This window comes from Denticeps clupeoides, chromosome 2, assembly GCF_900700375.1.
Source record: "Denticeps clupeoides chromosome 2, fDenClu1.1, whole genome shotgun sequence".
NCBI lineage: Eukaryota > Metazoa > Chordata > Actinopteri > Clupeiformes > Denticipitidae > Denticeps > Denticeps clupeoides.
This window is the reverse complement of record NC_041708.1, coordinates 10028749-10147307: the sequence shown is the minus strand read 5'-3', so window position 1 is coordinate 10147307 and position 118559 is coordinate 10028749. Positions and strand designations below refer to the sequence as shown.

Genomic DNA, 118559 nt, shown 5'->3' with positions numbered 1-118559 from the left:
GCATGACAAGTTAGCGTTAGCGCGTTAATAACAGTAGTAAAGCAGGGTGCTATAGTTACTTTGCATTAAAAGACTAAAGACATGTTTTTATTCACTAGCCTTTTTTGGACCATTCATTTTTCAATCTGTTGTCATGTATAGCTACACTGCAAAAAAGCTTTTCTTACCTAGTAATTTTGTCTCGTTTCCAGTACAATTATCTAAAAAATCTTAAATCAAGATTACTAGACAAGAAAAATTAGAAAATGAAGTGATGCTTAAAACTTCTGTTTAAGATTATATCTAAGATTAGTTTTCTTACCCCATTGGCAGATAATTTTGCTTGTTTTAAGCAAACAATCACTTAATTTTGAGATGTTTTTGAGACAATTTCTTATGCTATTTCATGTGTCTAGTAAATGTATCTTGATTTAAGATTTTTTAGATATTTGGACTGAAAACAGGACAAAACTACTAAGTTAGAAAAGCATTTTTTGCAGTGTGTGTGTCAGTGTGAGAGTTTGTGAGTGTGCGTCTGCGAGTGTCTGCATCTGCAGTGTAGTGTAGAGAACAAGTTCTGACATTCAAACAAATCCTGTTAAATTTTCTGATTTGTATTGTTCTTTATTTTTTTATAAATTTATTTATCGTTCTGGCAGCTCAGGTGGCACTTTATTAAAAAAAAAAAAAAAAAGTCTATATTTGGCAGATGTAAAGCATGGTTCTGTTTTTGAATAAAGGGTTGGAAATGAATGCTTTTGTTTTTTTTTTTAATCTGATTCTACGATTCATCAAAAAGATAATCGATAGATTAATCGATTGTTAAAATAATCGTTAGTTGCAGCCCTAATGACAACCATCAATTTGTTTGTTCAACACAGAATGGGATGTTACTGCATATTGTTTATTTACTGAACTATTACATATTATAAATATATTAAAATATAATAAAGAATGGATGCATATTTTAGCCTGTGTTTCAGGCTAAATTTAATGCAGCTTTATTTTTACATTTATTTGCTAATATGTTTTGCATAATTTACTTTACTTTGCCGATGTTTTTTTTTTTTTTTATGACGCTCTTTGTTATGACTACATTATGAGTTCTAAAATTAAAAATGCAATGTACTTCACAATTAATAAACAGTGGAAGAGTCTGTGAAGTTAAATTAGCAATTTTATTCATTATAAAAAGTGTGGCTAATACTGGAACACTATGCTGGACCTGTTTACACAAAGTGTAAAACCTTTATAACACTACAAAATGTTAGCATCCCACTGATCAGGTGTCAGCTAATTTGTTCTAATGGCAAAATTGAAGCTGGTTCAGTTGGGTAGTTAAGTCTGCAGTTGAAACTACACTGCATTCCAAAAGCTTTACAGCTCCAGACCAATCGGATGACTGCTTTCACAGGGATCACAGAAAAGTAATGTACACTTCACTGGGACATTCCAACATTTCTGCTCACACATCACACTGCTTCCATGGCATGTATGTCCTAATAAATAGTGCAGGAAATGGCTGCAGTTTAGGCTAAGGAGCGGTTAGAGGTCACAAGTAACACTGTGTGTCACAGCAGAGGAATACGAGATGGTTCCCACAGCTTGCGTGCGAGCTGGCTGCAGTGCTGCAGGATGTACTCTGTAGGAATCACGCCAAGGTGCACCGTCAGCAGCTCATAGCACTTCACCACCTCGCTGGGTTGACATTTGCTGTAGTACCTTAGTAGCTTCCTGCAGGGGGAGCCACACACAAACAGCAGCATCTAAAAAATGCATGTCGCATTCATCATTATTTACATACCCTGAAGTTACACTTGCAGGTATTCAGTTAGATACTGTAATTTATTAGGACTAGATCAAAACAAATTACAGCATAATTAGATTAATCATAATGACTAATATTTCATAACTCTAATAATGTACCTGTAGTAATCACAGGCCAGCATTCCTATGGGGGCGGAGTCATCAGGCAGGCTGGGAATTTCCACCACATCCAGTTTGAAGCCCTTTGTGTGCAGCACGTCAACATTAGACACATGCCATCTGAAGTCCAAGTTATCAAGACTTTCTTTTCATCAACCAAGGAATATGCATAACTACCGTCTCATTCTCGAACCACAGGAAGTAGCAGAAGAAGTAATCTCCATCACGTAGAGTCACAGTGGTGTATCCCTTCTGCAGGTACCGCCTGGCTATGCCAACCAGACTCCACACCTTCACGCAACATATTAGCATGGGGTTAAAAGGCTGTTAAAAGTATTCAGCAATCCTTCAAGAGAGGGTGTGCAGTAAAAAATTGAAAATGTACCTAATATCTATTTTACAACAGCCATCCCATGTCCATCTCATTAAATGAACAGAACCCTCACTTGCTAGGTTTCTTTATTGCAATGTTCTGCTTTTTTCAGCTATTAAATGCTTTTTCACTGCTTATCACTGGAATTTTGATACAAAAATTTGATCAGAAGAATAATGCAAAGCTAACACTTGCTAAGTGACTCACCTTGGCCTTAATGAAGTGTGCCAGTGGACCCTTGCCCAGTTCCGAGGTAGCACGCTCAGTAATACTGAGGGATGGGGCGATCATTTGACCCGCAGAACGGTCTATGTAGATGAAATGCACCAGCCCTGGGAACTCCTCCAGATACGTGAGCTATGGTATTAAGGTCATACACACACAGCCTTACTAAGCCTATTTATTCCCCACATGGTTACAGAATGGCTCCACTAATTAAATTGTTTTGTTAATTGACTGTTCTTGTCAGTCTAAACCACAACACAAACTGATCTTAAATCCATGATTCATGCATCCTGCAAGACTCTTTACACTATTATGATGTTATTCACCTCACTCACTATCAATAACTTCAGATCTGGTTTGTGGCTTCTGGACCCGTCCCATGCTTGTGAAGAATGTTTAATAAATGCTTGCACAAATGATTTAGACTGCTGATATGTCACTAAGATACAGGATATGACACCATGGTGATGTTCCTCTTGCTCTTGACCAACAGAAATTCTTTCCAGTCCATCAGCTTGTCCCTGATAAGGCAAAGAAGACCGGGAGGATTAGATTTCTGTACTATATATCACTCATGTGCAAAAAGACATATGAGGCAAGGATGTCTGATTCAACAAAACAAGTCCTTTGTATTACCACAAAATGCTTTTTTTTTTGTGACCAATGGCTTGTGGAGGTACGTACTGCACCATGGTCAGCGCTCTGTCCTGCAGGGCGGTAGAGAGCCTCTGCCTGCTGCTGCCCTCGGCCACATAACACTGTCTGTAGATGGCACACAATTGGATCTTCATGTTCCGACACCACGGCAGCAGTCTGCAACACATGCATACACTTTCCTGAAGAATAGGCAATCAGTAGTTACAGGGACAGTCCCCCCTGGAGACACTCAGGGCTAAGTGTCTTGCTCAGGGACACAGTGGTAGTAAGTGGGATTTGATCCTGGGTCTTCTGGTTCATAGACGAGTGTGTTAACCACTAGGCTACTACCACCCCTCCCCCCTGATAAATGCCGTAAATGAATAAGGATATACTCACTCTTTGCTCAGTCCTGAACCTCCCCTGGAAAAGGCTCGGTTCTTAAACTCAGCCCACACACTCTGCAGGAATGGGGCCTGGAGACAGAATAAAGTTACATTATCACTCTATGCCAGATGTGCACCATGGATTTCATCGGACCTTTCAAACATCTCTGATGTTGAAGACTATAAAGCTAACATGACAATAATGAAGATTGCCCTGCTGTATTCTAGTTAGCTTTCGCTGACCTGTATGTCACTGCTGCCCAGAACCCGGATGAACTTATCGATCTTGCTGCGCAGTTCGTTCACTGGAAGCTGTCCACGAGAGGCGGGTGACCCCTGCTGACCCTCAGCCAGCCTCTTCTCAAGCTTTGTGAAACCCTCCAAGAAGTTGTAGATGGACATGGCTATTTGGCTGTTGGGGATCTGCAGTGCGGAAATAAAAATGGAAAATACATTTACGCTACAGTATCTCATGTGAACTAGGAAACATGAATGCAAAATACACTATACATTAATCTATATGGCAGAATCAGTGCTAACAGTTTGCTTGACAATGTAAATACAGCATTATAGAGTATACTTCTGTACCTCTACAGAAACACATCCTGAGTCAATTGTCCAATTTCTTTATATTAGTTTGAAAGATCAATTCTGTAATATGCATGAATACATGAAGAGCAAATGCTGTGATAATCTTGTCCAAAATGTCATGTTCAGGTTTAAATCATTAAGGGTTTCCGATTTTAGACTGGTCAATTACAGGCTGTAACTGCTAGAGAATGGTCCACCACCCAAAACAATGCAGTCAACAAACAAACAATCTCAAGCAATTTACCTTTGTCAGAAGCACCAGAGTTATTCCCGGCCACATTGGTAGACAGTACATGGAATGAGGCATCATGGGAAAGAAGCCTTCTTTGAGAGTGGTCTCCAGGAACACTCTGGAAGGTGTCGAGGGGTCCTGTGGCGGTACCTCCAGGGTCTGCAGGCTGTCCACTGCCACCTGGTTGGTCAGTGACAGGAAAAGATCTGCTATTAATTCAGCTGTACAGAGGAAGAATTGTTCATATTCCTGCTCACTTTCTGGCCGTTGGTCTTTCTGAAATGAACTTGTTCAGAATGAAGTCAACTTTAGTTTGCTCATGAACCCAATTGAAATATTTGGATGAAAACAGAAAAGTAAAAGGTTGGTAAAGTCCTTATTACTTGCTTGTATAACCACAGAATGCATTGCAGTCATGGTCAAGTGAGAGATTAGTGCATTCTGGGTATTTGGATGACAGAGGTAACTGCATTGCAAAAGTTTGTTTATAAGACACATCCCCCACCTGGATGTCTGGATCTACAAACTGGAAAACAGGAGGCTTGTCAGGCTCCACCCTCTCAGATCCTGAAAACCACACCCACAAATCAAAACAACAGTGAACTACTACTATTTTAACACTTCCCTTAATGATAGGCTAGTGATTTATGCATTTTTCAGAGAACAGATTACTTTACCTTTGGTTATGAATAATTATCACTGTTATAAAGGCATAAATAAATTGAATAAAATGTGTGATTGTGCATCACCATATTTTATATAAGACAGTTCATTTAATGTCATCTGGGAAGCCTGTTGATTTAATCAGGGGAAGGTGTCCCTTCCCTTCACATTACTTGGTTCTACCTGAATCGTTGTCGGTGGGCGATGGCTCTGGGGTGTAGAAGATTTCTGGTGCAGAAGCACTGTCCATATCCTGTACAATGAGAACGAACAACAAAACAGATTGTATCCCTCACGTCATTCGTTAAAATGAATGTAGACCGGCTCACCTCAGGGGTGGACTCCTCTGGGTCAGTGGTGCTGGGGTAAAAGTGCTGCACCAGAATGATGAGGGCCAGCAGGTCGGAGGAAGTGAGAGTGCTGGCGTTACGACTGAGGAGGACAAAATAAATGCAGAATTGCAAGGCAGGAAATGGACAGTAAACAACAGGAGTACTAAATAATATGCTTACACCAGGATATTGTAACGTATGTGTGTGTGTGTGTGTGTGTGTGTGTGTGTGTGTTATACCTGAAGTAGAAGGTCCATGTGTTTCAGTAGAGGTGTGTTATACCTGGAGTAAAATGCCAGCAGTTTGGTGTGCACCAGTATGAAGGCGTGCTGCACCTCTTCTCCTGCTCGATCAACACTAGTGTTTATTTGCTGGACCAGACGTCTCTCCAGAAACTCAATACACTGTTCACACAGTGTGGGGTGGATCAGCCTCTCCACTGCCTGACACACACACACACACACACACACACACACATTTTATGCATTTTCTTCATAAAATACCACAGTTGCTTTCTGGACAGGATGGGTGGGCACACCTCCACCAAGAAACTCTGGTCATGATCCCTCAACCGGCTGTACGTCTCCAGCAAACCTTGAAGTTTCCTCCACACACGACACCGTAATTCAGTGTCTTGGGGTCGGAGCCTAATACACACACATCCAAACATGAATAGTAGTGTTAGTAGTACAGTGAGCAAGACACTTAATACTGAGATGTCCCTGTAAGTACTGATTTTGAATTGCTTTGGATAAGTAGTAAGTAGTAAATAGTTTGTGTGCAATGTGAAATTAGTCCGTACTCTTTCCTCAGGAGTGTGCTGCTGAGCGTGACCATTCCAAACAGCATCTCTGTGAGCTTCTTCAGCACATAGATCTTCCTCTTCAGGTCATCCTCGCTCTCCTCCCCATCTCCATTCACAGCAATGTAGAGGCACTCGTCAAACTGAGTCAAAACACACATACACAAAAAATTAATTATGACTATTTTTTATCGACATAATCCAGTTATACATGAATCTATTCATGTGACAAACATGTTAAATTTAAGTTGCCCAGCAATAGGCCATCTGCTGGTTCAGACAGAAAATGTATGAAGCTTTTTAAACAACAGGTACTGTAGAAGTGTTAAAAAATGACTGCTGTCTGTTGGCTTCAGTTCCTCCCTTTGTTTTTCTGATATAAAAACAATTTCACACTCACATGCTGAACAGTGTTCAATTTAAACTTTGATTCATCCACACTGGATGGCATCATATCAATGAAGCATCATCACTTGGAACAATAATCATATGTTGCTGAATCAATTTTGAATCAAAGGTTCCAAGAATCAAAATGTGAAACAAAAAAAAAAAAAAAAAGAATTTTAATGACTCATAAACCTCTTTCCCAACAGCCACTCCCTATTCTTATTTTAATCTGGTAAAGTGAAACCAACTGGAATTGACCTCTTACCCATTAAAACGACAGGAATCAGCACTATAGACAGTTCCGGGTCATTAATTAAAAATAATACTGACATCAATGTGGAAGAAAAAAAAAAAACAACAACAAATGGGTCAGTCTTCAGCAGTCTTTGGAATTAATGACCAAGTGGCTCACGATCCTGCTTACCCAAAACATCTGACTCGTCTTAACAAATCTTGCTACTATGCCCCTGATCAACCCTCCCCCATCAACAACTACTCCAGCCTCTCGGCTGTGAAAATGAATGGTGTTGCACTGAAGATCAGCATAAAATACAATGAATGACAAAACACAAGAATAGAAAACAAATTCATCCTCTATAGTCTATAGTTGACATTTTTTTGGTTTTTAGAAGGGGGTAATTGTCATCTTTCTAGAAATATTTATTTGAGCAGGTTTATTGTGATGTTTGGATTTTTCCTTTGCCAGTTTTTTTTTCTTTCTTTCCACCCCGTGTTCTTTGTGCTTTTCAAAAGAACAAAAAATATCTTTGTCATTATATATTATATAGTGAATATAATGAAATTCTATGTGTATGTTCAAAAATGGAGAGGAACTGAAGTCCCATGACATCAAGTCCCATGATAGTGCAGCAACACCATCTGCTCTCCACACATCCCAGATTACAGGTCACGAGGCTATGGATTAATTCAGGAATCATGCTGCATGTTCTAATACCGATTCTGAAACTCTCACGAGTGAGAGCATAACTCCACCCTGTTAATGGCTGCATCAGCGATTAACTATTCCTGGCCGCTGCAGACTAAAGCAAGTCATGGTCGCCCACCTGGTGCAGGACGTAGATATGGTTGTTCTCCGTGCTGAAGGAGGTGTAGCTGTCACCCAACTGGTCCACCATGGTGCTGCAGGAGATAATGATGGGGGCAAAGAGGGTGTTGATGCTGTCCTCAAAGGCCGGTGGCTGATGAGACCAACAGAGTTAACAATAATTGTATTTTTTGTACAAAATAACAAAATAAATAATTCTATATGAGCACGCATTTGTAAGAAAAAATTGATTATTATTTAATACACTTTACTGGTTCATAAAGACAAATTACCTTCTTTTAAGAGACACCTAATCTGAATTCTGAATTTTTATTTTACATAATTCATTTTTCGGCCAATTTTTTACTTTCTACATTTTCAAAACTGGCTCCAGTTTCAATTCATTACAGCAGCATTATCCTTCGTTAGTGACTAAATAAGAATAAAGCAGCTGGTTATTCTCGATTAGTTGGTTAAAAAAGGTTTTGATTCCAAATACTCCATTTGAATATTTTACAAATGTTCAAGAAGAGTTATATACAGTAATGTGCAAAAATCTTTTGCTAACATAAACCTGTTAAACACTCATTTAACAGGTTTAAACACTCAAACCTGTTTGAAAACCTGTTAAACACTTATTTAGCCATATATATATTTTTTTTTGCAGAATGTATTCCCTTGCTGGGTGTACAGAGAAAGAGACTGTGTTATCCTACTGTTCCTCTGAGCAGAAATTCAGTATTGTTCTCCATCCACAGACTATTACTTGTAGGAGATCATTCATTTGAGACCAATCCCCAGTTCTTGTAGCAGATGTTTTTTTTTTTTGTTGCCATTTTTACTGGGGGGGATTTGCACAGTACTGTGTGTGTTTAATACTTATATTTGAAGTTTTAAGGACAGTGATGCTCTCAGCCCTCACCCTCTCTCCATCCTCCTGGGAAGCTCCATACTGTTCCTGCGCGCTGAGCTCGAACTCCGGGTCGGTCCAGTAGAACAGCACCTCGGCGCTCTCGCTGGCCACCAGCAGACACTTCATCTGTCCCGGTCACAAGCAAACTGCCGGGTGTTCCTTCTTCGAGAACGACAGCGGGCAGGGATGCAGGTTAATCCGGCGGACCCGGGGTGCCCGGTGGGTCACGGGATCGGGCGCGTGAGCCCGTTAAAGTGCGCGACCTCCAACTGGAGAGTCCATTAGGAACAACGTAACTGCATGAAGCGTCGTTTTGGCGCAGGGTGCGGCAAAATATTCCACCGCGTTTAGTTTCTTTTTGCTTAGTGCACAAAAACATAGGCGAGCTCGCAAAAGTTTTTGTTGACTTCCGCATTGCAACGTTTCCGCGCGGTCATGTGACCATTTTATTTCCCACGCTCCTCCCCTACAGCGCGTGCGATTGTATCAAATGAGACATGTGACAGAACGGTGTATGTATAGGTGTGAGGAATATATGGTGTATGCGTGAGGTTTGTACATAGATACGTGAGGAATATATGGTGTAAGTATGAGGTCTGTATGTAGATGCATGAGGAATATTTGGTGTATGCGTGAGTTCTGTATGTAGATGTGTGAGGAATATATGGTTTATACGTGAGGTGTGTATGTATAGGTGTGAGGAATATATGGTGTATGCGTGAGGTTTGTACATAGATACGTGAGGAATATATGGTGTAAGTATGAGGTCTGTATGTAGATGCATGAGGAATATATGGTGTAAGTGTGAGGTTTGTATGTAGCTGCGTGAGGAATATATGGTTTATACGTGAGGTGTGTATGTATAGGTGTGAGGAATATGTGGTGTATGCGTGAGGTGTGTATGTATAGGTGTGAGGAATATATGGTGTATGCGTGAGGTTTGTACATAGATACGTGAGGAATATATGGTGTAAGTATGAGGTCTGTATGTAGATGCATGAGGAATATATGGTGTAAGTGTGAGGTTTGTATGTAGCTGCGTGAGGAATATATGGTTTATACGTGAGGTGTGTATGTATAGGTGTGAGGAATATGTGGTGTATGCGTGAGGTTTGTATGTAGATGCGTGAGGAATATATGGTGTAAGTGTGAGGTTTGTATGTAGACGCGTGAGGAATATATGGTGTATGCGTGAGGTTTGTACATAGATACGTGAGGAATATATGGTGTAAGTATGAGGCTTGTATGTAGCTGCGTGAGGAATATATGGTTTATACGTGAGGTTTGTATGTATAGGTGTGAGGAATATGTGGTGTATGCGTGAGGTTTGTATGTAGATGCGTGAGGAATATATGGTGTAAGTGTGAGGTTTGTATGTTGCTGCGTGAGGAATATATGGAGTATGTGTGAGGTATGTGTGAGGTTTGTATGTGGTTTGTATGTAGATCCGTGAGGAATATATGGTGTATGCATGAGGTTTGTATGTTGCTGCTTGAGGAATATATGGAGTATGCGTGAGGTATGTGTGAGGTTTGTTTGAGGTTTGTATGTAGATCCGTGAGGAATATATGGTGTAAGTGTGAGGTTTGTATGTAGATGCATGAGGAATATATGGTATAAGTGTGAGGTTTGTATGTAGCTGCGTGAGGAATATATGGTTTATACGTGAGTTTTGTATATATAGGTGTGAGGAATATGTGGTGTATGCGTGAGGTTTGTATGTAGATGCGTGAGGAATATATGGTGTAAGTGTGAGGTTTGTATGTTGCTGCGTGAGGAATATATGGAGTATGCGTGAGGTATGTGTGAGGTTTGTATGAGGTTTGTATGTAGATCCGTGAGGAATACATGGTGTATGCGTGAGGTCTGTATGTAGATGTGTGAGGAATATATGGTGTATGCGTGAGGTCTGTACATAGATACGTGAGGAATATATGGTGTATGCGTGAAGTCTGTATGTAGATGCGTGAGGAATATATGGTTTATGCGTGAGGTTTGTATGTAGACGCGTGAGGTATATATGGTGTATGCGTGAGGTTTGTACATAGATACGTGAGGAATATATGGTGTAAGTGTGAGGTTTGTATGTAGCTGCATGAGGAATATACAGGGAGTGCAGAATTATTAGGCAAATTAGTATTTTGTCCACATCATCCTCTTCATGCATGTTGTCTTACTCCAAGCTGTATAGGCTCGAAAGCCTACTACCAATTAAGCATATTAGGTGATGTGCATCTCTGTAATGAGAAGGGGTGTGGTCTAATGACATCAACACCCTATATCAGGTGTGCATAATTATTAGGCAACTTCCTTTCCTTTGGCAAAATGGGTCAAAAGAAGGACTTGACAGGCTCAGAAAAGTAAAAAATTGTGAGATATCTTGCAGAGGGATGCAGCACTCTTAAAATTGCAAAGCTTCTGAAGCGTGATCATCGAACAATCAAGCGTTTCATTCAAAATAGTCAACAGGGTCACAAGAAGCGTGTGGAAAAACCAAGGTGCAAAATAACTGCCCATGAACTGAGAAAAGTCAAGTGTGCAGCTGCCAAGATGCCACTTGCCACCAGTTTGGCCATATTTCAGAGCTGCAACATCACTGGAGTGCCCAAAAGCACAAGGTGTGCAATACTCAGAGACATGGCCAAGGTAAGAAAGGCTGAAAGACGACCACCACTGAACAAGACACACAAGACTGGGCCAAGAAATATCTCAAGACTGATTTTTCTAAGGTTTTATGGACTGATGAAATGAGAGTGAGTCTTGATGGGCCAGATGGATGGGCCCGTGGCTGGATTGGTAAAGGGCAGAGAGCTCCAGTCCGGCTCAGACGGCAGCAAGGTGGAGGTGGAGTACTGGTTTGGGCTGGTATCATCAAAGATGAGCTTGTGGGGCCTTTTTGGGTTGAGGATGGAGTCAAGCTCAACTCCCAGTCCTACTGCCAGTTTCTGGAAGACACCTTCAAGCAGTGGTACAGGAAGAAGTCTGCATCCTTCAAGATAAACATGATTTTCATGCAGGAAAATGCTCCATCACACACGTCCAAGTACTCCACAGCGTGGCTGGCAAGAAAGGGTATAAAAGAAGAAAAACTAATGACATGGCCTCCTTGTTCACCTGATCTGAACCCCATTGAGTACCTGTAGTCCATCATCAAATGTGAGATTTACAAGGATTTACAGAGAGTACACCTCTCTGAACAGTGTCTGGGAGGCTGTGGTTGCTGCTGCACGCAATGTTGATGAACAGATCAAAACACTGACAGAATCCATGGATGGCAGGCTTTTGAGTGTCCTTGCAAAGAAAGGTGGCTATATTGGTCGCTGATTTGTTTTTGTTTTGTTTTTGAATGTCAGAAATGTATATTTGTGAATGTGGAGATGTTATATTGGTTTCACTGGTAAAAATAAATAATTGAAATGGGTATATATTTGTTTTTTGTTAAGTTGCCTAATAATTATGCACAGTAATAGTCACCTGCTCACACTGATATCCCCCTAAAATAGCTAAAAATAAAAACAAACTAAAAACTACTTCCAAAAACATTCAGCTTTGATATTAATGAGTTTTTTTGGGTTCATTGAGAACATGGTTGTTGTTCAATAATAAAATTATTCCTCAAAAATACAACTTGCCTAATAATTCTGCACTCTCTGTATGGTGTATGTGTGAGGTATGTGTGAGGTTTGTATGTAGATCCGTGAGGAATATATGGTGTATGTGTAAAGTTTGTATGTAGACGCATGAGGAATATATATGGTGTATACATGAGATTTGTATGTAGATGTGTGAGGAATAAATGGTGTATGTGTGAAATTTGCATGTAGACTCGTGAGACATATATGGTGTATGCGTGAGGTTTGTACATAGATGCGTGAGGAATATATGGTGTAAGTGTGGGTTTGTATGTAGATGTGTGAGGAATATATGGTGTATGCGTGAGGTTTGTACATAGATACGTAAGGAATATTTGGTGAATGTGTAAGGTTCATATGTAGACGCATGAGGAATATTTGGTGTATACATGAGATTTGTATGTAGATGTGTGAGGAATATATGGTGTATGCGTGAAATTTGCATGTAGACGCGTGAGGAATATATGGTGTATGCGTGAGGTTTGTATGTAGACGCGGAAAGAATATATGGTGTATGTGTGAGGTGTGTATGTAGATGCGTGAGGAAAGATAGTATATGTGCAAGTTTTTCTTGATGTATGGCCTAGGGGGTGCCACGTAGAACGGAGACAGGAGTCTTATACAGCACATAAAGTCTTTATTCAATGCAATAATCATAATAATAATAATGGTATTAGTAGTACAATTAATAGTTTTAATAGTAAAAGAATTTCATTTTAAAGACATTTTCTAAACCAAAGTGTTATGATCTGATTAGTACTGTATTCAGTAATGTGCAGTGTTATAATATTCAATATTTAAAAAAACCTTTTATATTCTACATTTTCCATTAGGCTACCCAGATGATGCAATCCTGTGTAAACCATTGGGAAATAAATTTAATCTGGTTTAGCAATACATGGGTTAACAGGAGGATTATTCCAAATTGGACCTAAAACCTACAACAGTAGCCCTAAATGTGTAAAACACAAATAAAAATGATTAAGAAGTGAAAGTGACAATAATTTCACATCTGGGATTTGATTTCTCCCAACTCTGTAAACTCCTACAAGTCTACAGATGGAGAACAATATAGGATAACAGAGTTCTTTACACACATAACGTCATTGTTTCATGAAAATAATGGAATTATGCAATAAAGGGTTTAGTAAATTAATATTTTAAATCACTGTTTGCATTGTACTTTATACTGATTTAAACAGGTAGCGTAAAACTGATAGGAGTGAAACAGTGTATAATTTACTAATTACAGTGTATAAAATTACTAATCCTTCTTATTGTTTCACTATATTGTTTCACTATATTAATAATAGAAATTATAATAGAAATTGTAATAAATAATATTACAATAAATAATAAATTGTTATATATAATATGCAATGTGGATATAGAAATAGGTAGACACATGTATAGAAGTAGACATATGCATAACTGAATAGATTGTATTCTGCTGTTTTTATTTATTGCTCTAAAATGAAATATTTAAACACAATAAAACATGAAGGAATTCCTTGAAATAAAAAAATGTTCAACTTGCTTAAAGGCAAAGGACTCTGGTATGTGTATGAGTATTACCCAGGTTTTCTACCTGGACTGCAGAGTAAATATTTATATTTTCTGAACCTAAATGCCTGTGAGAACTTTGCAAATACAAAAATGAATCCGCTCTGGGGGCTAGAGGCACACGTTAACCTGATTTGAGAAAACTACTGTATACACAGAATAAACATCCCAGAATTCAACAGCATGACCCCAATGGAAGCCTGGTCTCTATGGTTAAAAGGGGGGATGTCTGGATCCTTTATGAATAAAATCACATATAAACATTTTCACGGTGGGTTTGGTTACAGTGCATGTAGCTAAAAGAGTCCTGTCACGCAAACATCCAAGTCTGAGCAGACATGAGGACAACTCCCCCAATGTTGAATAACAGTAATGTATGTTTTAGTCCTATTCTAAAAAATTTTGGCTTATATATAAGAAACTTAAGAAACTTTTTAAAGCCTATATAATGATTAATAGGATGATTCTTCAATTTTTGTCACTTTTTTGAAAAGAAATAAAAAAAAAATATATTTTTTACTGAATATCAGTGCAAATACAAATTATACATTGATTACATACTGTACATAATGCATCAAAATATTTATTCACATTTTTGTGTGTTTGCCTTGATGATTTGACGAGATATTTCTTTTTAAAAGTTTTCTCTATTTATTTCTCACTGGAAAACTAGAAATACAGGTAAAAGGAAATAAAGGAAATAAAGACAGGTAAAAAACAGGTAAAAAACAAAACTCACACTCACAAATGACATACAGACAAGCGTTATAATGGAAAAAGTGGACAACCACTATCACAGTCTCTTAAGGTCAACCTCATATACACTGGTATGTATATTAAATGCATACCATTCAGACCTTATATGGGTCATCGCTTCAGATCTGAGAAAGAAAGTCAACTTTTCCATCAAGATTAGTTTCTCAAATAGTGTCCTACTGCTGGTCCTGGCTTGGAGCATTGCATTTCAAACCAGTTCGTCGTTATGTCTACACATGCAGTTATAGCTGTTATTACTTTTATCTCTCCATCTTGTAAATATAATATATATCCTTCCAGGTCTTCATTTTGAGAATTCAAATGGCCATCAGAAGTTTGCTGTCTCCTTCCAATGTATATATATTTTTTAGACAATCTTTTTCCACAGAACCAATGAGTCCTCCCCAAAACAATTTCCCCCTTCTTGAATTCAATAGTTCAATTTAATGTGTTTCCATCTAGCCTGATAATCTGGAGAGGACCAATTGACAATGCATTTGACCTGCGTAATAGTAATCTCTAATGTTGGGCAGTGCAAACCCACCCCGGTCCTTGTCAATTTGAAGTGTTTGAACTCTTACCCTGGGCTTGGCTTCTGGTGATGAAATTCTGAGATTTTAAAAGTCATGCCACCAAATTCTCAGCGGCACCTCAGTGGCTCCTTGGCGGTTCGGGATTTGAACCGGCAACCTTCCAATTATAAGTCACCACTGCCCCACAACATACATATACATAAATTTTAAGTGTGCTACAGTACCATAAATTACTTATTACATGTCCATTTGATGGACCTGATTGAACCTGCGCCAGTGTTCTGATTCATCTAAGAGGAAAGACAATTCACATGGGCCTCTGCATAGACAAACCTCAGCAATAGCTTTTATAGCAACGCTGTTCAAAGCCGACTGGCCACTCTCGAATCTGTAAAGTTTTCTGCCTGTAAAATTAGATTTGTTTCTGGGGGAATTTTCGGGCCCGATGTTTACCCCATGCTTCAAAAGAAACCTCCCCTCTCAGTCAGCGACATTCTTTGTCTGAATTTGGATAAATGCACTGGGTAAACGACAAAGCATGCTTATAAAAGGGGTTCTGTGTCATTTCAGTTTTGGTGGATACTAACCAAGTGCAACAAGTGTGAACCGGTCTGGGTTTTGTTTATGAGCGAACAGAGTTTGGTTCAGTTAAGCCGAAACACATGTGAGAAGAGGCCGCGGCTCCTCGGGCGTATTTTGTGTACCGCAATTTCACAACACAACATGTTTGGAAGTATCAGACAGCATGTCCGGACAAAACATTGTTCGATTATCGGCGAGACTGGATCTGGCAACATCAGAGAAGCCTGTGGTTTGAGTTTTAGATAAACTGCATGTTCTACACGCTGACCATCACATTGGATTTCCTTTCAAGGGTCTTCCTCATCTGGTTCTGGCTCAGACCGTTCTGCCGTCTGCACGAGATCCCTCAAATATTTGGGTTCCTATAATATTTGGTAGAGTTTTGCTGAACCATTGAGGACAAGGCTGTATCTCAGTCACTGAGTTTGGGACAGTGGTCAATGGTCTGTCCCCCCGTCTGCCCCGGGCCCCCTGGTAACGTGGCAAACCAAGACCAGCTCAGGCACGAATGGTTCCCGTCACCAGCTGCTCTCTGCACTGTCCTGACAACACAATACTCTCCCTTCCCACTACAAAGGCGGATCCAGCTGCTGGGAACATAGGCAGCTCCGGGCTCCCACTCCTGGCTGGCTGAACATCTCCTCTCTGGAACCGCTGGTACCGTGGAGCCGTAGAGGCAGCTGGGCCACTAAGAGGATCTGAACCTTTCCCCATAACCTGGAGGGATGTAATGCACTGAGATTTGAGCTTCACGTTGTGTACTCTACAACATTTAGTCCACCTTGTCTTTCAAGAAAATGCTATGGTGCCCAGGTCAAGTGTAGCAGGAGAAAAGGTCATTGCTGAAAAAAAGATCATCCCAAATGGAACCAGACTTGTTGAGAATTAACACAAATGCTACCAAACCCTGGTGAATTTTGTAAAACTGCCATTTTCTTAAATTAGGACAACAGCCTAATGCCAAGTCAGATCCACATCATGTCATCATTTTTCAGTTTTTTTTTTTCTGTATGGCAACATTTTTTTTTATCAGTTGCCGCATACGGAGCATTAGGTCCCAACAACCCCCCAACCCCCCCAAAAGAGATGTCAAGATCCGTAAATGGATAAATGCTCAGTTAGCATTTTTCCAGAAAAAATAAGATTAACCATTTTTTTCTTCTGTGTGCTCATTTTTTTTACATCCAAAGCAACTGAACAATGCATTGCACGTTTGGAAGCAATGACGGTGGGTGGAGACAATGTTTTAGGGGAAAGAGCATGAGAAATGGGTGGTAACATTTCCACTTATGATGTTAGAAGGGGAAACAATTACAGAGCTGCCACTCTCTGATCAGTGAAGCAGAAGCAGGCCAAAGCACAATTTACACCTATCACCATTTCTAGCCACTACAGGACTGTAGACAGGTCAGGGGAACTTGTATTAATGTTAAATAAACTCACAAAGTGAAAAATTAATGATAGGAGACCTTTAAACCTTTGTTTGTCCTATTTATTATCCTAGTGCCCTTTGTATAGATATAGACATCTGGCTTTTACCAAACCAAACATGCAGATTACTTGGACTCATGAGATCACAGGAGCACCACATATAACAGAATTGGTCTAGAACTTGATATTCTTTTATTTTATTTAACAATGATTAATAAAGACCTTTTTTAGTTATTTTGTCAGAAACATTTATTGTTATTGTACATACTTATCATACATAATATTATTAAAAAAATGTTCCATAATAAAATATCTCTTTTATGAAGAAAATATGAACAACTCAGCATGAAAAAAAATCAAAAGAGGAATTACACTTGTCACTTCATGTAGAAATTAAGGCGTCCTTATCCTCAGTGACCACCATCACAAAAAAAAAAAATTAAAACCAAAAACACAATCACATGCTTTAGGATTTCTGTACATGGAAAAAAAGTAAAAACGTCTGTTCTTAATAAAAGTAAAAAAAAACTATATACAGAAAATAAAAGTCCATATAAATTAGTGAGTAAACCTTTTAAAAATCACACACCTTTCCTCTATAACACACTTGTATATACAATATATATATAATACAGTTCCTTGCTTCATTTTTATATATTTTTATAAATGAAGCAAGGAACTGTACAATAATATGTTTTTACCTCAATAAGTTCAGTAAAGTAAGCTAGCAGCATGAGACTGTGCACCCGTCCCATCTCAGACAAATAAATGCATAGCAGAGGTTAAAATTTGATGTACACAGCTCATCCACGTCTTTTCAACGTGTGTGGGACACATAAAACACATGGATCCAAATATTTATGGTACTGAGGGCTGTTATCAGATTATAAAAGCAATGAGAAGTGACTTTTCCCAAAGACTCAGGTTTATGGCTGTGAGCCCTTAATGCACGGCCCTGTCTGACACTAATCCCAAAATTAAAGCGATATCTTCCTTCACCCATGACCCAGCTCGACGCGAAAAACAACAAAAACCGACTTAGCGTTTCCAAACATGCGCTCCATCCTTTCAGCTCGTCCTGTAACGCTTACTCTAGGATGATCCCGTCCATTGCTGAGGACACTGGGGAATTCTGGCGTCTAGACGTGCTGCGTCTTAAAGGCAGCACTCTTGTCGTACCACTGTAAATAAAACGGGGACCCCGGGTGACCGGGCCCTTGCGAGTGCTGAATGTTCCTGTAAGTCAGGCTGACAGCTAGCGGAGAGAGTCAAGGCCGAGATGAACGGGATCGGGGCCGAGAGGAGGGGAACTGGCATCAGGCCCGCTCCCCGAGGCTACGCGGCATATTCCAAGGCCCCGAAATTCCTCGCCGCTTCTTAGCCGGGGTCCTCTAGGGGACACTTGCGAAAACTCCGTAAACAATGCTAACTCAATAAGATGCTAACGCTAACGTGATTGCTGCTTTTGTGTGTGTGTGTGTGTGTGTGTGTGTGTGCGTGTGTGTGTGTGTGCATTGGCAGAGAAACAATGCCAGCCATTTTCCAAAATGAACCCAGCTGATAAATAAATGTATAAATTAAACAAAATCCTGACAAAAAAAACACATAGAATAACTTTTGATGAAGCACATATCTGTAAGTTTTGACTTACTTTAAATTAGATCAGTTGGTGAACGGAGCAACATGTGTGCATATTATGTTAGCATCATTGTGACAGAACTAAGGCTACTGAAAGGCATTCAGTGCAAAACCCAGATTTTGGCCGGGTGTAAGATTTGTTTGTGTGTGTTTCTGGCTCAGTTACTTTGGGAAGTAAATGGTGAGTTGTGTACATCTGTGTGCATCATCGGCGGCACGCGTAGGCATTAATGTTCTTGATGACATAAAAGGCGATGGACGTGGGAGGCATGGTGATGGTTCGGCCCGCCCTCAAGGCCCGCGGCTTCAGCTCCGGGAACGTCTCGTCGTCCACCATGGACAGAGGCTCTCCGTTGAGCAGCACTGACCTGAGGGTTGGAGGATGAGGAAGGGATCAGAACAGACTGTAAATGTCTGAGATGCTCAAAAAATATTAGCAATTAAAGTTTGTCACTAGGGGGTGCCAAAAGTATATTAAAAAAACTATTACTTTCAGAATTTCAGACGTCAATACCACTGCTAATACTACTAATAATAATATAATCAATAATTTCATCAACCTAATATATGAAAGTGTTGAAATAAATTGAGTCATTTTTCATAATTTTTTGGACTGGTGTGTTGAGTTGAGTCACTGATTCATTTGCTTGGTCAGTTTTCTGCCCAACTGATAGACAAATAGATGTATCAGGGTGACAGGAATTATTACACACCAACAAAACGAGTAGATTGCTTATTCCGATAACCACAAAGCAGTGCTTTTTTCTGTTAATCGTGCCTTGTCTTAGTGAACATGAGCAAACAAGCTCCACACTTAAGAAAACTAATCCCAGTAGACCCACACCTGAGCCCTGCACCCCTACAGACATGCTCTGCTTACATCCCTGGCACAAAAACACCTCACACGTGCACAAAACCCTACAAAACCCACTCATACACACACTCTGGTACAGATGGTACACATTGAAACGATCAGCAGTTCCCAGAGCCCAGAGTGTGTGTGAGCTCCATGAATCCGTCTGAACCAAACAGAGATGCACGGCTATGATGTGTGTATAATTGTGTGTGTACACACGTGTACACTACACTGTTTCAGAAACATGACATGAGAGACAAAGCATGAGATGTGTGTACACACACTCATGGTGGACACACTGTTTGGGCCATGGTGTGGGAATTTGAAGGACTGCAGATATGAAATTAAATTAAACTGCTGTAATGGTTCCATATGCAGCACTTGGAGTGCTCCAGCTTACAGATGTAGGCATGCGTTTGCGAGAAGATGAGATGACAGTGGAGAAACTTCTCAAGCTTGATCTGTTAAAGACACAAGGCAACTAGCACATTTACACACTGTCTGTAAAATTAAAATACTGGTCAGAGGTTCTAACCACATACCAGGTATGATGCCATATTGGAGATGCTCTTAATCAGTTGTCTATAAGTTTGGTAGTTGCTCATTCATTTTTTCCTTCTTCTCCTTTGTAGAAATTTTGGGTAGTTTTACAAAATAAAATTTAAATGTGACTACCTGCACTTTATTTTTAAAGAACTTATTTTTTAGAGTGAAAAATGTGACAGGTGCCATTGCAATGGTCCTCGCTTCATCTTTCCCCTCACGTTTTTTCTACTGTGGCTGATTGGGGTAGAATGAACAGAATACATATCCATCGTAATATTTTCAACACTTCCAAGTAGGGCAGTGGTGGCCTAGGGTAAGGAAACTTACACTGTCCCCACACACTGCTCCGCCGGGCTGCCCTCTGCTCACTAAGGGTGAAAAAACTGGTAAAAGCAGAGACCACATTTCGTTGTTCACCGGAGGAAATCAAATCAAGTAAATGCTGCGTGCAACGTTTTCTCGTCATTTATTTATGTCGAAATTCCAGCAAACATTAAACAGCATCATGCGTTAAACAGAGTCAAGAGAGCCCCACTGAAACGCTAAGTGAGCGCAGCAAAAACGTGTATGCCGTTCAGAGGCCGTTCATTTTGAACATCTGTGTGGACGAGGCCTTAGGGTGGAACAAGCTGTAGAAGGTGGTAGTAAGAAGAGGGTGGGCTGATGTTCACCAGGAAAAGTAAATGCTGGTGGACCACAAGCTACGTTGATGTTGTTTGTTTTCCAGTGGTCTACACTGCCTGTTTAACAGGAGCGATAAAGAGGTAGACAGAAAGAAAAAGCAAGAGAGGGTGAAGCGCCCCCCCACTCCATCTCCCACAGTCAAAGAGCACAAGAGGTCCTGATGACAGTCCCACACACGTTTTAGTTCAGGCGAACATAGACCTCAAGTCTTAATTGAGGACAGAGGTGAAATTTAGTCTGTCGCCCCGGCTGGCGAGTCTGTGAAGTCTGAAAGTGCTCAAGTGTGACCTTACAAAATGAACATTTAATCTCCCCTGCATGTGTGTTGTGGAAGCTCTGGGCATTGGAATGTGTTGGGAGTAACTTTATAGTCTGCCTGTATATGTTACTCATGACGCTGCTCTGCGAAGGTCCTGATTTGGGCCATATGGAAAACAGGAAACTCAAAAGCAGTGGAACAGGGATAACTACCTAAAGCGCTTAAGCGGGGGCACAACTGGCACAACTTTGGCAGTAAAATCCAGTGGAAAACACTGTAGAGAACATCGAACCCCAGGAAGAGTGATCCTCACCCGCCCGCCCGTTAAGGAAGCACTTAAATCAGCCACCGCAGACATACAAGAAGAGCACTACAGCCAAGTTCCTCAGAACCACACATTTTGTCAGATTATCCTCCATGAACACGAACTGGTAAAAATTCTATTCAACAATTATATTTTGCATCTATATCCATAGTGGGCCACATGTTAGTACAGAGGCCTCCAAGGAGTTCGAATCCCGTCTCAGACCTTGTGTTTGCAGAGTTTGCATGCTGTCCCCGTGTTGGCGTGAGAATCCAGAGTAGGGTGATTGGTGACTCGTGTGTGAATAGTGTGTGTGTGCACACCCTGTGGAGGGGACCCTGTGTGTGCGCCTTGCTCTGCCTTGCACCCAGTGTCCTGGGATAAGCTCCGGCAGCCGTGACCCCGAGTAACAGTTATTTAATACGTTTACATGAGATCTGAGGATCTAATTTTGTGTTAGTCTGACCAAAACTGGACTTTTAAACATGTAAGCATGTTAACAGGCCAAACTGGTAATAAATTGAACCCCTCAAAACACACCCAAATCATTACATTGATAGATGAGCTACTCCCACACGTACACACTGAACTGGACTCAAACTGAGGGGGAGTGTCTTCCAACCATAATATATTGTTACAAATATTAAGCATTGTAGTTAAAGTAAAGCATGGGTCACTTTTCGGCCAAAACAAGTACAAATCATGAATTACTTGGTATCAATTCATGGTATACAATTCATGACATTGATGAAACAAGTCTGGAAATATATATATATTATAAATATATTATAACAGCATAGAGCAGGGTTTGTCTTAATCCAACTGCAATTTACATCTGGTCCCTTTTAAAGCACCTTCTTCCATTTCCTTGACTTGAAACCATTTTGGTGCTAAAATAAGACCAGCGATTGGCTCCGAAGCCAGCAGTTCCATTAATTACCACTCAATGCCACTTCACAACCACAAACATCTGACATCATTACCATGTTGGCTCAAGATCTGGGCTTAAACACATCAACAAAGCGTGGCTGTCCGGCAGACAAGCGAGCCCAGAGGTGGCTACTGTGCTACGCTCAGCAGCGGGTTTGAAAACGTCTCTCTGCTGCTGCTGCTGCTCTCCATGCCTGAGGTCGCTGCTTCTTCATTTTGTTTTCAGTTCCAATAAACCCAGACAAAGTTATTATGCTAATCCGGTTGTCTGGTTCAGGGTTTGCACTTGAATCCGGCCAACTGCTTGCCATCCGCCTTGCTGCGTGCCACTGCAAGCATCCTTCTTCTCCAAAAAGCAAATATTTTATAGTTTATTTACATTTCATTATCTTTATTCGTCTTCATGGGTGTTTCTCTCCAAGTTCTGCACAGAAGACAACTGAAATGAAGGTGTATCAATTTGGAGTGTGGAATTCATCATTCTGAGGTTCTGTCATGGGGACCAATCATGCCAGGCTTTGAGGCTTCAGGGGCCTGCATAAATGACTGCAGACAACCAAACACACCCAATCCTTCCAGAAGTTCCCGGGGCCCATCCCAGGACCTCACTAAACCATCCAATCAGTAGTAGCGATGGGCAATATATACAATGGGCACACAGTAAGAGAAACACAGAGATCAGACCTGATCTGAATACATTTTTAATGGGTGCAGAAAAAGGCTTCCTCTGGCCAAGTTGCTACCAGAACCTTGTTTCGGCAACAATTATGCACCATAGTTTGAGAAATGCTGGCATACATCACACAGAAAAATGTTATTGCTTCCATTATGTGCAATAGTCTATGTTGACTTAGTATTTGTAGATAGACTTAAAATGGAGGCCTTTCAGAATATCAAGGGAATACTATAAAAAAAAAAACTGGATCCCTTTGTCGATGTCTTGACTTTTTTATGACCATTGTGTTCAGAACATTGTGAGAACATACAGAGAACATGATGCACATCTTGAGGCATTTCTTTCTGTATTCTGTCTGTTTCTATGCACACTTTTCTTGAAGTTAAACAAGTATCTTTGTTTTATGTTTTGCAGAAGTTGTGTGGTCTTCTGCCCTGACACATTTAAAGTTTCTCCGTGCGTGGGAACACGATGGCTTTTTAAACATAATTCTCATAATTGGTTCCTTCAAAGGGCACCAAAAGAACACTAGGCTAAATTGTGGTAAAGCGCTCCTTTGTGTGGTTAACTTTTCTTGCCAACACCTACAGCTCGTGGCTGGGAAAAGGGAAAAAACATGGACCTCACGTAAATAACAAGAAGCATGAGCTCGTCCTCACCTTCCTGTACTAATGGAATTAATTAACAAGTTGAGAACTTCCAAAAGGACTCACAATTAAAAGCATTTGTAACAGTAGATGAAGGTGGGGTTGTCTGAATCACCAATTTCATAGTGTCCAGCATCAAAGCACAGATGAATCCACTGAGCAAAGCTGTTCAAACTGTAACAAGCCAGCAGGGGCGGATTAAGGATCAATCACAGATTGAAATGAAAAGTGACAATCAGGAGTGTCATGAATCAGACAGAGTCTTGAGGTTAAAAAACAATTCAACATAAAATCAGTTGAACTAGGAAGTGGCTCCTGCCCATCCCACCTTACAAGACTGAATATCATTTATGAAATCTTTATAATGGAGAGAATGACATTTTCTTTAAGATGGCAGAAAGCAAGATTTTGTAAATACAGGGCAAAGTGGCTCATGAGAGTAGGCAATGGTCATGAAACTGCCGACAGAACAAGCACAGGAATATCACAAATCAGCATCGGCTCTCCCTACACAATTACACTACCCACTTAGACTGCATTGATGCGGGCAGTTTCATGGTCCATAGACTTGAATTTCCTCAACTAGATAATAAAGAAAACGAACTAATTTACTAACCATTTGGAGGGATAAATAAATGTGCTCGTTAATTAATTGTTCAGTACCATCCCTTTTAGTAGAACCCTTAGCTGTGTGAATGAGGTATTCCACCGAAAGCTATTACTGAACCCAATACAATTCAATTTACCAAATGAGTGATTTGTGCCTGATTTTCATTGTTAAACATTTCTGGATTTGGCCCTAAAAAATACATTTGAAAATGCTGCAATACGGCACATTTTACTTTTCATTTTCAGATGGAGTGTATAACTCATATAGACACCTACTGCCTCGATACAAATTATTTTTTTATCTACAGAGTTTAAATTCACTGAAATGCAAATAAAGTTCACAATTTGAATTGCCCTAATCGAAGTTGATGACTCAATTTAAATGTCTATATGTAACCTTGTAATGCAGGACAGTGCATTGTAAATATATTTTATTTACAACATCAAGGTTAGAGGATTCTTTAAACAATAATGTCACTGTATTCGACTAAAACTCACTAGATCATCAATTATCTCTGTTCATTAAAATAACCAGGGGAGACATGGGGTTTCTTTCTCCAAACCTCCTTAGGGAATGAGTTAGCAAAATAAAAAAAAGCACATTGAAACACGATAATGGAGGTACCCGGCCACACCAGGTCAGCAGGTCTGGCTGACTCCCGCATCTGGGTTTTACAGTCTCTGCCACAGCCAAATATCAGAAAACCGTAAATCTGTTCATACAGCAGAAAATAATCTGATTGGCTTTGACATACAGACATTATTTTCTATACAGAGTACAGAATGTCCAATAGGCAAGAAACGTTTATTTGATAGGAGGGAAGGTCAAATAAGGCAACCACTGGCATCCACTTCCCAAACCTGCATGTTGTATATTTGCACAGGGGTGATAACCCTCACACTGGTAATGGAGGGCAAACCGCTGCAGATGTGTTTTTGTAACCTAGGCGCCTCTGTAGCGTCTTCTTCACTGGCACTGCACTTGAGGACTGGACGAATATTTGGTTAGAAAACAATTTGATCAGCACGTCTGGTCTGAGGCTGTGTTATCTGCACTCCGCTGGAGAACTGTTCCCCCCTCCATTCCATTCCAGGCAGATTGTTATACAGAAAGCTGCGAGGAGCCCATCAAGATAATATCAGGGATTTTAAAATGTGTAGGTACAGCTGATCCAGGTTCAGTAGATAACGTTCTGATGATGCTCAAAAAAATCTGCACAGCTATGCTTCTTTCGAGTTTTGCTGCTATACTTTCTCATTCATTGCTAAACAACCATCTCCTGTTGTTGAGGATGATCCTGTAAATTGAGTACATATATAATTTTTTGGGGCATCCAAGAATGTACAAGTGCAGAAAGGACGCTGCAGAAGACACTGATTGTGAACCAGTAAATAATTTTGTCCTTGATCAACACACTCGACCCTGGGTTTCTCTGGGGTGATCGATCAACTCTAGTTAGTTCATGGATGTTCACTAATGGTACATTTGTGTTTTTGAAGAAATATGCAGTGCTAACATACATCATATGTACATCAGATATTTCCTTGTAAGGTTGAGCGATATAACATACATGTACATGTGAAAGCCAAAAGCAAAAAAAGTCTCAAATGCATTTTGATGTCGTAGTACCTGGAGTGAAGCCCATCTGAGCCCAGTGGCTGCAGCAGGTACTGGTGGACTGTTTTGTTGCGTAAAGTTCCGGCAAGCTTGATTTTCTTCCGTGACCGGTGCAAATTGATTATGTATATAGTGATGGATCCCCGTACATAATTATGACTGCAAAGAGAGGAAAAAAAAAACATTTAATGAGAGCAATGACTCTATACTGCATTACACCACATAAACCTAATTAGACAAATATTAATAATTTAGTTCCGCATTGCTAAAATATATATATATGATTAAAACAATAACAGACTTTGATTTGAACCCATTTTATTATATCAATCGTTGTTGTGGGCTACATATCATTGCAGTATTGTATCTTGTCATTTTCTGTGATTCCCGCCTATATTTGGTAGCCAGTTTTCATTAGAAGATAAAGCACATGCGCATGAATTTCATAAAAATGAATGTATCAGTGGTTAAGTGTAGAAAAAAAAAATACTGCACTCATGCCCTCTGTGCAGTTGCTTGTGATTGTTCTCACACAGACAGTAAATTAGAGGTGGAAAACCGTAAATACTGCCAGTGCTGCATGGTGTGGATTAAAAGATAAGGCGTTTTTCCCAGAATTCCACACACAAGAGGTAATCTCTTGTTTTATTAGAACACTAAAACTATCAGAACATGCTGTGTATTTTGCGCTTTGCTTTTCCACATGAAACAGGGGAGGCGTTTTCCCGTCGGAAAGTGCTAAGCGCTATCCTTTCCATCTTGCGTGTGGGTGTGTGGAAGCTTCCAGCACTAGAGTTACACAGACAATATTGCGCGTGAGCCTCCCTTATCAGGCCAGAGTGTGAGGGAACAGATTAAGGGATATTAAATAAAGAAATGTCTACACAGACGATAAGGCAAACATGATAAAATCCAATAAGAACTCTAATGTAAAGGCTAGAACAACACCAGCGTAGTGAATACCATATGTCTCTAAAGGGGTCAAATGAAGAGGTCGCCGCTCTGCTGTGTCAGACAGGGCTGTTAGTAATCTCATTGCAAAATGGGAAAAAAAAGCCTTTGCTCTTAGTATGTCTTCAAATCTTGAAGAGTTAAAAAAAAAAATTAAAATTCTTAAGTTCAAGTAAAACCTGTCAGATTTGGGCCATGCGAGCACGGAAAAAAACAGGCTTGGTATAAAGTAATGTAGTTCTAAGGAATACTCAGTCAATCACACACTCAGATGGGAAGGTGATAATGACAGGCCAAAAACTTTGAGACAATGCACCTCTCCGGGGTTAGAGCGAGGAACGTAAACACGCCGTTTCTGTTGTTTGATGTTCCCGAAAGGATCATGTGAAACATAGACCATACAAACCGCTTTTGCGAAGAAAAAGGAGGCGGGGGGGTCTGTTCTATGTCGAGAGACGGCATGCTGGCTCGGACAGGGAAGCGCTTCTCGAGTCACTGGCTCGACTCCTCTGAAACCACTAATGGAGCTCCGACCTCATGTTACACAGAGGACGGGGGTAACCGGCAAACAGCTGCCGCACGCGATTTGTCCGCCCTGGAGATTGGGGGATAGGGGGTCTCCGGGGCTATGACTCTATTCATTAAATCTGCAAAATGTAAGGCGTGGAAACACTCCCTACTGTGCTTGGCTGAGGCTCTGTGGTGTGAAATGCATATATAGGGTTACATTTATACATTTAAATCCATTTATTAGAAACATCTACACTTTACCACACCATAGCTCAGCAGTTGTAATGTATGCTTGCTAGTTCCTGATCAGTGGTCAGTCTCTTGGTCACAAGATCACTGCTGGCTAGACCAGGCTCAACATCCCACTACCATATCAGGGTCACTACTGTGTTTTGTTGAATTTGTCTACCAGAAGTGTGTACCTATAATAAAGTGACCATGAAGATACTAACACATACACACACGTTTGAAATTAATACGTTCCAGACACATACAAACATAAATCAACACACTCTGGCTATCACACATAAACACCATGACACACAGAAATACAGTTTTAGACACACGCACACAAGGCATAGCTACCTAAATACACACACACACACACACACCTGTAACTGAGCAGCAAGTGGGCAGGGCAGTGGTCCGTAAGCCTACCCTGCTGATGACAGCTCCGAGCACATCATCCTGGACTCAGACATCACCTTCAAAGGCCCCCGTCACTTTTTATCTGTCCCCGGGACAGACCGTCCTATTGTCCTGCCAGCCCTCTGTCCCCCACCCATTAAACCCCAGAGAGCCCTCCAGATCCTACCTGAGACGGGATGAAGGCCCCTGACCCATTTCAGCACCTCTGTGCTGTTAGAAAGAGCCAAAGCACTCTTGATAATTGATACTTGTTAAGTTTTATGGGCTCCTGCACTGAAAGGCATGGTATCTGGAGTGAGTTATTTATGTGCTTCATTAGGCAGGATGTGGCGCGTTGCGGTAAACGCCGTTATTCTGACATCCTGAGAGTTTTTGTGCTTCTGTTGAGAGGATCATTTGCAGAATGTTTTCATTATGTCGTGAGTATGTCATTAAAAATAAAGATCCTGTTTTCGAGAGATTCTTACCAAAAGTGTTCTACAATGCCAACCTTCTGAACATTGTTATAATATTTACATTTACATTCATTAATTCATCTAATCTTGTCCAGAAATTAGGTTCCAAGCACATGAAAGCAGAATGTTTTCTTTTCTTTTCTTACCAGAATTGCTGAGTTGTGATGTTAGGCAAAAGAGTATGCACTTATTTTTGTAAATGCATAGTTAAAAGGCTAGCCACTCTTACGTGTAAATAAGATTTTTGGAATGATGTTACATGCATCTTTTAATCAATTGTTCTTTTAATCAATAAATAAAATTCAGCCTCCTATGATTTAACCATTTAGGCTATTATCCGACATATTAACAAATGAAATAACTGGAAAGCATTACACCAGCAAGGAGTCATGAGGAATGTTTATGTGCCCCATATACAAAAATAAATGATGGAACAAATTGTAATCAGCATCCCTATTTTGAGAACAGATAACAACAACATATATTTGAACCTATATGCACTTACCACAAATAATGCAGACCCTTGTGACAAACATATGGCCTTTGATAATTGTAATTTTAACATAATTCATTCCCATGAACCTACAATTCCAAAATAAAATTCCCCTGATCTTACATGATTTATTTAGGATGGTCATATTATTGAAACCTTACTGAAACACAATAGTTTGCTCCAACTTGCTTGAGACATGATGAAAGTTCTGGTAAAATAAAATTTCACACCTTACATAGCTAATATTTTTGTGGTAGAGCACAAGTAATGAATGAACGGCTCATTGAAAAAAATGATTAAAATTATTTTTGGATTATACCAAGGTGTGGAAATCAGATAAGCACTCTCTACAGCCAAAGTAACTAAAATTATTTTCAATAAATCTCAAATCAATAGCAAAAAACCCCAAATAAATAAATACATGAATAATTACTTTTAAAAAATGAGTGAAGTTATTCTAAATTATTATTTAATGCTAATTCAAATTAATTAATTGCATGATTAATATAACAAAATAGTCATTGTGTTAATAAAGTAGCACGGAAGTTAGTGTATGAACAATTAGTTCTCTTTTCACTTCACTGGCTGAAAACCCTTGTGTTTCATGCAGGGCAGAGCTTACTTGTAGAAGCTTGTGCAGTGTGCATAGATGCGCAGTTTGTCTCGGATCACCCTCCCCGGCCGCGGCTTCCTCTGCAGCCCGGCGACGTGCACTGCCAGGACCTGTGGCCCCACCAGCTGCTTGTAGAGCATTGACAGCCAGTAATCCTGCAAAAAAGACCAACAACGCAACACAGCATACGTTACTAACTTGTGTTTGGCATGACAAGGTCACCAGCAGGTCAGGGCACATGTTTGGGTGCGATGAAAAGGAAAAGAAACGTCAGTGTGCTTCAACTAATGGCATAAGTCAACTTCATAAAATCAGGGAAAAGCAGGGAGGAAAAAAGAAGGTGCAGTCGCAGCGCATCGCCTCTGTAAGAGGTTCAGAGGAGGAACTTTTCTCTGCCGTCAAAAGAGTCCTTTCATCGGAAAAGACGTTTTCTTGGAGGCGCCAGGGGATGAACATCTTTGAAGCAAACTTTCTTTGGATGATATCAGGGAACAGTGAAAAATAAGATTTCATTTTAGCAGATATTTGGTATATGGGTATCAAAACACTCCAAAAAATCTTTAGAACTTTTCCAAACACGGTGTTCCCTTCACAGTAATGAGCAGAACAGAAACAAACTAGTCCCCAAAATGTGGTTATTGATAACATATCCCCTTAGATTATGCATAGGTTATACCTAAACTGATGAAGCTCTTTGATTTTGATATGTGGATTTTGGAAATGACCTGTAAATACCAGACTGAAGGGCATGGTAAAGGGTTCATTATGGAAGCCAGAGTCAGACAGCGCAGATAAACAGGGGCATAACTCTGCAGATGGAAAGAACGGCGAAGGTCCACTGTTTACAGACAGTTTATAATGAAAGCTAATGGGTATGAAATAAATTATTAAATGAATGCATTAGTCACTGAATTAATAATTTGTTTATTATCCGAAACATTTGTGATGGTTTAAGGATTCTTTTTTTTGTCATACAGCAGCATTCAGTTAAATGTATTTCAGCATTATCCTCAGACTTCCATATCCATTAGCATTAAAAAAACATCCCAACTTCAGACACAATTAGTATAGTATAGTATACATTGGTGAAATATTCTACTTCTTTCTCCAATGCACAATGGATATCTCCCTCTAATGGACCTGGATTGATGTAATATTTTTCAGCAGTAAACCTAATAGTTTTTGCTGCTACATTGTTTCTCTTGATGCAGTTGGCAGTGTTTAGAGCTTCTCGGTTCTGCTCTTGGAGGACCCCCAGCCAGAATGTTTTCATTCCAGCCCTGTCTCAAACTGGCACAGATGATCATTAATGGGATAATCATAAATGTGGCAAATAGAAAATAGCGTAACAATGAAACGAGCGTGACAAGTGAAAAGCCTACAACACAATGTAACCTAAATTTGATCATTCTTTAATAGTAATTCCAGTGAGGAAATAGTAGGCAATCAAGTTATTGGCAACAGTCTCATCGTTATGTAGAGTAAAGGTGGGAATCACCCTGTGATCTGCATTCTGAAACACCGGAAAGCCGTTTTAACACTATAGTGTTAACGCTATAGTGCCTCCTGCTATCAAAACAAATGTGCTCTCTCTCTCTCTCTCTCTCTCTCTCTCTCTCTCTATTTATATATATATATATATATATATATATATACACACACACACACGCACGCACGCACGCACGCACATATATATATATATATATGAAATACTTGAGGAGCCTCCAAGAACAGTGCTGTAGATTCTGTTATACTCATAATAAACCGCAATAATCAAGGGTTCACATTGTGAGTTTTGTCTGTTGAGCTTTTTCTAGAAGGGAGCCACAGATTCTCAGTGTTGCAAACTACTGCATTAGTTCCAGTGTCCAAATGGGCTACACAACAAGTAACAGACGCTTTTACTCTCCAGGAATCAGAACACACATTGGTGTACTGCAGTGTCCACCTTTTTGTCCTAGGTCAAAAGGTCAGAGGCCTGGAGTAATACATTTAGAAATTAGCCTGTCAAACGCCACCATGTATCTCATCCAAATACATTCAGACATGAATTCCCACTCAGAGTAGGAAAACATAGCCTATGTGTACAGAGGGATATAAAACACAGCTCTCCCTCTTTTCTCTTTACAAGTCAAGTGATTTTTTTGTGATACACTGCAGCGCAGCACAATTTGACCCATGACACTTAGTGAGCAGTGAGCAGATACCAAAGAACATTATCTTGCTCAGTGGAACCTCGGTGGTTCAGGATTTGAACCTGCAAACTTTCAATTATGGGTCCACTTCCTTAAGTGCTAGGCCACCACTGCTCCAGTCCAATTGGTCTACAACGTCGTATTATATTAGAGACAGGTGTAGGCTGGCTTTCAAGACGTTCACTATATCTGAGTTTAGTGGTATGTCATGTTCATGAAGGGGAGACAGAAGGTACTAACTCTGCATCTCCTTAGGACCACAGTTAATTAGGCTGCCAAGATCTTTCTCAGCCTCCAGTGATGAAAGGTCTTTGCTCTGAATTAAGTATAGGTCAAGCGTTTGCAGGTTTGTGCAATTTGTGGCCACACTGTATATTAAAGCAATGGGAAAACAATGCTGTAAATGCAATAACACGCTTCCTATCAGCAAAGAAAATCACAGATATGATTTTTTTTATTCATTGCTCTTGAGTTGGTTGGACACATTGGACACAGAGTGTAGCACACATTTATTGCAACATGTTAATAATAGAAGTTTCTTTCCATGGTTGTGTTTAAATGCACACTGGCAAAGCATTTTTTACAGACATCTAAAATTAAAAACCACCAATCCTGAACAGTAAAGCCTGTCCATGAGCACTATTTTCAAAATGGTGCTCAGTGCAGTGCTACATGCTTAGTCCTTAGTATTTACATAAATAGACAAAACAAGAAAGGACCGTTTGTTAGTTCTCGGTTTTTCTTTAAGAAAAACCGACTACCTTTTTTTCAGAACACAATGGTGTTTAAAGGAGCCCAGTTACTCTCCACATTCTCTCAGGCCCGCGACTTCCACATTCTGGATGATTTATTCCTGTATCTATCAATACCTCACATGCCCCAACATCATTAAAGATTAAGTGTTTCTGTATATGTTTATCTACAGTGGTGTGAAAAAGTTTGCCCCCTCTCTGATTTCTTACTTTTTCCTGTTAGTCACATTTATATGTTTCAGACCATCAAATAATATTAAATATTAGTCAAAGACAACTGTAAACACAAATGCAGTTAATTCAAGGATTTTTTTATTAAGAGAGTAAAAAAAATTTCCAAACCTGTGACAAGGTGATTGCCCCCTAAACCTAATGGTTGGACCACCCTTATAAGGAATGGCTGCAATCAAGCGTGTCTTTTACAGCACGGTAGAAGAATTCTGACCAACTTATCCTTACAGAGTTGGATTATTTTCGAGCATTAACCGCCTTTTCAAGGTCATGCCACAGCATTTCAATAGGATTCAGGTCAGGACTTTGACTATTGAAAAGGCCACTCCAAAGTCTTCATTCTGTTTTTCTTCAGCCAAACATAGGTGGACTTGCTGGTGTGTTGTCCAGCTGCTGAACCAAAGTTCATTTCAGCTTGAGGTCACAAACAGATGGCCAGACAATCCAGACAGGATTTTTTGGTAGACAGCAGAATTCATGGTTCCATTTATCACAGCAAGTCTTCCATGTCCTGAAGTAGCAAAACAGCCCCAGACCATCACACCACCACCATTATATTTTACTGTTGGTATGATATTCTTTTTTCTGAAATGCGATGTTAGTTTTACACCAGTTGTAATGGGACATACACCTTTGAAAAAGTTCAGCTTTTGTTTTGAGTATTTTCACAAAAATTCTTGGAAAAATTGAGATGAGCCTTAATGTTCTTTTTGCTCAGCAGTGTTTTTTTCCACAAACAAGCCATTTTTAGCCCATTTCTTTCTTATGGTGAAGTTCTGAACACTGAACTTAACTGAGGCAAGTGAGGCCTGAAGTTCTTTGGATGTTGTGGGGTCTTTAGTGAATCTTGGATGAGTCGTTGCTGCACTCTTGGGGTTATTTTGGTCAGCCAGCCACTCCTGGGAAGGGTCACCACTGTTTGTGGATAATGGCTCTCACTGTGGTTCATTGGGAGTCCAGCTTCAGAAATGAACTTCTAACCTTGTCCACAGATAGATCATGTATTTCTTCTCCTTTGGATCTCTGCATGATGTCTAACTTTTGAGGGTTGAATTGGTTTGGTCTACATCACTTTGTCAAAAAGGTCCTATTCAAGTGATTTCTTGATTGAGAACAGGTTTGGCTGTTCTCATACACACCACTGTATTAATTTATGTAAATCCCAAGACATGTGACCTTACAGTCGTAAACAAGCTTCATGCTTGGTGCTTAGCAAAAAATGAACATTTCATGTTTTACCTATTATTATTATGATGGCTTATGGAATGTTAAAAGTTGATTGTGTTGTCACATGTATCATTTATCTAAATACAAAGATTTAATAGGCAAATATTTTATCATTGATACTTATTAGAATTAAGGGATTTGGAAATTGAACAAGGTATCCTGAAGTGTGCTCATGACATATGCTCCTTTTGTCCTGTTACTCAGACCAAGAAACTTCATGCCCCGGGCCGGTCCCTCACAACCCATTTAGCTGAATAACATGGTATGACATGGGCAGATGGAAAAATATCAGGACCGAAGGACTGAATTGTGCCCAGGACCTCTTGAACCATTCTGAACTGTGTCGGGCAGCTGGGATCAACTGGGCCCAATGGCTGCTCGGCTCGTTAGATTAAAGGGAAAGGCCCCAGACATAAATTCTCCATCAGATGGACAGGTTGGGCCTGCAGCGAATTCTCTCAGTGGGAAGGCTGGCAGCAGACTCAGACGCCCAGCTATGTTAAAAGCATTGTGATGCCGGCAGGGGGGCGATTGCTCCTAAAAATAACGGCAGGTTAGCGGATAGCAACAAAACGACTGCAGAGCAAAAAAACAGACCGTTCCAATGTTTAATAATCGGGATGTCCCTTGGAGGAAACTCATGTTTGTGCTCTCTAGGTCAAATTTAGCGTGAAGCAAAAAAGCCAAATTGTGGCTATTCCTTTGTGTCACAAAGCCACAATGCAAAAGGCAGCAAAATAACACTTCCTGGGTCACTTTCTTTAATAAGACATCAGTAATTACAAAAGGGAAATAAGAAATAAGACATATTTTATGTCTTCATGAATGTATTGCCTTAAACAAAACATTTTCTAAGCATTTGGCATGCCCAGCGCAAGATGTGTCTATTGTGATCTGGTTTTCATGTGGTTGCCTGGCAATAAACCTCCCCCGGCGTGCTGTATCTAGGTAAATTATGGGCTGAGCATTTTGGGAGCAGGGCGCAGGGTTTTAGAGGGCTCACAGTTTGACGCCTGCTGTTCAGCCAGCCTACAGGAGTCTGTCCAGATGCTCAGGGCCGTATGGTGCTCCCAGGCTCAGTCGGAGGCTGGGGAAGTTTAAGTGGTCGACAGTGGTGCTTTGGGGGCTGGTGGATTAGGAAGGCTACCTGTGGGGCTTCAGGGGCTCAGGTTGCGAGTTTCTCACCAGCTGGCTGCTCTGCGGGGCTTGCAGGTGGGGGGGTGGGTAGGCGGGGGTCGTGGCGGGAGATGGTGTCATTGTCCTGGGATGTGGACAGCGGGCTCAGGTTTCATTGTGGGCTCGCATCGACGCTCAAGCATTCAACACTGCTAAACACCTTTCATCTCAGCTAATAGGTCCCACGGGAAACGCTGAGGATTGCCAGAATGGTTGGTGTTGCTGTGTGAATGAGATACCGTACAGTTTCTAAGAGTTTTCAGATTTAAATGTACAATTTGTAAATAATTATCAATGTATATACAGTACAAACTTTGATGAAGGCTATTTTGAAAAACCTCTCAGCCTGTAATATTATTATTTTTTTTTTTTTTGGACAATGTAAAATTAGTTAGGAGACTAGGTTTGTTGACTGGCAGTGTATCATAAATATATTATGACAAATTTTTTCATCAATAGTTTGTAATAAGTAATTTTTTTTATAATTACCTAACTATTTCCGTAAGGGCTGTCATGATTATTTAAAAGTATTAAATTATTAGTTAAAAACAAATTATAATTATACATGTAGGCCATAAAGTTTTATAATTTTGTTCTGAAATAATAATGCAATGTTTGATGGGTAATATAATGTGCTTCAAAAGGCAGAGTACATTACTCACAGGTACAGGATTGAAGTGCTGGTCCACCAGATGATTGTAGCCGTAGTCAAAGAACGAGTGGCGGAGCACAACATCGATGCCATGCATGGCGGAAATACCGAGAGTGTTTATCCATCTGGAGAGAAAGTATATCAAAGTATTATAGAAAAAATATTTATGAAAGTAGTGTGAATACAATGCTTGAAATATGTCATTTACTCACAAAAAACAGGCAGCGAATGTGTCTGATAGGTTGTTGGTGCCACCTGCCCATGCGGGCCCGACTCCTCCAAGCCACACTTTCTTTCCCGGAGCGTGTGTTTTTACTATCTGAGCAAAGAAGCACACAGACACACGCACACACACACACACACACACACACACACAGGTCAAGATCATGACTCATTCGTTCACTGGTGTTCCACCAGTAGGTGACAGTTTGGAGTTTACGCTCACTCTCCCTTAACACATCGATATGTTAAGTGGTAACGTGAGTGCAGGAGCTTAACGCTGGAAAACAGCCAACCACAGCAGGCTCACTAGCTTGGCGCTGGTCGCTAATGCAGTTGAAAAAGACCTGCCATATTATCGCAGTTTGCACTGAACTGCTGCCAGGGGGAGCATAACCCAGAGCAGCAGGCTGTAAACTATTATCTCACTCTGGCAGGACAGCCAATGCCACTTCTTCATAGTGAACACCTACACACATTAATACACACATACCCATAAAACTCACCAGGTTCCTTGGATAGCGTAGGCCCTTTGCCCTTGCAAAACAATTGTGCAAAACCATATGTACACTTTTCGTATATTGAAAATATGCATCTTTATCTTTAAAATATGCAAATACAAATATATGCATGTTGAATACTGAATGTCAACAAGTGAACAACAATTAAAAATGCTCAGTAATTAAAGTTTAATCACACGAGTGTACACATATACACACACATACACTACATGAATGTGAAACTGAAGAAGTCTGTGCCAGTTCACACTGAAAAAAAATATAGTTCCTTTTTTTAAACTAGGTTTACAGAATTAGTTTACATTAATTTGATCCTTTTTAAGATTAATAGGACACTATAAGCACCAGCCATCCCGTTTGATCCATTCTGCACAGAAAATAATGCAAGGACAGAATTTGTTCCCATTCTGCCTTAATGGCTGATCCGTTCCAGATATTTTTCGAGAGTGCATGTGCAGAACAGATTGGGAAAACGGGGCAGATATGGAGACGTCACATGCCTTTAAACTCAGGAACTGACTTGCATGAGAATGAACAGCACTTTTTTTTTATTCATTCATTTAGTATATAGCACCATTCACATTACCAATTATAAAAAAATAATAATGTGTATGATGAACTATTTTGATTTGTTTCTGTTTCTGATTTGTCATGCAACACTTCAGCATCATGGGAAACAGAATAATCAGCTTTCTTTCTTTTTAACACCTTTTTAACAGTCCCAGGTCCCTGTTGTTATTATAATCCAGTAATGTCAAAAAAGTGTCTTCTTTCTCGGTTGTAGCACAGATGCCAGATGTCTCATGCCTGCCTCGTGTAAAACCAAGGGAAGTGTGCATTTATAGAGCGCGCCCCACCAGGAAACTGCAACCTAGCACTCCTAATTAGCAGCAATCCTGAAACCCTCCCCTCCATCTTCCACTGACCCCACCCTACTGCTGAGCTGGGCCAAGGCTTGTTAACGCCATGGCACTCCGCTTCATGACAGCTTTTATAAAACTGGGGGTAGACAAGAAGCAAAAATTAACGATGGCAATAGGGACTTCATTACCCCAAAATGTGGTGACATAATCACACCACTGGAGATTTTGGCAAGATGGGAAACACAAGTTGTTTTCCCAGAAGAGATATTTAAGGCTTATCTGGATGCAAAATGTAGGAGAAGCTCCAATTGGAAGGCCAATGTGCAAACTACTGGGTGGTTAGTCCTCACCTTCAGCACCTTGGTGATCTGCTCTGTCAGCGTGTCCAGCAGCCGTGTTTTCATGAAGTCCTCCACTTTTGACACTCGTCTGTCCATGTAGTAACTGCAACAGTCAGACAAAATCTAATTCAGTGCAGCAGTAAGGCAAGCAGATAAAAATGCTGTTGAGTTCTACCAAGAAGATTAGAAACAGCATTGGTTGAAACAGTTTTGATGCTGGTTCAGAAGTTTGGCCTAACGTCCAGCACTGTCATATCAGCACCTCCAGGTTGGTAAATATCTTAAATTAATATTGCTCAACTTTACTTGCCAAGGAGTCTTGAAATAGTCCTTTCAATGGACCCTATGGATTACTTTTGCGCTGCTATAGTGGAGCAGAAACAAGAGATGGTCACTCTGGACTCACTCAAATCTGGCATGCTGAGCTCTCATCTCCTGCACCCAACGATTCAGACAGACTGAAACACCAAAATAAATATGGAGGCGGACACAATCATCACTGGGTATCTTCTAAGCCATGGGAGCATAGAGGTGACACACTGTGAATGGCACGTGACAATTCCAGATTTTCTACCCAGATGCCTTGCTACGGATGCCACAGTAATATCAGTCAGCCCCACAGTTGGCTCTCACCAGGGCTTCACAACCTGTGCCGTCCACAACTTCACAGTCAGTACCAGCCACAGCTGGTTCCCATCACTGCTTCCAAGTACGGCGCCCAGCATGTCCAGGTCCATGACTTAAGACTGGACTTGTGAACTACCATGTCAATTAAAAGGATCTGTTAAAAGGACACAGGAGTGCTGGGTTATTGTTGTGTGCTGATTGGTCAGCCTCAATAATGAGTGTCATTAATTTTAATGTGAAGCACCTGCATGAGTCTTTCAATCAAGGAAACAAAAAAAAGTCAAGGCACGAGAAGAATGGAACTGTTCAGCCATGCCTGGGAAGCCTTTTCATTTTATTTTTATTTTTTGTACAGTCTGTATAACCTGAAGTAGCTTAAAGTATCCACAATACCTGCCTTTGTGGCACCCGTACGTCCAATTGCTGGCCACAGCTTAAGTATTGGCACCAGTACAGTCCTGGGTGTCCTGCTTCTAACGGTACATCCGGTTTGTTCATGTCTATTCTTCACATGACACCACCCACAGTTAAGCCACTGCAACCCCAGATTGGAGTTGACCATGCAACTACAATGAACAACTGAGTTTCCAGTAAGCATTTGGAGCCAGTGGACCCCACTCTGGTCCACTCATGGTCCACTCTACTGCTGGTTTTTGGCAATGACGCTTTTCTTGACTTTCTTTTTTTTTTGTCTTTAAACTACCGGTGGAGATGGACTCACATGACCTTTTCTCTGACATCTAATGTACAATCTATACTGCTCTATTTCAGCTGTCTGAAATTAGCATTGACCAATGAAATATTAACCCAATCTAATTTCTTTAAGCCACATTTGAAGTATAGTCTGAAGGAAATACAACTATCTGTAAATATTATATTTACCAGTATTACATAAAATAGAATATTGTATCAATTAACTGTTTGATCTTTCATCTAAAGCCCATTTTCTAGAGTTTGGCACAAATAGCAGGTTTCAGCCTGTGGAGTTTATTGAGATGTCAAAGAAAGAGGCAATGACAAGACGCACAACCTTTTCACGTGAAAAACAGATGTGGAGAGAAAGTCAGGGAGGGTGAGAGAGGATGACAAAATGAGGTAAAGCAAGGATGACCATCTGGATGGAGGAGGTCAGTAAAGTATCCACCTTGCTGCCGCCATATCTCAGGTTTATCTAAAGCCAACCACCTCGCTTGAGGTTGCGCGCTTCAAGGAAACTGTGTTGATTTACAACCCCCCTGAGACATCGAGCACAACTGTCGAGTCACAAATCTTCATTACCTCTTGATCTAGAACACTGGTTAAATATCCGCCAGATCCACCAGTTCCTTTTTTCCCCCCATGTGGTTCACCGGGAAAGACGACCCTCAAAATTAGTGGTCACATAACGAGCAAAACAACATTGAGAAGGACAGACACCAGAAGATGTCAGTCATCTGTTTTGCAGCGTAGCTTGAGGGTTCCAGATGTGAGGAATTGCTCACTGATGCAAACCACTGGGGTACCGGACTGTAATCATACACTGCACAGTGTATGCAGAAGGCAAAGTTTGTATTGCAAATTAATATTCCAGGGTAAACTAGCACTCACATTTGAACCAGAAGACCACAAAGTCACAAAGGTTGTGTCCCTGAGAAAGTCACTTAACCCTAGGATTGTCCCTGTAATTACTGATTGCTCTGGATAAAGGCCATAAATGTAAATATAAGTCGCAGCATACAGTGTATATAAATTTTTTATACACATCCTATGGGGAACTAAAGGACGAGAGGCAGAGACAAAAGTTCAGCAGAGCTGCAACAAATCATCGAATGAGAATGGCTTCGTTGTCGTGCTCTACATCTGTAAGTGGGGTGGGGTGAAGACATGTGGTTTGATTTTGCCAGGGTGAAGGTCTTCACCAGCATCCGTCTCTCCTTCCATAAAAAGCCACAAGAATTCAACATGAGTTGAATAAAGAAATGAAAAGTGGTGAAAAGTTTCATTGAATGCACTTCCTGTGAACATTCAGAAGCCGTGCATGGCTCCCTATCCTCCTTATTCCTCTGTTCTGATTGGAGACTCGAGGCAGCATTGGAGAGAATCGTGCAGCAGCACATGGATATTTCCTTGGACCGAGACTCTTTGGGAAGGGCTTAAATGAGGCTCATGCAGGTCTGCATGCTGCGAAACCAGCAGCTCTTGACAAACTGCCTGCATACATATACAGTCATCCACAGTTGCTGCTGAGAGATATCCCTCATGCTCTCATCTCCCACAGACATTAGCAGAGCCCAACCACCAGCTCCTGAATAACACCACCCGGGGACATGCTGACCAAAAAATACACTTGCAGCCAAATATAATTTCCATCTCATTCCAAGACTCACCCAACACCATAAGGAAGAGCTGTATGTGGCTCACGGTTGACAAGCTGTTGAAAGGAAAGTACTTCGTACTTCCTAGAGTCCACAAACCACTGAAGTAATTCATCATGGCCCAGCAAACTGATCCATAACGTGACACAAGGCCAGAGGGGTGCGGAATATTTTCTTTCATTCGGGAAATTATTAAAAATATTTGTTTGAATTTCAGATGCAAATTAAAGATGACAAGACACAATGTTGGGCTCACAATTCAGAATAAAAAAAAGTCTTACATTTTGACTGCTGCCTTGCAATAAAATGATCAGGACTCCATGGAGATTTCCTCTGTATGTTCACATGAAATGGTGATGCTATGGTCTGTGTGTGTGTGTGTGTGTGTGTGTGTGTGTGTCCGTTCCTGCCTTGTGCCTGAAAACTGCTAAGACAGGTTCCAGCACCCCTGCAACCCTGACCTGGATAAGTGGATTTAGAAAAATGGATGGATGGATAGCTTCTGACACGTTGGGTGGTAAAACGGCTTTTGGCTCAACAAGTATTGGGGAGTTGGTCTTGGACTAGAATTCTGATGTGGAATGTGAATTATCAAGGGAATTTCCATCATAATCTCAATATGTAGCATCTGTGGTCTACTGCTGACAAGTGAACAGTTCAGACAAAAGGAATAAAAACACCCCTGGACTCAAAACTGGCTGCACAATTGTAGCAAAGGAGGCAAATAGATGATATGAAAATGTGCGTTTAATATGAAAAAAAAATTATTAAAAAATTCTTGAGTCGTGGATGATGGGTGGGTAGTAGTCTAGTGGTTAACACACTCGCCTATGAACCAGACGACCCAGGTTCAAACCCCACTTACCACCATTGTGTCCCTGAGCAAGACACTTAACCCCGAGTATCTCCATGGGGACTGTACCTGTAACTACTGATTGTAAGATAAAGGTGTGTGATAAATGCCGCAAAATCTGATAAATGCAGTGGATGGGCTCTATATCTACATTTTTTTAAATTGAGCCTGACTGAGCATGAATAGCAAATATTTCTGGAAATAATTGAAACAGATACATTTCAGAAAGAAATTTCAGATGCCACATTGAATATTTCAATTAAAACACGCTTTGTGCTTTTTGCAACACATCAAACCTCTTCCTTTTCTTCGTACACATATTGCATAATATTGCATGTTCGGTTCAATACATCAGTTTCAGCAAAATACCCTGACTATGCACTGTGTAAAAGAGAAACAATCCTGCTGTGTGACATAACACAACGTGGAAAAACACACATGCCATTTATCTGCTCGTAAACCTAAATCAAACACAGTCCGAGGCTCATGTTTATTTTATGCAAGACGCTTTCTCTTTTTGTTGCACCGAATGGCATTTCCTTTACCAGCTGTCAACAAGGCCATTTTACTACCCTTCAGTGTAATGAACCTTAATGAGATTAAGAGAAGAGGCTTGGGCGTGCGTGCGCATCCCACCTTCCAAAAGCATCTTAACCTTTTGCTGGGAAAGCAGGTGTTTGCAATTACGGACTTACGTAAACGGCACTCTGTTCTGTGAAACAAAAGCAACTGTAAATCTAAGACCCTCACGTTGTCCTATTAGACTCTGTTGTGTGTGTAGTTTGGTAAAACAAAGGAAATGTAAGGCCTGTCAATGATACAGAGAGCAGAATCTTATCTGGCTTTGAGCATTTGACTAGGAACGTAAGTGAAAAAGGTAAAATACCTACTGTTGCCACGTTACAGCATCCACAACGGAACCACCATTCCTCATGAACCTGCAAAGGACAAAGAACGCATGAACTTTCCTACGGTCATCGTAGTGCTGAGATAATGTGAACATTATTGAAGATGTTTTCTTGGTAGTTATCTGTATCTTAAAGAACAAACCCTTTTTTACATTTACACTTACAGCATTTATCAGACGCCCTTATCCAAAGTGACTTACAGTTACCCTGGAGACCCTCAGGGTTAAGTGTCTTGCTCAAGGACACAATAGTAGTAAGTGGGATTTTACTTGTAGTTGGTTTTGTAAACATAAAAAATGTTTAGTGATGTTTTTATTTACAGAGTTTTAAAATGGCAGAAGACATATGATTGACAGCTCTGAATACTTCTGAAAGATTTAATCTCATATCAATATATCATTATAAAACCCATGCAGACCTGGGCTAGTCAGGTGCTGCCAGTCACATGTACGCAAGAATTCTAATCATTCCTGGCAGATGCTTATTTGACATGAGAGATTAGAACCCTTTATATGTTGGTTTTCTCCCTCACTCCCTCGTCCTGCATTGGTGATTTTTGCTGCTTTTCTGTTCACTTGTTCTTCCAGCCATCGTGCCGTGTCTTTGTTTTCTGTCTATTAAAATTCTTTTTTTTTTTTTTTTTTACTGATGTGACGCATTTGTGCCTCCTTCATACCCTGTGGCATGACAATCACATGTGCAAACATATTTCATCTATTTATGTACATCCTGATTACTACTTTGACCTTGCACTAGCAAACAAGCCCCACGCTTAATGTACAGCACTGTGATTTATACCAGTTAAAAATACTGCAGAATGCAATGCCAATGCCTTCGAATGGCAGTAGTTTTTTTCTTCCAATTAACACACGATCACCCTTTGAATGACCTGTGTTGAAACTGCTAATGCACTTGCAGTGATTTGACTCTATGAAAGTGCATCGACATGAATAGCATTTCACGTTGTCTTTGACAGATCCAACAATAATACGTTTAAGAAAAAAAAAAGCAAAGTTCAAAGACTTCAGTAGTTATTGTACGAGTCCTGCCAAGTCAAAATTCAGCACCACAGCAAGGACACACGCTGCCTGTAATTTCATACAGGAGGCCTGCTCTGCATCATTCTGACACAGGGTGGCCCTTCTTCAAAATAGACTCTGAGGTGGAGGCTACGGTGGTATGAAAGTTGTTGTTGCCGATGCCCTTCCACGTGCCCCGAGCACGTAAATGGCCTGAGAAACCGAGGCCCAGCCAAGGCTCCCATTGCCAAAGCCAAGTGAGCCGGAGAAGGCCCATCAGTCACAGGCGGAGTGTGTTTATACCGCTAACTCGGACAGCAGTGTAAACGTAGGTCCGAGCCAAGGAGGGTCTACAGATCCTACAGGAAGCCTGTGCAACCTCAAGGGAACTGTGCACACCTCTCAATCCTTTTTTGGGAGCAAAAGCCTCCATCTCACCGGGAGGCCCGGCTCTGTTTTACAAACACGCAACAAGCCGCATGGCTCTGTTAAACACTTAAGTGTGATTTGCAGACCAAAAAAAAAGTAGGACCCTCCCCCATGCTCACTTTACTTTCTGTCTGAATTCCGATCTCCGCGACCTGCCTCTCCACTTCACATGGCGGATGAACAGATTTATGTGCCGCAGCTCCGCAGAGAATATATATCGTTAATCACGGCGCTCAGACTGGTAGCAGCAAGGGGTGGCGTCTCTGTCTGAAGAAGACCTTTGACGGCACTTGAGGACATCACTCAAACAGCCCCGCAATGCCGCCAGGAGAACGAGAGAGCAGACCGGCGAGAGGAAGCAGGCCTTTTTCCAGCGGGGGGATAAAAATAAATAAATAATGAAATAAAGTGGCAGAACGAAACGCGGCCGGGTGTTTACAGACCAGATAAACTTCGGGACAACTACGGGATCAGGAGAAGCCTGTAAATGCGGCTCAGTTGTAGCAGTGCGGAGTGGTTTATGGGCTGCGTATTACAGGAGGCTGTGTGTTTTTAAGAGGGCCTGTGGCTATACACTTTCCCTGCTCTCCAGTGAGGAACTACAACCTGCTAACAGGCTTCAGCCATTAAATTAAAGACCATATGAGAACAGCACGTGCTGCTATACGGCACACTCTAACACACTTTTACCGTTATAGTCTTACTCGCCTTTTCTTTAAGCTATTGCCAATCAAGCTGCCATGACTGATGGCATCCGAGTGAGAGGCCTAAACGAACAGCGGCCATTGCGCTGTACTCCCTCCGCACGGCATGCCCCATTAACTCAAGGAGGACTGCACCATCCATTCAGTTGTTTCAATAACAGTCTGGTTAAAGTTTCTCTCTTGTTTCTTCTGAAGAACAGGTCTGGTCCACTTTGGGTACATTTTTATTTTCAACTGACCAAGCTCAAATGCAGAGGTGTGACAGGAAATTATTTTTCCAATTGCAACAATTTTGCTGATGATCAAGCAGAACAAAAGCTCCTTTCAACTACATAAAGAAAACAGCACTGCTGAAATTGGGTTAGACTGATGACACGTTTGGAAAAGTTCACTGAAGGCATACATAGACTTCCTGTTTTTTTTTTATTTTTTATTATTGTCCGTAGCATACAGGTGGGATCTCGCTCAGTCACATTATAAATCGGATGACACTTTATTTAGCTGAGGGGATTCTTCATTGGTACGGAGGCCCCTGGGAATAACAGTCCAAGAGCTACATAAACATGCTTCAGCTACGCCTCCCAGAATATGGGGAGACAAGAAAAAATAGCAAAGCCTCTCTGTCTGCTCTCAGTATTTTCGTGAGATCATCTGTATATATTTATTACCATGTAGTCCTAATCTGTGCAGTTATCTCGATTCTTTACATGTACTGGGATGTACGATTTAACAGTCTACACCTTCAAAATTAAGTTTAAAGTATTTGTTTCTATTTTTAAACCATCTAATAACTTATTTTGAATCGTGAAATTGCTATATTGCCATATTTTTGCAATAATTCTTTGCTAATATTAACAAGTTCTTCATTCGAAAAAAATGGTTATTAATTGAGTAAGAGACTTTTGAGCTATTATTGAATACCACATTATTGAAAGTTTGTGTATTTTATATTGGGAAATTCTGTCCAGATTTCAAAGTTTATTGGTGCCACTCACCCATCTAGCAAGACGATGGCATTTTTCCGAGGTCGGCCAACATTAGGACCATAAAGGCTGGCACGGCTGTAGTAACGCACCGACTGGAGCAACGTCTTCAACATGACATAGTCCTGGGCTAGTCGGCTGCTGTTGATGGAACGTGCCACCATGGTGCGGTAGCCATTGGGTTCTGAAATTGATGAGGAATAAGATTATGTGAACTTTGGTTCTGGTATATGGAAAGTGTGGACAGTCTCCAACATTACACAGAATATTCTGCTAGACAGTACTGGAACATTACTAACATCCATATCAATATGGCCCCTCTTGTGTCAATACCCAGCATTCTTTGCACAATGGTAAAATGGACTTTTCTGATGGTGATTTCAGGGTTGTGTTAACACTGTGCTGTGGAAGTGTGCGCTGGTGATGGGTTTGTGGTTATGGTGAGTATTGTTTGGTGCTTTTAACCTACAGCAGTAGAGCATTGGCTCCAGCTGAAAGATGCACTTTGATCAATAATAATTTGCCTTTCAAGGCATTTAAACATGTTAATGATTAAATCTAGCACAAGGACGTCTAACTAGGACATCTAGGTAACACACCTCCAATTTCATACTCAAGACCAAAAAGTCCCCCACGACAGGAAGGGATGCCTTCATATAATTTTGGAACACTCCCAATTATTGTCCACAATGAAACCACAATGAAACCACAAGAATACAAAGCATAGTGCAAAGTGTCCTTACCAATTTCCCATAGTGGCTTGCAAATCGATGCAAAAGTTATTTTAATTTAACACTAACATTTTGACAGATGGCTTGTGGGCTAGATGCAGCATACTGGCGCACTGTTTTCCACTCTCAAGCTTTGTTTAACACTGCCTGTTTTTGAGTGCGGGTGGTAAGGATTTGATCCATGCAAGCTCAATCACGTGCAGAGAAATACCCTAGTGAAAGCCAATACAGTTTCTTCCCCGGTTGAGGTGGAGCGCTCTTACCATTTCCCAGCTCCCAGGAGATGTTGTACTTCTTCCCAGCGCTGTACTTCAGAAGGCTCAGGGCGCTGGATGAGTTCCACGAATTGTCATGGTTCCGGTGCAGAGCGTTGAGCCCGAAGATCAGGTGTAGCCCGGCGCAGTCGGCAAAGTTGTAAAGTTTGTCTAAAGACCTGGCTGGGAGAAAGCGAGACGCAGTTGTAACGGTGATACGTCTCGAGTTGGAAGTAACAAGCCTTGGCTATAAAAACCAAATATGTTTTTTATATGAATACCTTACTTTAGGTGATGTATGAAGGACATTTTAAAGCCAACAGCTAGAAAAGAAGACACATAATATTTCCACTTCCAATATGTCAGTGTAATTTATTCTTTCCGTGTTCTATGAAAGTGTAAAAAGATCCTCAAAAATAAAGGTGCTACACAACATTTTGCTTTATTTAGCTTTTTTGACTTCTTGTTGGCCTCAATATTATTGATTATTCTAAAACCAGCCACTTTAATTTACAGCTTTTATTTCAGATGGCCAATCAGACCTTGAGCCAAATATTTCAGTGGTTTAATGGAGGGTACCACTGTAACAAACTTTTAAAATTCTCTTTGAAACAAACATTTTTCACATTCTGACTTCAGACATATTTTCCCAACTCATGAAGATGCAGTGCAAAGGGACCGTTTGCAAACGTCACCCATCTGAGTGCTTGAATAAAATAATATTCCATATGCATGTCATTTTTAGGTAACAAATGTAATCTCAAGATATCTTCAGCACAAAAAAAAATCACCTGTGTGCCCCATGAACAAGAAATATTTTGGCTTAGAGTTAGTCAATCAGACAACTAGCAAGAATTTCTGTGAATGTCACAAAATGCTCCCCATGAACTTTCTCTAGAATATTGCCAGGAAAATCTTATTGTTCCATACAAAGAAACCAGACTCAGTCGCCTAGAACTGGTCCAGAAAGTTTGGTTAGGGAACTTTGTTCTCTCCCTAACTCATTTCATTAAATGTTGACATTTGATGTTTTCTGGAGCTTTGTGAATTATTTACGTTAAGACTACAAAAAAATATATATCTGAGGGAACCAGGAGTGCTTTTAAAATGGATGTTCATAATGCTTAAATGAATTGTGATGAAGACACTCTGGAAGCACCTCCAAAAAAGCTTGGTTCTGTCACGAAGATGGAGGGCAGTGTGGACACAAAAGCACTACTCCAAAACAAAACCGGGATTTAATCACAAGACATGAAACACAGCAGGAAACAGACCGGGTGACAGGTACAATGCTGGCACAAAGACTAGACACATTCAAGGCATATTTCTAATAACATACAGATGATAAAACTCAGTGAAATCAGGAGCACATAAGACACAAAACACCAGGAAAACCTGGCCCGTAGTGTCAGGTAAAGTTCGGGTTGTGACCGGTTCATTTGTGAGGGTTTAATAGGTTTTAAGGTCTCTAAAGAGTAAAAACAGCTTAATATGCCAGGAACAGAATATGAAAATATATAATGAATTAATAGCCTTTGGTCTTCAGAGAGCTATATTAGGCTCAACGTCAATGATAATAGTCAGCATTTAATGTAAAGTATATCCAAAGTGAATTCAACCTAAATAACCTAAAACCAAACTATTAAAGTAGTAGATAACAGATTATCAGGTCTTTTTTATTTGATGCAAGCTCTTAGTACATTTGATTCCATTTGATTAATTAGAAAATTGCAGTTCCAATTTAATGAAGATTAAATTCCATCCTTCTCATCTTCAAATGACTATGATTCAGGTTTCGTGTGAAATGGCACTGTGACGTACTTTGTAACAAAATCAAACCCATGGCTGTGCAAGTCAGTATTTGACATAAACAAACTGAAAATCCCAGCATAATCCTATCCTATCAACACTTGCACTCCTGTTTATCGTTCCCCTTCCACCTTGTTTTGTAACCCGATTTGTTGAGAGCTGTGACAATAAGCATAAATATTGTTGTGCACTTTGAATTTCCTGCTTTTTACCATATGGCTATCTTTATGTTTGTGCTAATAACATCTCAGTCATTGAAAAGGGTCCATGGAAGCCAACACACCTGCTTAAAGGGAAGGTTTGGCAGAGGCAAATAATAGGAAAACAAGTAAAACTTTGCACCTATAGAATCAACGATAACGACCCGCTTTTGCTGTCATAAATGACATAAATGTCACCAGCAAACACAAAACAGACCAAGGAGTCCTGAGTAATCTCAGTTGGAGCCAATTAAGCATGATTACTCAGGACTCCTTAAAAGCATGTCGGCAGCACCCAGTAGGTGCTGCGACACTGATGTGGACCTTACCTTACCTGACGTGCAATTTTGAGTTTGTGTTCCAAGGCGTTTGCCACACACCTTCTTTACATTTTCTTTTGGCCCTCGAGCCTTGTTTCTTAACAAAACGGTTCTGAACCCCACATAGCTTCATCTACTCCCTTGCTGAATGACCCCTAGGGCGGACGGACTACACAGATTCTGGACTTTATTGACTTTAAGAATTCTTGCTCTGCGTGCCCCTTGAAATGGACTCTGAACACGGTAACTGCACTTTACCTTCTCCAAGTGCACGTCAGCCTTAACAGCAGCACTGAAAGGCCTCTTCACTTTTCATGCCCACTTGACCCCCAAACTGCTCAGCACGGCCAACCGCAGTCCATCCTGTTTCTGGTGTTCTGATAGATCAGCATACTTTGTCATAATAGCATACCAGTAGAGATAACTGATACTCTTAAGCTTAACCCTAAATCTAACCCTAACCCTACCCACATGTACATCTTGACCTTATGTAAAATTTCTTACCTTTATTCTGTGGTATGATAAAATGATAATCTCGACTGAAACACACATGTGCATTAGGAAATGCTATTCTGATCTCTTAAAATCCCGGCCTTTGTCTGCTGGCGCCAACACCCCCCTGCCCCACCAACTTCTTGCTCGCGACACATATCTGCAAATGCACCCCCCCGACCCTGTACACATGTAGAATTAGAGCCTGGAATACCTGATCACATGTTCAATTTTAAGTTTCATTTGGATTGGACTGTTTCCTCTAACAGGCCAAATGGACCCAACTCATGAAAATCGAGTTTCTCCAGTGATTTATTCCAAATTTTCCTTCAGTCTGTCTCCCATCTGAGCATTCATTCTAAACAGTTTAGGAGTGATTGAGGAATTCTAGCTCTCTTCTGTCATTCATGATGAAGAGAGCCAATCACCTCATTGCCATGGAGGACAGCCTGATCCGACACTTGCATTGGGAAGTTTGTCATAAAAGTGATCAAGTATGGCAACGTCCATCCAAAACTAATGCTGTTAGTTGAGGCAAACCATGCCAGACTTATTCAGGAGAGACTAGAGCTTTCATCACTACTTTCTTCACTTCGTCCCTGTGAAGGGCTGTGTGAAGAGGTCATAAACACACTGAGCTCATATGCAGCAAAAATTGACTTGCTGTGTAGTGTGACCACTGGCACAAAAGGAGGACACTTGGGTGCAGAGTTGGCCAGTAACGAAGTAAATGTAATTTGCTACTGTAACTTAAGCAGCCCTTTACTAAAGTATTTTTACTCCACTATGAAATCTGTTTATCATTTTTACTTATAAACCCCCAGGTGAATTAATAATGTGTTATATTTTACACACAATCTGCACAGTTTCATCCCGAATCTGTCTCCTTTATGTTCACTGAATATCAGTGGGAATCTGCAACTTTTTTTTTAACAAAACTGGGATTTATATATTAGAAATATGAATTTTAAACATGACTTTCTTCACATGTTCAGTGCATGAAAAATAACACTGATGGTATTATCCCTAGATACATAATAAGCCAGTGCAGTAAGGTTATTGTTTGAAAAGACATCTAATTATATCTAGTTACACTATTAGTAGAGACTATTAAAATTTGATGATCATAAAAATGGCAACAAGATGACTTAACTATATAGCAAGCACTCTCGTTTTTAGTGCAGCAGATGAAGCTTCACATTTAGCAGGTGAACATGACAAACGTATCAAATTAAAAAAAATATTTCCAGAATTGACCGTTTGTTTATTTCAAATAAAGTGCATAAAGTCTTCTGGGTCTATGCTTGTAGATGCAGAAACAAGACATGAACAGGGACAGTGCAGAAAAAAGGATCTCCTGGACCCCCAGACTGAAAGGTTTCTACCTCTCCTGTGCAACTTGTTTTCTGAAACAGCTGTCCTATTAACAGATAGTTATGAAAAACACATCAGGTTATCTACAGTCCACATCCGATCTAATGATGGTGCAAAGGCTCAGCTGTCCAAACCTAAAGAGGAAGGAGAGGAGTCGTAGCAAGGTAGGGGCAGAAAGGAACTACAAGAAAGGATCTTGGATGAACCCTATGTTATATTTTTCTTTGCAAAATGAAGGATAACACTTGTCATGGCACTCATATTTTTTCTCCTCTCCCCTTCTGAACCGTTCATCCTGAACGATCCCACCACTGTATGCCAGACTCCAGCTGTCCCCCAAGATGGTCCTTTGCTAAATGTGCTGTTGGTATGGCAGAGTAATTATGCCAAAGACGGCTCCAGCTCTGATCCATGAAGTGGGGAGAGGATCAGTGTACAGCCCAGCTGCCGGACGACACCGTCTGGCTCGAGTTCAGAAAAGTTGTCCAAGGGTTTCCAGAAACTCCAAGTCCATCGATCTCTCTGTGATTTTCTCCCCCATCTGCCCATAGGTACAAGACCTTTACCTCATGTAGCTACAGTGCAGAGTGAAGTCTTACACAACCACAGCAAGGACTGGTGCAAAAAGACAAATTAGAGGGGAAAGTGTCAACGAACTTGAGTCCTTGGAAATATGCTATTGCTTTTGGACCACACCGTTGTTTAATTTTTAAGGTATGCTGGTCTCCCATGTATTCTGTCATCATGAGGTACAGAGACACTGCTGATAGGTCGAAATATTTTCCGGATCACTTGAATCGCCCATACTACACCTGACAGAAGGAAAACATGATAGTAGTGGAAAGCTGACATTAGCATTTATTCCTGGTCTGGGGGTCTTCTGAAAATACAACAACCAAATCTCTACAAGAATGCAAATCATGGCCATACTGAAGACACAGCACAAATGAATAATCAAAAACTGAGCTGGTTGTCACTTTCAGAAAACAAAGCCCTGCCGAATTGATAATACATTTAAACTAGGTTAACAAGATTACGCATGGCAAGCCAGTACTGAACATTTCAAATTTCAAACCGTAATTCCACAAAAGGATATTAATTGGGCAAAGGGCCTATGATTGAATTCACTTCTGGTTGAAACAAAGGGTCCTACTTTCATGAGCCTATTACAACAGATGTGGTCTGTATACTCATTTCTGTGAGGTCAAGTAAAACCAAGGGATTTACATAAAAAAAAAGTTAATTGTGAAAGTGAGGTGATTGTCATTGTGAAACACTGCAGCAAAGCACATGGTGCACACAACGTAATGTGTCCTCTGCTTTTAACCATCACCCTTGGTGAGCAGTGGGCAGCCGTGACAGGCGCCCGGGGAGCAGTATGTGGGGGTGATACTTTGCTCAGGTGTGTAATTTGAGTGCAAGAATCTCTAGGTTTTACATAATGTATTAAACACTATGTAATGGTTGTTCAAGAAATAACTTAAACACACAAAGGCAACAGAGTGCAATATCTAATTTATATAAATATGTGACACATAACTAAATCACATATGCCCACATGCCATCATGGTAGGAGGGTTAAAAAAAAATCAAAGACAGAAAATCCACTTCAGCAAGCGTAATGGAAACAGTTGGGTTCTGGTTATTGTCAGAACAGCTATCCGATAACAGAACCCCCTACCCCCAAAATGAGCCAAACTCCAGCCCATAGTTCCACGGCTCATTTCAGGCCCACCACGTCACGTGACTACCTACAGCATCGATGCCTTGCCGCAAACTCAGCTCTCATTCGCCAGCAGCCTCTCCTTTCTCCAACCCCCTGACGACTTGTAGATTCTCCACAAAGACAGCGACTTAGGTTCTCTTAACTCAGCTGGGACGTAGCCAGGAATGTGATGGAAGAAGCCCATATAAAAAAAAACAAGTGCCAATGCTTTCAGCATGTGAATCCCGACGAGCCATTTCGCTTTAAAACAGCGACGGGAAAATTGCTTAATTGCTTCATTGCCATCTTATCTGCACGTCAATCTATAAATGCTAATACTTCAGATTTCCTCTTAATACCATTTTTACTTTCATCAGCCTAATGGCTTCTTGTAATTGCACATTGATTACGTGGCATCGCAAAAGTGTCTGGGTAAACTCAATGCACAGAACTACTGATTACGGCGAGAGAAAACAAGACATGTAGAGCGGAGGAGGGGGTGGTTCAAGAACGATGCTTTCATAATTAGCCTGCTCATGAACCGCAGTCATCGGGGAGGTCCAAAAGAGATCAAACAGAGGGTCCTAGGATCTCGGACAAACCTGCCGGCCTTGAAAGCCTTGCACAATGGTTACATCTCACACCAGTGATTAAAAGCAATGAATCAAAGGGAAAAAAATAGAATAACCACAAAGATGCTTTGTTGACTGATAGCAATGATGGCCAAAAAAGATGAAACCTAGAGTCCTCCTCAGTCCCACAAAGCTCTGATAACTTTGTGTACCGATTTTTAAGAAATAATACATGATGTCACGTTCTAGGGTTACTATTACAATTTAGTGACGTTTAACTCCTTTAACCATAACATGATTGCAATGACCTTGACATGTGAAATTAATGTAGGGCTACACAATTAATCAAATTTTAATCACGATCACGAGCTTGGCTGCCAAAATTAAGATGATTGTTGGTGAAATTACAGTTAAATAGTGGGCTCTGCTGCATATCAAATCCCTCAAACAATAGTCAGCCAACCACCAGGGGGCAGACAAAAGGATAGACTGTATGAGTGGCAACGTCAAATTGTGACAGTGAGATGTAATGTCAGGAGCAATAGGTGACAACATATATATATATATACACACACACACACACACACACACACACACACACACACACACACACACACACAAACACAAAAAAACAGATATATACACTGGTTCCAAACTGATTCAACTGCGCTTCTCTGAAGGTACGAGAAAAAATTGCTGGACTTTTGCATCACGTACAGCTGTAATATCAAGCGAACAAAGAATCAAGGCATAACATTTCATAAGTAAGGTTTTATTTCATCATCTTGTATGTTACAAAATTTTCTTTTTTACAAATTCAAGCCACAGACCAGAGCATCTGTCTTCCAATTCCCACCCCATAGGAACAGCACAGTTTTTGTTCTGACACCTGAATATATTGTATAATTAGTTCATTGTCTATAATTCTTGACAAATCTATGCAAAATGCCTCTGTGTATTTACCTGCGCTATATATATTTATTTTTTTTATATTAAATTAAGTATTTTAATTGTGACATGACTTCATATATTGTCTGTTTAAAACAGAAAGTGCAATAAAATGTGCCTAAAAGAATACCTAAAATAATGAATAATCATGATTAATAATCATGATTACAATTTTGCTAAAATAATTGTGATTATCATTTTGGCCATAATCATGTAGCTTAATGCAGTAATAAAGTCATTCAACATTCAGTATTAATAACAGTGGTGGGAAGTAAAAAAAAATTATGTAAAATGTTGTGGTACTTTTACAGTAGCTTTTTGTTTGAAATCTCTATTTACTTATGAATAGCCAATACTAAGAAGCACACAGCATTGGCAAATACGTGACTACAGTACAGAAATATACACATATGCAGCTGTGACTAATATCTTTCTTCTAAATATATTTAAAAAATGAAAGGAAAATATATTTTTTTACTTTTTATTCTTAAGTGGGTTATGAACTTTTGTAATTTTACCAAATTGATATGTCTGCTTAAACTCAAGTGCATGTTTTAATTTTACAGCATTTATCAGATGCCTTTATTGAGAGCAACTAAGCATTTCTGTACAGGGACAGTCCCCCTCAGGGTTAAGGGTCTTACTCAGGGACACAATGGTATTAAGAGACATTAAAACCTGTGACTTTTCATTCTTCTGGTTCATAGGCAAACATTGACATTGTTGAAGTGATGCGGCATTAAAATGTTCTGTTTAACTAACAGACAGCGTGTCTTCCCCCTCTGCATGCCTCTGGTTCGATTTAAACACAGATCAAAACCTCTGCCTCCGGGAACACTTGTAGACAGGAAAGAAGACTGTTTAGAGAAATTAATTGGAAACTTTTTTCTTCCCTTCTTCTGAATTGCTTATGAATTCAATATGACTTTCCACGACCTAAGCTACACATACTGTAAAAGCGAGGTAAACCACCCCCACTCCCTGCTGTGTGTGTTATCCCGTCCGAATTAGTTGGTTTCAGCTGAGAGAGAAAATTGCAGGAACTCGTGAATTGCGTGGAGCAGGCTGAATGACAGCTCACAACTGACACACACAGACACACACACACACACACACACAGGAAGCTGAATCACCCACTGCAGACATCATGGAAACAATTTAGCCCAAATAGATTTTTTAAGCGATTAAATATATCAACATAACTTCAATGTCACAGTGAAACAGAGACTGAAATGCATTCATAACAATAAAGCCCACATTTTTTTATTCAATTAAACTGACATTGAAATGTATAAAAACATAAAAACTATTGCACATGCAAACGTACACACATAGTTATAGTTCCAAAATACAAAATATGAGGCTTGAAGCCCAGCAGTAACCATTTTCCCTTCAAATCATGGCTTCTGTAAGATTTCAGCTATATACTAAGTTTGATTAAAAATAATACTGTGTAACATCTAATGAATTGACAACCTAACAATGTTATATACAACGGTATATAAACTGTACAATAATGAAACATTATTGTAGAGTAGACTGCGATGCCAGAAAAAAGATGATCAATGATAAACGTATAACAAACAATGTAAATATGGGTGGTGGTAGCCTAGTGGGTAACACACTCGCATATGAACTTACTATCATTGTGTCCCTGAGCAAGACACTTGCTCTTGATCCAGGGGGGACTGTAACTGTAACTACTGATTTTAAGTCACTCTGGATAAGGGCGTCTGATAAATGCTGTAAATGTAAATATGAGTTGTGCTCTGAACGGGTTTTGCGTGCATTTCATGCCACATTATCAAAAAAGGATACCATGCTATTTTTGGTTGCAACCATGCGGCCATGGCCATCTTTTGAGTGTGACGTAGGACCATCCTTGCTCTGGGACAGTCAAAAATATTAGACATGACCCAAAACTAGGCCCCCCAATCATAAACAGCACAAGAAGCCCCACATGTATGTAGTATGCATGCTCCACTCTGAGTCATACTACCACCGACCCCAAGAACATTTTGACTCAAAATTAAAGCAAAAAGGTATGAAATTTGCCCAAACTTCCACATTAACAAAGAGGTGAACAAACATGAGAGCTAGACTGGATGAAAAAGCGTTAACTTCTTCTACAGTAATTATTTAACACATCTGATGGAAATTATAAAGGCCTAAACCTAACAGTAGCGTCCTCCAAAAGCAACAGTATTTCCATCAGCCTCTGGCTCGCTGACACCTTCTACTCTGTCATCCAGCTGTCCTGTTAGCAAATGAAGCTGAAAGACGCACAAATCACAGCAGGATTATCTAAGGACAAGTTTTTTTTTTTGTAGTGATTACTCTTGTTGGTAGCCTTGCTGCAGAACAAAGATGGACCTTGCAAACACATGGCTTATAAACAGCCTTTTTAAAAAGGGACTGGAGGCCATTCTGAAACAAACTGCTCAAAGGTTTATCATAATTTAGAAATGTCCTTGAAACTATAAAAATCAGTGCAACACAGCAGCACTAAGATCATTGCAAAATGTATCTTGCATTAATGAACATACTATATCTAAGAATGTCGCTGATAATTGGACTCTACATTTATGCAGATGTTTCATTAATTAACAGCAATTTCAATCTATCAACACCATTTACATGAACAATGTCTGCATTATGGTTTTTATCAATTTGATGTAATTATAATGGAGAAGAAAAACAACCCAGTTTAAAATATTTCATTTTCAGTTTCATGGATCACAGACAAACAAGGGCTTGAATTTACCAGCTAGCTGGCAGGAGCTATTGGAATTCAAACATATCCACCACAACTAGAACATACATATTGTTCCTCCATTCCCACTTTGGCATCACTGGCATTAACCCTCAGGGTGAGTGATACAGTGCATCCCCTTTTCCATAATTTGTTATGATATTGCTTTATTTATAAAATGGATAATTTATTGCCCTCTGAATTGTACACACAGTTATTTGAGGATTTGGCAAATGTTTTAAAAATAAAAAATGAGAAATCAGATGTACGTAAGTATTCACAGCCTTTGCTCAATACCTTGTTGATGCACCTTTGGTAGCAAATATAGTCTCAAGTTTTTTTGATTATAATGCCACAACCTTGGCACACCTATTCTTGGCCAGTTTGGCCCGTTCCTCTTTGCAGCACCTCTCAAGCTCAATCAGGTTGGATGGGAAGCATCAGTGCACAGACATCTTAAGATATCTCCAGAGATGTTCAATTGGGGCTTCGGCCTCTGGTTGGGCCACTCACTGTGTGCTTAGTGTCATTGTCCTATTGAAAGATGAACCGTCGCTCCAGTTTGAGTTCAAGAGTGCTCCCGAGCTTTTCATCCAGGATGTCTCTGTACATTGCTGCAATCATCTCTATCACGACTAGTCTCCCAGTTCCTGCAGCTGAGAAACATCCCCACAGCATAATGCTGCCACATCCATGCTTCACTGTAGGGATGGTATTGGCCTGGTGATGAGCAGTACCTGGTTTCCTCCAAACGTGACGCCTGGCATTCACACCAAAGAATTCAATTTTGTCTCATCAGACCAGAGAATTTTGTTTCTCATGGTCTGAAAGTCCTTCAGGTGCCTTTTGGCAAACTCCAGGCAGGCTGCCATGTGCCTTTCACTGTGGAGTGGCTTCCGTCTGGCCACTCTACCATACAGGCCTGATTGGTGGATTGCTGCAGGGTGATGACATCTCAAGGATGGTCAGGCAAAACAGGATGCACCTGAGCTCAATTTTGAGAGTCATGGCAAAGGCTGTGAATTATTATATATATGTGATTTCTCAGCTTTTTATTTTTAATAAATTTGACAATACCTCAAGGAAACCTTTTTCACGTTGCCATTGTGGGGTGTTGTGTGTAGAATTCTAAAGAAAACAAATATTTTATCGAACTTGGAACGAGGCTGTATCAAAAAAAAAAAAGTGGAACAGCCGTGCTGTGAAAACTTTCTGAATGCACTATAATACCTTACCAATTGTATAAATAGTTCAAATGTTTCTAAAAATGTGTCAGTATAGACATAATTTTTCATTTTACCTTTTACCACCATAGTGTAAGAATGGACATCACGGGAGCCTGCTTTTGCCTTGCATAACAGATGTCTGCAGGGGGAAGTATGACATTCCTGTGTCGATGGTTGTGCGTGAAGATTCGACACCTCTGTTTTACATGCCTTTTGTCTGATGGTTACGTGTGAAGTATCAGCTGTCAGGACCGCCCACCCTCTTTGTCTTCCCCAAATGGGAGGCACCGGGGGCGTGACATCAGAAACAACAGGTTCTGATTGGTCAGTGACAACTTCCTGTAGGCCAGTGACAACTTCCTGTAGGCCAGGGGTATAAAAGTCTGCTCACATGTGGAAAAAGGGACCTCTGAGCTTCTTGCTCAGGGGGTTTTCCATCGGAAGCCGGGAGGCTTCTGAGCCTTTCTCTCCCCCTCTCTTTCTCTTCTCCCTCTTTACTCTTTCTTCTCATTTTTATTTTCTCTGTAACCTTGGTACCTTTTTACATTCAATATTCACATGTAACTACAATAATTATTTACCGATGTTAATAAATTAGAAACTGTTCATTTTTAACCTCTATTGTGCCATGCCTCTTTCTGCCAGGTAACATCAAATTGGAGTGGTTGAATACAGTGCTTTGTGTGGAGGGAGAAAGAGTTTTTTCTACACACTCTATTCTCTTCTCCCACACCACATGGTCTTCACTGTTTTTACAATAGGAAAAGAAAGTCTTCGCTCCAACCCTACCTTAATTAGGCTCAGGCATTTCTTAATGGCCTAACAATGAGCGTGGCAGGTTGTGAAGCCAACTTACTGTCAGAACGTTTTGGATCATCGGTCCCTCTCCACAAAATTGCCATTGAGCTCAAAACCAGGACTTTCAAATATGCCATATACTTCAACATTAAGACGATGTTAGAGTTTGCGCAAAATCCGCTTTTATGCGGCAGTGCGGTCAGGAACTGGAACACGTGGTCTGGACAGGGGGTCTGTCCAGCCCACTGCATATTCTGTGTGTTTATAAGCACACGTTTACTCTGAGCTGCTCTACCTCTGACGCACAGCCTCCCTCCCACCAGGTCAAACCGCTTTTTGATTTTACAGGAATTCAAACTATGAGGGCACCTGTTTTTCATTCAGTATGGCAAAACACACTTCCCTCATTCTGTGTGTGTGAGTGTGTGTGTGTGGCCATCTGTGTGGCTGGTAGTGAAAGGCCGGGCAAGTTGAGTGATATGTTAACATCTCAGAACACACTCCAGTGTGTATACATCCACACACACGTTTGTGTACGCACATCAATCTCCCCGTCGACACGAGGCCCGGTACCCCAGCACATGCTGCGTGTGACTGGACGCTCTCCACCCCTCCCCCACTGGTGTCAACAGTCCTGCGTGTCTGACACACACACACATACACACACCAAATCCTGTCAAACTCTCTTCAGGAGAGGAGAGGAACTGAGACGAACATCGCCAAAGCTCCCCACATTTGAATGGCGGTTTGTGTTTTCCACATGTGGGGACCTTTTATTTCACATGTGGGGACCTTTTTGTATTTCCCCCACGTTATGCACAAGATGCCTCAACCTCATCTCAGCGAGGGGAATAAACACAAAAACCAAAATAAATGTAAATATTTCATTTTTTTTCGCCCACAGAGAAGCACACACTTCCTCTTGAAGTGCTTACTTTCGGGGTTTGGGGGACATATGTTACTTTTATTGATGCAGGAGCATCAATATTATGACAACAGCGATACAGTTTAAGTGTCGCATTTGTTCAGTATGGTGCATGTGAGGTTCTTCACATGAAAACAGTCACATGATAAACAGACTGGTGCCACTTATTCTGTAAATTTACGCCATGATTGAATATTTGAGTAGCATGCGTTTTGTTGACTTAAAATATTAATGTGCATTACATTTCAAACTTTAAAACACATTATTTCACTTGTATACTGCATATCACATACAAATCACATACAAGTTTACATCCCCATTTTAAAATGTATGGTAATTTAGAAATGCCCTTGTTTTCCATGAAAAAAATTAAAGCACAAAACCAGAAGCTTCAAAGTGACAGACTTGCATTAATTATGAACACAGCATTCCTCCACAGTCATTTACAACATGTCTGCACTGTAGTTTAGTGGATCTGATGTTATTTTCAGTTATTTTAATTGAAAACTATATATATAGTTTAGAAAACATTGTATAAAGTAATTCAAGCAATTTTTTTAAAGTAACATTAATTCACGTAAACTATTTATTGCAGAATTTCATTGTTTTCATTAAATAAAGTTATTGTGTGTGTGTAGAGAAAGAGACTCTGTTATCCTGTTGGATGAGTTGGGTGAGATTAACACCCAGTTCTTTTTGCACATATCTAGATATCAACAGTTATTCTCAAATCAAATGAAATTTTGACTTTCCCTTTTTTATCATTTAATATTTCTTTAACTTACTACTTAAAACCGTTGCACAGTGTTGTATAAATTGCGATGTGACATTTTGATTATATAGTGTTTTAAATATATAGTTATATATGTATATCTATGCATATCTAAATCTGAAGGATCAGCAAACATCATAGCCCCTATGAGTTTCACTAGGTGGTTAACAAAAACAGCGGTATTCCATTAGCCACCTGCAAATTAGTCACACTATCACCTTCAAAGAGTCTCCGCCCAGCACCCCCATATCCCACATACCTGTCAGACTCATGTGCCACTGATCTGTTCACACCTCTCAACTAATCACCCTAATCCTCATTAACTTTCACCATAGACAGTGGCAAGTACTGTCGGGACACAGTGCCTCGGGGCTTTCGCTTCAAAAACTCCAACCTATTATTACCCAGCCTTTGGAACCCCAATAACGAGCTAATTCACCAAGAAAAAGGGTCCCGCCCGCTCATAACAGTGGTGACAGGCCAAACTGTCAAAGTCCTTTCCACAGCTGCAAATAGCCAACAACTGGTCTGTAGTCCGCGACTGATCTGGTCCCCTCTAGTTACAGCAAACCCATGGAAATGGTCTGCAGGAGATGACGAGACGGCACCGCAGCAAACCCCTCCAGGAAAAACGACAAATTAGTACCATCCTCCACCCACACAATTCCATTGTTGTTGCATGGTTTCACACAGCGATTCATCACAATTCACATCGATTATCCCAATGATAATCGGATTTTCTAATCTGGAATTTTAACTCCCATAAACAGGAAACGACCATGATAACACTGCTGTGTAGCAGACCATGCTGCTTTATATCCACTTTGGATCAAATCTGGCTGGCTGGTCTACTTCCAAATGGCCTAAACATTTACTTTGCGTGGCAATAATTTCACGTCGGTTTTGTCCAATTAAGCTTCTGGGGCACCATGTGACCGCATGACCTCTGTGCGAAATAGAGGGAAGGAATGTGCTTGCAGGCAGCAGAGGTGATGATGTTAGATGTTTATTTTTTTTTCTTCTCTCCCTCTCCTCTCCCCAGACACCCGATCCAGAATTGTACGCACAGCGTGTGTGTCTTTCTGGTAACCATCTCTGACAGGGTTGGAATAGTCCTCAGCAATTTATGTATTTAGCAGATGTTTTCTGAGAAGCACCGCAAGCCCTCATCCAAACATTCACCCCAATAAAATCCTTCCAAAGTGACGAAACATCAAAACATTTGTCTTTTCTTCCGAACAAGGGACTTGGCCACACCTGGGACTGAGAAGAAAAAGGCTCACACTGTGCTGTGTAGAAGGGGCTAACACAGACATATCCTGTACTTTACAAACGTCTGCAATCTCGGCATCTGCGCATCTCTCCATCTCTCCATCTCTGTTCCTGCATTCAGCTCGAGATTTATGGTGTCCATAGAAAATCGAGAATCTGAGAATTTCTTACAATATGGTCTGTATCACTAACACCAGAAAAAGGACCATTCTGTGTTAATTCAGCATAAACCGGAACAGAAACCTAGCATTTTAAACGTTTGTCGCATCAACATCATCAAACTTCATAAGGATATTTATTCATATTTGGCTGGTCATGCTCCCAGCAGCCGCTGAAGATGCAGTAAGAGCTCACTCCCAATTAGCTCCCCCTGCAAGATTTGGGAAAAAGTCATATTGTGATCAATTTTGCAATATGTGATATGATAAATGGCATTGCTTGCCTATCAATAAATAATCATGTTCAATTACTAATTACTAAATTTTACATTACTGTAACTGTTATTTTCCCAATGCTGTAGCTTTTTTTATATATATATAAACATTTTGGACACACCATTCAATCGTCTCAAAGGCATCAAGACTATGAATAAACACATGTGGAGTTATGTACTTAACAAAAAAAAAGGTGAAAAACATGTTTTATATTCTAGTTTCTTAAAAATAGCCGCCCTTTCCTCTGATTACTGCTTTGCACACTCTTGGCATTCTCTCGATGATCTTCAAGAGGTCGTCACCTGAAATGGTTTTCACTTCACAAGTGTGCCTTGTCAGGGTTAATTAGTGGAATTTCTTGCTTTATCAATGCAGTTCGGACCATCAGTTGTGTTGGTCAGGTTACTACACAGCCGACAGTCATATTGGACAACTGTTAAAATTCATATTATGTCAAGAACCAATCAGCTAACTTAAGAAAAACGAGTGGCCATCATTACTTTAAGAAATGAAGGTCAGTCAGTCCGGAAATTTTTAATTGTGTCCCCAAGTGGCTTCGCAAAAACCATCAAGCGCTACAATGAAACTGGCACACATGAGGACCGACCCAGGAAAGGAAGACTAAGAGTAACCTCTGCTTCTGAAGACAAGTTCATCCAAATCACCAGCCTCAGAAATTGCAAATTATCAGCAGGTCAGATCAGAGATCGACCAAATAAATGCCACGCAGAGTTTTAGCAGCAGACCCATCTCTAGAACAACTGTTAAGAGGAGACTGGGCGAATCAGGCCTTCATGGTCAAATAGTTGCCAGGAAACCACTGCTAAGGAGAGGCAACAAGCAAAAGAGATTTGTTTGGGCCAAGAAACACAAGGTTCCCACTGCCTGGTTCCCACTGTGAAGCATGGAGGAGGTGTGATTTGTGTGGGGGTGTTTTGCTGGTGACACTGTTGGGGATTTATTCAAAATTGATACCACAGCATCCTGCAGCGACATGCCATCCCATCCGGTTTGCGTTTAGTTGGACTATCATTTATTTTTCAACAGGACCATGACCGCAAGCATACCTCCAGGCTGTGTAAGGGCTATTTGACCAAGAAGGAAAGTGCTGCAGCAGATGACCTGGCCTCCACAGTCACCGGATCTGAACCCAATCGAGATGGTTTGGGGTGAGCTGGACCACAGAGTGAAGGCAAAGGGGCCAACAAGTGCTAAACACCTCTGGGAACTCCTTCAAGACTGTTGGAAAACCCTTTCAGGTGACGACCTCTTGAAGCTCATCGAGAGGATGCCAAGAGTGTGCAAAGCAGTAATCAGAGCAAAGGGCGGCCATTTTGAAGAAACTATAATATAAAACATGTTTTCAGTTATTTCACCTTTTTTAACTCCACATGTGTCCATTCATAGTTTTGATGCCTTCAGTGAGAATCTACCAATGTAAATGGTAGATAAATAAAAAAAACACATTGAATGAGAAGGTGTGTCCAAACATTTGGCCTGTACTGTGTGTGTGTGTGTGTGTGTGTGTGTGTGTATATATATATATATATATATATATACACACACACACACGACAGTGGCAGAGATTTGCAATTGAAATGAACATTTCATTAAAAAAATTACGTTTAATGAATCTTTTTACAACATGCAAAACACATTTACCAATCACCAAAAACAAATTTACAAGCAGCAATTCATACGGAAAGGATAGGTACTATAGACCAGAAGTTTGTGTTTGCTGACTGATCATTTACGACGTGAGGTCAACCCTACCCAAGTCCGACTACAATGATAGAAACTGATTTACAGGCCTACCCTGCTTTCCCTGACTCCAGTGTGAAACATGGCAGGACTGGTTGACAGACTGAAATGAGACTGATCAGCCAGACTTAGTTGTCCCTTAAATGTCCCGCGCCCTTAACTCAAACTGTTAGAAGTTGTGAAAGAAAATATTAGATTAGCCACAAACTAAATATGTACAAGATTTTCTACATTAGCTCTGTTTTTGTACAGATCCCCACTGATCATGCGTCAAGCATCGTACCGTGTATATGATGTATGATCACCAATTCACCCCTCCCGACCTGGCCATGACCCATAATTGGCTGGTCGTAAGAATATCAAACCTGTTTGAAATTTGACTCCTGTCATGAGGTTTGTCCTCACTGCGCATATGCAAACGCAGAACTGAAGTGTTGTTCAGATATACAGTTCAGATATACAGTAACTGATATAGGCCATCCAATTATATTTACAAATGTAAATGTTAAGTTTTTAGTTATAATCTGATGAGGAATATTTTATTTTTTAGTTTCCCCTTGAGGGATTGCCACCTTGTTGTGGTCAGCGGGTTTGTGCGCCTCATTGACCCTAAGGTCAGCCTTCAGGTGGGACACCCAAGTTAGATAGTTCTAAGGGTAGAAGCCTGACAAAGTACAATCTAATTAGATGACAAAAACGGTTATCCAGAACACCCATAGGGGCAGTGGTGGCCTAGCGGTTAAGGAAGCGGCCCCGTAATCAGAAGGTTGCCGGTTCGAATCCCCACACACTCTCATGGCTGCCCACTACTCACTAAAGGTGATGGTTAAAAGCGCACATTTCATTGTGTCACCGTGTGCTGTGCTGTGTATCACAATGACAATCACCCCACCCCTTTCCCGCTGATTAGATATATCATGCAGCCCTATCGTCTGTGTGTTTGCTGTTATCAGTGGAATGTTTAAACGCGGTGAAGTGAGCGGGTTATTGTGTATGGTCTTGTACTGCACCTTAAATTTATTTTTTTTTAAATAAGGATATGGAAACATTGGTTTCGTAGACGCTTGTTTGGTTGTATTGAGGCTTCATCTTTGGAGACAATGGAAAGGCTAAAGCTACATGGACGCATGGCTGAGGGGGGGATTGAAGTCTATAGGGCTAAAGAACAAACATTTCTTATGGACGTTTCTAAGCTGTCATTGTATGGAAAACATTACGCAATAAATAATATTTCTTGGATCTTCGCCCTGTAACATAGCAGTGGTGATAAGGGGGCTAACAAGATTTAAAAAGCACCGTCCCATCACAAAGGGTCCAGCTGAAACAAAGTCTACATCTGCTCCTGTTCAGGGGCGTCACATCCTGTCAGTCAAGTTTAAGATTAAAAAGACCAGAAAAAATGTGGCCTTTTCATTTGGTCTTCTGCTCCCACAGCCAATCAAAAGTGCACAAGACCATGCTCTGATGAATTCGGGGTTCTCGTAACATACCGCAGAAAATTTGATTTTTATTCTTTTCCGCTCTAAACCAGTGCAAATTACATTACATGTTTATGGACTCATAAAGATCCTTCAACACCATAGTATTTCCAGTGTTATACTGTAGATGTATGAAATAATCACAGACTGCCCACTCAAGTGCCCAATAAATCTGGCCTCAGATGAGTCGTTTCAAGGGCTTGTAGAAGTACAAGTCAAGTTCAAACATCTACACATGGGTATAAATCATGTCAGGGAGTATTTGTCCTACTGTACCCCATAGCAGAAAAATAATACTGTTGTCTGCGTGCACCGTCGGCATTACGTCATTCTTTGCAATAGTTGGAATGATTTAAGGAAAATCATCCGATTTGATAAATAGCCGCAATCACGCTGTCGATGCACTAACCCTGAAAATCACAAGCATGCACTGGTCGCGACGGCCACAAAATAACTGCTGAAAGGTGAACGCACTTACTGGGAACAGCCACATACTCCATCAATGTTCGATGACAAAGCCATTATTTTATTGAGCCGTTTTTGCACCAGAATTGGCGGGATGGCCCGGTTTGAGAAATGTTTTTTTTTTTTTTTCTGGGCAGAGAAAAGAGCTCTGTGCTCCACATGTTTTACGGGGGCAGGTTTCTGGAAAATTCTGCAGGTTTATAAATAAACAAAACAGCTAAGCAAGAATGTAAAATAAAACTGAGCGAGGATGAAACAAACATATTGTTCCTTGAAGGTTTTCTACTTTCCCCCCTTCCATAGCAAACCTCGAGTCGTGTTTTTGTCTCATTATCCGTGTGGGTTGTGGCCGCAGAATGGCTGCTTTCTTTTAGCTCACTGGAGAAAGCACAGTTGGATCGAGACGCTGGCAAATAACATCATTATCAAAATCATTAGATTCGCTCTGGATAATCTGAGTGTGGCCAGCAGGTTCTCCGCTGAATCCTGCGCGTTGTTATTCAGATCAGATTCTTCTAGAAAGTTAAGTGTGGTGAGCTAAGACTTGGCCCCAGTGCCACTGTTCAGAGACACTGCGGCAGCCAGCTGGATCAGCTCAGGATCACTAGCATGGTTGGGCAGCAATGTATTTCTAAATATGTTTAAAATGCCTCAAAAACATTGGCCGCCTCCCCCCCCCCCCCCCCCCCCCCCGCTTCAAATAATCATCAAATTATTCCCATCTTTCTTTCTTTTTTTTTTTACAAGGGTGAGGTCCACAAGTCTGTTCATTGTGCATAAAACCACATTAATCATTGGTATAATTTAATGTAAAAACAATTGTGGCTTTCTTAACTGGATAAACCCGTTTCGGCCCGGAACCATGGGAAAGAATCCTGGGCTCAGTATTGCTTTTGGGCTGAGCAACGGTGAGCTAAGAGCGCAGCTGAACGGTACAAGCGCAGCGGGGATGCTGCGGATGATAAACGACCCCTGACAACCCCATAAGAATCGAAATGGAAGTGTCCAGGACGCTTTTTTAAAATATATTTTTCTGCTTTAACCAGATTCCCTTTTTTCCTCAGGGCAGTTTTTAATATATCTGACTTTATCAGGAGAGAGACCCCCCCCCCCCTGGTTAGCTGTCTCTTTCTGTTGAGTCAAAGGGTCCACTGGCAGGGTGCAGTCTGCAGCAGCTGTAGAATATAACCCCGCTCCAGAATAAAAGGGAAACTCAATACTGTTTGGAGATGTTCAGGAGTATGCAAGTGTGTGTCTGCACATGTCTGTGTGTGTGTGTGTGCAAGAAAGGAAGAAGGAGGCTAATTTTAACCGGTATGATCATCAGTATAGGGTGGTAGTAGCCTAGTAGCACACTTGCCTATGAACCAGAAGACCCGGGTTCGAATCCCACTTACTACCATTGTGTCCCTGAGCAAGACACTTAACACATAAGTTGCTCCAGGGGGGACTGTCCCTGTAACTACTGATTGTAAGTCGCTCTGGATAAGGGCGTCTGATAAATGCTGTAAAATGCAATAGAAACACACCAAAACATGTACATTATTTCCAAGAACACGTTGCTTTTCTTGTTAATGCATGCATTTTTATGGTCCATAGAAACACCTTTCCTAGCTTGGACCATAAGCACATTATTCATGTGATAATTTTGTTAATCATGCATTAATGACCTTGTGTTATACTATATTCATGCAAACAAAGGGAATATTTTAATATAAGTAATGAGATGTCGTACAACTTATACACAATGCTGTTGAATTGCAGGAGATAACAGGACATAAATATCTGGGTTTGGCACAAACTAGTTAATTTAAATTCAAGTTTAATGTGTGCTTCTTCCAGCAGTGTGATTCCATGGAGTTTTGTTCAAAGGAAAAAAAAACGGCCGTTTCTGAACCAGATGGGATCCTGTGTGTTTAACCGGGTATTAGTTCACATCCCAGCAGGCTCAAGAACACTTAACCTGCCAGGTGAAATCACCACAGCAATGTGTCCCACTCACTCCGGCCTTGTTGTGGCCCAAGCACCAGCCCTTCCGCCTGTTCGCTCCTGAGGGTTATTAACTATAAACCTAATTGTGGCAATTCCTCAAAGGGAGAGGGGCCCTGGCGTGCCCACAGCGCGCTCATAAATAACTCCTGACGGCCTGAGAGTCAAATTAGGGAAATAAAACGTGTCTGTTTGTAATGAAGGAGGCATGTTTTGCCGGAGGACTCACAGATTTTTGCCCTGGCCAATGGCGGTATGGAAACTGGGCAGAGATACACTGGGTACGGCAAGAGAAATGTTGATTTATTAAACAGCTCATAAACATTCTCACTAAAAAAGATCAATTCAGTTTGTAAGCAAGTCTCAATAAATGTTATCTCTCTCCCCATGCATATCCATGAGTGAAGTTGCTGAATTCGCTTCTCGGACCTCACCATTTCACAATGATTTATTACTCATTCTAATTTTTTTTTTCTGACCCTGAAAATTGCACTACACTAGTATTAAAAAACATGGATTTTTAGTTGAAACATATTTTAATTATATTTATAGTCTTCACTTTCTCTGAAGATTAATGAATAGACCGGGAGTGAATAAGTTGGAAAAATAAAACGTATCCCCTTTGAATTTTTTTTTATATCACTAAAGGCTCATTTTCAAATATCAATCTGACAACACGAACATCTTTAAACCATTTAGGCTGCTTCTGCACTTCAGAACAATTCTTACTGTCACGGCCCTGCAGCTGAAAAGAATGAACCATAATTGACCTCAGATATTCCCTCTGTGCTGAATTAGCGGGCACTGACATGCTCTCGTTAGCACAACAGACTAATGAGGTACGATTGAGACATCTTGAAAACTATGCCAGTCTGCCCTCCGTGTGGGTAAATGTTTTAGACGATGGCTGAACATTTGTAGCCAAGAGTTCATGTGAAGAGAATTCAGACAATCAGAGAACTGAATTAAAAAGCATTTCAGCATGTTGGGACAGCTCAAAGTGTTGTCATGGGACTGCGTGGGGGGACACTCCGTGGTTCGGTCTGAAGACTGTATGTTGTTGATGTTGTGCTCCGGATTGTGTAGATGTGTGCATGGTTGTGAATGAATTCCTGTTGTATCGTGTCACTATCAGGTCATGGTCATTCTCCTGTTTGTGTAGTGTTTCTTTGTGTAGCCTCCTGTTGGCTAGTGTTTCTTGTAAACCCCCATTTCTTTTAAACCCCTAGCGTTTCTTTAAACCCCCTTTGTTGTAAGTTGTGAGTATGTGTCCATCGATCGGCATGTCACCCTGTGACAGAACGATCCGACCACTTTGTGGACGCAATCAACTCTACCCTGAAGACAGCTACCATCGCTGCTCCACAGCCCACCAAACGGGGCAGTGGTGGCCCCGTAATCAGAAGGTTGCCGGTTCGAATCCCAATCCGCCAGTGTGCCACTGAGGTGCCACTGAGCAAAAGCACCGTCCCCACACACTGCTCCCCGGGCGCCTGTCATGGCTGCCCACTGCTCACTAAGGGTGATGGGTTAAATGCAGAGGACAAATTTCACTGTGTGCACCGTGTGCTGCTGTGTATCAATCACTGCCACATCGCCAGCTCCCCGTTCCCTGGCCATGGTTGTCTTCATGTTCTGCAGGATCCAGGCACGCATGTTTATGGTACCCTGTATGGCAGTGTGCGAGGTGAGGCAGAGAATTGAGGGTAAAAGGATGAGAATTGGACATTCAGGGTACATCCAGGGTAAACAGAGTAGTCAGCGGACAGAGGTGGACCAAGTTCATGCCATGTTGCCAGGAGTCACGCCTAGGACCGGGGCTTCTGTCATGATCAGACTCTGGGGGAAATGTTCCGGTTCTTCATCTTGTCAATTTCGGGTTATAATTGTACACCTATTGAATCGTATTGTCGTTGTCGGGTCAAGTCACAGGTTCAAATACCACCAACTTACAGTACTGGCTGGATATTTTGGGTTATTTTTCACGAGCCAAAAAAAATGTCACTGGCATGTAGAGAATGTTCTCAGAAAAGATCTGGTGAACTTTGCTACCTGAATGGTTGTTATTTCACAAACCTTAATTTTAAAAGGTGCCTGAGGTTAGGTGAACCTAATGAGTGGTCTAGGTCAAAGGCCGTGAGTGACCTGGCTTTGAAAAAGTAGTACTGTACCACATGCACCATTTACTGTATTAAAAGAGCAATAATATTACCTTAGAGAAAAATAGTTCAGTTACATGGTGGTCACTGGCACTAAATTTCATGTGACGTCTTGTTAGTGGAATCCAAAGAAAATGTCCAAATAACACAAGATCCAGGGCTTAAGGGTGTCCTCTAAATAAACTTAGAGAATTACATTTACATTTATGGCAGCTGCCCATCCTCCTTATCATTCAAAACTGTGTATCTGAATATAATGACATTAATGTCAAATTGACCATATTGAATGTGACTTCAAGCAAATGCAATTAAATTAAACTTCCCACCTATATAAAATAAACCACTTTCATTCATTCGTGTTTTCCCAATGAAGCCTTTTTTAGTTGTTCCAACAATTTTGTGTGTTAACGTTAACCAGCTACAGCCACCAATCCAAAATACATTTTGGTTGATTGTAGAAATCACTCCACAAGACATCTCAATCAGTTTTGCCCTACCAATAAATGCAACCGAATGGAAAGAATGCTCGTTGGAACACAGACAAATGTATGAATAAAGTAGTACAGTTTCCAGATTAATGACAGAATTGATTTGCATTTAATCAATTAATAACTGCCCCCCCCCCCCCCCACACACACACACACACACACACACAAATGACTCACTGAACACACTGAAACACATTATAGCACAGATGGTGGCATAATATGGAACATGCTAAATAAACATTTACAAGATATTAAGGCCAGTTGACAGACTATGGAGGGGAAATACACAAACCACAGACACTACAGAGAGACCCAAAGGTGGTAAACTTGGAGAAATTAAGAATACCCTGCATAAATATAGAGATTTTTTTCATAGAACCAGTTTGAAGCTAATGATTTATATTAAGAAAAAGGGCAATAACACAAAGGCTCAGCAGGCGATGGCTGGCGGCTTTAAATTATGGGCCATTTAAATGTTGAAAAGGTTTCTTCATAGCTGTAATTTGGTAAATTATGACATGTGTTAGAGGCTTCATAAGTAGCAGGTGACTGTAGCTGTGACTAAAACATGAATTATGGTTGTTTGAGCACGTCATTCAATACCACAAGACAAAAAAAAAAGGGAAAAGAAAAACAGTGGAGGAGAGACAAAGGGAGTTTCTGCCTTTTCACTGCTGGCTGCCGGAGCTTTCTTTCTCTTTTTTTCTGAAAGTGATCAGAGTGAAGCTGAAGAAGCCATGCCTTTTCTGAGTGGAAATGTTGCCAGATTACTTAAATCATTCCTTTCAGTGGAACACACAATCTTTCGGCCTTGTACACTACACTATTGCACACACACACACTGCAATTCGCACAAATACACAGACACCAACCTTCAGAGGCAACATCTTGTCTCAAACATACACTCCTGCATGACAGGTCAGAGTCATGGAGGAAGGGAATTCATGACTAAAATATCTTACTATGCACACATATGCTGTAGTTACTGCTGTGCGTATTTGTATATTTATACAAACGCCAGTTTTTTTACTATGCACTGTTGTAAAAGGAAAACGCTTTTGTGAACCTGTGCTTAATCCAACATGATCATGTTAATGTCTATTATGGATTTTCACCTACAGCTACATCATAAGAGGACATTATAGCTATAATAAATCATTGTACTTTTACTTTTCATATTTTTCGTGCTTTTGAAAGCAAATGCTTTTTTTTACATTTAAAGGAGGACTTTTACTGCAGTAATATTTTACCTTGAGTACCTCACTTCAGTACATGGATGGTGGTTAATGAGGGACAGTGATTTGTATTGAAGTTGCACAACAGAAGGAATTGTTGAGTTGACACATTGTTCAAATCTATGCAATCAGGCTGGTTTCTATGCGTATCACTAAAAATGTATTACTATAAATTGTATTTTATACAGATGTTTATGCATTGCTAGCACAGGATAAGTACTGGCACTTTGTTAAATCAGTGCAGGCACCCTAAGAAATTAACTGGGAAGCCCAATCGTCTCTGGTCTCCGACCCCATCTCCAAGGCGGAGGTGATGGACCTGTATTTTAGTTTGGAGAGATTTTGTTTGAAGCATTAGTGTCTCATATATTCACAGCTCTGTTTACAGTGGCCCCACACACCATTAACAGTTGTAAATGTTCGTGTCACTTTGCACCCCCCATCCCCCACAGAGAACAGGGTTTTACAGCTTCCCAGCTTCTTCTGGTGAATGCCTTAGAAAAAAAACTAGAATAATTGTTTGATACCTTCCCTAGCTTTGTGAGGTTATGAGTTACTCCATCACACAGGTCTCATGAAGGAAGATCTCTGATGTTTCTGAGAGGTGGAAAATTGACTGATGTTCATTTGAAAAATCACAACAAAAAATGTTCTCAAATATAATTACAGAACCAGAAAGACTTGAGAAATCCACACATTGGTCCACTCATTCAAATATCTGTGATTAATTTAAATTATTATGTTAAAAATACAAAGAAAAAGTAATCATATAAACAATAATATAAACATAAAACACAATAGGGCTGTGTTTTACATGCTCCACTGTTTAATATTTAATGCAGCAGTAGAAATTATCTCATTTTACAAGTTCCTTCAGGTGGGTCTCTATTCTGACCATCTGATTTGAGTTTCACTCTGCCAGGAAGTTTATACAACTTGACAACCTGGCCGAGCACACACACACACATACACACACACACACACACATATAAATACACGCTGGCTGATACCATGTACAGACATAAACACACATGCTAAAGCCGCATACATACACACTCACACACACGGTACGGGCAAAACACGCGTTTATACACACACATATATGCCGACATAAACAGGCTGGAATGAGCACCGCTGAATAAACAGAACTTTCCTGCTGGACAGTGTCGGTGCAATTTGCACAACATCCCTCCCCCTAAAGAGCTTTTAACGAGCAGGGAGCAGATGAAAAGTCGGCCGCTTAGCGCTGTCAGCCGAGAGGGCACCTTTTCTTAAAACCGAAGCAGTTTAGAATTTCCTGTCATTTGTCTTTAGACACAAAATATGAGTCCGGAAACAGCTGGAACAGAATATGGCAAACGTTTCAGCAGGAGCACTGTGGTGCTAAAAAAACTACTTTAACGTTATTAATAACACCTACCTTGGCCACTTTAATCCATTCACTGAAAAACTGCCACTCAAAGACACTATATGATGGTCAATATTGATATGCAGTTTTGAAATTGTAATAATTAGCAATATAGGCAAAACCTTTGCAAATGCAAGTTGTAGATGGAGTTATGAGTTATGCAATTTAATATACAGTTAATTCATTTATTTACTTGGTGTGATTGCTATCCTTAACTCTTGACTGCTGGATAATTAAAATGACCCCTAATGAAGATTCTGAAAACTGCGTGTCACAGTTACTGCTCCACCAAGCCCACAAGGGGGCGTGGCCTGTAAACATGTTAGTTTGACTGAAATCATACGGAAAAAATAAAGTATACAATAATGATCACAAAGAGTCTAGCTTCTCTCCATATTATTTATAAGATTAGTTGCGGGGATTTGCAGACGACTAAGGTAGCTTGGAGTGGCTGTTGATGATTATCTGCCAATGTTCCAGAGTTCCAGTGGAACATAAAATGCTCACAAATGTAAGTCTGTCACTTTCTTATATTTATATTTTCTATTCCAATTTTTTTAATGGAAAACAAGAACATTTCAAAACTAAATTAAACAGAACACCCTCCTGTGTTCTGTAACTGCTCTAGCCATGCTATAAGACAAAAACAATTGGTTGTCAGATTTTGGTACCAGAACTCCTATTCACAGTGAGGACTCACAAGAGGTGGTCCTGCTCTTCCAGCACCCTGATTGGCTGCGGGGTTAAGAAGAGCACCAGGTTTATAGCGGTGATAAACCCTGAGCACCTGTAGAACGGTGGTGCTCGGATGCCAGGGGGCCGTAGAAAGAATGAGCCATTTCTGGGGATCACACTGCAGCTTTTCCCTTCCTTCTGGGCACTCGCAGTTTAAGTAAGAAGTAAAAATTTGCTCAGTGCTAAAACTGTCAGCTAAGGGGCCTGTTTTTTTTTTGTGTGCTTTCTTTCTCTCTCCCACTCACACTCAAAAAACACACAACCGACTGAAGAATTTTTACGCAGTCTGTGAATACTTTGCAAAATCACCCATGTCCAATTGACTCTAAATCAAATGCAGCTCATAGTCTTTTCTTTCACCAGGCCAGTGGTAGAGGATTTATACTTCTCTTGGCAAAGTACCACCAAGAAGGTTTCTTTTTTGTTTGTTTGTATGTTTGTTTGTTTGTTTGTTTTGTCTTCTTTTTTTTTTTTTACTTTCTTTTAACACACCGGCGAGAACCAATCACGTTGGCAGCCTGAAAAAGAAGATCGAGCCGCCTGGTTCTGTGAGTGAAGCCCTTTTAAACAAATGGGAGAGGAACAATGGCCAATGCCATTCAAATGTGTATGTGTATGTGTATGTGTGTGTGTGTGTGTGTGTGTGTGTGTGTGTATTTGATTACACTCCAAGTACAACATGACGGTTAAGCAGTTGAGGAGTGTGACTCCCACCCCCTGAATTAGCCTACCTCAAAGCGGCACGCAATATTTATTGCGGCTGGCCGCCACCCCCCACAAAATGAAGTAGCTTTGGGTGAAACGCCAACTCGCTGCTTGCGTTCATTCACTCTTCAACTCCCACTCCTACGCGCCTTAGATTTTTTTTCTCCCCCAACATTTGTTTCTCTTCTTCCTGCGCTTACAGTCGGGCTGGTGATGTTGCTGGATGACAAAGCTGGAACTTCATGAAAGTAGCTTCAAGGAGTGAACATAGATGGGTGGATGGATGGATGCTGTGCTTCTTTTATATTTCGTTTTTATTGTATCAACGTTTGCTGAATGCTTCAATCTGTCCTATGGCATGTCTTAATCCAATTTATGATGGTAAACTATTACCTCATTATTAATTAGGTAAATTATTTGGAATTACATGGTTTAATGATTATTTCGTAAACAGCTAAACTTCATGTTGGTTGTACACCACCTTGCCAAAAAAAAAAAAGATATAAATGGAGAAATAGTCAAGAGCCTTTAATAGGTTAAACACTGCAGTGATCAATACACTGCAAGTGTCAACGTGAGTCAGTGATGTTGTTCTCATTTCTTATCTAGCCATGTTGGAATCGACATCCCATAGTTGTGAGAAAGATGTTACCATGTTTCAGAGCGGTCAAAGGATTAAACTACTGGGCTATGAACCATATTCAAATACGGAAGCAAATTGGAGCAAATTTAGTCTCAGGGGAAAACAATGGTCAGAACAATCATGGGACTAAACAGCTGTGACTGGTATTGAACAGCCATAAGAAAGACATTTATTACATCGTAAAGGTTTCATCGTAAAGGTTTTTTGCTTGGAAGCACAAAGACTGGACTGGATCATACTGGCGGAGGGAGTGTTATGATCTGGGGTTGCTTTGGTTGGTCAGTTTAGCCTGACGTTTTTTTTTAAGTGAAGTGATTGTCACTTGTGATACACAGCAGCACAGCACACGATGCACACAGTGAAATTTGTCCTCTGCATTTAACCCATCACCCTGAGTGAGCAGTGGGCAGCCATGACAGGCGCCCGGGGAGCAGTGTGTGGGGACGGTGCTTTGCTCAGTGGCACCTCAGTGGAACCCTGGCGGATCGGAATTCGAACTGGCAATCTTCTGATTACAGGGCCACTTCCTTAACCGCTAGGCCACCACTGCCCTGAGTACCCTTTTTTTTTAACCTGAGTACCTGTTTTTTTATTTTATGATGATCAAGCATATAGAATGCCAGGATTCATCAGGCTCCAGCACTAAAAGAATGGTTCATACATGAACTGGTCACCACAGAATCCCACCCTTAACCCCAATTAGAATCTTTAAGATGTGCTGAAGAAGACAACACAAATTTTTATGAAGATCTGTAGTGAAATAAATGTGAACTTGCTTTTTAAAAATCTGCCGCCAGGTTGCTGTGATCTCCTACCTGTTATTGTGGTGTCGCTGTAGATGTTGGAGACCTGTTCCTTAAGAAGCACCTGCCTCATCTGGGCGGCCTTCTCCCTCTGCAACTCCAGCATCATGTCCGGATGGCTGGCCAGCCTGCAGCCCTTCTGCTTGTCCAGGGCGATGTCACTACGCACGATATCTAGAGGGGGAGGACAACAACTTTTACAACTGACCTCAGAACAGTGTTTCCGTGTGTTATAAACACTATACGCTGAGTATAAAGATGAGCCGCATACCACAGACAAAAACCCTTTGACACAATAAATAAAGGAACATCCCGCCCCAAATATTCTGAAAACACCCAGGGTGGGTACAGCTCATATAGCTGCTCAATGCTTGTAAAAATCTGAGCCGGGCGCCCTAAAGAAACTATTTGGGGGCGAGAGCAGCACCTGCACCATGCTGAAAAGACACTCCGGTGCTCTTCCCACGAGTAGTAGCCTTCAGCGTCAGCACCAGTCATAAATAACTCACGCCCCCCCCCCATCCGCTCCATTCCTTTCATTTTTTTCCCCTTCTCGCTCAGTAAACCGCCAGACGTATCAGATATTCAAAAAATTTGATGTACAAATTCGGCAGGTCGTACAGCTTGGTAATTTAACTGGATATCATCATTGTAATTTTAAAGAACAAATGAAAAATGTCTTTTCAAGACTTCACGGAACTTTGTTTTTATAATTTGTCAATTTCAAGTGAATTTGAATATAAACCAAATGTTAATATAAAATTCTTGCAGTAAGTTTAAGAACCCATGCAATTACTGTAAATAATGTTTACAGAACCCAGTACAATATTCTATATTATAAATAGATTAATTCCAAATTTCCATAAAATTAGATTGATTATATTATATAAAATTATATCATATTATATTATATTATATTATATTATATATAGCAAATTATGTTAACACACACAATCAATTTAAGCGTTTTATTGCATTATTAACCATGAAACATAGATTTTCATAATTGTTTAATAATTTCCATAGATAAATCAGCATGTGGGAGCCTGATATGAAAATTCAATTATTATATTTTTTTTTACCATCTAACGTTTATCTTCATTCATTCATCTCAGGGTTTAAAAACTGATCTGGAGTATTCAGGAAAACAACAGCCCCGTAATACGGGCATTCCCTGCCAGAGTAGACTCATGCTGGTGACATCACCGGACAAGCAGCTTCTCTGAATCCATCTGGAAAGCATAACATCCAGGTTCGGAAAAGGCTAATTGGAGCAAACCTATCCTGGAGAGCCATACTGTACTATAATACCCTTTTTTCCTGCTACTGATAGACAAAGAAGCAGGAAAAAAAAGTCATAAAGCCTGTCATCAGCCCTTCATTTCCTAACTTCATGTGTCAGCTAAAAGTTGGAGCTGATCATCTCAAGGTCAGTGTCCTGAAAGCCGTCTGAAGTCCTCAGAGCCATCCTCTAAATCATTCTGTATGCATAATCACAGATAAGCAGGAAATGTATTTTACTAAGCAATAGCAGTACACGTTCTCATGATTCTTCAAGATCAAAAACAAGGCATGTGCACGAAGGATGGAGCTGAATCTCAGGGTTTGTATGCGGTATTTGGGGAAATGCATGGCTGTTCATTTGTATGAATGTTTTTAGAATTGTTTACATTTGGGTAAAGTCATGTGATGCAGAAACAGATTTCGCACCTCTCCAAATACAAATGCATACAAGCACAGCTACAGATGCACATCCCTAATTATAGCCTGATATTTTATTAACCCTTAAAGGTGGCAATAAATAGGCAGATGAATTTGTTTTCTGTACAGTAGCATTCAGTGACTTCACTGGAGGCCACTCATCCTGCACTTTTTGGGGTTCCGTTTAACACATCGTTTTACCACCTAGCTCTGGACATTGGCGACTATGCGTGTGTATTGGCAAGGATCTCACAATATGATTAAATCATGATTTTCTACAGTTCTAAAATTAAAAGCAAAGCTGATATAGAAGGTGCTGTGATCAGCCTGTGTGGATCACATTGCATTTATAATTCAGCCAAAACAACATATCTCTGAAGTAAATTTTGAACTGAATTTGTATACAAAAATATCAACCACGTAAAATATTAGATTTTGCTGTATCGATATTTTCTGACAGACGTCGATACATTGTTCCCACACTTAATAATTTAGTTGTAAAGCCTATATTTAAATGGTCCAGAGTGAAGTTGTAGTTATAATTGTGGTTGATTTAATGAACATGGCTCTTGTAGATTTAAAGACGTCCCCTCACCGTCTTCGTAGTTCTTCAGGTAGTAGTCCGGACTGGGCCCCCTGAACTTGGCCAGGTTCTTCAGGTTGTGGAACTGAAGGAAGTCCGTCCGCTTCCCCCCGAACCTCAGATACGCGGGGGCGAGGCCGCGGGCCAGAGTCACCAAGCGCTTGGAGCTGCAGGAAGGAAGAAGGGGTTTTTGTCTCCAGAACGCATGGTCTGCAGTGCACAAAGGCAAACACGGGTTCGAAATGCAAAATGACCGAAAGCAAGAAACACAAGTCCACTTTCATTGAATTGACTGCACTCCAGAGAAAGTTACATTTACTAATGATGTGAAGTCTAAATTCTGGGAAGACTGACCAACATTTAACTGTAATGTTTAAGAACATTACAATAAAGAACTGGGGAAAAAAATAAAAAATAATCATGCTGTTAATAAAACGGGCCATAATTACTGCTTCATAGTGTGACAAAAAGATGGAACATAATTACTTTACCGAAGCATCTTATTTTATAAAATAGATAAATAACTTGTGTCCACACACACACTTCTATTTTCTGCTGGTTTGTTATGATGTTATTAATAAATGATCGTTTAAAAATGCAATGTTTTCAGAGTTAAATTCTCCCTGTATTCCCCCTGTAGAATACGATATGACAGTAAAGCTTAAAATTCAATTATCACTATTATAATCATCTTTCGTTTGTTCTTTATAAACAGCGTAGGCCACACATTCCTGCCCGGGTTTCATTAACCACCATGTTATTTACAGATGTTGAGAAATTCAATGTAAAAAAAGAAAACCTTGAACTTGATTCATTTGTCCTGAAGCTGATTTGTAATTTAAAAGGCTCATTAGCCGGTGTTATAAACATTTCGTTTGACTTTTTTATAAAATAGCCAAAAAAAAGCCCTCATACACTTCAAAAGGCGGCATTTGGTAAGTAAATAATAAGGTCACGGGTTTACAGGTTTAAATTTCTCCCTGCCACCATTTAGACGCAGCGCTTTAATGTCTCCGCTCATTAATAAACGGCTTTCTTGCCGAATTTAAATAAGAAGCATGACATTTCCATTACAGCACGTTTCAGGGTGTGTTATTTGGGGGTTTTACGACACGGTAATTATGGATCCGGAGCTCAGACTTTTTAAATAAACGCTGCAACTAAATCCTCCCCGCTGAAGGAAGAGGTCGTGATGAAGCTGTTAGGCCTCTTTGCTTTACTGAGGGGGTGGGGGGGAGTTTATGTAAAGCTACATGGGGGGGAGTTAATAATGTCGGTGTGAGGTTACTGTTTTTATTTCTCTTTTCTCGTGTAACAGGGATTTATGCTGACCCGGAGGTCTGGACGATGGGGCTCTCTGTAGACGGTACTGTCAGCAGGCCCTTCTCAGGTTCTCCGTCACGTCCGATGACCAACACAGAGCAATGGAACCAATTGTTCTCCAAAAACAACACGGCCAAAAAGACAAACCCACAACAGTTGTCGTCTCTGCCCAGAAACGAGACGTAGGGCGTCCGCAACAAGGCCATGAAAGGCCAGGGTGGGATTGCACAGTGTGCTGCTCTGTCTATAACACACTGTCAGGGTGCCACACCCTGGACCCGGAGGTCCTGCCACTATAAACGCACATGTCACTATCGTTTGGCCGAATGATGAATTCATTTCGCAAAAATGATGGTAATTTTGATGAAAAAATTTTTGCCTTGCCTGTCTCGCCAATTCCTCGTTATTTTACGCGCGTCATTTCCGTTCGGGTCGGGAGCGGCGCGCATTCAGTCCTACTGCGCTTTACTGCGACCGGTCGACATACAAAAATCAATAAAACTATATACACGGTATTTAATATTTTTTATATATGTATATATATGTCCAGGACATATATATATATATAAATATCCAGGCGGTTTTATCGTGGTTTCTACCAAATCCGTGCATGCTAATTTATAAAGGATTTGTAAAGGTTTTGTGATAAATGAATGACGTGTAATAATTACTGTTATAATAAGGAGAAACAAATGATGAAGCCCTCCAACGGCCGCAGTGACACCCGATGGGTGTTTTACGGACTTTAAAAACGAGGTTATTCTACAAAGAAACGCCGATAAACAGCAAAGTGTCGTTTTAGGTCGCTTGGAAGCTGTTGAATTGTTAACATTTTTTTTTAAAGGATACAGATACATTTTACACACGCGACGCCGCGGCCTACGTACGCGCGTCTGCATTTCCAGAAAAGTAAAGGAATAATATAAAGGAGTAGATGTGTCGTTATAACGCGCATGGGCGAGTACGCTCCCGGTTTATTATTAAATGGATCCCTTATTACAACAGTAACCCGCAAATAAATAAAAAAACCTATAACGATTTAAACAAACAAAAAAAAACATTTGCAACGTGGGCAAATGGAGGTAAATCTGCCTTCGTCGGGCGTTTACCTGCCTAGGTTCAAAGGTCACAGCCCAATAGGGGGAATAAAAACGCATTTTCGAAATATACTTTGCATTGCATTATATTTAATTCTATTATTGGTATATATATTGACAGTGTCCTGCTGTTAATGCTACGCATATAGGCGACATATAATAGATTTTATCGGTGCAAACTGTTGCTTGTTAAACAAACTGTTGCGTGTAATGACAATGATAAGAAGAAAGAACAATCAAATTGCACGACATCGGGATTAATACAGAGCTCGGCTCACCTCAGGAAGTCCAGCCAGCCGTCCGCTGTGATGGATGGATCCAGCTGCAGCGACAGGAAGTTCTCGTTCAGAACCCGGACCGGACTCCGCGTGCTCACGTCCAGCAGGATGAGGGTTCTCTCCAGGAACCCCTGCCTCCTACCCCCGGCGCCGGGGGGCAGCGCGGTCTGCAGCACCATCAGCGCCAGCCACAGCGGAGGGCCGAGCTGCCGGGGCATCGTTCACCTGGGCGGCGGCGGCGGCGGGAGGGGGCGGATTCACCGAAAAGGGCGACGTGAGGCTCGCGCTGATCGTCGCTCTGAGCCGAGATTTCGGATCCGGTCTTCCTGTCTGCATCCCTCCGCCCCGACGAGCAGACCCCCGCCCTCCGCACGCCCCGGGCCCTGCCTCTCCAGAAGAGAAGAGGAGAGGAGAGAAAAAGAGAAGAGAGAAGAGAAGAGAAAAAGAGAAGAGAAAAGGAGAAGATAAGAGAAAAAGAGAAGAGAAAAGGAGAAGATAAGAGAAAAAGAGAAGAGAAAAGGAGAAGATAAGAGAAAAAGAGAAAAGGAGAAGAGAAATAGAGAAGAGGAAAGAGAAGAGAAAAGGAGAAGAGAAGAGAAGAGGAAAGAGAAGAGAAAAAGAGAAGAGGAGAAGAAAAAAAGAGAAGAGTGCAGAAAGAGAAGGGAACAGAAGAGAACAGAAGAGAAGAAAAGAAAACAGAAGAGAATAGGAGAAGAGTGCAGAAAAAGAGAAGATAAGAGAAGGTGGGAAATATTGAGATACTAGAGGAGCCTGGAATTCTTGTCAACTTGTCAAGTTCTGACGAACAAGCATTGCTCCTGGCGCTCAATGGAGGCAAAGTTAGCAAAATCGACGCTTTTCCGCCACTTTCAGCTGTCCCCGTTAGGGGTCGCCACAGCCACACCAACCACCTGCATGTCCTCCACATGTCCTGACATCCATATACCTGCTACTAGGGCTTCCTCTTCTCCTCCTGCCTGGCAGCTCCATCCTCGGCATCCTTCTCCCAGCACGATCAGTGTCTCCCCTCCGTACATTACACTTTATCTCTGAAACGTCCAACACTGAGTGTTCCTCTAAGTGTTGGTCCTGTCTCAACTCCTTCAACTTGGCCACCTCTTTTTGTCAACGCTAGATAATTAATTTTTTTCCCCTGCAAATTAACGAACGTCATTTGATTAATGATTAACTGGCTGGTCAGCAAAACACGGTAGTTTTGCTACTGTTGTTCGTTGCTCATTTTATTAAAAAAAAAAAAAACTAAACAGAGCCACTAAACATTACACACGTAATCATTTTCTTCACCTAATTATCTTTCTTTCAAACGATCGGTGTCGCAGAAGACCGTGTTCTCATTCGAGTGACTTTCCTGGCTGTGCACTTCAAATGTGTGAAATGGATGAAGGTGAAAGTGAAGTGATTGTCATCGTGAAACACTGCAGCACAGCACACGGTGACACAACGAAACGCGTCCTCTGCTTTTAACCCATCCCCCTCGGCGAGCAGCGGGCAGCCATGACAGGCGCCCGGGGAGCAGCGTGTGTGGGGACGGTGCTTCGCTTGGTGGCACCTCGGTTCCATCTTGGCAGCTCGGGGTTCGAACCGGCAACCTTCCAGGTCCGTTTCCTTACCTGCTAGGCCGCCAATGCCTCGTGTTGATAAGTCGTAATTCCGATTTCCCGCCTGGGAAGTACAGGAAGCAAGGGAACCACAACACTTCGGTCATTATCAAATAAAACGGCCTGATAGCATGCGGCGCTGTTTACTTCTACGCACATGTTTTGCGTTTTTTTTTTTTTTACTGATATTAACGACATATTTCTTTGATAAGAAGCCCACACCCGCTTAAACTATGCATGATTTTTGGACCTACACCATCACTGGGCAGAATTTGAGATGTTCAACTGTTTAAAAGATTTAAGAGCAGCTAGCTAGCCGCCCAGCTAATGTCACAAGCAAAAGTGACCGAAGAAAAAGTGGTGTTTACACGACTCACATGTCTGCTCTTTCCTTTTATGTTCCTTCTTACTTCCAACTTACTTCATTTTATTTCAAATAAAAGCAAAAAATTGTGTTCACGAAAGCATTTTATCTATAATAAAATGCTACGAAATGTCCACCGATCTGATGCTGATATGTACGCAGCCTGAGCTGTCCATCCTGACAGCCATCGAGCCCGCCTGCTTCATTCATTAAAGCTGCTTCATTCATGAAACACTGCAGCACAGCACACGGTGACAGAACGAAATGTGTCCTCTGCTTTTAACCACCACCCTTGGTGAGCAGTGGGCAGCCATGACAGGCGCCCGGGGAGCAGTGCGTGGGGACGGAGCTGTGCTCGGTGCCGGGATTCGTACCGGTGTTCTGGCAGATCAGCGTACTTTGTCAGGTTAGCATCCTGACAGCCCCCGACCCCCAAACGTACCTTCACGTGCACTGACATTATGTACAACTTCTTGCCTTTATTCGGTGGTACACGACCGTGATGGCGCGACGCATGCGCAGAAACCAAGGGTGTGAAATTCTGACAGGCGTGCTGATCTGCTAAAAAAAAACCCGGTTACGGGTCCATTTCCTCAACAGCTAGGCCGACCACCTGTTGAGAAAAAAAAAGTACACTCAGAAGAAACATACTTTGGTCGTAATCATACATATTAAACCAAGCAGGGTATCCAGGACACACAGGACCTCGTCCCTGAAAGTGACGCTGCTTCCTGCACGCAAGTAGAAAGAAAATCCCCGAGACCTCACTGCCACGCAAAAAAATAAAAAACATTCAAAAAAGAACTTCAGTCCGAAGGCTCAAATAACAAAGCGCACCAGAACCAAACGGCTGCTTGCTTTTGGAACTGATCTAGATCTAGACCCAGAGTCTCAGTTTTTTGACGTTAGGCTGACCACTCTGGGTTCTGCAGATATGATCATGTTTTAAAAATGAATAAATAAAAATGCTGCTTTTAATATTCCATGAACACGACGAAAGTATAGACACATGGAAAGCATTTTTTACTGCTTTTTAATTATTTCGCGTAGTTGTGTTGGGAGTTTTTTTTATGAGGCATTAGAAACCCTTTTTTTTAAACATATGAGTTATCGAAGTTATTCATCAAATATTTACCAAAGCTTTGCAGGCAGAATTGCATAAAATATGTGCGAACGTTTATGTCTCTTCTTCGACGATATTAACCTGTTGATTTGAGCTAAAACAAAGACTTTTCTACAAAATAAGAAATCATAAAAAATCTATAAACCACTACAAACATTTAACTGGGAAAAGGGTATGAAAAAAGTGCGAATGAATGAAAAACAAAAATACCGTTTCTAATATATGGACTATCTTGTTACATGTATTATAATAAAATACCTTAGAATATTTCGATAAATGTTGATATAGCACAACGGCATGAATGCAGTCTTTTTTCTAGTTTGATAGGATTTTTCGGCATCTGCTGATGAGAGGTTATTACTATTATTATTAAGCACTTTATTCTGCCATAATGAAAAGAAGCCGGTGTCGCGTTTTGGGTACCTGGTATTTGTCGCTCCGGACCGGTACCGTTTGATGTTCTGTCCCGTGGGCCCGTTCGTCGTTGCCTCACAACTGTCGAGTTAAAAAAAAAAAAAAAGCCAGCGCTGCATTTCAGCTCGATTTTTTTTAAGATCAAAAGTGGGACATTTTTTAAAACTCTTTTAACACAGCAACTCGGGTGAAAACCATCAGGATGCCGTATCAAATATTATACTTGTTGCGTTTCATCTGAAAAAAATATATACATCTCAAATACGACCTAATAAAAATGTAACTATAATATTATAACTACCGTAAAAACTCTCTCTCGCTCTTTCTCTCTCTCTTTCCATATACATATATATATATATATATATGTGTGTGTGTATATAGAGGGGTATATATATATATTTATATAGAGAGAGAGAGAAAGAGAGAGATAGACAGATGTCGTATCTATGTTTAAAGAAAGCAACACATTAAAATGATTATAATACGATCTCATTACGGCGCCCAAATATTTCATCTTATATTTTTACTTCTGCCTTCTCGGGTGCAGCGAGTGGAGAGTTATTGAGCCCGAAAGGCGGCCGCCGAGCCGGTTTGAATTATCCGGGGCACAGAGGCCTTCATCTTCATCATCATCTCCCTCCATCTCTAATGAAAAAAAATCAGATAATGGAGAGAAGAAAAGACTCGTGTCTGCCTTTAGTTGGTCATTTCAAATGAAATAAAAACCAATGAAACATACAATTTTTCTTTTGATAACGTTTTTGTTAAAATAAAATTAAATATGATACTTTTGCTAAAACGCTAATGCTAATTTGAAACAAACACGACTAACGAGACGTTTGCAAATGTCGTTAAAAAAAATAATTGAGGTAACATGAAAAATATATCTGAAATAAAAAATGTAAACGCCGGGGCCCTGCCACCTCGGCTAACATGCTAAGGCTAATTTTTTGTCAGAAAAAAATGAAACCACAGTAGAAACACCTCGGATTAAAATGGTATTTTCGGATTTGTACAGGTCGGGGTCCAGCGGGCCTCTGGTTTAAAGGTGCGCCGCGGGCAGCGGGGCGTGTTCGGCGTGATTGAACGCAGATGATCGGGCGTCGTGCGAACCGCGTCTGGATGAGTCTGGTAGAGGGACTCAGCTCAAAACCGCGATTAAAGGGATTCTCTTTTTGTTTTATTCCTTAACAGATTCGGCGGGACGTGGCAATGACGCGGTTGCGCAAGTTGTGGGGTTCTAGTTGAGACACTTTGCTGTGAGAAAAAAAAATCTGGGATTTTTAATGATGACACAAATCCACGTTGTTTTACGTCAGGCCTTCTTCGCGTGTGTGGTCCTCTCACTCCGCAGTGATTAAAAGCCCGGGCTGATTGATTTATGACACGAGGGGAAAAAGCACTAAACTGCGACCTTCGGGGATCAGGACGAAATAATATGATCCTGCGTGTTGGCTGGAACGCTCGGCGTGGATGTGGTCGTGTGCACTGCCCTCTGGCGGATCTCTGGTGGTACTGCAACATTTACATCTGTAGCATGTTTACAGGAACATGTTCCTGTATCATTTACATTTATCTTTAACACCCTTATCCAGAGCGACTTACAATCAGTAGTTACAGGGACAGTCCCCCCCTGGAGCAACTTAGGGTTAAGTGTCTTGCTCAGGGCACAATGGTAGTAAGTGGGATTTAAACCTGGGTCTTCTGGTTCATAGGCGAGTATGGCCCACTAGGCCACTACCACCCTATCATGATAAGACTATAACATAGTTATGAGTACAGCATCTCCTGGTGAAGTGAAAGTGAAGTGACTGTCATTGTGAAACACTGCAGCACAGCACAGAGTGACACAATAAAATATGTTCTCTGCTTTTAACCCATCACCCTTGGTGAGCAGTGGGCAGCCATGACAGGCTCCCGGGGGACGGTGCATTTGCTCAGTGGCACCTTGGCGAATTCGAACTGGCATGTAGATGTATTTCTGCCAACAAGGCACCGACACCAAACTGCCAATGTCTGTAACGCTGCTGTGTCAAGATGTAGCCATCAATGGTCAGACACTGACTTTCTTGGCTGAAGCTGAACTATATGTAGCATCAGTGACATCAGGGCCCTGTTGAGCCCTGCCCCATTGTCCAAAGTGCCCTTCTGAGAGGGCGTATAGGATTTTAACGATTAATACAGAATTTTTGCTAACAATATTTCTAATCACAGTTCGAAAAATGATTACGTGAAGATCATGGTGATGTCACTTTACTCTGAACCCTCTGTTATCTACTTCATAGAAATTTCCGTACTAACATCATTATCACTCAATTCCATTCCCATAATGTGCCACCTTAGCTCCCAAAACATGTCTTTTACTAAATATTCTGCTATTTAGACCCAGTGTACGTGGCCTGTCAGCCTGGCTGTTCCCAAAATTGGAAGTTCATGAATTCTGACACAATATTCAAAACATGTGCTGTATTAAGAAATCCACAGATTTCTATCTATAGGTCGAATTCAAAAGAAGACCAGTGAACTTAATTAGCCTATTAAGAGTCGTTCACGTCGCAGGCTTCTCCACAGGGGACTGCATTTCAACATATTTGGCTTTTAATAAAATTGCCTACCAAATGTCTCTTTAAAGTGCATAGTTCAGGCAAGTGGCCAGAGACTGTAGTTGGTTCGAGTACACTGACTGAAGATCAATACGTGATCAATATTTTTTCACAAAAGATGGGAACCTACATGTCGGAGATCTTATATAAGATATGAGGTGTTTCTAATAAAGTGGCCGGCTTGGGGGACCGCCCACCCGTCAGGTAGCCCCGATCGCCGCACCGTGACGTCACCGCGCCGTCACGCTTTTAAGGCGCCCGCCGGCGCGCCAGCTGTTCCGCCGGTGGATCTCGGAGGACCCGCCACGTGACCCAGCTCGGCATCATGGCCGCGGACGCTGCGGACGCCGCGGACGCCCGCCGACCGCGCCGCATCATCCCGGGGCTCCGGCCGCTGGCCCTGCTGCTCCTGTCTGCCGCCGCCCTCCCGCGACCGGCGCGGGGGCTGCTGGGATTCCGTCCGGAGGACACCGGGCGGGACCTGTCCGTGCAGGACGGGGTGCTGAAAGCGACCGAGGGCACGCGCTTCACGCTGCGCGTGTACTACGCGGCGTCCCCGCAGAGCGTCAACCGAAGCGCCGCCGCGCCGTGGATCGCTTTCGTCGAGGAACCGGAGCGGGACGGCGCGGGGCGGGCGCGGCCCCCCAGCAACCTCTGCGCCGAGGAGAGCGCGCGGAGCTCCGACATCGAGCTGCTGGGCTCGTACCGGTCCGCCTCCGGCCAGAACTCCATCCTCGTGGAGCTGTTCGCCAAAGACCTGCGGCGCGGCGAGCGCCTCAAGTACTACTCCACGTGCGCCTTCGACGGCGTGAAGTGGGAGCACCACGCCACGCGCGACTTCTGGCTCGCCGTGGCGGAGCGGCCGCCGCGCGCCGCGCCGTGGGCGCACGCCGCGCTGTCGGCGCTGCTGCTCGGCCTGAGCGCGCTCTTCAGCGGCCTCAACATCAGCGTGCTCGCCCTGGACCCGGTGGAGCTGCGGGTGCTGCAGAGCAGCGGCACCGACAGGGAGCGCAAGCACGCGCGCCGGGTCGAGGCGGTGCGCCGGCGCGGCAACTACGTGCTGTGCACGACCGTGCTGGCCAACGTGCTCGCCAACACCTGCCTGGTGATCTGGACGTGCCAGATCCTGGGCACCACGCCGCTGTCCATCGCCGCGAGCACCTTCGCCATCTTCGTGGTGGGCGAGATCCTGCCCCACTCGGTGGCGTCGCGCCACGGCCTGGCGATCGCCTCCAACACGGTCTGGTTCACGCGCCTGCTGATGGCCGCGTCCTTCCCCGTCACCTACCCCATCAGCAAGCTGCTGGACAACATGCTGCACCAGGAGATCAGCAACTTCTACACGCGGGAGAAGCTGCTGGCCATGCTGCGCGTCACCGACCCCTACCACGACCTGGTCAAGGAGGAGCTCAACATCATCCAGGGCGCCCTGGAGCTCCGCACCAAGACGGTGGAGGACGTGCTGACCCCGCTGAACGACTGCTTCATGCTGGCCTCCGACGCGCTGCTGGACTTCTACACCATGACCGACATCATGCAGAGCGGCTACACGCGCATCCCGGTGTTCGAGAACGAGAGGTCCAACATCGTGGACATCCTGTTCGTCAAGGACCTGGCCTTCGTGGACCCGGACGACTGCACCCCGCTCAAAACCATCACGCGGTTCTACAAGCACCCGCTGCACTGCGTATTTAACGACACCAAGCTGGATGCCATGCTGGAGCAGTTCAAAAAAGGTACAAAAAAAACCCGTAGTCACTAGTTCCAGCAGTTTCAGACACAAGGAGAAGTGATTCACGCTGATTTGTTGGTTCGTTCATTGTCATTTCAGCTAACCTGTCCATACAGGTTAAAAATGTCAACATGAAGCGCAAAAACGTGGGACACAGGCAGTGCAAGAACATATGGCAAATAATACAGAAGAGAAGACAGACAGCGTTAAACCACCGAAATGACTGTAATGTAATCTAAGGTGCCTAGCGGAAACAGTGCAAAGATACTTCTGTGCAATATGGACCATAATATAAATAGATAATATATGGTAAACCTAGAATTGGTAGTTTGTGTGTGTGTGTGTGTGTGTGTGTGTGTTGGTCCAGGCCCTGAGTGTCCAGGTGTCTGATGGCCTGTGGGATGAAGCTTGTTGCAGAGTCTGGCAGTGAGGACCCGAATGTTTCGTACCTTTTTCTGGATGGTAGGAGGGTGAAGAGTGCATGTGAGGGGTGTGTAGAGTCCTTCACAATGCTGGTGGCTTTCCGGTTGTAGTGTGTGATGTAAATGTCCGTTATGGAGGGAAGAGAGACTCGGATGATCTTGTCAGCTGTCCTCACTATCCGCTGTAGGGTATTTAGGTCCGATGCGGTGCAGTTCCCAAACCAGACAGTGATGCAGCTGGTCAGAATGCTCTCAGTTGTCCCTCTACAGAAGGTGGTGAGGATGGGTGGTGGGAGATGCTTTCAGCAGGAAGCAGCGACGCTGCTGGACTTTCTTGGCTGTTGAGCTGGTGTTGAGGTTCCAGGAGAGGTTCTCCTCTTTGTATTCTTGACAATCTCCACACAAGGTCCGTCAATGTTCAGTGGACAGTGGTCCCTCCGTTCTCTTCTGAAGTCAACAATTAGCCATTATTTATTAGCAAAGTGATGGTGCGACTAACACAAATTCAACAGCATCAGTGTACATTCCACTGAGCCGTGATTTTCTGCTACCGCACGTTCGCTTGTCTAGACGACGACTGACAGGCAGGAAGTTGTAACTTTCCTCCCCGTCTCCTTAGAATTCTTTTTCTTTTCTTTTTTTTTTTTGACGTAGGTTTGTCAAGTAACTTTGTCAATTCTATATAACGGGTTTAAATGTAGTTCTGGCATGCATGGTATGGGATCGGGCAGGTTTTAAAACACCTATCACGTCGTTCTAGTGCTCGTGAGAAATTCGACAGTATAGTGGATATTGAGATATATGTAGAGGCATGAGGACATACGTGTTCCAGGCCCTGGCCCTCCCAGGAAGGACATCCCGGCTTTATGCGCGGTTTTGCAGTCCGACTCCTCCATCCACACTCTTAATCCCGCAAATCCGAAGAGAAGCTGGAGCTCATCCCGGCAGCGCCTCCCGAACAACATACACATATAATTACACCAGCGCCAACACTAACAATCGCATTAACAATCGGCACCGGCCGTGGGGCTCCAGGCGACTCCGAGACGCCTGCAGAAGGCGCCGAGGGCCAGTTTTTCCAACACTGTGCTGGGCATATGGCTGTATTGCTTTATTACCGCGCTCTCGGACTAGTGAGATGAATGATGAGCTGAAAAAAAAAAAAAAAAAACACTTGGCAGAGAGGTAGAAGCCCTTGCAATAATTGCCCATAATTCCCCGCCGCAGCTGCAGCGTGGACAGAAATAGATTTGAGCTCCTTTGATGTCTGGCACGAATTCGTGCCGCGGGCCGGTCCACTGGAGCGCACGGCCATCTACTACAGCTGAGCTGTTGCGTAACCAGCCTGGTTCAGACGGGCGGCGCTGGGGGTCTGAGTCGGCACAGATTCACTCGGAACGCGGCAGGCTGAGGATATTCAGGGTTCAAATAAAGAAGAACTTTTTTTTTTTTTTTAAATAACACGCCACCAGGGTGCCGCCCTGACCTTTTCAGCGTGGGGAAGGGTGGTCAGGGGGGGATTCTTCCTGCTTCAGACCCCCGGCGATGCAGAGGCTGGGGGGAGATCATGAAATATTCAGAGTCAACCTTTCTCCTGTCTGCATCCCCCATGACGGAAATGCCTCGACAGGTAAAATACAGCGTGATTGTTTTTAACAAGGCGTCAAGCTCGGCTCGTAGAAAACTGCACACTCCCACACACGTTGGCACGTGGCGCAATGCTGCCTCGAGGTCACAACAGAGGAAATAAGGGGGGCGTTAGTCTGACACCCCCGGGTGTGTGTGTGTGTGTGTGTTATGTAATGAAAGTGATGTAATGGCTCTCACATAGGCACTTTTCCTCACCTGAACTCTTTCGCAGGCAACCACATAGAGTACTTAAATCCTGTGTTTAAATTAAATTTTCTATCAATTTTCATCACAAATTCACTTCAACTGTGAGAGACAGAATGTAAAAATAAATGTAGGAAATCACATTGTGGGATTTTTAAATAATTTATTTGTATATGGTGCAGAAAATGAGTATTTAGCACCTACAAATAAGCAAGAATTCTGGCCCTTGCAGACCTGCTACTTCTTATCTAAGAAGCTTGTCTATCCTTCACATGTTACCTGTATTAACCACACCTTCAAACAGTCAGACTCGAACCTCCACCAAGACCAGAGAGCTGTCTAAGGACACCAGGGACAAGATTCTACACCTGCACAAGGCTGGGAGGAGCACATCTACAACAGGCAAGCAGCTTGATGAGAAGAGATCAACTGTTAGAGCAATTATTAGAAAAATGAATCACTGCCTCCATGCAAGATCTCACCTCGTGGTGTACAAAGGATCTTCAGAACGGTGAGGAAACAGCCCAGAACTGCAGGGGGGGGACCTGAAGAGAGCTGGGACCACAGAAACAAGGTTTATTATTAGTAACACACTACGTTGTCATGGATTAAAATCCTGCAGCGCTCGAAAGGTCCCCCTTCTTAAGCCAGTACACGTCCAGGCCCGTCTAAAGTTTGCCAGAGACCATCTGGTTGATCCAGAGGAGGATTGGGAGAATGTCACGTTGTCAGATGAGACCCAAATATAACTCGTGTTTGGAGGGAGAAGAACGCTTAGTTCTTCTCCCTCCAAGAACACCATATCCAGTGTGAAGCATGGGGGTGGAAACATTCTGCAATGGGGACAGGACGACTGAGTCGTATTAAGGAAAGGATCAATGGGGCCATGTATCAGGAGATTTTGGGCAAAAACCTCCTTCCATCAGTGAGAGCATTGGAGATGAACTGTGGCTGGATCCTCCAGCATGACAATGATCCAGCATGACATTACAAAGCACTGAGGTGAACGTTTCCTGTTGACCAAGTGCTTGTTTTCTGCACCATTACACAAATATTTTTTTTAAAAACCATACAGTGTGGTTTCCTGGATTTTTTACATTCTTTCTCTCATGTTTTTTTTGCCCCAATATATATGCCATTCCCATTCCCAGGTTTACAGTTTAAAGTAAAATGTGTTTTTTCATAAATGAAACCCTGATCTTTGACCTCTTATAAGCAAAAATCCGCAGATGGAAACCAATATTGGTCTGTACTATAACAAAGCTTGGGTCAAATTTTTGGTGGTCGTATGTGTGCGCACACCACCAGTCACACGCACACCACAGCTGTTTTTTTTTTTTTTTTTTTTTTGTATTGTACGGTTTATCTCACAGGGCCGAAAGGTCTGGATTGAGCTTTTTGTTTTTAATCTGGTCCTGATGAAGTGATTGTTCTGATTACCCCCATCTGGGGTCATTCGGAGAACCCTGAGATGTGCACGATGCACATGGGTAGGAGAGTAGGACTCTGGCCTGAGTGACAGATTTTGATATTTAAATTGCAGAATTCGGGTTAAAAATAGCCGGTCGCCTTTTAAGATCTGTGAGGTCGTGCGTCCTACAAACGTCGGAGATCCGCATTCGTGTTTGGCGGCAGCTAGATGGACGACTTGTCCAAACAGCATTGCGTAATCCCTGTGCTCTTTACGTAAGACGCAGCCTTCAAAACTGCCCCAGCAAACCCCATCGCCCTCCCCAGCCCGACACCCTGCTTTGGTGCTTCATATGAGTCAGCTCTGAGGAGTTCTGGCATTTGTGCTGACTCCAGCCAAGGCCGGAGAGGCAAACCTTGTTATGTCCACACGCCACCCACCGAGACGACAATTAAGATGCCATTATTCTGGCCCTCTGCCTTGGAGTAACACTTGCTATAAATATTCACTTGCTATAATTATTCACTACTCATTATGCAATAATGAAACATTAGAAAGTCTTTAAAACAACAATTAAGGGGCTGTTGACAAGAAGTGAAACTACCAAGTAGTTTACTGGAAGACGTTCCTTGCATGTAACTTTCAGTGATACATTTACATTTACAGCATTTATCAGACGCCCTTATCCAGAGCGACTTAAAATCAGTAGTTACAGGGACAGTCCCCCCCTGGAGCAACTTAGGGTTATGTGTCTTGCTCAGGGACACAATGGTAGTAAGTGGGATTTGAACCTGGGTCTTCTGGTTCATAGGCCACCATATAATTTTGACACAAAAGTATATTAGCAGAACCCCTCTATACTCTAACGTTGGTTAAAATGATGTCTCTGACTCCCTGAACCATTCTTTCGCAATTAGATCCTGATGAGTCCTGGCACTGACTGAAAAGCGTCACCTGATCGCCACATACAGAAGCAGCTCCACATCGTAACAGTGGCTCCGCAGCCTTGCTCCATCCAGTTCTTTCTTATCCTGACTCTGCTTTTGTGGAATGGTGGCTTGAGAAATGAGAAAAATATTAATCGCTGCAGTGATTGCAACAAATAAAATGATCAGGGCTGTGTACATAATATGAGTGCTTATGCATTATATTATCCTCAGTATTATAGGTTATCTAAGTGTGCTGATTGATTGGGTGGTAGTAGCCTAGGGGGTAACACTAGCCTATGAACCAGAAAACCCAGGTTCAAATCCCACTTACCACCATTGTGCCTCTGAGCAAGTAACTACTGATTGTAAGTCGCTCTGGATAAGGCAGTCTAATAAATGATGTAAATGTAAAATTTTTGATTCATTGATTGATTCCATTCATAACAGTTACCTTGTTGCCCATTTGCAAGTATACAAAAGGGTTGAAAAAGTGTTTCTCTGGATTAATGGAGCAAATGTCTGATTAGTTGTCTGAAATCTAGTGCATGTAGCCGTGCCCACTTTACCTGCTAACTTCTTGTCACACAGGTAAATCCCACCTGGCCATTGTACAGAGGGTGAACAATGAGGGTGAAGGAGACCCCTTCTACGAAGTCATGGGCATCGTAACCCTGGAGGACGTCATTGAGGAGATCATCAAGTCTGAAATTGTGGATGAGACAGACCTCTACAGTAGGTCTTCCGACTAATCTCGGGTTCCTCTCATTTGGTCTATAGTATTTACCAGATAGTTCTTTGTTAATTAAATGTATTTGTTAGCCCTTTTGTGGGTTTCAGATCCAGCTGAGCATCGATCAGGAGCCCTCAATCACATCGCATCACATCACATCACAGCTCCACTATCCACATGTCGATTCTCACTATGCCAAAGAAGCATTTTGTTTGCCGTTCGCTGAGCACTGATGAGCAAACTCATTCTTCTCGAGCGAAAAAGTGGGTGAAAACGGCCACACTGAATTTTACTAGAAAGCCTTTTCTGACGTACCGCCATTGACCCAGCGAGCCTTTGTTATTCTCATGAACCCATCTGCTGGCTAATGTATCAGACACTGTGCACACACTCCTCGCTGCATTCATGAAAAATAAATGAAGTGCTGGGAGCTGACGGGCCCTTTGAAAAAACCCACTTTGCCTCCCTGAAATATTTGCACAGCTGCTGTGGACAATTTTGAGCATCTGCAAAGATTCAAACTCCCAAACGTCTTTGCATATTCACTGCATCATACTGTAGTGTTGCAGTGTAAAATTAATTACAGCAGAACAGACTATTATTGTGCACTATTTTAAAACTAACATGGCGCAACGCATTATTTGTGAGGATTAATGACTGCTTTGACGAGAGAGCAAATCCCATGCGTGGTGTATTGTGGAGAACCACTTTTAAAATGGTCTCCACGGTGTTAAATTATTGCATGAACCTTATATTACCTGAAAGAGAGCTAAGCTCCCAAACATTTTTTGACCCGTTCCCATGTCAGATCTTGTTAGGGTTGCATTTAAACGAGACAAATGCATGGCAATGTTTTTAATGCAGTCTTCCTGGCAGGAAAGAATCACGTCCACTTCGCTATTAAAAGTGGAGTCCTTGAATAGCATCAATTTTTCGTAATCCCATGTCCAACCATTTTTAATTGCATATTACTCTTATGAAAGGAGCCGTGCTTTGTAGGCGCCAGCTGTGTCTGACAGACATGTCACCAGCATGTGAAATCCACTGCTGGAATAGCGTCTATGCTTCACCGGCGTCCATTATTGTGACTGGTGCACCAAACCTACAGACCACTGCTGAAAGCAAACCAGGGCATAATTCAGCCATCAGAGCTGAGCAGCAAAGGTCAAATCTACCCACCCACACATGAAACTTAATGAAGCAGCCTTGCCAAGATGACAGTTTTTCCAAGATAACGAGGTGCAGGGACAGCCTACCAATTTTATAGCCCGATGGACATATTTTCAGCCTTAATCCAGAATTATCATGTCATTCATAGTGGATGACAACTCCAAAACTGAAAAAAAACCACAGCGATATATATATATATATAAAGCGACAGTAACTGTGTGTGTGTGTATATATGCTTTCCCTGAGAAATCAGTATGATCAGTATGACATTCTTCATAAACCAATAGTGCATTCATTGATTTCCTCTGAAGAAACGTCACGAAATAATGTATGCGCTGAAGGTCTCCTGATATTAACTGTCACGGTTCTGACTGTGCCAGGCCGGGGATTTGTGGTGTCAATGTTGTCTGTCTGAAATTCCAAATTGTGTTCACCTGTTGTTGCCTGTGTATAAGTAGTACCTGTTGTATATAGTGGGTCATTGAATGTCTGCATGTATTCGCCTGTTGTTGTAAGTTGTCCTGTATGCCGTGCGATTTTTGAAAGTCAATTCCCATATCTCGGTGAAGCCGTGCATGTGAGTCCTGTGTTCCTGTCTGCCGCGCTGAACGCCGTTCCCCGTGACATTAACGTTTCACGTAGGGTGGCTTCTCTCGATTGGCTTTCAGCTGATAATCGGACCAAGAGGCGGGTGTCTCACCACGAGAGGAAACAGCAGGACTTTTCGCTGTTCAAGCTGCCGGAGAGCGAGGTGAATGTGAAGATCTCGCCACAGTTGCTGCTAGCCACTCACCGCTTCCTGGCCACAGGTACGGACATAAAACACACAGTCCTGGACAGGAAATAGCGTTTAAGGAGGTTGTGGGTTCAAATCCCGAACCGTCAAGATTCCACTGAGCTCCCCTTTTGCAAGGTTGCCTCTTGGTTTCCATTGTTTTTGTCTTATTGGCTCTAGTACAGTCATGTACAACTTTTAATCTTATTTTCTCTCTACAGAGGTGGAGCCCTTCCGACCACCTCGTCTGTCCGAGAAGATCCTCCTTAGGCTGCTGAAACACCCCAAAGTGGTGCAGGAGCTTAAGTTTAATGAGAAGAACAAGAGGGCACCACAGCACTTCCTGTTCCAACGCAACAAACCTGTGGATTATTTTATCCTTGTCCTGCAGGTACAGACACCAGCCTTTTTTATTACATTCATAATATAATGACTATCGATATGCATCAGAATGTTCTAGAATCTAGATAGACACAAATCAGGCTAATTTCTTCTCTGCAAAATCTTATCAATGTTCAGTGTCCGATAAGGAAGCACCAATAGATGTGATTTGACCAAGACAGCCTATTATACGAGGCCTTTAGATACTACATTGCCCATTGTGGTCTCCAAAGGCAACAATCTCATTCTGTATGACACTGAAAGAACATATTGATAAAATACATAATGCCTAATACTTCTTATTACCTCTAGAGGCCCTATCTTTAGGTTCACAACATAGTAATACTTTATTACTTAGATTACTAAACTAAAATGAAATAGTTTTTGTCCCAAATCATAACTCCCTGTAATTCAAAGCACTATACACAGGGATGGATTATGGGTCCTTCCCTCAAAAAAAAAAAAAAAAAAAAATGCCAGCATTGTCTGGGATGGCTAGTTGCTACGTCACCATGCCACTTGTGGGTCCAAACTAGTGCAGTGTACCGTGTTGTAAAAGCAGAATGATGCTGACAAAATCTTTTGCCACTTTTTACCTCGGAAAAAGTGAAAAGAAGGTGGCTTAAGTTGATACAGTAAGTTGGATCTCAAATTATAATCAGTATTACCTCATGTTAATGTTAGCACCAGGTTACCCATCTCTGTTTATAGAGACAGGTAGCAACGTAGCACAACCAGTTCATACCATAACAAACATTATTTGAATGTCATACAATTCATGCTCTAAATCAAAGTACTTTTGCTAATCATCCCATTTCTATTCAGCTGCCTGGTTATTATCAAAAGATAGGTCTCTCCCCATGATTTATGCATTGCAAGTTCTCCAGTGTGGCCCGGTCCGTAATCCGTCCCTGACTATACGTGTAAAGCAGTTGGTAAGCAGCAGTTGCTGTGTAGTAGCTTATCAATAGTGTTAGTACGGAAGGTTAGGTATAAGTGAACCTATTCCTGGCAGTGTGTTACAATGGGTTGGCTGTGCATTTGCATTTGAAGCCATCTGACACCTGTTTCTGCTGCAGGGTCGAGTGGAGGTGGAAGTGGGGAAGGAGGGCCTGCGCTTTGAGAATGGAGCGTTCACTTACTACGGCATGCCCGCCATCATGGCCGGCTTGACAACAGGTAGCTGTCTGAACTCACATCTTTAGTTAGTCCTCAACAAGATAGGAGAACCTGAAATGTCGATACATCGTACAAAGAAAAACAATTTTTGTACACATTTCAAGTTTTTAACATGTGCATGTAATTATGGCCTTTTGCCCTTTTAAAACGTACCATGATTTTGAGCGTGTCCGTCCTTGCTGTGAAAAAGTTAGGGAATAAGTTCTGTACATCATTAGTGAAGATGTGCGAATGAACCCGCAACACACCACAGTGCCCCGGCCGCATGCATCATTTCAAACTTCCTTAGTCTAACCTTCATAAATTCTCTCTTAAAAGGGTTGGGAACTTTGGCAAGGCACATTAATTCGATTCCTCAGCACAACTCCGAGAATCTCTTTTGATCATACTCCTCTGTAAAGCGCGGCTGGGGGTTTTGGCATGAGGGGGCGGGCGCCGTGTGGCAGAAAGATGATTCAGTGTGGCGTCTTTAATCTGCTGTGAGCTGCATGGCATTAGGAGCTGTCTGCAGGGTGCACATTAAAAGGCCACCAGGATGCAGCGTCATAAAAAAACTCATTAGAAGCGCAGTGCAGAGAGCACGTGACAAGCTCAAGGAGAGAGAAAGAGAGAGCCAATGCTGTCATCTGCTTTAGACACGCTCCTCTTTTGCCAGGGTTCGGCTTGTTTATCATATCACGGGCTGACATGAGCCGAAAAGAAGCTGAAGGATTGACTTTAAGTCCCGCTGCCTTCACATATTACATACAGTACAAGTAAAAAGTTTGGACGAACCTACTCATTTATGGATCTTGCCTTTTTTACATTATAGACACAGAACTATGAAATAACACGTGAGATTATATAATAAACAAACAAGGCAGGGACCTTTTGCTGTGATTGGTTTCCTTCCACCACCTTACGTTAGACAACGGGGGTGGTTCACAACAGTCCTGAAGGTTTATTATTCTGAACACTGTCTTATCATTCACTCAGGTTAATGAGCATCTCATGAATTGGCTTTTGATTTTATGACAATCGTGAACAAAGCAGCCCTGGAGGTAAAGAGAGGCGACTCTGAAAAAACAGATTCATCATACACACTGTGGGTACGGAAAGTATTCAGACCCCCTTACATTTTTCACTCTTTGTTAGTATGCTAAAATCAAATGGCTAAATTATGCTAAAATCACATTTTTCCTCATTAATGTGATATGTATCACAATGACAAATCACTTCACTTTCAAATAAGATTCTCTGGTTTGATGAGACCAAGATAGAACTTTTTGGCCTGAGTGGTATGTGTGGAGATAACCAGGCACCGCTCATAACCTGTGAAGCGTGGTGGTGGCAGACTCACGCTGTGGGGGTGTTTTGCAGGACTGGTTGCAATCATTAAACAATATACAGGGATATCCTGGACAAAAACCTTCTCCAGAGCGCTCAGGACCTCAGACTAGGCCGAAGGCAATGACCCTAAGCACACATCTAAAATAATGGCAACGACAGATCAAAAAGGTGCTTCTACTAAATACTGAGCAAAAGGTCTGAATACTTAGGATCATGTTATATTTCAGTTTTTCTTTGTTAATAAATCTGCAAAAATGTCAACAATTCTGTGTTTTTTTTTCTGTCAATATGGGGTGCTGTGTGTACATTAATGAGGAAACAAATGCAAATGGCAGCAATATAACAAAGAGTGAAAAATTTAAGGGGGTCTGAATACTTTTCGTACCCACTGTGCTTCACTCTCTCCTGCTACAGAAATTCTAAATATTTCTCTTACGTTGTCTCTTGCATTCTTCAAAATGCACTACAGAGTGGCTGCATCTAAACCTTTGACTGGTTGTGTACATACACCCACAGGACTAGGCCAAATCCAATGATGACGAAAGTAGTGATGGCTCAATAGATTGCCATTTCTCGTTTCAGACGTTTCCTGTCTGATGAACTCCAAGGAGTTACGATGGTGGATAACTGAGAAAGGCGTATTTTTTTCAAACAAATCTATTGTTAGATCCAGCAATTAAATGCATAAAATGACAGCAATTTAACCAAAGCTTAACATCATAAATGCTTTTATTTTAAACCAAAGTATAATATAGATAAGGTTCACAGGTCCTGCTGGACCACATATATGTTATTGTGGCTCACATTTGTTCATTATGAAAGGGAAAGTGAAGTGATTGTCATTGTGAAACACTGCAGCACAGCACACAGTGACACCACGTAATGTGTCCTCTGCTTTTAAACGATCACCCTTAATGAGCAGTGGGTAGCCATGACAGGCTCCCAGGGATCAGTGTGTGGAACTTCTGATTAGGGGGCCGCTTCCTTAACCGCTAGGCCACCACTGCCCCAGTGGTGTTAACTGATCGTCCAGCTTTTCTCTCACTGTGTTATTATGAACATTCTATTATATTACAGCTCAACCTTACTCATACACTGCATCCTACAAATAGGAAAATATTTCACACCAACGTATAACCACACATCTGCACTCAAGTTTTCCGCTCTCTGTGTTTGTTCTATTTAGCATATTCATCATCCCTCGTCATTTGGACCCTGTGTGTGAAGAGTAAGTGAGAGCAATCTCACTTGGTCATGACTGAGTGGCAGCGTGAGAAATTACAGGGGCTGCCCACCCACTCGCCCCTCTGTGCCAATTATTTTATGCCAATTTGCTACCCAGCCGTGCCCTCAAGCACCATTTGTTCATACAAACACTCACCATGGGCTTCTGATAAATGAATACCCTTCACAGGAAACACACGCCTTAAATGAATAGTGCAGAATATGAAATGACTGACTACATGGCTGTGGTTGTGTGTGCATGGATCTTCTTCTCAGTCCTATAATGAGCCTTAATGCCTGAACTGATAGGTAATGTGTGAATATGAGCCAGTAATATTGTAATGACTCCAAATCTGACTAAGGGATCATTAATCCAAACACACTTACTGATATTATGTGGGTAGGGAGGTCAGACGGCTGCAGCACAGTCAGTAGACATTAGAAGATCAATTATGAAGCTTAGCTTAAATATTTTCGTGTTTATGTGTCTGCATATCTATGCATTTGTATGTGTACATTAGTTCACAGGTCCACCTCCCGAAGCAGTGGGTTGGACCGCTCTGACTCTGCCCTCTATGGGGGCAGCATAGGTCAGCTGAGCATGGGTGGGGCTTACTTACCCGACTACAGTGTCCGACAGCTCACCAGCTTGCAGGTCATCAAGGTGACTTAACCCACTGTCTTTCACTCTCTCTTTCTCTCTCTCTCTCTCTCTCTCTCTCTCACACACACACACACGAACATCCAAGCAACAGAAAAATTTGTGGAAGTGTTCTTCCATGATCAGTCCAAATTTAGGTAGGTGCTTAGGTAAAGGTTGATGAGAGTTGGAAGTGGGACTGAATAATGGAAATGGAATAATCATACTGTCCAGAAGACAGCAATTACTAAACCCTCCATAATAAATACAAAAACAAGAACTTACTAATTTAATACAATGTAACAAAATAATTAATCAAGTTAAAATGACATAAGCAGAATAATTCACTCAGGGGTGTGTGTCCTGGAGTATTCGAACCATTTTGTTCTATGTTCATCCGCAGATCACACGCAGCCACTACCAGAATGCCCTGACAGCCATGCGCATGGATTCCCCCCAGACCCCTGAAATCGAGAACCAGCGAATGGAGAGGGGGGCGATCCCTGAAACGCGCTCCCACAGTATCGCCCTCCCACTGAGCGAGACGCGAAGAGGCTCCGCCCGCCTGCACGCATGCTACGCCCACCTGCGCCACACCACCCACGCCACATCCACCCTCAATGAGAGGAACCGCATTGTTCGTGAGTCAAACACACTCATGGTGAAACACAGTCTCAGACACACACACACACACACACACACTGGGCCTCAGAGAGCCGAGCTGTCAGCTCCCTACAAGCGGCTCAGACAATTCCCCTCACCAGAGGACAAAACACACAGAAAGAGAGACGCTGAAGATGCATCATTACATAATCACAAGCAGACAGACTGATCTGTCTCCCTAAAATAACCCCACATACACGCCAACAGGAAACTACGGATTATGCTAATATGTAATGACAGACATAAACATCTGGATACGGTCCCATTTTCTTTCTTTCTCTCTCTCTCTCTCTCTTTGAAAAATGTAGCACAAGGAAAATGATGAGACTGTAAGACAAGCATTCAAAAACACACACACACATACACAGATTTTGATGGGCAGATGGCCCCAATCCTCTTAGCGGTGAAACGAATGTCAGTACCCCAAGCGCGGCTACGGCACGTTGTCCACCGCGGGTGTTTCCGTGTGTGGTTATAGCGTGACGTGAGTGTTGATAGGTTGGAGGTGTGTGATCATGTGACCGCTGCCTGTGCCCAGCTGTGACAGCGGTTGTCTACTCTCTGTCACCCCCTGCAGGCAGTAAGTCGGATGGGCAGAAGAGCCCCAGCGACACTGTGTTTCTGAGGATGGAAGGGATCCCCTACATCAGGGAGGACCGGCTGACGGACAGGATGGACACTGGTGGGTGCACACACACACAAACACGCTCACATATGCATACACACGGGGCAGTGGTGGCCTAGCAGTTAATCAGAAGTTTGCTGGTTAGAATACAGATCCGCCAAGGTGCCATTTAGGTGCCACTGAGCAAAGCACCGTCCGTACACACTGCTCCCTGGGTGTCTGTCATGGCTGCCCACTGTGCACCAAGGGTGAAGGTTAAAAACAGAGGACAAATTTTGTTGTGTGCACCGTGTGCTTTGCTGCAGTGTTCCACTTCACTTTCACTTTTTAAAAACACTTACTCACTTTCCATAACTTTTGGGTCCTTCTCAGGAAACCATTTGTTTGTTTGATGTGCAAATTTTAACCCTTTTTTAATCAAACTCACTTTGTAATAAATATGTATTTAAATTTGTTGTTGCATCTTTTTACAAGAACACTCACACACATAATTTGAGATCCAGATCCAGTGTCCGTAATGTGCTGCCTTCTAATTTCAGCACTGCACATTGGCCTCATAATCAATATTAGGAGTTTTCCATTCGCTGCTGACCTTGTAGAGCATGTAGACCTTGTAGAGTTTCCTGTCTCACTCGTGTGCCACCTCAGAAGAATTTTACCAAATAGTCTGGCCATTTTCATTCACCCTCAATTAATTTATGAAAGTATGGCTATGCCTGTGGTTTTGAGTCTTTTGGCTCATCTGTTTGGATTAAGCTGCAGAGCAGCAGGCTCCGGCCTGCATTCCCAAATTGTCTCACTGAATATTAACAACAGCAGTCATTTGTGGATCAGAGATGCAGGCATTATTATTCTGCTGCAGAACTGTTTTAAAAAACATATACTGTTTTCATATTATGTATAACAGGCTTACGAATCTGATGCAATTGCCCAGATACCCATTGCAATCAGAGATTCTCAGTCATTGTTTCTGTCTAGATATATTACAGATTGCTGAGAGATCATGGTTGTGCTCGGCTGCTCTGTTGACCTCACTGCATTGCAGTCAAAAGACAATCATTTAAAGCCTGGTTGAGTGCCACTAGTGTCTTTAAACCTCCTGATGCCCTGTGTCTAATAGATGCGGTGGCCGTTCCCATGGAGACGGACGTTTCACCTTCTGTCATCAGCACACAGTCTCCCACTGAACCCGATGAGACACTGAGCAAGAAGCTGCTCCGCAAACTGAGTGAGTGTCTCTCTCACACACACACACACACACACACACACACACACACTTACCTGTACTTACATTGTCATTCCTGCCAGCTGTATCTTAGCAACCACTCAAGGCTCTGAACAGTTTTCTTATGGAATTTTCTGCAGGCAGAATCCATCATACGTATACTCATACGTTTTTCAAAAGACACGTGTACAGTAAACAGATTTGGCAGTAAGTTAAAAATAGTTTTATTCCTTGATTTTCAGGCACTAAGAAGAGGAAGAGATCTCGAGATGGAGACAGATCTATGGAAAACACCAGCTGCTGATGAAGAGCTAACACCATCAGCTTCAGTCAGCTTTGTTACTTAATGAATTTTCTCTCTTTTTAATATACAAATACCAGTGCATTTTCTCAGCGGTCACACAGGGTGAAGAGTTAATAATCCTTCATCTTCTCTGGTTCACACAAGACCTTTTCATTCAGATCTCAGATGATCTCTGTGGTGGGTCTTCTCATCTCATCTCAAGGAAGAGCTTTTTGGTGCGATCATCTATAATCATTTTCTCAAAACACTAAACAAGAGAACCTCAGAAGGAGTTGAAATGGACTTGGATGGAACCTACCTCTTTGCTTTTTTTTTTTAACCATCCCAGCATATGGAAAATGCTGATGAAAACACCAGCCCTGCTGCACCAGAGGGCGCTCTCAATGGAGATCATGTTATTATTTTCAATTAGAATTAAAATTTTTCATAGAATTAGTATGAAAAAGTTGTCCCACTTAAAAAGACGAGACAGGTCTGTCATTTCCAGCATAGGTACACCTGAACTGTGAGAGACAAAATATAAAAAATGTTTTGGGTCTGTTGCTGGGCACAGATTCTCCATTGGATTGAGGTCTGGAGACTGGCTAGGCAGACTGGCTTTTGCCTGGACGGTTTGTCCCTCCACTGTACCTACCATTGTATAAATAACTATGATAAATTTTATCAATAGCAACTAATAGCTAGGATGAAATATATTTAACAAATAATAGAGAAAACTAAACAAATATTAATAGAATGAACAATTAAGTAGACATAAAAATAATAAAACGAAGCACTAAGTGAATATAAAGTTTTTGGAAAAAAGTAAAAAACTGAATTTCTGAAGTTGGATATTTAATAACAATTGTTGCGCTGTCGAATATAACATATTGTTCACCGCAGCAAATTAATTTAACACAGCTGAGAGAGAGAAAGAGCTGTATATTGTACCAGCATGTTTTTTTTTTTTTTTTTACCTGGGTGCTAATTCATTCACAGCTTTAAAAACGAAGGCGTTACGCATGTCTGGCAAATACTAACAACCATGTCTAAAGGCTTGTAATGAGCTCTCCTGAAGTTCAACACCTATTCAGTGTCACATAGTAACTGGTTTCATAGCCTGACATGAGTGCAAATAGTGGAACATATCAGAAGCTGGAGAAGAACCACATTCTGTCGTTTATGAACCAGTGTCCTCATGCCTGTTTGGAAAGGACAGACGGTCTTTGATGACTGTGAGGAATTGGGTGCGTCCTTTGAATGAGTGTCACCCAGGTGGCAGGCCGAACAACAGCGGAGAACATCTCACCTGGAAGGTCATTGGGCCGAGGTGTCCTTAGATTCCTGTGAAAGTCTGCTGCCTGCCTCTTGATTTGAAAAAAAAAATGCACAAGCTTCTCTGCGAAAGCCATAAACTGAAAACTTGAAGAGAAAAAATATCCCGCCTAAAAAGGTCAGAACTGAATTTCCATCTTGAAAAATAATGCTGGATAACTACGATGGTGCCATCTATTGGCAACTCTTTACCCGTCACCTTACTTCCTTTGCACCCCCTACTGGTTGAAAGAGGAAATGCTGCAGGTTGTAAATATGAACATTTTCAGATATATATTATGTTTTGTTTATAACACCACTGGACTGGAACAACTGGCAAACTGGCACAACAACCATGGTCCTGAATTGAATTTTTTTTTTGGTCTGAGATCACCACCAAGTGTGTAAGTTTACGATAAACCCATGACGATAAGAATTCCTCTTCCAGACGCAACTGGTGACAATGGTGACCAGCCACTTCACTGCCATCTACCCCACCAGTAGCGCTGGCAACATAACCATGTTTTTGGGACACTAGCCAATCAGCTGACCCCTGTCGAAAGGGTACTGCACAAGGGGTCAGCAAGGGCTTTTGGGGGGAAATATAAATTATTATGGACAATTCTATATTGGAATCCTATGTCCCTTGGCATGTATGGGACAAAAGATCTGCATGTGAAGAAGTGGACAAGAGAAACAGCGTGAGCCAAGTCTAACATTACCTGAAACACACTGGAAGATAATATCCAAAAAGCACAGAATTTCAGGAAAGAACGATTATTCAGCAATAACTTTTCCAGAAACCCTTTTTCCCGTTCTAAAGCCTTTTGAATGTTGTCACTTTTTTTTTCTTCTTCAATCCCTCTGCAGGGAGAGAATTGAAGCGTCAGCAGCGTTAGGCTCAAGGCCACGTGGGTCCACGCTCGCTATTGTGCAATACTTCAACACTATGAGCTGCCCCGGCTCTACTAAGAGAGCGAGAGTGTGCGTCAGTTTTGCGTCAGAACTGCATTGCAGAACAAAGAGATGTGCGTGATGCAAGCTGATGCCTCGTCATTCCCCACCACACACACACACACACACACATAGATTAGAGATACCCTAACAGGCTCAGGTGGACATTCTGCACTGAGGCTGAGACTATTTGTCATTTTATATGTAATGGAATTTTATATGTACTGACATCACTTATGGAATATTAATGCTAATTTGCCATGATTTCAACCATATTCCAGAGACAAATAAGCAGCAAAGAGCACAATAGAATACAACATACTGTATTTTAATCATTATTTATTGGATTATTTGAAGGAAGTTAGGGTAGATCCTAATATGAATCCTAATGATTTCAGACCTATAATAGTGTCAGCAGAGATACACACAAGTATGAACCTGACAAGAGCTCACACTATCAATTAGTGTTGAGGTTGCACATTCTTTTACACTCACACACACACACACACACACAGGGCAGTGTTTCGGAGTTCATGTCCTCTCAGTTTCTGCTGGAAGACCCTGTTTCTCACTCTCACTGTTCTCAGATCAGCTGGGGTCGTGACACATTAGTAGCTTTTATGTTCATATTGATGATCATATAGATTATATAGAGATATATACATATCCATTCAGATGTTTATAATTTTACTAGAAAACAAGATGTATAGGATTTTAAAAATATATTTATTAGATTTTTTTTTTTTATGTCGGAAACAGGCTGTATATAAATATTTTATAGTGAGACGAGTTATGAACTTCTCAATAAAGAAATTATGTGAACTTTTTCCTCATCTTGTCTGAACAAGTGACCATTAAATGAGGCAAACACACATAAAACGTTAACACATTATACAGAGTAAGACCATATTTATTTCTGTTCTCTTTTATGGATGCTTATGCAGACTTGTCCCATGGTCCAGCACTACTGTGCGTTAATTTGACGTGTGTACACACACAATCGTCTCAACAAATCCAGTGTTTGTGCAAATACGGGCAAGTGCTGAGGAAACTGGGACAACAAAAGAAATGAAGAACACACCAGACAGGGTCACATCACATCCACTTTCAAGTCATTCTACACACTAAATAAATAATAAAAATGCCCTGCGGCCTTCAAGATGCAGGTCTTCTGGTCTCGTCCCATTGGTATGCAAAGGTTTGCGCACACTTCTTTCAAGTTTCTGTTACTGTGAGTAGTTAAGTGGCCAGAAGATGAGCCAGTCCCCAAAAAGCATGAAGTTAAACACAACATGTTTCTTTTGAGCATTTTACGACTGCTTTGTTTTTGTACTCCATACATTTGAGTTATCCGGTTCCAGACCTGAATTTGCTTGTAGGGCTGTAGCGCGTTCACAATCATCATCAAATGGTGCAGATTTGAACTTGTTCCTAAAATCAAATGCCGTGGGCTTTCTCCATAGCATTATGAAAAATTACATAATTGATGCTCACGAAGCAGGATGCAGCTACGAGTATCTGAGTAGCGTTATCTGTTTCCAAAGGTCATAATATTATGAAGCGAGGAAACGGTGGAGGTCTTTCTGGAGAGCTCCGCCTTGTATTGATAAAAAAACAAAAGGTTCTCGGCCAAAGAGTCATGCAGAGAGGGAATGAACCTGTATAAAGTATGAATTCTTAGCTGCTAAAAACTTTCCAATGGGGGTGTTACGTCAGTACTGTACTGGGTGCTTAACGTCTCACAGTAACACACATTTGAAGCGACCTCTGCATGCCACTTTAGGTCATAATGGAATGTAGAGCATGATCAGTAATGGAATATGTGCAACACATGCCCACGTTAAAATGCCATTTGAAATGCGTTGTATAGAGTCGGCGGCTCACTTCATTTACGGGTTCCTAAGTGCAACAATAAACGTGCGTCGGCATCCGGCCTAGCTGATCCTTCTGTGGAACCCGGAGCTTAACCTGTTTCATCTGCCGACCGGAAAATGCCGCAACTAACTGCTCATGATGACAAGTATTATACACATAGACCACTACAGAATATTTACACATCCACTTACACACACTGCCGTGCAAGCACAGAAAGTGGGGTGGTGGGGCGGGGTTACAGTTAATCACTGTTAAACTGCATTAGCCATTGCTTCTACATCAGGTTTAAAATATAATCTAGATGAACCAATAAGAGCTGAAGTGTGTGTGTGTGTGTGTGTGTGTGTATGTGTGTGTACATGGACCCAGCTGGGGCAGGAACAGTTGTGTAACTCTACTGGACAGTTGTGACTGCCTCGTGGATTGACTCAGCCACGTAGTCAATGTTTTTGGTGGTCAGGCCACACATGTTGATGCGCCCGCTGGCCATCAGGTAGATGTGTTTCTGTTTCACCATGTACTGCACCTGCTGAGCTGTAGGGGGCGACAGAGAGCAGGACGCACAATCAGAATAGCAGGAGTTTTGCTTTTTGTGGTTGTTTCCATTCAGCCTCATGTTGAGAATAGACAATATGTCTACAAATTCAAAAAATGTTTTATGACTGCATGAGGTGGTATTTCAAGTTATTAAAAAAGAGCAGATTCATTTTCTGGTAACATGATGCACAAAAAAAATCACATGACAGTCGGGAATACATTATGCACAGAGGAAGATACGAGTGTCTTTGTGAGATTCTGAGGGCTGTGCCCTCCCATAAAAGCCTGCAATAACATTCCTGTCACCTTCTATTCCACAAAAATAACAAGGCTGGTGCAATGGAAACACACCTACAAAACCATCCATCTCTCTAATATGAAAAGTGAGAATAATTTTTACCCATGACATCACCTTGTTGGACAGTGACAAAACACGTTAAACAAGTTTAAATAGTGGAGTTACTTTTGTGTGTGTGTGTGTGTGTGTGTGTGTATACATACGGTTGAGGCCAGTGAAGCTGAACATGCCGATCTGCTCAGTAATGTGCTCCCAAGTTCCTGGGGTCCCCAGTGCCTGCAGCTTGGCTTTAAGCTGAGCTCTCATTAGCAGAACCCGATCTGCCATTGTCTTCACGTTATCCTTCCTGCAACAACATCACACACACACACACACACTCCAGCTGTGACAGATGTTGGTGTTTTTTTATCTATGGAAAAGCCTACTGAAAAGACTGACAGTGTTTTAAATTTGAGTTGCCAGGTGACCGTGTCTGACAGCAGAACTTTAAAGGCTGGAACAGAAGATCTGCTTAAGTTAGCAACTCAAACACTTATTCAAAAAGGTGAGGAATCCTAAAAAGCACATGATCTCTTCCCAACTTCATAAAACCCCAACGACAAACCCAGAGCACCACATCTAGCTGCGCTGAAGATGGAAAGACATGGAAAGCTTTGGTGTGGTTCCTCACCACTCAGCGAAGAGCTCTGGGTCATTGAGTGTGATGCTGACCAGACGGGCGCCCTGGGAGGGCGGGTTGGACCATGTGATCCTCACAATCTTCTCCATCTGAGAGAGAACACGAGTCAGGTTCTCATTGTCCTTCGCCACGATCGTCAGGTTACCGACCCTTTCATCTACAGAGGGAAATTAATGAATGGTAAATTAAAATATTTAAATGTATTTATATGTTGTAAAGATCTCAGAAAAATCTGACTTACTGTACAGGCCAAAGTTCTTGGAGAAAGACTGGGCACAGAAGATCTCAAACCCCTGAGATACGAAGTAACGCACGGCCCAAGCGTCTTTATCTAGACACCCAGAGGCGAAGCCTTGGTACGCGGAGTCAAAGAACACAAAGAGGTTCCTCCTCTGGAAAGAAGGACAGAGGTAAAGAAGCTTCACAGCCATTGTCCCTCCTTGTCTGCTGTATCAGCAGTCTATCAGCTGAGACAAACAGTTAACAGTGTGACTTCCATTTTAATGCAACATACTTGAGTTGAAAAATTCTTTGGTGTAACACGGTGTACTTAATCAGAAGACCAGTAACAGCAGTTTGGCATGTTACGTCCCTGGACGTATGCTCCCACGTGTTCTGTGTGTCTGGCTGTGTTTTTTGCGTCCTGTCCCTTTTTAGGTTGACTTCGTGGGAGGAGTTGAGGCCTACCAGCTCCATCTGCAATTGGTCACCTCCACCTATTTAAAGAGACTTCAGATGGTGTTCGGGAGGTCCCCAGGGTCTGCTAGGCCCTTATGCTTTTGGGAGGTCCCCAGGGTCCACGGAGATCTGCATAGAGCTCCGTTGGGGATCTCATTCGTGTTTCTTGTTTCGTTGTGTGATAGACCCTTTGTTGTTAGCCTGTTAGCTGTTAGCTTGTCATGTGCCGTTTTTGGTAACTTGTACGTGTTTTAGTTATCCCTGCTGTTATCCCATCCCTTCCATTAAGCTGTTTTGATGTTAGTTAGCTGTCCTGAGTCCTCTGTCTTATTGAACCTGTTAGCACACTGTAAATAAAAGCACTGTTTGTATCGTTTGTTTGGTTGCATGTGTAACAGTGGACCTCCTCCTCTCCACACCCTTGTTGCGTTTCTGAGACCCCTAGACTTAGGAACGTGACAGGCAACAAACAAAAGAATAGCTTTGTAACTACAGTGTCATGTAAAGAGACATAAGGCGTAAGGTTCGAAACCCGATCCATCAAGGTACATCTGAGGTCCCCTTGAGCAAGGACCTCACACCCAGGACTCATTTTGTTGTGTCACCGTGTGTTGTGCTGTGTGGCACAGGCTGACAAAAACAATCACTTTCACTTCACTTTCATCATGATAGAATTACTGCAAGGTCACAGATGTCATGTTGTCACTGTCCCGGGCACACCTCCCCAGCCACAGGCGGCACGCGGCGGACGGCCACCCGGAAGTAGATGCGGACGGTCTTTAAAAGCCCAAAATTGCCAGCTACCCGTCTGAATCCCGACGCCACTCCTGAACACTCCCTTCGTACCTCCACTGACCCGTATGTTGCCGGCCGCCCGCCTAAACACCGACGATGCGCTTGAATGCCCCCGTTGTACTTTGCCACCCGCTGGAAGCCTAAAGACACGCCCGCCACCTCCCTCTTCCGCCCAGCCACGGTTAAGACATCCAATCCCCCGTCTCTGCCTGCTTCCCCCACCATCGGAAACGGCGCTCCCTCATCTGCACAATGGCTGAAACCGCCAAAAACATTGGCGTTTATTCCCCTGCCTTTCCCGTGACTGCTGCCATGTCTGCTCATGAGCCTTGCATTTGTTGAGTAGTATGTTTAATAATTAAAATGAACCTTTTATGCGAGTTGGAATTATGTAAGATCGGTTTGGGGTATAGTCAATAGTGTGTGGTTACATAGCATATCACAGTACGTCACAGTTCATTTCAGAGTTTCTTTGTACAGTGAAAAATACAACTGGCAGGGAAACATTTAACGCTATGAACTTGATGTCGTGATGTCGTATTCGAGTTAAAGCTAGGACGGTGGTTCATATAATGTCTTTGTTACATTGAAAATTATACTGTACATAATGGTACAGATACATGAAACACTGTTACCTGACCGTGTCCTGTAACAGACATAGAAGGGACTGACCTTCATCACTTCGGCAACCTGCTTCCACTCGTCTTGAGATGGGTCAGTGCCAGTAGGGTTGTGCGCACATGCATGAAGGACAAAGATGGAGTGTTCCGGGGCACTCTAGAAAGAACACAGAACACGAGAACATGTGGCATCTGAAATGTACAGTCATAGTCATGGCCAAGAGTTTTCACAAAGTCTGCTGCTTCAGTTTTTTTTTTTAAATTTTTTATCATTTTGTCAGTTGTTTCTGTAGCGTACTGAAGGCTTTTATTGACAGTTACATCAAGTTTATGCAAAGAGTCAATTTTTGCAGTGTTGGCTCTTTTTCTTCAGCCCTGGCGTTCTGTCAATCAAATTCTGTGCCAAATCCTGGCTGATGGTGACCCATTCCTTCATAATCAGTGCTTAGTGTTTGTATGTTTGTATGTTTGCCCACCCGCCTCTCGAGGATTGACCACAAGTTCTCAATTGGATTAAGGTGCGGGGAGTTTCCTGGCTACGGACCCAAAATTTCAATGCTTTGGTCCATGACCGGAGGCCCTTGGTGAGTGGGAATGGGAGTGGAGCAGTGGACACGCCATGGCGTGGCGGGGAGGGAGCTCTGGCTCCGTGGGGAGCAGAGAGGAAGGAGGCGAGGGGACAAGGCTGGGGTGGACCGGGGCAGAGGAGAACAGCAAGATGGCTGGCTTGAGGACGGTCCGGGAGTGTGGGTTGGATGGGAGGGCGTCTTGGGTGGCACAGGTGGACACCGTTGCTTGGCTATGGGTGTAAAGAAGGCTAGCTTCTCTGGGAATTAAATTCAAGAAGATCTTGCTCCCTCTGATACGTCGGCCGTGACAGGTACCGCTCTTTATTGATGGCTGTGTTATTGTGAGTGAGCCCACTCCCTTGGATGAGAAGCAGCCCCACACATGAATGGTCTCAGGATGCTTTACTGTTGGCATGAGACAGGACTGATGGTAGCGTCCACCTTCGCTGGACAATAATTTTTTTCCAGATGCCCCAAACAATCGCAAAGGGACTTCATCAAAGAAAATGACTTTACCCCGGTGCTCAGAAGTCTTTTTGCAGAATATCAGTCTGTCCTTTTCTTGGAGAGTGGCTTCTTTGCTGCCCTTTCCTGAATCATCTTTAGGAGACGGTCCTGTCACTTGCTGGACTTTCTTGGAAACCTAAAGCCTCCTTCAGAACACTTGAACTTCTCTCCTCAAAGTTTTTGATGATCTGATATAATGGTTGGTTTAGGTGCAATCTTGGCTGCAGCAATATCCTAGCCTGTGAAGCCCTCTTTATGCAACACATGACTGCAGGTTTCCTTGCAGGTAACCATGGTTAACAGAGGAAGAACAATGATTCCAAGCATCACAGTCTGCTATTTGTGTTAACCAGAGGATCACTAAAATGATCTCAGCAGGTCCTTTTGTGGCAGGGTTGAAATGCAGTGGATTTGGGATTAAGTTCACTCTTCATAACATTATTATGGAAATTGCCATAATAATAACAGAAGCATGCTTTTTGAAAGCCTGTAATTGTGTCCTTCTCAAAACCACATATTACAAAACTCAGGGAATGCTAGTAATCGTTCAATTTGATTGACACTTCTATCACTTTTGGTGTAGAGTAAACATCTGAGTGTGCCTGTGTGTGTGTGTGTGTGTGTGTGTGTGTATGACGTCAGCAGGAAAAAAAGAGAAAAATCTATTCGCTCTGCACAACAAGGTTAGAATCAAGGCTATTTGGGTTCCACTCACTTCCAGGTCACTGAGAAAACCGCTCAGATCCAGCCCTCGCTTCTCTGCATCCCAGTACTTGTACGGACGCACGTCCTCGAAGCCGGCATTGGCAAAAACAGCATTGTGGTTCTCTTTAAACATCAAGGGAGGAACACAATCAGGGGGTGACGGGAACTGACGTCGGCTCGCTCGGGTCAACAGCTTTAACCTTTCTGTCAAACTCTTATCTAAACGTCTTGCGCTGCTCACATCGGACTTTGGTTGTCGTATCACGAGTAAACACGTTCTCGGAATGAATCGGTCGATAGAGTCGCGGAATAAAGGCCTCCATCGAAAGTGGAGGAGATAGTTCCCAGGATTGATAACATTCAGAAAAATGCCTAATTGCTCATACACTCTGAACTTCACTGATGAATCGCGATTAATCCCGATTGAACACTGCAGCACTGACAGCACTCACACTCACCCCAGGTTGGAGCTGAGACGTAGACGGGTGTTTTTGTGTTGTCCTGGCCATTGTGCCAACGATGGAGAAACTCGGCACCGATCTTAAGAGCGCCGGTTCCTCCCAAACACTGTACTGCGCCCACCTACCGAAACAAGAACACAGACACACACACACACACGCATATATACCTCAACACTGACTTCCTATTGCTTCATTTGGCTGTACGGTCGAGTGTTGTCCATACCCTGTTCTCTAGGATGGCAGGGCTGTCCTCACCCAAGGCGATTTTGGATGAGCTGGAGCGAAACTCGGGCAGACCCAAGATCGGCAGGTATTCATGGTTCAGGCTGTGGTCGTCCGCGATTATCTTCTCCACCTTGCGGACCACCGGCAGGACCCAGGGCTGGCCCTCGTCCGTCCTGTAAGCTAATTTGAGTCATGGGAAGACACATCAGAACCCACAGGGTTTAAAGTTTCACGCAGAGGTGCGGGAGACATCGGTAACTCACAGTAGACACCGAACAAACTGATTAGTCTACATCACAGGTATCAAACACAAACTACAGATCCCATAATGCAGTGCTTCAGTTGCCTTGCTGAACGTGATCTTTACACTGCAGCTGAATCAGCACCATCTGAATCTGTATAGGATATTTCCACGTCAACGGCAAATTCTTTTTCATGCTTCAAAGTCACCAAAGCACCATGCAAACTCAGTGCATGGTGCCCGCAATTCGTCAGCAAAGTACATGCCATTATGGGATCGTGTTCAGCAAGGCAACTGAAGCATTATTGGATCTGTAGTTTGTATGTTATCAGCGCTTCATATCACCAGGCCATAATAGCGGATCTATATGAAATGATCTCGCTGGATGTGGCCACGTATCTTAAATTTCTTGTATTCTGCCTACAGGTTTAGGTTAAACCCTGACACTTCAAAGGTTCAGAGTGGTTAAGGAAGTAGACTAGTGATCGGAAGGTTGCCGGTTCAAAACCACCAAGGTGCCACTGAGTACCGTCCCCACACACTGCTCCCCAGGCACCTGTCATGGCTGCCCACTGCTCACTAATGGTGATGGGTTAAAAGCAAAGGACACATTTTGTTGTGTCACCGTGTGCTGTGCTGTGTTTCACAATGACAATCACTTTCACTTTAACAGCTGCAGGAAAGTACCTAAACTAGGAACACAGCATTCCATTGGAACTCAAGACTAATTGTAGCTGATAAAGCTTCTGTCTACATTTGTGCAAATATTCCATCGTTAATAGACATTTAGAGCTACCAGAGGCATTTACAACATTCAAGCATTCAAAGCAATTTTTGTTATATGTACGGAGGAAATTACACTTCTGTGTCCTTAGTAATCTCACGACTGGACTACTGCAACTCCCTTCTAGCTGGTCTACCACTATGTACCATCCGACCTCTTCAACTCATACAAAATGCAGCAGCACGACTGATCTTCAACCTTCCCAAATTCTCCCATACCACCCCTCTGCTACGTTCCCTCCACTGGCTCCCAGTAGCTGCACGCATCATGTTCAAAATACTGATGCTGGCCTACAAAGCCAAACATGAAGCAGCACCATCCTACCTCACAGCCCTTATTACACCTCGCACTGCACCTCGTATACTCCGAGCCTCCAGTACTGCTCGCCTGGTCCCTCCAACTCTGAAGGTAAAAGGAAAACATTCATCTAGACTCTTCTCTGTCTTGGCCCCTCGGTGGTGGAATGAACTTCCCCTCAAGGTCAGAACAGCTCAGTCACTGAGCACCTTCAAACGACAGCTCAAGACCTTCCTCTTTAAAGAATATTTAGATTAAATTGTAATTTTCTTGTTGTCGAACTTTGTGTACAGAATCTACAACAGAGTGAATAAAAAGATGTATTCATAGTTGGGGTCCTAGTGAACCGGAATTGATCTCTTCATCGATGGTAACTTGAAAGCACGTTGTAAGTCGCTCTGGATAAGGGCGTCTGCCAAATGCCATAAATGTAAATGTAAATGTACAATGAAATTCTTTTTTTGCTGTCCACATACGAGTTTTATATAAATAAAGATTTTAATATAACCTCAACGTTCACAATTTTATGTTATTTATATATATGAACATGGTAGCATGTAATGTAATTACATTGTAATATTCACGTAAATCAATTTCACAGAAAAAATACTAGCTATTGTGTTATTTTTGTGTCTTCCATATACTGAGACATCAATATTAGGCTTTATTGCCTGAACTTGTTTTCAACCATAACTTGGTAGTAAATGAATAAACCTGCAGGTCAAGTAGACACTCATTACTCATTATCAGTGAGGATGTCTGATGAAGCAGTTTCATAACAGGGCGCTTATTTGCAGTTCAAACATGTTCTGTCCATCCGACGAAGGACACATGTTTAGTGGGCATGTTTAGTGTTTCCAGCCATCTGTAAAAGAAAAGTCTCAAGAGACAAGAGGGATTATGTTCTTTAAGATGGAAACCTGCAGTGAGGAGGAAGGGCACCCAATCACAAGCAGTTACGAGTGTGAACCTCACCATTCAACCACAGATGCAACATAGAACACCGTTTCAACCAAAGTACAAGGTTTATGGACCAACAGAGTCTATCTTAGGTCAAAGCCCCTTTGTTCTCTGGCCTGAAATCTAATCACAGACCAGAACAGTCTAATCCGGTCGTGCCAAGGCTTCAATTTCCAAACCTCCAGGCAAGCTGCCACTCCCCGGCAACAGCGAGAGGGGCGTCCAGGTCAGGCTGCCACCTGACTGGATGATCTGTCTGTCTCACGATGCGTTGCCACTGCTGGAAGTGATTAGGTTTAAAGATCACTGATTTCTGCCGTCGTTATGGCCAGACAGGTGAGAATGAGCCATGCGTACGGTGCCCTGTGCCAGATTTTTTTTCAGATGGTTTCTGGATGAAGGTCAAACGTTTAGTTTCCAATAAGACCAAAATCAAAAATCATTACAACCCTATCTAACTCTATCATAGGAGGGAAATGTTGCTTAACAATCTATTCAGAGTGGGTGCAAGCTGGAATAAATCTTCTAAACTAGTGACAAATTTGGATAAGTTCCAAGCTATAATTGTGATCATTACATCAGGCGAAGTTCCACCCACTTCCAACACACCCTCCACTTGGGAAAGGAGTAAAAAGAACATGCTGTGTCTGAAAGCAAACACTGAGATTGTGCCTGATGACGCTACACTGACTGATTCTTTCAGTGTGGATACCTACATTTCTACTGCGTTCTCTCTGTCATTCAATCTTTATTTTTATTTAAATATATTGAGCTATGACGCCAATATTGGGATTTGATGTTTATACAGATTAATACTCAGCAAATGAATACAAAGCATCTGTTTTTGCGATTCTTTAACTACACGTTATTAATGCAGCAGTTAAAAAGCACTGTAGACAGTGAGGGTCACACATACTATTATTATTATTATGCATTATTATCATCAACTACAAACACTGAATATTTATGAGAGTTCTAGCCTGGTCCCCGACTCCTGAAAAAGGATGATCATTCTGTCTAAACCCTGGCCCAATGGGATGGGCTCTGGTCGATGACAGTAGTGACAGCCGCTGACATTTTTAAAATAAGAGCCTGACAAGTGATCTGCTGTAGGATGCTGGTGCTGAGACATAATACACATTCACAGGAAACACAGACTCCAGAGCTGTGGAAATAATGGCTGGTTTTAAATAATAAAACGCATATTTCAGCATCATTCATAATTCCAACAAACATGATTGACTTTTGTTAATAGGTTGGTTTGAACTGCATTTTCAGAATTATTTGACATGGCATTGGAGTAAGTATATAAATTAGCAAATTATAACACGATCATGATTAGATTGAGCTCAGCATCACTCACCTCCGACTCCCAAGTTCACCTTGTTGGGATCTTTGTCGTCGCGGAAATCGGCCGTCAGCTTGAACACGGCGACAGGAGCCGCCTGCGGGACTTCGCTGAACAGAGACATGGCGCCCGGACACTAATGCGTCAGCCGCGGAGAAGTCGGAGGACAGGGACAAACGCAAACCCGACACCGGCCCTTTGAAGGATGGAGGAGCAAAAACAACCTTCAACCTTCAACACGGATCGGCGATTATGGGCGTGTTACGCTAAGCCAATGGAATCGAGCAATGTTTTGACTGACACGTGCGAGAACCAATAGGATACCGGGAGCCTGAGGTCACGGTCTGCGAAACAACGATGACGATGACCAATCACTGATAATATTATCAAGACTGGCAGGAACATTGACCAATGGACAGCTCAAAAATGTACAAAAAAGGCGGGACAAATTTTTGTCAACGGGAAGAAGAACTCAGCATCCTGTATCGAAGACACAAAATTAATACATTTTCCATTTAATACACTTTTATTAAAAATAAATCAAAATGGCCCACTACATATAATCATCAACAGTTATTAATAGTTTTATTTTTATATTATTATTATTTAGACTTATTTTTTATGATTACGTCCACCAATCTTGCACATGCGGGCCAAATTTTTTGTCTTGCAAGCAGATATTAAGATTCTTACAAATGTTCTATCCCCCATGTCTTTCGAACGGAATTGAAAAGCACGTTTAGATCTCCCACTGAAGTTAGTCGTCCAGTAAATGACAGAATAAAGGAATGCAATTTTCACGTTTTGCCACTAGGCGGAGCCACGCAAATACGAATTTGTAGTTACAAGCGTGTTTATTTATTTATTTTTTTATTTCATTTTAATTTAGTGATTGGTCTTGCAAAAATAAGTTCACCTATCCACCACCCACGTAGGCCAACCCAAGTCACTGGGGATTTAACGAGCAACCTTCACAACGAACGCAATCCTGAACCCATATTGTGGCTCTGCCTGACAATGGCGAGATATAACCAGAAACCACAGCAACATTTTGTTTTTCCACTTATTTCACAAATGATATGTGAGTGAAACTATTTTAATGTAACATTTAACTTTAATTGGCTGAAA

At 41.9% G+C, this 118559-nt stretch overlaps 4 protein-coding genes and 1 long non-coding RNA gene across 7 annotated transcripts; 1 reads left to right on the top strand and 4 right to left on the bottom strand.

Annotated features, from left to right (window-relative positions):
* Nucleotides 1-1138: 1138 nt before the first annotated feature.
* hps1 (HPS1 biogenesis of lysosomal organelles complex 3 subunit 1) lies at nucleotides 1139-8909 on the bottom strand. 2 transcript variants are annotated; one of them, XM_028959452.1, is made up of 17 exons: nucleotides 8500-8909; nucleotides 7597-7731; nucleotides 6146-6288; nucleotides 5882-5990; nucleotides 5626-5786; nucleotides 5341-5443; nucleotides 5195-5264; nucleotides 4854-4915; nucleotides 4361-4528; nucleotides 3769-3948; nucleotides 3539-3615; nucleotides 3188-3316; nucleotides 2952-3024; nucleotides 2486-2635; nucleotides 2083-2196; nucleotides 1906-1988; nucleotides 1139-1713 (listed from the first exon to the last, which is right to left on the bottom strand). In XM_028959452.1, the coding sequence occupies exons 1-17, from the start codon at nucleotides 8614-8616 to the stop codon at nucleotides 1551-1553; spliced, it is 2037 nt and encodes a 678-aa protein (XP_028815285.1). In that variant the 5' UTR covers nucleotides 8617-8909; the 3' UTR covers nucleotides 1139-1550. The 2 variants fall into 2 exon arrangements, with proteins under 2 accessions (XP_028815285.1, XP_028815291.1); XM_028959458.1 differs by having other exon boundaries at nucleotides 2486-2630; nucleotides 2959-3024.
* Nucleotides 8910-17289: 8380 nt separating this feature from the next.
* Nucleotides 17290-81413, bottom strand: hpse2 (heparanase 2). The gene is made up of 12 exons (XM_028959472.1): nucleotides 80911-81413; nucleotides 78225-78379; nucleotides 75941-76102; nucleotides 46470-46643; nucleotides 45488-45659; nucleotides 42323-42370; nucleotides 37608-37701; nucleotides 35870-35976; nucleotides 35668-35782; nucleotides 29434-29579; nucleotides 25767-25913; nucleotides 17290-18993 (listed from the first exon to the last, which is right to left on the bottom strand). Exons 1-12 carry the CDS (start codon nucleotides 81126-81128, stop codon nucleotides 18831-18833), a joined length of 1701 nt encoding a protein of 566 aa, XP_028815305.1. The 5' UTR covers nucleotides 81129-81413; the 3' UTR covers nucleotides 17290-18830.
* Nucleotides 81414-81535: 122 nt separating this feature from the next.
* On the bottom strand, nucleotides 81536-91259 carry LOC114767816 (uncharacterized). Its single transcript, XR_003742995.1, has 3 exons — nucleotides 90011-91259; nucleotides 84440-84511; nucleotides 81536-83506 (listed from the first exon to the last, which is right to left on the bottom strand). It is a non-coding gene; the product is annotated as an uncharacterized LOC114767816 (long non-coding RNA).
* cnnm1 (cyclin and CBS domain divalent metal cation transport mediator 1) lies at nucleotides 87308-106678 on the top strand. Of its 2 annotated transcripts, XM_028959437.1 has the most exons (11): nucleotides 87308-88769; nucleotides 93949-94092; nucleotides 95929-96069; nucleotides 96257-96426; nucleotides 97496-97595; nucleotides 100670-100812; nucleotides 101192-101429; nucleotides 102029-102133; nucleotides 103197-103304; nucleotides 103544-103630; nucleotides 105769-106678. In XM_028959437.1, exons 1-10 carry the CDS (start codon nucleotides 87359-87361, stop codon nucleotides 103603-103605), a joined length of 2622 nt encoding a protein of 873 aa, XP_028815270.1. In that variant the 5' UTR covers nucleotides 87308-87358; the 3' UTR covers nucleotides 103606-103630; nucleotides 105769-106678. The 2 variants fall into 2 exon arrangements, with proteins under 2 accessions (XP_028815270.1, XP_028815269.1); XM_028959436.1 differs by having other exon boundaries at nucleotides 103544-106678.
* On the bottom strand, nucleotides 106560-117698 carry got1 (glutamic-oxaloacetic transaminase 1, soluble). Its single transcript, XM_028959497.1, has 9 exons — nucleotides 117447-117698; nucleotides 113800-113981; nucleotides 113574-113697; nucleotides 113126-113238; nucleotides 111387-111491; nucleotides 109483-109633; nucleotides 109233-109398; nucleotides 108766-108908; nucleotides 106560-108261 (listed from the first exon to the last, which is right to left on the bottom strand). Exons 1-9 carry the CDS (start codon nucleotides 117553-117555, stop codon nucleotides 108122-108124), a joined length of 1233 nt encoding a protein of 410 aa, XP_028815330.1. The 5' UTR covers nucleotides 117556-117698; the 3' UTR covers nucleotides 106560-108121.
* Nucleotides 117699-118559: the final 861 nt, after the last annotated feature.

Excerpts from the sequence above, each read along its gene's own strand:
- hps1 (XM_028959452.1), bottom strand. The coding sequence starts at position 8,616 with ATGAAGTGTCTGCTGGTGGCCAGCGAGAGCGCCGAGGTGCTGTTCTAC. Across the intron at positions 4,916-5,194 it reads GCCCACCGACAACGATTCAG|GATCTGAGAGGGTGGAGCCT; the intron begins GTAGAACCAAGT and ends TGTGGTTTTCAG. Across the intron at positions 2,197-2,485 it reads CACACTTCATTAAGGCCAAG|GTGTGGAGTCTGGTTGGCAT; the intron begins GTGAGTCACTTA and ends TGTTGCGTGAAG.
- hpse2 (XM_028959472.1), bottom strand. The coding sequence starts at position 81,128 with ATGCCCCGGCAGCTCGGCCCTCCGCTGTGGCTGGCGCTGATGGTGCTG. Across the intron at positions 78,380-80,910 it reads GGCTGGCTGGACTTCCTGAG|CTCCAAGCGCTTGGTGACTC; the intron begins GTGAGCCGAGCT and ends TCCTTCCTGCAG. Across the intron at positions 46,644-75,940 it reads CAGCGACACCACAATAACAG|CCAGGTCTTTAGACAAACTT; the intron begins GTAGGAGATCAC and ends GCTTTCTCCCAG.
- cnnm1 (XM_028959437.1), top strand. The coding sequence starts at position 87,359 with ATGGCCGCGGACGCTGCGGACGCCGCGGACGCCCGCCGACCGCGCCGC. Across the intron at positions 96,427-97,495 it reads ATTTTATCCTTGTCCTGCAG|GGTCGAGTGGAGGTGGAAGT; the intron begins GTACAGACACCA and ends TTTCTGCTGCAG. Across the intron at positions 97,596-100,669 it reads CATGGCCGGCTTGACAACAG|TTCACAGGTCCACCTCCCGA; the intron begins GTAGCTGTCTGA and ends TGTGTACATTAG.
- got1 (XM_028959497.1), bottom strand. The coding sequence starts at position 117,555 with ATGTCTCTGTTCAGCGAAGTCCCGCAGGCGGCTCCTGTCGCCGTGTTC. Across the intron at positions 113,982-117,446 it reads GGTGAACTTGGGAGTCGGAG|CTTACAGGACGGACGAGGGC; the intron begins GTGAGTGATGCT and ends GACTCAAATTAG. Across the intron at positions 108,262-108,765 it reads CAGCTTCACTGGCCTCAACC|CTCAGCAGGTGCAGTACATG; the intron begins GTATGTATACAC and ends CGCCCCCTACAG.